This window comes from Piliocolobus tephrosceles, chromosome 9, assembly GCF_002776525.5.
Source record: "Piliocolobus tephrosceles isolate RC106 chromosome 9, ASM277652v3, whole genome shotgun sequence".
In the NCBI taxonomy this organism is placed as follows: domain Eukaryota; kingdom Metazoa; phylum Chordata; class Mammalia; order Primates; family Cercopithecidae; genus Piliocolobus; species Piliocolobus tephrosceles.
This window is the reverse complement of record NC_045442.1, coordinates 88,965,234-89,097,175: the sequence shown is the minus strand read 5'-3', so window position 1 is coordinate 89,097,175 and position 131,942 is coordinate 88,965,234. Positions and strand designations below refer to the sequence as shown.

General features: G+C 42.2%; 3 protein-coding genes and 2 pseudogenes across 10 annotated transcripts; 1 reads left to right on the top strand and 4 right to left on the bottom strand.

Annotated features, from left to right (window-relative positions):
• Positions 1 to 16,514: 16,514 nt before the first annotated feature.
• ZNF239 (zinc finger protein 239) lies at positions 16,515 to 35,092 on the bottom strand. Of its 6 annotated transcripts, none has more exons than XM_023198572.2 (4): positions 35,016 to 35,092; positions 34,090 to 34,130; positions 28,033 to 28,154; positions 16,515 to 18,343 (listed from the first exon to the last, which is right to left on the bottom strand). In XM_023198572.2, exon 4 carries the CDS (start codon positions 18,249 to 18,251, stop codon positions 16,875 to 16,877), a length of 1,377 nt encoding a protein of 458 aa, XP_023054340.1. In that variant the 5' UTR covers positions 18,252 to 18,343; positions 28,033 to 28,154; positions 34,090 to 34,130; positions 35,016 to 35,092; the 3' UTR covers positions 16,515 to 16,874. The 6 variants fall into 6 exon arrangements, with proteins under 6 accessions (XP_023054340.1, XP_023054342.1, XP_023054343.1 ...); XM_023198574.2 differs by having other exon boundaries at positions 28,029 to 28,154; positions 35,016 to 35,086; XM_023198575.1 differs by lacking the exon at positions 35,016 to 35,092 and adding an exon at positions 34,900 to 34,955.
• A 10,829-nt stretch (positions 35,093 to 45,921) lies between these two features.
• LOC111531347 lies at positions 45,922 to 46,354 on the bottom strand (annotated as a pseudogene).
• Positions 46,355 to 52,116: 5,762 nt separating this feature from the next.
• Positions 52,117 to 54,173, bottom strand: LOC111531321 (annotated as a pseudogene).
• Positions 54,174 to 54,406: 233 nt separating this feature from the next.
• Positions 54,407 to 65,867, top strand: ZNF485 (zinc finger protein 485). The gene is made up of 5 exons (XM_023198546.1): positions 54,407 to 54,431; positions 54,917 to 54,994; positions 56,534 to 56,660; positions 57,176 to 57,271; positions 64,258 to 65,867. Exons 2-5 carry the CDS (start codon positions 54,971 to 54,973, stop codon positions 65,334 to 65,336), a joined length of 1,326 nt encoding a protein of 441 aa, XP_023054314.1. The 5' UTR covers positions 54,407 to 54,431; positions 54,917 to 54,970; the 3' UTR covers positions 65,337 to 65,867.
• Positions 65,868 to 95,866: 29,999 nt separating this feature from the next.
• Positions 95,867 to 101,373, bottom strand: ZNF32 (zinc finger protein 32). 3 transcript variants are annotated; one of them, XM_023198550.1, is made up of 3 exons: positions 100,827 to 101,373; positions 98,107 to 98,245; positions 95,867 to 96,809 (listed from the first exon to the last, which is right to left on the bottom strand). In XM_023198550.1, exons 2-3 carry the CDS (start codon positions 98,174 to 98,176, stop codon positions 96,058 to 96,060), a joined length of 822 nt encoding a protein of 273 aa, XP_023054318.1. In that variant the 5' UTR covers positions 98,177 to 98,245; positions 100,827 to 101,373; the 3' UTR covers positions 95,867 to 96,057. The 3 variants fall into 3 exon arrangements, with proteins under 3 accessions (XP_023054318.1, XP_023054320.1, XP_023054321.1); XM_023198552.1 differs by having other exon boundaries at positions 95,869 to 96,809; positions 98,103 to 98,245; XM_023198553.3 differs by lacking the exon at positions 98,107 to 98,245 and having other exon boundaries at positions 95,869 to 96,809.
• Positions 101,374 to 131,942: the final 30,569 nt, after the last annotated feature.

Genomic DNA, 131,942 nt, shown 5'->3' with positions numbered 1-131,942 from the left:
TTTCTTTCTTTCTTTCTTTCTTTCTTTCTTTCTTTCTTTCTTTCTTTTCTCTTCTTCCTCTTCTTTCCCTCTCTCTCTCTCTCAGCCAGGTGCAGTGGCTCATGCCTGTAATCCCAGCACTTTGGGAGGCTGAGGTGGGCAGAGCATGAGGTCAGGAGATTGAGACCATCCTAGCTAACATGGTGAAACCCTATCTCTACTAAAAATACAAAAAAAAATTAGCAAGGCATGGTGGCAGATGCCTGTAATTCCAGCTACTTGGGAGGCTGAGGCAGGAGAATTGCGTGAGCCTGGGAGCTGGAGCTTGCAGTGAAATGAGATCGTGCCACTGCACTCCAGCCTGGGTGACAGAGCAAGACTCTGTCTCAAAAAAAAAAAAAAAAAAAAAAAAAAGACAGAGTCTTGCTCTGTCACCCAGGCTGGAGCACAGTGGTGCAATCTGATTCACTGCAAGTCTGCTTCCCAGGTTCAAGTGATTCTCTTGCCTCAGCCTCCTGAGTAGCTGGGATTATAGGTGTGTGCCACCACACGTAGCTAATTTTTGTATTTTTAGTAGAGAGGGGGTTTCATCATATTGGGCAGGCTAGTCTTGAGCTCCTGGCCTCAAGCCATCCACCCGCCTCAGCATTCCAAAGTGTTGGATTATGGGCATAAACCACTGTGCCTGGCCTCACATAGCTTTTCTTTGGTGCTTCAGTGCAGAGAGACAGAGACAGAGAGCTCCCTGATGTCTCTACCTATAAGGATACCAATCCTATCGGACCCAGGTGCCACCCTTATGACTTAATTTTACCTTAGTTGCATCCTTAATTGAGGATGTAATTTGGAGGTAGAATCTCTAAATACAGTCATATTGGGGATTATGACTTCAACATATGAATTTTAGGGAGATGCAAACATTCAGTCCATAACAAATGCTTAAAATGAGCCTTTCACGCTCCAATTACTCAGCCTTTTCTCCTCCCGTTGGAGCTTCTATCTCTTCATCTATAAATGGTTAGAATTATCCATATCTGGAAGAGCGGAACTAAGCCTTGAACAAACCATTATTACTTGTCTAATGTGTGCCCCCTGCCTCGTGCCCAGTGGGTCCAGGAGAGGGAGCTCAGATGTTAAGAATGCACAAGTACAGTTCAGCACCTGGGTGCCATCATGTTCTGTGGTCTCAGAGTGACTTTCTATTAAAGAGAAAGGGAAATTAAGAGAGATTAGGAACCACACTCAGTCTCTATGGGATGTTAGGGCCCTCATGTCTTTCTCAGCATTGATAGTTCCTGGGTTCATGGCTGATATGGTCAGGATGTGTGTACCCTCCACATTTCATGTTGAAATATGACCTCCATTGTCAGAGGTGGGGCCTAGTGAGGTACTGGATCATGGGGGCAGATCCCTCATTAATGGCTTAGCACCATCCCCTTGGTGATGAGTGAGTTCTCGGTCAGTTCTCTTGAGAGCTGAGTGCCGGTTGTTTAAAAGAGTTTGGTCCCTCCTTCCTCAGGTCTGTCTTGCTTCCTCTCTTGCCATGTGATGTGCTGGCTCACCCTTTGCCTTCCAGCATCATTGGAAGCTTCCTGAAACCCTCAGCAGAAGCTGAGCAGACGCTGGCACCATGCTTCCTGGACAGCCTGCAGAACCATGAGCCAAGTAAGCCTCTTTTCATAAATTAGCAGCCTCAGGTGTTCCTTTATGGCAATGCGAGAATGGGCTAATACAGTGGCCATGGGCTCAGGATTAACAAGGCTGTGCTAGCACCAAGCAGTCATACTGGAAGGCTGAGGTGGGAGGATCACTTGAGCTGGGGAGTCGAGGCTGTGATGAGCTTCCTGGATTCAAGTGATTCTCATGCCTCAGCCTCTTGGGTAGCTGGGATTACAGGTCTGCGCCACCACACTCAGCTAGTTTTCGTATTTTTAATAGAGATGGGGTCTCACCATGTTCGCCAGGCTGGTCTTGAACTCCTGGTTTCAAGTCATCCTCCTGCTTCAGCCTCACAAAGTGCTGGGATTACTAGCATAAGCCACTGTGCCTGGCCCAAGTAATTTTTCTGTATTGATTGAATTTTTCTTTGTTTTTTACACTTCAGTTTAGATTTTAAGGTATAAGTATACTTATAAAAAAATGAGATCATGTCTTAAATATTCTTTTTTTTTTTTGAGACAGATTCTCGCTCTGTTGCCCAGTGCCCAGGCTGGAGTGCAGTGGTGCAGTCTTGGTTCACTGCAACCTCCACCCCTGGGTTCAAGTGATTCTCCTGCCGGAGCCTCACAAGTAGCTGGGATTACAGGTGCTCACCACCATGCCCAGCTAATTTTTGTATTTTTAGTAGAGACAGGGTTTCACCATGTTGGCCAGGTTGGTCTCGAACTCCTGACCTCAAGTGATTCCCCTGCCTCAACCTCCCAAAGTGCTAGGATTACAGGGGTGAGCCACTGTACGCAGCCAATATTCTTGTGTAACTTGCATTTCAAATTTTATGATATTCCATGAACTTTTTCCATGTCCCTATTCTGTCTTGAAAATATGCTTAATGGGCTGGGCGCGGTGGCTCAAGCCTGTAATCCCAGCACTTTGGGAGGCCGAGACGGGTGGATCACGAGGTCAGGAGATCAAGACCATCCTGGCTAACACTGTGAAACCCTGTCTGTACTAAAAAATACAAAAAACTAGCCGGCTGAGGTGGCAGGCGCCTGTAGTCCCAGCTACTCCAGAGGCTGAGGCAGGAGAATGGCGTAAACCCGGGAGGCAGAGCTTGGAGTGAGCTGAGATCTAGCCACTGCACTCCAGTCTGGGCAATAGAGGGAGACCCCCTCTAAAAAAAAAAAAAAAAAAAAAAAAAAGAAAATATGCTTAATGCCAAATATTTTTCCACTTTTCAAAACTGCATTTGGTTTTACCTATATCCTATATTTTGACATTTAGAAAACTTCTGTTTTTGCTCATGTAGGGGATTATTCCATTAAATGTAGACAAGATAATTTTGATCAACCTGTGAAATAAAGAAAATGGACAAAGCTGAACAAAATATTTTAGGCTGTGCGCAGTGGTTCTTGCCTGTAATCTCAGCACTTTGGGAGGCTGAGGCAGACGGATCACATGAGGTCAGGAGTTTGAGACCAGGTCGGCCAAAATGGTGAAACCCCGTCTCTACTAAAAATACAAAAAATAGCCAGGCTTTGTGGCACGTGCCTGTAATCCCAGCTACTGGGGGAGGCTGAGGCATGAGAATCACTTGAACCCGGGAGGTGGAGGTTGCAGTGAGCCAAGGCACACCAGTGCACTCCAGCCTGGGTGACAGAGCGAGATTCTGTCTCGAAAAAAATAAAAATACTTTAAATATTCTTTCTAAGCACATAACTAATAAGACAGTGATCACTGGGGTATGATGTAGAAAGAATGGGAATTCCATGTCAGCACAACATATGAGGTTGCCTTTGCTCTGGAGACTCAGGCTGACCTGAGAGAGGCAACAGGCTGAGGTTTGCTTTTCAGGGTGTTGCAGGGATGATGGGGCAGAAAGAGACCTCTGTGGCCCATGGATGAGATGGACCAGGGTACCTCTGCCTTGACCAGACCCATGGAGGATTCTGTACAGGTAGCACGAACAAGAAGAAAATCAGCCTTCCTACAAATTGCAGTTGGACTTCAAGATGTTTGGGAGGCCCAGAACATTCTTAAGCCCTGAAATCTCTTTTTAGTTTTAATTTTTTTGAGATATGGTCTTGCTCTGTTGTCCAGGCTGGAGTGCAGTGGTGTGATCATGGCTCACTGCATTCTCAACTTCCTGGCTTCAAAGGATCCTCCCAAATAGCTGGGACTACAGGCATGTGCCACCATGCCTGGCTAATTTTTTTTTTTTTTGGTAGAGACAGGATCTGTTGTCCAGTTGCCCAGGCTGGTCTCAAACTCTTGGACTCAAGCAATCCTCCTGCCTTGGCCTCCCAAAATGTTGGGATTACCCGCATGAGCCACTGCACCCAACATGAAATTCCTTTAAAGATATCAAGGAGTGTGGCCCCTCTTAGCAGCAAGAAAAATTCCTCCGGAGGAGGAAGCATCATCTTAGGTCTCTCTCTCTCTGTCTTTTTTTTTTTCTTTTGGAGACCACTCGCTATGTCATCCAGGCTGGAGAGCCCTGGTGCGATCTCGGCTCACTGCAACCTTCGCCTCCCGGGTTCAAGCAATTCTCTGCCTCAGCCTCTGGAGTAGCTGGGATTACAAGAGCCCATCACCTTGCCCGGCTAATTTTTTTTTATTATTTATTTATTTATTTGCTTGTGTCTTTTCAGACGGAGTCTCACTCTCCAGACTGGAGTGCAGTGGTGTGATCTCAGCTCACTGCAAGCTCCGCCTCCTGGGTTCACGCCATTCTCCTGCCTCAGCCTCCCCAGTAGCTGGAAGTACAGGCGCCTGCCACCACGCCTGGCTAATTTTTTGTATTTTTAGTAGAGACGGGGTTTCACCATGTTAGCCAGGATGGTCTTGATCTCCTGACCTTGTGATCCACCCGCCTCGGCCTCCCAAAGTGCCAGGATTACAAGCGTGAGCCACGGCACCCAGCCTCTTTTTTTTTTTTTTTTCGCTAGAAAAGAACATCATACACATAAATTCATTGCATTATACAAATAAACACCTGATTGACAGATCACATCTTGTGAAATTTATATAGAAAATTGATACAGGTTATAATAATTTGTGCAAAGGTAATATTAGGAAAATTGGAAAAGATTAAATTATGCAGAATGGAAAATTCACTTAGGAATAAAAGAGGCAGCAGGGCACTGTGGCTCACTGTAATCCCAGAATTTGGGGAGGCTGAGGTGGGTGGATTGCCTGAGGTCAGGAGTTCAAGACCAGCCTGGCCAACATGGTGAAACCCCGTCTCTACTAAAAATACAAAAATAAACTGGGCGTGGTGGCGGGCGCCTGTAATCCCAGCTACGGGAGGCTGAGGCAGGAGAATCATTTGAACCCAGGAGGTGGAGGTTGTAGTGAGCTGAGATCACGCCACTTCACTCCAGCCTGGGCGAAAGAGCAAAACTCCATCTCAAAAAATAAAATAAAAATAAAATAAAATAAAATAAAATAAAATAAAATAAAATAAAATAGGTGTCACTGTTTTGCTGCAGAAAATCCTCTTTCAAAGCAAATTCACTGGTATTGGTATAATTCTGATAAGAGTGTTTACATTTCTAAATGTTTTCAAACATTCTGGTATCCAAATGCTGTGTCAAAAAGATGCTAAAATATCTTGTGCCACCCGCCTTCTTACTACAGTCTTATATACTTTCATCGTGCCCCATAATGATCTTCATGGATGCTATATCCATTTATAATTCCATGGGTGAGGCCAGGCGCAGTGGCACTGTAATCTCAGTGTTTTGGGAGGCTGAGACGGGAGGATCACTTGAGTCTAGGAGTTTCAGCCTGCAGTGAGTTATGATCACGCCACTGCACTATAGCCTGGGTGACAGATCCAGACCTTGTCTCAAAAAAAAAAAAAAAAAAAAAAAAAGCAAAATCCATAGTTGCATCGTTCATTATTTATTCAATCTCTATTTTACTGTGAAGACAGGAGTGTTCACCATAGTTTCCATAGCACAAAGGACACGTTTTGCTACATGCCAAGTACACTTTAAGTGTTGAGGTGAATCTGTGAAGTAGTTTAATGATTGCTTTCCCTTATTTTTATAAACATTTGCATAAACAGAGTTTCTAAAAATTGCAAGTAACTGAGGTTTTCTTTCGGAGTACAAAGAGCCATCAATGCATGGGTGTTTGCAAAAATATTACCTAGGTAGGACATCCAGGTTCCATCTCACAGAGTAGACACTAATGTAAAGAGGGACTTGTAAATCACTTAATGAGATGGGATTTAATTAGAGTCACTAGGTATTACATCTAGCAATTCCACCCACCCTGCCTTCCAAATCTAGCTATTTTCTTCCTTTGAGAATTATCACTGCAGAGCTTGTTCATCAACTAGTATATATCTGGTTCTTTCATATTTCCCATTTTCCTTTCATGAGAAGATTCAATGCAGATGTGAAAGTGTGTCTGAAGTGAGTTCCCTTGAAGTTTGTTTTTAATTTTAATTAATTAATTATTATTATTTTTTTGAGACAAGATCTTGCTCTGTTGCCCCTGAACTTCTGGCTTCAAGCGACTACCTCTTCGACCTCCCAAAGTGGTGGGATTACAAGGATGAACCATCATGTCCACCCTAGAAGTTTTGTTTTTATTTATTCTGCAAAATTTTTGTGTACCTTCTGCAGTCTAGAAACTTCATTAGCCTCAAGGGAAACAATTGAACATGAGTTTCAATTCCTGCTGCAAAGACCATTTGTATTCACTACCGGGTCCCTTGTGGATTTTTATTAGGTGCAGTCCCTAAGTGATAATTTCGCCATAAGAAGTGAGGTCCTGGCTGGGCGCGGTGGCTCAGGCCTGTAATACCAGCACTCTGGGAGGCCAAGGTGGGCGGATCACGAAGTCAGGAAATCGAGACCATACTGGCTAACACGGTGAAACTCCGTTTCTACTAAAAAATACAAAAAATCAGCCGGCGTGGTGGCGGGCGCCCGTAGTCCCAGCTACTGGGGAGGCTGAGGCAGGTGAATGGCGTGAATCCGGGAGGCGGAGCTTGCAGTGAGCAGAGATAGCGTCACTGCACTCCAGCCTGGGCGACAAAGCAAGACTCCACTCAAAAAAATAAATAAATAAATAAAAATAAAAAATAGGCCGGGCGCGGTGGCTTACGCCTGTAATCCCAGCGCTTTGGGAGGCCGAGGTGGGCAGATCATGAGGTAAGGAGATCCAGACCATCCTGGCTAACACGGTGAAATCCCGTCTCTACTAAAAACACAAAAAAATTAGCTGGGTGTGGTGGCCGGCGCCTGTAGTCCCAGCTACTGGGGAGGCTGAGGCAGGAGAATGGCGTGAACCCGGGAGGCGGAGCTTGCAGTGAGCCGAGATCCTGCCACTGCACTCCAGCCTGGGTGACAGAGCGAGACTCTGTCTCAAAAAAATAAAAATAAAAATAAAAAAAATACAAATACAAATAAAAAATAAAGTAAGGTCCTGGAGTTAGGACTTTGAAAGGAAGGATACAGATACTGAAATCTTAAACACTTGGGCGAACACCACTGAGAAACGGTAGGAAAATTTGAATATTGACATGCACTGGTTTCTTTTTGCTGCATTCAGCGAAGTTCTGATAATAGATTTAAATTAATACTACATCTAGGCATATTGCATGCAGAGATGGAAGGAAATCATGCAGTTCTATTTTTTTGTGAGACAGGGTCTTGCTCTGTTGCCCATACTGGAGTGCAGTGGCACAATCATAGCTCACTGTAGCCTCAAACTGCCAGGCTTGAGTGATCCTCCCACCTCAGCCTTCTGAGTAACTGAGACTACCGGTGAGTGCCACCATGCCTGGCTAATTTATTTTTATTTTTGTAGAGACAGGGTTTCACTTTGCTGCCCACTTTGACGTTCCAGGCTCAAGTGATCCTCCTGCCTCAGCCTCCAAAATGCTGGAATTACAGGCATGAGCCACTGAGCCTGGCCCCAAAAGGCTTTTTTTTTTTTTTTTTTTTCCCTCTTAGACAGAGTCTCACTCTGTTACCCAGGCTGGAGGGCAGTGGCACAATCTTGGCTGACTGCAACCTCTGCCTCCCAGGCTCAAGCGATTCTTGTGCCTCAGCCTCCTGAGTAGCTGGGGATTACAGGTGTGCACCACCACGCCCGGCTAATTTTTAAAATATTTTTGGTGGGGCGCAGTGGCTCACACCTGTAATTCCAGCACTTTGGGAGGCCGAGGTGGGTGGATCACAAGGTCAGGAGATCAAGACCAACTTGGCCAACATGGTGAAATCCCATGTCTACTTAAAAAAAAAAAAAAATTAGCTGGTTGTGGTGGCATGTGTCTGTAATCCCAGCTACTTGGGAAGCTGAGGCACGAGAATTGCTTGAACCCAGGAGGTGGAGGTTGCAGTGAGCCAAGATCGCGCCACTTCACTCCAGCCTGGAGACAGAATGAGACTCTGTCTCATAAAAAAGGATTTTTTTTTTTTTTTTAGTAGAGACAGGGTTTCATCATGTTGGCTAGGCTGGTCTCGAACTCCTTGCCTCAAGTGATCCATCTGCCTCAGCTTCCAAAAAGTACTGGGATTACAGGTGTGAGCCACCACGCCTGGCACCAAAGGGCTTTTAAGAAGAAACTTTCCTATGTATTTACTTACTAGACAAATCCATTGAGCTTGTGGTACAGTATGTTACCTCTTCAGCAGAACTGGTCCTTTTTATAAACAGATTTTTTTTTCTCTGCAAGTTTTTATACAGGCTAAATGGATTTAAAAAGTATCATACAAGTACTAGGTATTAAAATCAGCTTTATTGAATTAAAATTTATGAACAATAATACCTGCCAATGTCATTAAATATACAATTTAAGGAATTTTTGACAAATATATACATCTGTGTTACCACCACCACAAACATGATATATTGCAGGTGTTGGCAAACGTTTTCTGTAAAGGGCCAGATAGTAAATGTTTTCAGTTTTGCATGACATCCGGTCTCTGTCACAACTACTCTGCAACTGTAGTGCAAAATATATATATGATCGAGTCCTTATTCCAGTAAAACTTTAAAAAACCAGGTGGCAGCCTGGATTGGGCCTGTGCACTGTAGTTTGTTGACATGATATAGAATCTTTCCATCACCGCAAAAATGTCCTCATGCCACTTTGTAATTATTTCTTTTTCACACCCCCACCCAACTGGTCTGCTGCTTATCACTACAGTTTTGTCTTTTCTGCAGTTTCATAAAAATAGAATTGTAATCATGCAGTGTGTGTTCTTTTTTGCCTGGCTTTTTTCACTTAGCATAACAGTTATAAGATTCATCTGTGTGTTCTATTTGTGCATGTTCTGCAATTTTTTAAACTCTACAGTGTTATCTCCAGTTTTGGGCTATTACAAAGAAAGGTGTAACGAACATTTATGTGTAGGTTTTCTGTGAACACAAGTTTAATTTCTCTGGGAAAAAGGCAAAAGGGTACAACAAAAAAAAAGTGTTTGTTTACATTTTAAAGAAATTGCCAAAGTAATTTCGGGAGTGGGATGCCATTCTACATTCCTACCATTAATTTCTCAAGATGCACTTTTTTTCTTTTCTTTTTCTTCCTTCCTTTCTTTCTTTCTTTCTTTTTTTTTTAAGACAGAGTCTTACTCTGTCACCCAGGCTGGAGTGCAGTGGCACGATCTCAACTGACTGTGCCCTCTGCCTTCTGGGTTCAAGTGATTCTCCTGCCTCAGCCTCCCGAGTAGCTGGGACTACAGGCGTGCCCCAGCACACCCGGCTAATTTTTATGTTTTTAGTAGAGACAGGGTTTCACTATGTTGGCCAGGCTGGTCTTGAACTCCTGACCTCAGGTAATCTGCCTGCCTTGGCCTCCCAAAGTGCTGGGATTACAGGCATGAGCCACCACACCTGGCCGAGATCTACTTTTTCATATACTTGCCTGCATTTGTTATATTTACTATTTTATCTGTTTTAATATGTGTGTAGTGATGACTCATTCTGGTTTGAATTTATATTTCTCTAATGCCTAACGATGTTTGACATCTTTCTATGTGCTTATATGCCATTTGTATCTTCACTTCAGTGAAATGTATCTTTGTGTCTTTTGTTCATTCTCTAACTGGATTGTTTTCTTACTGTTGAATTTTGAAAGTTCTTACATGATACAGTCCTTTGTCAGATATGGGTTATAAACATTTTCTTCCAATATGCAGCTTGAGACAGAATCTTGCTCTGTCGCTCAGGCTGGAGTGCAGTGGTACGATCTCGGCTTACTGCAACCTCCGCCTCCCTGCAATCTCCGCCTCCCAGGTTCAAGCTATTCTCCTGCCTCAGGCACCCAAGTAGCTGGGATTACAGGTACCTACCACCACGTCCAGCTAATTTTTTTTTTTTTTTAGTAGAGACAGAGCTTCACCAAGTTGGCCAGGCTGGCTCGAACTCCTGACCTCAGGTGATCCGCCTGCCTCGGCCTTCTTTTCATCTTCTTAAGGGGTCTTTTACAGTGCAAACGTTTTAAATTTTGATAACATTCCATTTTTTCCATTTATTGTTTTATGCATTATGTTTTTAATATGTCAAGAACTCTTTGCCTAGCTTAGGTACTAAACATTTTCTCCAGTGATTTCTTTGACAAGTGGTATAGTTTTAAATTTAAAACCAGGATCTATTTTGAATTAATTTTTGTATTAGGTGTGAGGTTTAGGTTGAAGTTTTTTTTTTTTTTCCCCTAACTTATGGATATTTATTTGTTCCAGCACTATTTACTTAACATATTGCCCTTTCTCCATTGAATTGCTTTTGCACTTTTATCAAAAACTAGTTTTCTTTGCTTGTCTGGGTCTATTTCTGGATTCTCTCTTCCGTTCCATTGAACTGTTTTATCTCTGCCAATTCCAAACTGTTTGATTGTTTTTAACTGTAAGGAAGTCTTAAAGTCAGGAAGAATGATTTCTTTCATTGTATTCTTTTTCAAAAAGATTTTCAGTGGTTGCAGTTCCTTTGCCCTGTCATATAAATTTCACAGTAAACTTGTGTACATCGACGAAAAAATATTGCTGAGATTTTGATAGGAATTATGTAAACACTACAGATCAGTTTGAAGAGAACTGACATCTCAAATATCAATGAATATATATGTCTCGACTTATTTAGATCTTCTTTGATTTCTTTTGTGCTTTGTAATTTTCAGCATACAAGTCCTGTACATGTTTTATTAGATTTATACCTAAGTAATTTTGTTGTTGTTGTTGAGTGATTGTGAATGGGATTCAGCTTTTAACTTCAGTTTTCACATAATCATTGCTAGTACATAGAAATGCAGTATATTGGTATGTTGATCTTGTATTCTGTGATCTTGATGAACTCATTTATTCTCGTAGTGTGTGTATGCATGTATCCCTTTGAATTTTCTGTGTAGATAATTGTGTCATTTGCAAACAGTGACAGTTTTTAAAAATCTGTATGTCTTTTTCCTTTTTATTGCCTTATTGCACTGAGTAGGACTTCCTGTACTATGCTGAATAAGAGCTATGGGAGTGGAATCCTTGCCTTATTCCCAGTCTTATGAAGAAAGCACTGATTTTTACCATTAAGTATGATAGTAACTGTACATATTTTTAGGTACTCTGTGTAAAGTTGAAGAGGTTTCTCTCTTTTCGTAGCTTAGTGAGGTTACTATGAATGTGTGTTGAATTTTGTCACATTTTTTCCTACATTATTTGATATATGATTTTGCTTCACTGGCCTATTAATATGGTGGATTAATATAATGAACTATTCTTGCATTTGTGGAATAAGCCTTATTTAGTCGTAGAGCATGATTCTGTTGATATATTTTTGGGTTCAATTTGCTAATTTTTTTTCTTTCTTTCTTTTTTTTTTGAGATGGAGTTTTGCTCTTGTTGCCTGGACTGGAGTGCAATGGCGCGATCTTGGCTCACTGCAACCTCCACCTCCTACGTTCAAGTGATTCTCCTGCCTCAGCCTCCTGAGTAGCTGGAAATTACAGGCATGCGTCACCATGCCTGGTTCTGTATTTTTAAAAGAGATGGGGTTTCTCCATGTTGGCCAGGCTGGTCTTGAACTCCTGACCTCAGGTGATCCACCCACCTCGGCCTCCCAAAGTGCTGGGATTACAGGCATGAGCCACCACGCCCAGCCTCAGTTTGCTAATGTTTTTTGAGGACTTTGTGTATGTAGGATATGAATGGTATTGATCTGTATCCTGTGTCCTTCAATATTAAGGATATTGGGCTGGGTATGGTATGTAATGAAATGTAATGAAAACTGTAATCCCAGTTTTCTTAGTACAGTCTGATGGCTTTGGTATTAGGAAAATATTGGCATCATAAAATGAATTTGTACTTCTCTGATGATTAATGATATTGACCATCCTTTCATGTGCTTACTGCCCATTTGCATATGTTCCTTCATAAATTGCCCATTCTTTCGTCTAGTTTTTTTTGAGGCAGAATTTCGCTCTTGTTGCCCAGGCTGGAGTACAGTGGTGCGATCTCAGCTCACTGCAACCTCTGCCTCCTGGGTTCAAGCGATTCTCCTGCCCCAGCCTCCCAAGTAGCTGAGAGTGCAGGCGAGCGCCACCACGCCCAGCTATTTTATTTTTTGTATTTTTAGTAGAGACGGAGTTTCACCATGTTGACCAGGCTGATCCCAAACTCTTGACCTCAGGTGATCCGCCTGCCTCAGCCTCCCACAGTACTGGGATTACAGGTGTGAGATACTGGGCCTGGCCTTTTGCCCAGTTTTGAACGTTTTTCTGAATTACTGGGTTGTAAGAGTCTTTAATATATTCTGTATGAAAGTCCCTCTTCATCAGATATTTGTTGTATAAATATTTCCCCCTACTCCATAACTTTCATTTTCTTAATATGAAGTTTCAAACAACGTAAGTTTTAAAAGTGATAAAACCCAACTTAATTTTTTCTTCTAAGATTTATGTTTTTCATGTCCTCTTTAATGAAGATTTTCTTCTAGGCACTTTATGGTTTTCATGCTTATATTACTCACTTTTCCCCTATACAAAATTTCAGTTGTTACAGAACTGTGTTGAAAACTCTATCTTTTCCCTTTATCTTTGCATCTTTGTTGAAAACCACTTGAAAATATATGGGTGAGTCCAATTCTGTTTACCTGTATGTGTATCCTAGATCCAGTACCATTCTATCTTGATCACTATAGCTTTAGTCTTGAAAAAAGCCTGTAATCCCAGCACTTTGGGAGGCTGAGGCGGGTGGAACACCTGAGGTCAGGAGTTCAAGATCAGCCTGGTCAACATGGTGAAACCCCATCTCTACTAAAGATACAAAAAAGTTAGCCAGGCGTAGTGGCACACACCGTAATCCCAGCTACTTAGGAGGCTGAGGGAGAAGAATCACTTGAACCCAGGAGGCAGAGGTTGCAGTGAGCCGAGATTGTGCCACTGCACTCCAGCCTGGGTGACAGAGGGAGACTCCATCTCAAATAAGAAAAAATAAATCTTAAAAAATAGTTTTGACCTTGTAGGTCCTTCAGGTTTGTAACTCATGAATACAGTGTATCTATTTATTTTAGGACTTCTTTACTTTCTTCTAGCATTAATACATGTTTTGTAGCTTTAGTACAGGTCTAATAACTTTGTCCCTATATTTCATGATTTAGATGCTGTTTTCATAATGTCAACTTTTTGAAAATATTGAGCTTGTATCCTGTGACCTTGCTAAACATACTTACTAGTTTTAAAAACATTTTCAGACACTTTAATGCTTTTCCATATAGACAATCATGTCACAGCAAACAGTCTCATGCCTTCTTTTACATTCTGTATCCCTTTTCTTGAGGCAGGGTCTCACTCTGTCACCCAGGCTGGAGTGCAGTGGTGCGGTAACAGCTCCCTGCAACCTTGACTTCCTGGGCCTCTAGTGATCCTCCTGTTCAGCCTCCTGAGTAGGTGGTACTACAGGCACATGCCACCATGCCTGGCTAATTTTTATTTACGTTTTGGTAGAAATGAGGTCTCACTATGTTGTCCAGGCTAGTCTTGAACTCCTAAACCCAAGCAATCTTCCCACCTTGGCCTCCCAAAATGCCAGAATTATAGGCATGAGCTACCACACTCAGGCTGTTTTTTATTGGCTTATTGTACTGGCTAGGACATCCACTACAAGGTTGACTGGAAGTGGTGACTACACATCTTTACCTTGTTTCCAATCTTAGGAGAAAAGTGCTTTTTACTTCACCATTAAGTACGATGTCAGATGTAGGTTCTCCCATAGATGCTTGCTCTTCGATTGTGGAAGCTCAATTTAATTCCTAATCAACTGAGCGGTTTTATCATGAATGGGTGTTAAATTTTTTCAAATGTTTTCCTACATTTAAAAAATTATGTGGTTTTTCTTTTTAATATTAATATGAAACACATCGCTTTTTGAATGTTAAAGCTTGCATTTCTAGGATAAACCCTACTTGGCCATATGTGTTTCCTTTTATAGGTTGCTGTGTTCAACTTGGTATTTTAAAAAGGATTTTTATGTCTATATTAAGAGATGTTGATCTATGAGTTTTTCCTATGATGTCCTTTCTGACTTTGGTATCTGGGTAATGTTGGTCTCATGATTTTTCTTTGGGGGAAGGTTATCAGCTACAAATTCAATTTAACAGGACTATTCAAGTTTTCTCTCGAGTGGGCTTTGGTTCTATATTCCTTACAATTTTCAATTCCATTTAAGTTGCTGAATTTATTGGCATTAAGTTAGTAATAAAATTCCTGTATTACCTTCTTGGTGTATAGGACCTATAGTGATATTTCCTCTTTCATTCCTGACACTAGGAATTCTTTCAATTCTTTCAAAGAGCCAGGTTTTGGTTCCATTAAATTTTCTTTATTGTTTGTCCATTTGTAATTTTGTGACTTTTAGCTCTTTATCATCTCCTATTCTACGTGCTTTGGATTATTTCTGTTCTTTTTCTCATTTCATAAGGTGGAAGTTTAGACTATCGAATTGAAATCTTTTTATCTAATGTTTAAGTATTTAATACTCTGATTTCACCTCTAAGCACTGCTTTAGCTACATTTCACAAATTCTGACACTCATTCAGTTCAAAATATTTTCAAATTTTTCTTTCTCTTTATTGCTCATTTAGGAGTATGACGTTTAATTTCCAAATATTAAGAGATTTTTTAGACATCTTTGTTATTGGTCTCTTAATTCTGTCCTGATGAGAGAATATACCTTGTATGGTTTTCATTCTTTAAAAAATTTTAAGACTGTTTTGTTATACTCCACAGTAGGCACACTTAAAAAGAATGTATACAGGTTGCACAGTGGCTCACATCTGTAATCCCAGTGCTTTGGGAGGTCCTGGAGGGAGGACTGCTTGAGCCTGGGAGTTCAAAACCAGCCTGGGCAACAGAGCTAGACCCTATCCCTACAAAAATAAAAAATAGCTGGGTGTGGTGGCGCATGCCTATAGTCCTAGCTACTCTGGGGGCTGAGACAGGAGGATTGATTGAGCCCAGGAGTTCATGGGCTCATGTAGTTAACCGATTGCACCACTGCACTCCAGCCTGGGTGAAAGAGTGACACTGTCCCTAAAAAATAAAAAAAAATATTAATATATCATGCTAATGAGTGAAGTGTTCTACAAATGTCAATTAGTCGTTAGTTGACAGTGCTGTTCAAGGCTTGTATCTCCTAAGTGACTTGTGCTATCAATTACTTGATTAAATAACTATAATCGAAATTGTGCCTTTTTCAATTTTGCCAGTTTTTTATTTCATGAATTTTGAAGCTGTTTTATGTGTACTTAAGCTAGAAAGTAGCTTTGCTGTAGGATTCCCAAATTTCCACAATATAGAGCTCTTTCCCTTGGGGCCATTCAACTTCTGCAGAGAAGAAACTTCCCATCTCTTGCTGGACGTTAAACCTCTGGTCAGCCATGTACAGGAACTGGGGAGCGGTATGTGTGTTTATGTCATGAGGAGGACTGTTCCATATACAAATGGCCATTAGTTTCATTGCTTTCTCTTCACATCTCACTCCCATCCTCCAAGGTACTAAGCATTTCTGAGCCTGTAGCCAAATTGGTTCCTTCTTTTCCTTATCCCCGTATGTAAGCAGCGTAACTGTGCCTGCTTCTGCTCTACTGGCTATCTTTTCATCTTTCAAATTTTCATTTGCTGATAGTCTTTCTCCTATTCTCCTTATTGCTGTAGTTTGCTAAATTAAAATTTTCCTTGCATCTTAATGTTGTCCAATGTGATGAGACATGTTTAACAAAAGCGCATTCTTGAATACTTTCTCTGCTAGCCATTTTTAGCTTATCAAGTCCCAACATGATTTCTGCAGCCTCTAAGCTGCCCCCTGCTCCTTACGTATTTTTTCTTCCAGCTCTGCCTCTGGAACCTATTTGTTGTTATCACCTGCTCTTAGGTACCCTCCTGAGTAGCTGCGTCTGAAGCTGTGTGCCAGCACACCAGCAAATTTTTGCACTTTTTTGTAGAAACAAGGTTTTGCCATGTTGCCCAGGCTGGTCACGAACTTCTAGGCTCAAGTGATACACCCTCTTCAGCCTCCCAAAGTGCCAGGCATGTTACTTTGGACCCTCCCTCACATTCACTCTGGAAGTATCCCAATAAACTAGCTGTACTCACCAAAAAGGACTACTTATGTTCCTGAACAGTTGCCTGGGAGGGGCTGTTCAACTTCCTATCAAAATGGCATATGGGAATGTACTACATGAGTAACTCTCTTCCAGCTTTTTGTTGTGTGGCTACAAACTATTGTACCTGTCTGCAATAAACACAAGGATTTCCATGTTCCTTGTATTTCCAACTGCCCTCTTGGCCTAAAATGGACACAGTGTACAATCATAGTTTAGAGGTGGCTAATCAGGACTGGAAAGAAATATGAAAAACACAGATCACATAATTTGAAGAGAAACCAGAGTTTCAATTTCTCAGAGAATGTGAACAAAGGAAAACATGCCCTGCTTGAGAATAAATATAAAGTTCTTGCCATTAAAATGCTGGGTAGAATATGTAGTTGAACTGTAAAGTACAGACACTTTTACTCTACCCATCTGAGAAATAAGAACAATCCATTCATTGTACAGCATAAAAAAGTGCTTGATACTTAAATACTTTGAATGAATGATTTTTCAGTGAGGAAACACATCTAAATAACCCTTACATCTCTCTCCTTTGTAGAATATAAAGGTAAGAGTGATACTAAATATTTAACAGTTTTTACAGTATGAGCGCTGTGAAGACTTGAACGGGCAAATGTCACTTAGCGAGGATCTTTCTTATGAACCCGCTGGTGGATGTGAAGGTTGGAGCTCTGGCTGAAGCCCTTCCCACACTTGCTGCACTCATAGGGCTTCTCTCCAGTGTGTACTCTCTGGTGGATGAGGAGTTTGGAACTCTGGCTAAATCCCTTCCCACACTTGCCACAGTGATAGGGCTTCTCCCCAGTGTGAACTCTGAGATGGATGCGAAGATCCGAGCTCTGGCTGAAACCCTTCCCACACTCATAGCATTGGTAAGGCTTCTCTCCCGTGTGGATGCACCGGTGAATGTGAAGGTTCGAGCTCTGACTGAAGCCCTTCCCACACTCGCCACACTTGTAGGGCCTCTCTCCTGTGTGTACTCGCTGGTGGATGTGCAGGTTTGAGCGCTGACTGAAGCTCATACCGCACTCCCCACACTCATAGGGCTTTTCTCCAGTGTGGACTCGCTGGTGGATATGTAGTTTGGAGCTCTGACTAAAGCCCTTCCCGCACTTGTCACATTTATAAGGTTTCTCGCCTGTATGGACAGCGTGATGGATGAGCAGACTTGAGCTCCTGGTGAAGCCCTTCCCACACTTGTCACACTTGTAAGGCTTCTCATCTGTGTGGACTGCCTGATGGATAAGCAGACTCGAGCTCCTTGTGAAGCCCTTCCCACACTGTTCACATTTGTAGGGTTTTTCTTCTGTGTGGTCTCTCTGATGAAGTAGTAGTTCTGAGCTTTGACTGAAGTTCTTACCACACTGACCACATTCATATTGTTTCTCTGCAGTGTGGATTTTCTCATATGGATGACCATCTGGGCTGGTGTTAAGTATTTTCCCACAGTTATTATGGTCACAGGGTTTCTCCTCTGTATGAGCTCTCTGCTGACTACAACTGACCACCTGTGATTTCCATCCATAAATGTCTCTGCAGTTACTGTTAATGGGATCCAAAGATTCTTTTAATTGGCCATTCTGGCAAGTTGCCTCACCATTTAACAATGGCGAGGCCAGTTCTTTTCCATCAGACACCATTTTAACTTGAAGGTTCTCTGAAAAACTTTCCCCCTTTATCACTTTTCTCTCAGTGCTTTCTTCCGTTACAAAGAGATGTTTGCTTTCCTGATGATCCTGAGGCTCATTCTTACAGAACTTCACTGAAGAGTATTGTGTGTCTATTTGGCTTGGGACTTTCAAAGGCAAATATGTTTCACTTTCACTGTTTTTGAAATAATCACTTTGAAGAGTCATCACACTGTCCCTGTTTCTGGAAATACAAGACGATGCTTCTCCCCACTGTTGACAAGGGGAAAGGTCTAGTTCAGGCTCCCCATCCACTTCCCCTTGATGATTCACGATACAGTCCTGACTTCCACTAATTGTACTGGCCATGCCTTCCAAAATTAGCCAGGAGGAAAGTTCATGTAACAGATCCTGAAGTGCTTTCTGCTGAAGATTCTCCACAGAATTTTCATTCAAGTCTCCTAGGAAACAGAGAGAATTCAGTGGTAAGAACAAAGGGTACACTTCAAGATTTCAGAGTGAGAGTGCCTAAGGCCTGAAGGCTTAGTAACTATGAAAAAGTTCAGCTTGTCCTTATAGTCATGTCCTTTGGGTTAATGTTGGGTGCATTTGTATCTGGGTACAAGACAGAAATTTTCTCTTGGCTTTTAAGCATAGCCAAGGAAAGTCTTCCCTAACCGATCCTATAGAAGACTATAAGTCCTATATCCTTGCTAACAGTAACATTTCATCTCATCTCACTTCATTTTTTTTTTTTTTTTTTTTGAGACAGAGTCTTGCTCCACTGCCCAGGCTAGAGTGCAATGGTGTGATCTGGTCTCACTGCAACCTTCACCTCCCAGGTTCAAGCAATTTTCCCACCTCAGCCTCCCAAGTAACTGGGATTATAGGCCCATGCCACCATGCCCAGCTAATTTTTGTATTTTTAGTAGAGATGCGGTTTTACCATGTTGACCAGGCTGTTCTCAAACTCCTGGCCTCAAGTGATGCATCCGCGTCAGCCTCCCAAAGTGTTGGGATTATAGGCATGAGTCACTATACCTGGCCTACTTTTCCTTTAAGTAAATTTGCATTTCATTGGTATTCTGCTTTTGTAGGTGTGGGGGACACAAGGAAGAAAATATAAATCCTTTTGCTTAACAAGCTAAAGCTTCCTGGGAAGACAAATATACCAAATAATGATAATACTAAGTGAGTGGTGTAGATGAATGTATAGTACAATACAGTACAAGAGATGTATGCATGACCAGCTAGGAAAGTACAGAAGAGGAACACTCAACTCAGACCCGGGGTTTAGGAAGATTTCTGGGAGAAAATGACAAGAAATAAAAAGAAAAAAAAGTGAAACGTGGAGAGAAAATATGACATGTTAAAGAAAACTACAAGCAGCTTCTTACAAAGGAGACAAAAACGGTAAGAGTGGTGAAGAATGTGCCATGGAGGGGAAGTAAGGAGCCAGAGCAAAGGGCTTAGTGTCTAATAATAAGGACCTTAGGGCTAAACCCTGCAGGGATTAAAAACTATTAAAGGATTTAAATTCAGAGTGAAATGATAGACTTTGTGACTATAAACACCACTGGAAAGTAAGACTTTAGGTAGCAAGATGGCTGCCATAGCAAATCATAAGAAAAACGGTAAGGATGATGGTTGTGGAGAGAATGGGAGAAATTCATTCTAGATCATGTGATGACAAATTAAACCTAGAAGAGAAAGGAGGTACCACGCCTGTTCCTTGGGATTGCTGCCTGAGTGAATGGGTACAGTGGTACTCTATAATCAGAGAGGAAATGCAAGAGGAAGAGGCTGAAGTAGGGAAGGGGGCAGAAACTCAAATCTACCTTGTATAATCTGTGGTGTTGGTAGAACATTCTTGCAGTACTGGTCAGTAAGCAGTGAGATATATATAGGTCTGGAAGTCCTGTGAGAGAACTGTGCTAGGAATACAGAGTTTAGACTTACTGGTATATTAAAAAACAAAAACAAAAACAAAACCCTCCCCCAGACTTACTACAACAGTTAGAGTGAATAGCCTAATATTACACTGAAATGACAAGAAATCCATAATAGTCTTGGGAAAACAGAAAGGTTGACATCATCAGAATAAAAACATCGAGGAACTCCTAAATGATAAAGAGCAGATGGATTAGGAGTGATGGAGAAACTAGAGGAAAAATGTACAGCTCGAATTATATATAACAGAAGGCTTCTTCATGGGTAAAACATCTTAAGAAATCATAGAAATTCAATTACCAAACTCAGAATCAATTATTACAAAGTAAGGGAGCACTGACCACATTTCTCTGGAGTCTATGTCTCAGAAAATAATAAAGTGATAAAGTAAGATATTTCTTAATTCAACTTAGGCATTACTAACAGCTGTGCTAGTTTTTGCTGTTAGCACTCTCCCAGCCCACCCTCTTCCTCTTAGAAATAGAAATATTGGATGGCTAGCAGCAGTGGCCTCAAGAATAAAATAAATAAAGTCTCAAGAATAAAATAAATGATCTGCCAAAAAAAGACTGCTAATAATGTTAACTGAACTGAACAGAGAAGCAGAGGTTGAGGTAATGCTGAACCTATACAATGACTGATGGATTGAGGAACAAAAAAGAAGCAATTGACAACATAAGTGCCCAGGATAAAACTTCAAGCTAAACTTTTTAATGGGAGTTCTGACAAGGAAGATAGCCCAGGGCTGGAAATGAAGAAGCAGGGCATGCCTGCACGATAACTCAGTGGCAAAAGAGGTGGCCTTAAAAAATGGCCTACACCACTGTGCAGGGGAGTACAGGGAATAGGAGGCCCACCTGAGGCTCAGCCCTAGCCCTTAGACCACCTGTGGGGGGAGTTTACTACCTGGGTAGCCCCCCTTGCCCACACATCCAGCTACAAAACAATTCACATTTTTTATTTTTCCCAAAATAAAACCTCACTTAGCTCTGCCAACTGTCAAAAAAAAAAAAAAAAAAAAAAAAAGGCCTACAACATCTACCATCTGGATTCTTATTACCTCCCTCCCTAGCCCAATCAGCAGAAGCGTCCCCTAAAGTAGAACACACATGCATGCCAAAGTGGGTCAAGCATGGGTTGAGGACACACTCCAATATCATACTGAGAACACAAGAATTTTGAAAAAATATATAGGGGGACAAACAGAATTTAAAAGGTACATAATTAAAATCCCAGAAAAACTGGAGTGGATATCATATTTAAACACAATCTAATAAAAAAATAAACATATTGCTATGAAAATAATAATTCTAAATAAAATGACTGAAGATGATGATAGGTTATGTAACTTGTTTCCTAGATATGTGTCAGGCTGTTTTAGTCAAAGGCCTGCAATTTAGATGAGTTAAATAGTAAAATGAACACACGGCTAAGATGGAAGATTGAGGAATTCTCCAAGAATGCATATGAAAAGACAGACAGATAGATAAAGTAAAAGCCCATCTCCAAGGAGTTGCATGAGGACAGTGAAGATAGAACACATGGAGAGAAAATGATCAAAGAAATAACAACAAAAAATGTTTCCTAGAATGCAAGATTCAGGGCCCAATAAATGCTAAAAAATGGTATGTAAAAAGACCCCAAAGTAAACATACTCTTCTAAAACCCCAGGACTTCAAGGAAAAAACAAACAAACAACAACAACAACAACAAAACAGAAAATGCTAAAAGCTTCCAAACAGAAAAGCCAGGTTATGTGCAAATAAATGAGAATTATATTGACACTGAACAACTAACTAACTGGCAATATTGCAAATCTTCAATATCTTCAAATTTTGGGTTAAAAGTCATTGTGAAATTATAATTTTTAACCAGCCAATTAACCATTTCAAAGAGAGGAAAAAATAGACACTCTTTCAAACATGAAAAGATTCAATTACTGAAACAATCACTCAGGAATATGCTATAGGAAAATTTTTTAAAATTTAAGAAAAAGGATACATGCTACAAGAAATAACAGTAAGCCAAGATGTCAATAAAATACAAAATTAGGCCAGGCGTGGTGGTTCATGTCTGTAATCCCAGCATTTGGGGAGGTTGAGGCGAGGTGATTGCTTGAGCTCAGGAGTTCGACACCAGTGTGTGCAACATGGCAAAACCCTCTCTCTACAAAATACAAAACAAAACAAAAACCCTCAAACCCCAAATCCATAGTTGAAAAATAAAAGAAAAAAATAAGCAAAACTCTACAATAACAGTATGGAGTCAAAACCCCCAAATAAAATATATTTTTAAAAGGCAAGTATTAGCTTCAGAGGAAAAATAAAAAAATAAAAAAGGAACTATAATCATATTGTACTACTTGACTCTATAGTGAACAACTAATTACAAAGTCAAAGCAATGGAAGCATTCATCACTGACATGACTCTTAACATTCTTGGGAGGCTAGGCATTTGGGGAGGTAATATGAAAAAGCTACATCCTCATCTATAATATGGGGAAGTCAGTAGAAATTACAAAATATTGATAAATGGAGAAATAACAGTATATCACAATATACTAAATTTAAATGATACTGAGGTACCATTTTCCACCTGTTAAACTAGCACACACCCGAAGTCTGAAGACATACATTACTTGTGAGTGTAAACTGATATGAAGGACATTTTGACAATTATCAATCAATGTCATAAATATATGCACTCAACATTCCAACTTAGAGCTTTACTCTTCAGATTTCCAGGCATAATTTGTGAAATGACATTTACATGAGACTACTCACTTTTTAAAGGCCAATGACCAGAACCTGGATAGACAAGAGCTACAGACATGAAAGAAACTTTTCATTGTGCATCTTTTATATTTATTTTTTAACCATGTGAATGCATTTATTGTTTATTTAGAAGAGTAACTATGTATAAACATATCATCTGGAGTAGGAAGACAAACCCAATATGGAACAGCTAGAAAGATGAAAACTGAGTACCTTTGGAAGCCACATTGTGGCTGATGGAGCAGCAGAGTCAGGAAACAGGACTATGTTTCCTATAGCATATTCTATGTTTTCCTATAGCATATTCCTTTACTATGAGCTGTCCATACAACTTGTTTTACCCAGGTGAATGTATCACTTTGTCTACACATTTCAAAAGTAATGGCAAAAATGAAAAAGAAAAATGACAAAAGAAAAACAGGGCAGTTTGTAGCAGTTAAATCATGAAATGGGCTGAAATGATTAAATGGATTTGAAAGGATATTGCTTCAACAGCCATATCGTACAGTACTTCGAAGTAGGCTAGTGGTTATAGAAACTGTAAGTATGTGAAAATGAATGGGGGAGGAATTTTATGAAAGGTGCCATTTTAATGAAAGTGTGATGTTAGCTTTTAAAAAAATGTTTAAAATAATATGAAGAATGAGGCCAGGCACGGTGGCTCATGCCTGTAATCCCAGCACTTTGGGAGGCTGAGGTGGGTGGATTACTTGAGGTCAGGAGTTCGAGATCAGCCTGGTCAACATGGTGAAACCCAGTCTCTTCTAAATATACAATAGCAGGACGTGAGAGCGGGCACCTGTAGTCCCAGCTACTCAGGAGGCAGAGTCAGGAGAATCACTTGAACCTGGGAGGTGGAGCTTACAGTGAGCCGAGATTGTGCCACTGCACTCCAGCCTGGGTGACAGAGTGAGACGTCGTCTAAAAGAAGAAGAAAAAAAATACTATGGAGAATGAGAGTATAACATTAGGAGAAAATACTGACATGAGAAAAGGGGTCCTTTTATAGGGAGTTAACATGGCAGAAAAAAACTAACACATACTGCATAAAACAGCAAATTAAAAATATGCACAATGTAATCTCATAAAATTTTAATGCATATACTTGTACATACATAAATATAGAGTTCATAGAAGGTGATTTGATTTCACATTATACTGTGTTGTTTGAGTTTTTGAGACTTTTATGTCTTACTTGCAAAAAAGAAAAATGTTCAACAAGTTTGTTCCATTTTATGTCAATAAAAATGAAAACCTAGAGCAGAGCTTGAAATTGGAAGCCCATCTCCTATTTCACTTTTGTCTACCTGTAAATCACTCTCTACAGAGCAGTCACAGTGATACTGGGTCAATCAGAGAACACCATTCCCTGATCCAATGGCTGCCCACTCAAAATAAATCTCTTTTTTTTTTTTTTTTGAGATGGGGTCACACAGTGTCTCCTAGGCTGGAGTGCACTGGCGCTATCTCAGCTCACTGCAACCCCCACCTCCTGGGCTCAAGCGATTCTCCCACCTCAGCCTCCCAAGTAGCTGGGATTACAGGCATGTGCCACCACGCCTGGCTAATTTTTTTTGTCATAAATCCACTTTTTACCAGTGCCTTCAATGCCATAACTGAGCCAGGCCGTGTCCACCACCTCTTCTCAGTCCTTCTTAGATGCACCCTGTGGTCTACCACACTCCTCCTTCCAGGTCTTTGGGTCTCCTCTTGCATGGTTCTCTTTGCCTGGAATGTTCTTCCCCTCCCTAGTCACCTGTTTAAACTATTGATCCCTTAGCTCCCAGTTTAATGTCACTTCAGAGGCTCTCCCTAAGACACATACACAACCCGCATTCCATCACATGCCTTCGTTCTCTCAGAGCAGTGTTCCATTCTTCATAGGACTTACCAACTGTATAGTAATACTTCAAAGAATGACATCATAAATGATGTTTAAAGGAGACAAGTGTACTTGCAACATCTAACTCGAGCTTGAAAAATGATGGCAACAATCTGACTAATTTTTACCCTATTTTAAGCATTAAACAGACTCATTTTAGGGCAACATCTGTGGGATCTAGGAGTGTTAATAAACTTAAAATAAGTTAAAGTTACAAAAGAATTGGTGGGAGATTGTAGATACTGAGGACGAGAAGAGAGAAATTTTTTTTTTTTTTTTTTTTTGAGACAGGGTCCCACTCTGTTGCCCAGCCTGCAGCCTGGAGATTTTTGCTCACTGAAGCTTCAACCTCCTTGGCTTAGGTGATCCTCCCACCTTGGCCTCCCAAGTAGCTGGGACTACAGGCACGTGCCACCAGGCCCGGGTAACTTTTTATATTTTCTGTAGAGGGGGTTTTGCCATGTTGCCCAGGCTGGTCTTCAGCTCCTGGGTTCAAGTGATCCTCCTGCTTCTGCCTCCCAAAGTGCTGGGATTACAGGCATGAGCCACCATGCCTGGCCCAAGAGAAACTGAATACAGTCATGGCCCATTTCTAAACTAGGAGACTAGAACAACTTTAATACTGACAAAAGTGGGAATACAAGAAGGGAACTTAAAACGGAAAATAATTTTAGGCTTATCAAAATAGAAAGGAGAGTTGAACAGCATTAAATGTGTAACAGTTCCTCCCATAAGTGGACATACCATGCATTCTCAGGGACAATAATGTCTCCAAGGGGTAAGAATTGGTTCATAGGGGGCACAACAAATATTTTTATTTTATTTTTTTTTGAGATGGAGTCTCACTCCATCACCCAGGCTGGAATGCAGTGGCACGATCTTGGCTCACTGCAACCTCCACCTCCCGGGTTTAAGCAATTCTCCTGCCTCAGCCTCCCGAGTAGCTGGGATTACAGGCACCCACCACCACGCCCGGCTAATTTTTATAATTTTAGTAGAGACGGGGTTTTGCCATGTTGGCCAGGCTGGTCTCGAACTCCTGACCTCAGGTGATCGGCCCGCCTTGGCCTCCCAAAGTGCTGGGATTATAGGCATAAGCCACCACGCCTGGCCAAACAAATCTTACATATTATGCTGGTTTGGGACTCACAAAACAATCCTACCTGACAAAACCTTATTCCTTCATACTTAATTTCTCTAAAGGAGAAATCTGTCTCCTTTTGGCAGGGAGAGAGTAATGATAAAGAAAAAGGCCGAGAAACACTGGTGATGTAGTGACTTAAAACCAAAGAGCCCTCTGAGATTTCAAGTTAGAAAAAAGACAGAAGCCAGGTGATCAAGACCAGCCTGGCTAACACGGTGAAACCCCATCTCTACTAAAAATATAAAAAATTAGCCGGGCACGGTGGCGGGCGCCTGTAGTCCCAGCTACTCAGGAGTCTAAGGCAGGAGAATTGCTTGAACCCGGGAGGTGGAGGTTGCAGTGAGCTGAGATCACGCCACTGCACTCCAGCCTGGGGGACAGAAAGAGACTCCATCTCAAAAAAAAAGAAAAAAGAAAGAAGCTAGAGAATCTGCAGAGAAAAGGACTAAGAGAGAAGCTGGAGGAAATAGAAAAACTATGATTTCATGCGTGACAAAGAATTTCGAGAGAAGATCAACACTAAAGAAACCATCAGTAAAATTGATAATGGTAAATATGCTGAAAGAAACATTAAAAAAGGAACAAACTCTGAAAGAGACAAAAGTTCAGTAGTGACCTACAAGTGGGCAATTTTGGTACAAGAACAGAGCACAGGCACTGGGTTTATATAAAGAATGTGGAAAGGCCTGGTTCACTACCTGCAGGTAACAACTTTGCCCTGTAGCATTCTCTTTACTCCCCAGGATTAGCTGAAAATAGAAACTGAAAGGCCACAGTTACTGAGGGAAGAGAACCAGGGCCCCACTGTGGACTGAGGGAGGAAAAAGCCCTGAAAGCTAACATGATGGCACATTTTTTTTTTTTTTTTTTTTTTTAAGACAGGGTCTAACAGTCACCAGGGCAGGAGTGCAGTAGTGTCATCTCGGCTCACTACAACTCTGCCTTCCCGGCTCAAGGGGTCCTCCCACCTCAGCCTCCTGAATAGCTGGGATTACAGGTTACTGCCATCACATCCAGCTAATTTTTGTATATTTTGCAGAGACAGGGTTTCGCTGTGTTGCCCAGGCTGGTCTCAAACTCATGAGCTCAAGCCATCTGCCCGCCTCAGCCTCCCAAGGTGCTGGGATTACAGGCATGAGCCACTGTGCCCAGTCACTTTTCAGTGTTTTTTGTAGAAAGGCTGCTTTTGGCTATAAAATGGCAATTTCACATGGTTCAACCTAGTAGGTATACATTCATCTCCCCATCTAATTAAAATTCTTTATCAATCTATTTTTTAATGGCTACATACTTTTCTGTGATCCATGATAATTTGCCTGACCAATCCCCTGTGACACATTTAGGGGGTAAATATTTTTTTCACTATTTTAAATATTTCTATAATGAATATTTTGTTCACAATTTTCGGTTAAAATTACTCATTATTGCCTTAGAATAGATATCTAAAAAATGAATTACTGCATTTGAAAATGTTTAAGGCTCCTTGATTCAGGCAGTCAAAAAGTGTTTTGTCTGGCTGGGTGTGGTAAGCCCAGCCACTCCAGAGGCTAAGGCAGGAGAATCACTTGAACCTGGGAGGTGGAGGATGCAGTGAACCGAGATCGTGCCACTGCACTCCACCTCCAGCCTGGGCGAAAGAGGTTGACTCCTGCTCAAAAAAACCAAAAAAGTGTTTTTATTTATTTGTAGGGTATGAGAGTGTCTCACCACGAGTTTTGATTAATTTTGGGAGGGGAGAGGGATGAATTCCTGAATGTGTAAGAAAAGAAATAATGGAAATGATATTGCAAGGCAGGGGAGGACATTCAATGAAAAATAAAGTCCAAGCAAAGATGGCACAAGACCAATGTGGGGGAAATGTGGGGAAAGGCAAGAGTGCAGAGAAGCAAGTGACCATTACTGGGAAAGACCACAGCCTCCTGCAGAGGTAGAAGGGAAGTAAGTGAATAGATCAGGTAAAACAGTAGCACATAGGAAACATCCCAGAAGTCCCTGCTTTCGACACAGACTGCAAGACATCAGGTAACTCCTGGAACATTGAAAAAGGGACTCCTCTGTTGTGGATTAGCCTGGCTTATAACTTGCCATGATGCCTGGTGCTCTTTGGGGTTCACTTGCTATTATATAATGATCTTTATCTTGTTCCATCTGAGAGATCACATTTCAGAAACTCACAGGGATTGGGTGATTGTGCAGGAAGCAAAATCAGTCCCACCTCTGGCTTATAAAGGATGGAACAGGTATGGTTTTTGAGACAACCCAGTAAAATTACTATTCTCCAATTTTTTCCAAGTTCTTTAGCTGCTTAGAATAGTCAGAAAACATCCTTTTGTGTCAAAAAGGAAGTGGGAAACAAAGATGCCAATGGGCAGGTGTCCAAGTTCACATGTCCTTACCCACCAAGACCAAGTTCCTGTAGTTCCCAGCATTACAGCTCTGCACAGCTTCCTGGGAGCAGAGTCCAGGTGGCCTCACTTCTCCTCGGTGAAGGCCACAGAGGCATCCTTGAATGTAACTGGTTCCTAAAACATAAAGCACATTCCTCCTCAACAAACAACTATCTGCACAAATGCCCTGGAAGGGGGGTAAAGTCAGTAGCACTGGAAAAGGTAAGAAAGGTATAGAAGAAGTTTGCAGCTCAGGGGATCTAAGTGAGCTAAGTCAAGTTTTGTTGGAAAATCTTTCCTTTCTCACTTAATTGGCTACTTCCATCCAAATCATTTCCTTCCTGCCCACAACATGTCTACGCTCAAGTCCTCAGCTACTGAATCTTTCCGTGTCACTGTCTTCTTGCGTCATTTCTGAATTGTCATCTTCACCCCATTCCCACCATTATCCTGACAACCTTAACTCTCGCAGGAACAATTTACCCAACACTCTGACCTCACATTTCTTAATCTCCACAGTGCCAATGATCTCAGCCACATTTCATCAAACTGTAATAACCATAATTGGGACTAGTCCACTACCTGGACTCCTCTACTCTTAAAATATTAATCTCTCTAATATCCTACACTTTAAAAATCACTTCCTATGCTTTCTGTTCTTCCGCTTATAAACTAAGTAGTTGAACATTACTGGGAAAATAAAATAGTACATATACACACAGCCATAAAACACTCTCCTGAGGGATCCCTTGACTTAAAATACCATTTACTGTCAAATATTTATTTCCAGCCCTTACCTCTTATCTCACTTCCAGACTCCAACTTTCTTCCTTTTAATGTCTACACTGGGACGTCTAAAGGTGCTTAAAACTTAACAGGCCCTGGCTGGGCACAGTGGCTCATGCCTGTAATCCCAGCATTTGGGGAGGCTGAGGTGGGCGGATCACTTGAGGTCAGGAGTTTAAGACCAGCCTGGCCAACATGGTGAAACCTTGTCTCTACTGAAAATACAAAAATTAACCAGGCGTGGTGGTGCATGCCTGTAGTCCCAGCTACTTAGGAGGCTGAGGTGGAAGGATCTCTTGAACCCAGGAAGCAGAGGTTGCAGTGAGTCGAACAAACAAAAAACAAAACAAAAAACTGAACAGGCCCTAAGAAAACTCCTGCTCCAGCAATATCCATCAGCATCTGCTCTTCCCCAGTCGTCCCCATTTTAGTAAACAGCCACACGAACCACTCAATTGCTCAAACCAAATCCAAGAAGTCATTTCATTCTCATCCTCACATCTCACCCATCACCTACGTCCTTTATCTCTAAAGCATATCGGCATCCACCCAGCTCCCCTGCCCTGCACTGTCACCTCTCTAGGCCTAGGCAGCACTTGCTCTCACCCACACCAACCTCCTTCTTGGTCTGACTCTACTCTTGCTCCCCCAAACATGAGTTTTCCACATGGCAGCCAATGTGATCTTTTAAAACAAAAACAAGGCCAAGCGTGAAACCCTCCAAAGGCTTTTCAGTGGCCATGAAGTAAAATCCAGACTCTTCATCCTGGCCCATGAAGCTCTCCTGTCACCTCCCCAACCTAGGCCTCTCTTATGATCATATTCAGCACCAGTGATCCAGCAGGCCCTTGAACCGCATCAAACTCATTGTAGCTTTTGTGCTAGCTGCCCTCTCCATTCCTCATCATTCAGCTTTCAGTCCAACCGTTGCCTCTTCAGAAAGCATGTCACTGACCATCTAATCCACTGGCGCACCCTATATCTATCATTTTCCTAGTTTAATTTATTTCTTTTTATGACTTATGCCTTACCTTATTTTCTTATTTATTCACTTGCTTTCTTATTTACTGTCTCTCCCTGCTGAGATTTAAGTTCCCCAAGAACAGAGAGGCTGCCTCATTTGTTCATGACTGCATCCCCAAGACCTCAAGCAGGGCCTGGTATATAAAAGGAGTCCAAATATTTTTTCAGTCAACGTCAGCAAATCTGGTTCCCTTCAGGGCTCTGTCTGATGAAGCAATGCTTCTTAAACTACCTGTGGTGAAGTTTTTTGTTTTTGTTTTTCAAGCTCTCAATTTTAGTACTTACATCTGCACTGTGCATGGGCTGGCACCACTCTCTAAGGCACAATTTCAAAAGTAAAGTGATAGAATATATAAAAAGTCATAAAGGCTGTCTCATAAATTTGATCAGCTAAGCCAGCTTCGGCCTGAGGCTAAAGAGGCATCACTTACTCCTTCCTTGGGCCTGCCCTGCAGGGGTGACATGACTTATCCGACTCGTCACCAGTGGGGAAGGATGAGGGTAAAGATGAAGGTAAGGATGGGTGCTGTCTCCCAAGCTTTCTGTTCAAGGTCACTGGTCTCCACTCTGAGGAAGAGGGCTGGAAAAGGAGCCTCAAGCCCTGGAGTAAAGGTGGGACAAACAACCAGAAGCAAAGATTGTTGCCTTCATATTCCATCACCACATCCTTTAGCAAGGCATGACCCATGGCATATTAAAAGCAAGTGGGCTGGCTGCTCTTCCCAACCAGACCTTCTCTTCAGACCACGGAGAAAAAAAAAATGTCTTTCTGTTTAAGGCTAATCTCTTCCTGTGCATTCTAGATCAAATCCCTTCTTCTATCTTCAGAGATGCAAGCCCACCAATTACGTTTTCTCTCCCTTATTTTTTATCTGTCTTCCATCCAGTCATCTGGATTGTCTAATCTTCCTTCTCTATCTCAACAATATTCAAAACATGTCAGATCCTGTCAATTGTGCCTCCTACATTTCCCTCCAATGTGTTACCTCTTTTCCATTTCCACTGTCAGTCTTAGTAAGACCCTTATTTTTCTTTTTTTCCTTACCTAGGCTACAATAACTCCTTACCAATTCTTCGTAGTACAATTTTTGTCATCTTTCAGTCCCTAGGTTAGACAATCAGAGTTATTAATTTTTTAAGGTCCTGAAGATAAAATGGCAGGCGGGATTCCATTCTGAGAAGGGAAAGGATATGTTGGTGGACTATTAACTTTGTGGTAGGTAAAAAAAAAATGACAGCAGTAGACCAAATGAGAGGAATCATTGTGACAAGGGAAGGGAGAAAAGGAAAGGAAATAGTGCTCCTGTTAAAGCAAGACAAAGCTGGGACTGAAACACTGAATAATCAACAGTCTTCCCAGGTATCAGTGGCACTAAGGAGTCACTCCAAGGCTGTGCGCCTGCTTACAGTGGAGAGAGCAGACTCGATATTCTAAAGGCCAACCAAAGAGGAAGGTCACAAGATCAATCGTTTCCAATCATTCAGACAAATGTCAACCTCCTTAGAACTACATACATGCCATCACATGGCCTTCCACTTCTTTCCAGAGCCCCTCTCTGCTGTATCTAACAATTTACTTTGAAGTGGAAAAGCAGGAAGAGGCACACTAGATTACCTGGAGTCATTCAACACATCATACTTGAGTCTAGCACAGTCCTTTCTATCATAAGCCCTAACTTATTGAGTTCTCCCATCCATTTTGGAGCTTTCAGTCTTAGGACAATAGCCTCTTTCTGAAGCATGAGGATGAGTTAGAATTCTCCTCCTCTGAGATCTCATAGCATCTTTCACATCCCTCTACTATAGCTATTAAGTCTGTCTCCCAAGTTGGCTATAAGATTCTGAAGGATAGGTGCCACACTCAACTCATCTTTGTTGTTTGATGCAGAGTCTCACTCTGTTGCCCAGGCTGGAGTGCAGTGGCATGATCTCAGCTCACCACAACCCCTACCTCCTGGGTTCAAGAGATTCTCCTGCCTCAGCCTCCTGAGTAGCTGGGATTACAGGGATCAACATGACCAGCTAATTTTTTGTATTTTTAGTAGAGATGAGGTTTCACTATGTTGGCCAGGCTGGTCTCAAACTCCTGACCTCAGGTGATCTTCCCCACTCAGCCTCCCAAAGTACTGGGATTACAGGCGTGAGCCACCATGCCTGGCCTCAACTCATCTTTAAATCCCCAGCAACTACCACAATTGACTTGGAATCTGCAAGATAAATATAAATTCACATTCAATTTAAATGAATAATAATACAACTAAAAGAAAACTTAAAGACAGTCAAGCCTAAGACCCTCAGTTTACAGATGAAAAAACCAAAGTTCATAAGGGTGAAGTGATTTACCCAATGTCACAGAGGAAGGGCAGGGTTAACTAAGACTCCCGCTTTTCAGCAGACCTAAGGACAATGTGTGGTACATAGAAAACACACAGTGATTGGAATGAAGTCCTTTCTTTAAATTAAAAAAGTTGTGTAAGACACACCAGAATCTCAAAATTTACCAAACTAGCAATCCCCAGTTGCAGCGGCAGTGAATAATTAACCATTAGGGAGCAGGCAGAAGTGAAGGAAGGAAAATGTATTGATTCTACTCAGGTTAGTCTCCCTTCAAGTCCTCAATTACTTTTCAGGGCACAGAGAAGCCATGCTCTCAGTACCTCAAGGCAGCTTACTGTCCTCTAAACAGATTTTTCTAAGAGCTCGTGTGTGAGGGCTGTATTTGCCAAGCAAAAAGATGGCCTTTGCTGGTAGTGTTAAAAAACATTTTTTTCCCTTAAAACGCAGTATGATATTTTATTCAAATAATTTCTGGTGTGATGACCTGTTTAGTTAACGGAGAAAGAACAGCCTGAAGTTAGAAAACACGGGGTTTATTTCTGGCCTGCTGCTCTCTGCAACAAAGGAAAAGGCATTTTCCTTCGGCTCTCTCAGAGTCAGCCGAGTTAGAGCTCTCCACCATAAAATGCCAGGACAGGGCAAAGAGGGGGCCGACCATCTCAAACACTGTGGGATTCTACGTGGAGGCTGACCATCTCAAATACCCTGGGAGCCTAAGGGTTAATTTTGAGGTAACCTCCTACAGATGGTTTTACGGAGACAAATGAGAACTCTCTTTAAAAAAGTATGACTTGGTGGCCGGTGCGGTGGCTCAAGCCTGTAATCCCAGCACTTTGGGAGGCCGAGACGGGCGGATCACAAGGTCAGGAGATCCAGACCATCCTGGCTAACACGGTGAAACCCCGTCTCTACTAAAAATACAAAAACTAGCTGGGCGAGGTGGTGGGCGCCTGTAGTCTCAGCTACTCGGGAGGCTGAGGCAGGAGAATGGCGTAAACCCGGGAGGCGGAGCTTGCGGTGAGCTGAGATCCAGCCACTGCACTCCAGTCCCGGTGACAGAGCAAGACTCCGCCTCAAAAAAAAAAAAAAAAAAAAAAAAAAAAAAAAAGTACGACTTGGTAATTTAAAGTTTATTGGGACAGTTAAATATGTAGACATGCTAGTGAAAGAGAACAAATCAACCTGAGTATAAAGGATGAATAACTCATTTTACCTACCCTAGAGACACTTATATCAAGTGTATAGAGAGTATTTCACAATAAACCTTTGGATGTACAAAGATCAAAAGAATAAAAAAGGAGTGAAACTCTCCTCTCACTATGTCTGGAAGAGAGAAGGAAGCTTAGTTCTTAAAAAAAACACCACAGAGACTTCTGATGCATAGCCTGGTTGAAAAGCATTTCTAGAGTGATTTTGTAACCACTGTGCTGCCATTTAACGAATTTCCTCGTTTTTGACTCTTTCATAGTTAACAAATTATCACTATTAATATGCATATATTTTGTGTACAGGTAATATAATATGCTAATCAAAATGGTAAGCTCCTTGAAGAAAAGCACCGTGGTTTATCATTCTGTTTTGCTGAGACCACTTAGCACTGGGATGAGTATGGAATAGCTTGGAATGACTTTCAATGTGAGTGAAATGTCTAGCAGGAAAAGGTAGGCTTCCAGATGCTCCCCACGAGGGCACAGCCCACTGCTCTGAGGAGTGGAATAAATTCTTGGGTAGGATGGGCCAGTGAAAACTATCTGTGCAGACCCTGGTGACATCATCTGCTAGCTACATGTCCTTAGTATCTTAATGTCCCTATATCCATAGCTATAAAATACCGTACTGGGGGCCTGACAATAAAGAAAATAACACAAGGCACAGGGACATTTCAGAGAGATGGCATTTTAGGAGAAATGGAACGCCAACTCACCCGGACCTTGGTCATTTCTTACTCCCAGTGGGGATGGATTCCTGGAAAGGCAGAGTTAGGGAAAGAGAAAAAGCCATGAAAATCAAGTCCAGCAAGACTGCAGGGAAAAAGTTACCCAGCTCCTGCCTCTGACGCTTCTTCAGTCAACCCTTCCACTAGCACTCCCTCCATGAGGTGAGAGGTGACGCATTTTCTGTCACCATCTTCATCTCTCTCCACAGGGCTTTCGATTAAACAAGCCAAGTCTTCCCCCCAAAAAACCAAGAAGCTAAGTAAATTCCGCAGCCGCCGGCAGCTCTAAGCCGTGCCCATTTCCTCAGACTTTGCCGATCTCTGTCCTAAAGTTCTAGTTAAGAGGAGGAGCTCTCGGGTTATATGACAGCTTCTCCGGATGGGTTTCGGTTGCCCAAGACGCCTTCCCCGATCTCATTCTCGGGAGCCTGGCTCGTTCCTGCGGTGCGGGGGCTCAGATGCAAGCTCTTTTCAGCGAAGGCAGTGCTGCGGACAGAAACCTCAGTCTCTTACAGGAGCCCCCCTCCGTCGCCTAACGTTCACCGAAAACCCCCTGCAATCACGCCCGTCACAGGCGAGGAAAAGGCCGGCGTGGCCAACCACGAAGCCCCCAGCCGGCCCAGGCCAGAGCTCGGCCAGGCGGGAGGAGGGGCCATCGGAGGCTCGGCCGCTCAGCTGCAGGGCCCGACAGCCTTCGCTGTGGCCGCAGCCAGGCTCCGGGGGCGCAGCAGCTCGGAAATGCGGCGCCGGGACACACGTGCCGCCGCGGGCCGCGCCTCCGCTGGTCGCGTGCCCTACCGTCACCGCCCTCCCGGCTTCCGCGGCTCGCGGGCCCAGCGCCTTCCCCGCGGCACACCCATTTCCTGATCCCTGAACGTCTCTGTCAGCGGCCGGGAAAGCCCGGCCAGTCTCACCTCCCACGTGGAACCCCACACCTGCAGGGGCCGCATTCCGGATGCTGCCGGCTCGCCCGCCTAGGGCACCGAAATACAAGTCCCAGCAAGCCGCGGGCGAGCCACGCCCACTTCCGGCGCAGGCCGCGGAGCTCTGCGCTCTGAGGAGCGCGATTCTTGGCCGGGGGTGGGGGCCGGGGGGGGGGGCCGGCGGGGGGACCATTTTTGAGTCAGCGATGTGTGTATTCAAGTCCTCCTCCTCGTTTTTTATTACAAACTCATAAGAATTATTTTGGGAATATCTATTAAGGTGTTTTTCATTTGTTAAAATACTATTGGGGGAAAAGGACGTAAATACCCATAATTTCATCTTTACCTTTCAAAACATTCTGAAGTGAATATTTGCTATTCGGCATCTTCCATCTCACCTCTGAAGGTCATCCATTTAACAGATATTATTTGAGAGCCAACTGTGTACCAGGAGCTGTTCAAGATGCTTGCACAAAAGTCACTGCCCTATTCTAGTGGGGGAAACAAGCAATCCATAAATACAGTGAATACATGGCGTCGTGTGTGTCATGAGGTGGTGCGGAAAGCATAGAGCTGGGCGGGGGGTTGCGGGGTGTGAGTGTGTAGGGCTGGGGGTGTACTTTGCAATTTTAAATAGGGAATCTTGGAACAAACACAGGAGGTGAGGGAATTAGACAAGTGGCTCCCAGCAGTCAGAACTGTCCTAAACGCACACAAGGGTTGTTTATGCCAGGATTTTACATTTCTTTCACTTCTCACCGAATGACACAGAGCTACCCGTTTGATCTTTTCCCAATTCCTTTCTTTCAGATTTATTTTGGAGAGAAAAGAGATGTGGCCTGGACCTCTCTTCTATATCCTCCCCCTTCCTTGGTGTATTAGTTTCCAATTGCTGTCACAACAACTTACCACAAACTTAGTAATATAACAAACATGTATTCTCTTAAACTTCTGGAGGTGCCAAGTCTGAAATCAGTTTTACTGGGCTAACGTCAGTGTCGGTGTGGCTAGTTCCTCCTGGAGGTTCTAGATGAGAATATTTCTTTGCCTTTTCCGGCTCCCAGGGACTGTTTGCATTCCTTGGCTTATGGCCTGCTCCTTTATCTTCAAAGAGCATGACTGCAATCTCTGCCTTCATCATCACATCACATGCTCGGGCACCGACTCCTCGTGGGGCCTTCTAATAACGACTGTTGTGATTACATCAGGCACAGCTGGCTAATCTTGGGATAATTTCTCAACGTTAAGATCCTTAATTTAATCACATTTCAAAAAATCCCTCTTGCCATAGAAATTAACATCCACAGCTTCTGGGGGTTAGGACATGGACATATTTGGGGGACTATTATTTTCAGACTTCGATGCTTGGAGAGGCCCATGTCCCCTTCAGTCTCCTCCTCAGAGATGCTCTCTTACCTTTTGCCTGGGGAACACAAAATGTCTCCCTTGGACCATACTCCTCTCCTCAATGGAAAACCACAGAACTTTTCCCTATTTAGATTCTACCACCCTTGCCCTGACCTTCACTTCCTCATGTGCTCACTTCCCTCCTCATGCAATATAAGAGGCCATGGCCCATGGTTATGGCCAGTCCTGTGTATGTGCAGTTACCCTTAACTCTCTTGCCCCAGTCTTTCTTGGTTTTATTCTCTTCATAGAAACCCAAATCTGCTTGAATGTAGTCCCTGGCCTGCACCTGTATGGCAGAGGTTGTTTGAGAAAACCACATGGCTGGGATGATTGGTCTTATTTTCAGTTTATAACCATTAAGTTCAAGTGAGCCCTTCATGCTGCCTGGCTATCCTTCTACATTTCTTAGTCCATCCATTCTCCTTAATGACTATTTCACAGCTTCTACTCTCTTTTCATTATTTATTTATTTTTTTGAGCCAGGCTGGAGTTCAGTAGCGCGATCTTGGCTCACTGCAATCTCTGTTTCTTGGGCACAAGTGACCCTCCCACCTCAGCCTCCTAAGTAGCTGGGACTATAGGCTTGCACCACCACACCCGGCTAATTTTTGTGTGTGTGTGTTTTTTCTTTTTTTTAAGAGATGAGGTTTCACCATGTTGTCCAGGCTGGTCTCTACCTCTTGAGATCAAGTGATCCTCCCACCTCAGCCTCCCAAAGTGCTGGGATTACAGGCTGAGCCGCCATGCCTGGCCTCCTACTCTCTTTTCAAGCCTCCAACAACTCCTCCCGTCTCACTGAGTGCTGATGACTTTGCTCTTTGTTACTGAGTAAAGAGAACTTCTGTACCGCCTCACAGGCACATCTGCCCTCCTTTCTGCATTATAATCTGTATGCTCTACTTTTCATTCTGAGTGACTGGCCCTAGTTCCTATATGAGAAAATTCTTTTGCACCCTAGATGTTAACTGCCTTCTCGTGAATGAGGGCCTTCTCTCTCTTCTGTATTTCAAGATTTTCATTCTGTACTGAATTATCAGCATACTAATGAATACACTATAATATTGCTCATAAAATAAATAAAACCCCTTACCTTGCACCCTATTTCTCTCCAGCCACTACCTTATTTCTCTGCTTTGCTTTACAGCAAAACTCCTAAAAAAAATTGTCCCTAAGGAATGTTTCCAATTTCTTTTCTCCCATATGCTCTCTTTTTTTACATGCAAAACCCAAAATTTAATTTTTTAACTTAATTTAAAAAATTGATATGTAATAGATGCACATATTTTGGGGGTACATATGATAATTTGATTAAAATTATGTGTAAAGATCAAAGTAGGGAAATCGGGATATCTATCACTAAGTATTTGTCTTTTCTGTATGCCAGAAATATTGAAAAGATTCTCTTCTGGCTATTCGAAACATACAGTAGGTTAATGTTAACTATAGCTAACCTACTGGTCTATTGAACACCAGGTCTTATTTTTTCTATCTAACTGTGTATTATACCTTGATATGGTTTGTCTCTGTTTCCCCATTCAAATCTCATCTCGAATTGTAATCCTTACGTGTTGAGGGAGGGACCTGTTATTCCCACAAGTGGAGAGAGGGAGGTGATTGGATCAACTGGGGCAGTTTCCCCCATGGTGTTCTCATGATAGTGAGCGAGTTCTCACAAGATCTGATGGTTTTGTAAGTGTTTGGAAGTTCCTCCTTTGTTCTTCTCTCTCCTGCCACCTTGTGAAGAAGGTGACTGCTCCTTCTTCCAACATGATTGTAAGTTTCCTGAGGCCTCCCCAGCCATGTGGAAGTGTGAGTCAATTAAACCTCTTTTCTTTATAAATTACCCAGTCTCAGCCTTTTTTTTTTTTCATAGCAGTGTGAAAAAAAAAAAAAAAAAAAAAACTAATACATACCCCTTAATGAACCTCTATTCAGACCCCCACCTCTACTCTTACTGAACTCTGGTTACCACCAATCTACTCGCTATCTTCATGAAATCCACTTTTTTTTTTTTTTTTTTGTTTAGTTCCCACATATGAGTGAGAATATGCAATATTTGTGTTTTTGTGCTTGACTTATTTACTTAACATCATGGCCTCTAGTTCCATCCATATTCCTGCAACTGACAGGATTTCATTATTTTTTTATGACTGAATAATATTTCATTATGTACATACACCACATTTCTTTATCCATTCATCCATTGATGGCCAGTTAGGTTGATTCCGTATTTTGGACATTGTAAATATTGTTGCAGTAAACATGGGAGTGCAGATAGCTCTTCAGTATATTGATTCCTTTTCTTTTGGATATATACCCAGTAGTGGAATTACTGAATCATATGGTAGTTCTGTTTTTAGTTTTCTGAGGAGCTTCCATACTGTTCTCCATAGTGGTTGTACTAATTTACATTCTCATCAACAGTGTACAAGGATTCCCCTTTCTCCAAATTCTCACCAGCATCTGTTATTCCCTGTTTTTAGATAAGTCATTTTAACTGTGGTGATATGATAGCTGATTGTGCTTTTGATTTGCATTTTTCTCATGATCAGTGATGTTTAACATTCGTTTATATACCTGTTAGCAATTTTATGTCTTCTTTTGAGAAATGTCTATTCGGATCTCTTTTGTCCATTTTTAAACTGGATTATTTGTGTTTCTACATAGAGTTGTTGGAGGTCCTTGTATATTCTTGTTATTAGTCCCTTGTCAGGTGGATAGGTTGCGGTATTTTCTCCTATTCTGTGGGTTGTCTGTTCACTTTGTTGGTTGTTTCCTTTGCTGTGCAGAAGCTTTTTAGTTTGATGTAATTCCATTTGTCTATTTTTGCCTTTGTTGCCTATGTTTTTGAGGTCTTACACAAAAAAATTTTTGCCCAGACCAGTGTCCTGGAGTGTTTCCTCAATGTTTTCTTCCAGTAGATTCATAGTTTCAGGATTTAGATTTAAGTCTTTAATCCATTTTTATTTGATTTTTGTTTATGGTGAGAGATAGGGGTCTAGTTTCATTCTTCTGCATATGGTTACCCAGTTTCCCAGCATCATTTATTGAAAAGACTGTCCCTTTCTCCAACGTATGTTCTTGGTTCCTTTGTTGAAAATAAGTTGGCTGTAAGTACATGGATTTGTATCTGGGTTCTCTATTCCGTTCCATTCAACTGTTTGTCTGTTTTTATGCCAGTACCGTACTGATTTTGTTGCTATAGCTTCGTACTATATTTTGAAATCAGGTATTATGCTATCTTCAGCTTTGTTCTTTTTGCTCAGGATTGCATTGGCTATTTGGGGTCTTTTGTGGTTCCACGTGAATTTTAGGATTTTTTTTCCTATTTCTGTGAAGAATTTTTTTTTTGTGAAGAACGTTATTGGTATATTGATAGGAATTGCATTGAATGTATAAATTGCTTTGAGTAGTATTGTCATTTTTTTGTTTCTTTTTTTGAGACAGAGTCTCGCTTTGTTGCCCAAGCTGGAGTGCAGTGGTGTAATCTCAGCTCACTGCAACTTCTGCCTCCTGGGTTCAAGTGATTCTCCTGCCTCAGCCTCCTGAGTAGCAGGGGCTAGAGGTGCCTGCTGCCACACCTGGCTAATTTTTTGTATTTTAGTAGAGACTGGATTTCACCCTGTTGCCTAGGCTGGTCTCGAACTCCTGAGCTCAGGCAATCCATCTGCCTCAGCCTCCCAAAGTACTCGGATTACAGGCATGAGCAACTGCGCCTGGCCAGTAGTATTGTCTTTTTAACAATACCAGTTCTTCCAGTCCATGAGCATGGACTATCTTTCCATATTTTGGTGTCCTCTTCATTTTTTTTCATCAGTGTTTTATAGTTTTCCTTGTATAGATCTTTTACTTCTTTGGTTAAATTGGTTCCTGTGTATTTTATATTCTTTGTAGCTATTGTAAATGGGGAAAAATTGTAAATAAAAAAATGCGTTTTGATTTCTTTTTCAGATTGTTTGCTGTTGATGTATATAAATGCTACTGATTTTTGTATGTTGATTTTGTATTCTGGAACTTTACTGAATTTGTCAGTTCAAATAATTTTTTGGTATAGTTTTTAGGATTTTCCAAATATAAGATCACATTGTCTGCCAGCAAGTCTAACTTGACTTCTTCCTTTCTAGTTCGGATGCCCTTTATATTTTTCTCTCACCTAATTGCTCTGGCCAGGACTTCCAGAATTATACGGAATAAAAGTGGTGAAAGTGGGGATCTTTGTCTGGCTCCAGATCTTAGAGAAAGGATTTTCAATTTTTCCCCATCAAGTATGATGTTGGCTTTGGGTTTGTCTAATATATGGCTTGTATTATTTTGAGGTATGGAATACACCCAGTTTGTTGAGCGTTTTTATCATAAAGGGATGTTAAATTTTATTGAATGCTTTCTCAGCATCTATTGAAATTATATGGCTTTTGTTCTTGGTTCTGTAAATGCAATGTATCACATTAACGTATCATGTAAATCAATGAATGTTTATTAATGTATCACATAAGTCAATAAATGTTTAATATTTCTTGATTTATGTATGTTGAACCATCCTTGCATTTCTGGGATGAATCTTACTTGAACAGGGTGAATGATCTTTTTAATTTGTTGTTGAATTCAGTTTGCTAGTATTTTGTTGAGGATTTTTGCATCTACATTCATCAGTGATATTAGCTTCTCATTTTCTTTTTTTGTTGTGTCTGGTTTGATATCAGGGTAATGCTGGCCTCATAGAATGAATTTGGAAGTATTTCCTCCTTTTCATTGTTTTGAAGAGTTTAAGTAGAGTTGGTATTAGTTTTTCTTTAAATGTTTGGTAGAATTCAGCAGTGAAGCCACCTGGAGTTTTCTTTGATGGGAGACTTTATTATAGCTTAGAGCTCATTACTTGTTATGGGCTTGTTGATGTTTTCTTTTTTTCATGGTTCAATCTTGGCAGGTTCTATGTGTCCAATTTATCCATTTCTTCTAGGTTTTCCAATTTGTTGTTGTATAGTTGTTCATAGTCTCTAATGTTTCTTTGTATTTCTGTGGTCTCAGTTATGTCTCCTTTTGTTGTTTCTGATTTTATGTATTTGGGTCTTCTCTCTTTTTTCCTTAGTCTAGCTAAAGGTTTGTCAATTTTATCTTTTCAAAAAACTACTTGTTTTGTTGATATTCTCTCTCTCTATATATTTTTACCTCAACTTCATTTATTTCTGCTCTGATCCTTATTGTTTCCTCCCTTCTAATTTTGGATTAAGTGTGTTCTCGCTTTTCTAGTTCGTTGGGGCACATTGTTAGACTTTTTATTTGAAGTCTGTCTACTCTTTCTTTCTTTCTTGGTTTTGTTTCTGAGACAGAGTCTCGCTCTGTCACCCAGGTTGGAGTGCAGTGGTGCAATTATGGCTCTCTGCAGCCTCGACTTCCCAGGCTTAAGCAATCCTCCCACCTCAGCCTCCTATGTAGCTGGGACTACAGGTATGTGCCATTACAACAGCTAATTTTAAAAATTTTTGTAGAGATGAGGTCTCACTGTGTTGTCCAGACTGCTATCGAACTCTTGGCCTCAAGCAGACTTCCCACTTTGGCCTCCCAAAGTGCCGGGATTACAGGCATGAGTCACTGTGCCTGGCTTGTCTTTCTGATTTTTTGGTGAAGGTGTTTATTGCGAAAATCTTCCTCTTAGTACTGCTTTTTCTGTGTTCAATAGATTTTGGTATGTTGTATTTCCCTGTTCATTTATCCAAGAAATTTTAAAATTTTCTTCCTAATTTCTTCATTGACCCTTTGGTCACTCAGGAGCATGTTGCATGGTTTCCATGTGTTTGTGAAGCTTCTGATGTTTCTCTTCGTCTTGATTTCTAGTTTTATTCCATTGTAGCTAGAAAAGATACTTGATATGATTTCCACGGTTTTTTTTTTTTTTTTTTTTTTTTTTTTGAGACAGGGTCTTGCTTTGTTGCCTAGGCTGGAGTGCAGTAGCACAATGATGGTTCACTGCAGCCTTGACCTCCTGGGCTTACATGATCCTCCCCCCTCAACAACCTGAGTAGCTAGGACTACAGGTACATGCCACCATGCCCAGCTAATTTTAAAATTTTTTGTAGAGATGGAGTTTCACTTTGTTGCCAGGCTTGTCTCAAACTCCTGGCCTCAAGTGATCCTCCTGCCTCAGTCTCCCAAAATGCTGGGATTACAGGTGTAAACCACCATGTCTGGCCCGATTTCTACTTTTTAAAATTTACTCAGGCTGGCCACAGTGGCCATGCCTATAATCCTAGCACAGAGGCCAAGGCGTGTGGATCACTTGAGGTCAGGAGTTCGAGACCAGCCTGGCCAACACGGTGAAACCCTGTCTCTTCTAAAAATACAAAAATTAGCTGGGTATGGTGGCAGGAACCTGTAATCCCAGCTACTCAGGAGGCTGAGGCAGGAGAATTCCTTGAACCTGGGAGATGGAGGCTGCAGTGAGCTGACATCAGGCCACTGCACTCTGGCCTGGGTGACACAGCGGGACTGTCTCAAAAAAAAAAAAGTTATTGAGACTTGTTTTGTGGCCTAAGGTGTGCTCTATTATGGAATATGTTTCACGTGCTGATGAAAATAATGTGTGTTATGCAGCATTTGGGCAAATGTTATGTAGATGTTACTTAGGTCTATTAAGTATAGTGTGTAGTTTAATTGTGATGTTACTCTATTGATTTTTTTGTCTGTATGATTTGTCCATTACTGAGACGGTTCCCTACTATTATTGTATTGCACTCCATCTCTCCCTTCAGACTTATTAATGCTTGCTTTTGAAACTTGGGACCATCCTGTGTTGCATGCATATTTATAATTATTATATCCACCTGCTGAATTGATCCCTTTATCATTATATAGTAACCCCTTTTGTGTCTTTCTACAGTCTTATTTTGTATTCTATTTGATCTAAGTATAATGATTCCTGCCCTCTTTTGGTTTCCAGTTTCGTGAAGCATCTTTTTCTATCCCTTCACTTTCAGTCTATGCATGTCTTCATAGGTGATGTGGGTTTCTTATAGTAGCATGTAGTTGGGTCTTATTTCTTTATCTACTCAGTCACTCTACCCCTTTTAATTGGAGAAGTGAGTCCATTTACATTCTGTTTTATTATTGATAAGAAAGGATTTACTACTGCCATTTTGTTGCTTGTTTTCTGGTTATTTTGTACTTTTGTCTTCCTTTCTTCCTTTCTTATTGTCTTCTTTTGTGGCTACGTGATCTTCTTTGGTAGTATGTTTTAATTCATTGTTTTTTTACTTGCAGTGAATCGATTTTTTTTTTTTTTTTGCATTGTGGTTCCCATGAGGAAACCAAAAAATATATATCTTATAGATATAACAAGTTATTTTAAACAGATAACAACTAAACTTTGATCACAAAGAAAAGAAGACAAACAAAAAAAAGGAAAAAAAGACCATTTCTACACTTTAACTCTATCCCCCCATTTTCACTTTTAGTTGTCTGAATTTACATATATTTATATTACTTACCTCTTGACAGGTTGCTATAGCTATTATTGTTCATGACAAATCGATCCTGCCTGTTGTGGTAAACTGAGCACCAGAGAGACTGATACAGGGAATACAGGAGGATGTTTATTTAAGGTACACACCAGCTCAGTGGATTCACATCCAATTCACATCCATTGAACAAAAACAGAGTTTAGCTTATGTAGGTTAGCATATATAAGCAAAATAAAGGCAGTAAGTTTTACAGTGACAAGTCATGTAATCCATAGCATAACTGCTGACCTTGGCAATAACCTGTGGCCTTGTATGGCTAGTGGCCTAGCAACTGCATCGAAAGAAAAACAGGAACTTTGCAAATCCTACTAAATACAAGCATTGGCAAACATAGTCATAACTAATAGTACAATACAGGAGAGACAGTAAAGGAATTTGTTTTTCTTCTTTTAACCTTGCTTGGGGGTGTCCGGAGTTCATTTCTTAAGGCTAGGTCACCACAACCTGTGTCTATAGCCTTGCCTGCAGTAGAGAAAAACTTGTGTTTCTCACTTCACCTTTAAGTGCTGAATTTATTCACTTTTCTTGGAGTGAATAAATGCAGTACTTATTTTCATTATTATTTTTAAATTTCTGTCTCATGCCTATTGGACTTCATACTAAAATTGTGAGTGGATTGTATGCCACAATTACAGTATTAGAGCATTCTGGGTTTTTCTATGTATTTAATTTTACTAGTGGGTTTTATACTTCCATTTTTCTCACATTAGCAATTTTTTTTTCAGACTGAAGAAGTCACTTGAGCATTTCTTGTAAGATGGGTCTGGTGGTAGTGAATTCTTTTGGGGCTTTTTTTCTTTTGAGACAGGATCTCCCTTTCTGTCCAGGTTGGAGTGCAGTGGTGCAATGTTGGCTCACTGCAGCCTCAACCTCCTGGGTTCAAGCGACCCTCCCACCTCAGTCTCTCTAGTAGCTGAGACTACAGGGATGCACCACCACACCAGGCTAATTTTGTTTATTATTTGTATTTTATTTTATAGAGATGAGGTCTCACTATGTTGCCCGGGCTGGTCTCCAACTCCTGGACTCAAGTGATCCTCCTACCTTGGCCTCCCAAAGTGTTGGGATTATAGGTGTGAGCCACTGTGCCTAGCCTGGCATGTTAGAATCATAGAGGGAGCAATGACAAATATGATGTTTAGAGCCTGGGCAACATAGTGAGAACCCTGTCTTTACAAAAAACTAAAAAAATAGCTGGGTATGGTGGCTGATGTCTGTTGTCCCAGCTACTTGGGAGGCTGATGTGGAAGGATGGTTTGAGCTTGGGAGGTGGAGGCTGCAGTGAGCAGTGACTGCCACTCCAGAGTGGATGACAGAGAGAGAGCCTGTCTGAAAAAAAAGAGAAAGAAATGTTGTTTAACTTTCTTTGATTCATATTTGCATGAAAGTTTTTTTTTTTTTTTTTTTTTTTGAGAGTCTCACTCTGTCAGCCAGGCTGGAGTGCAGTGCACTACTGGGCTCAAGCGATCCTCCAACATCAGCCTCCTAAGTAGGTGGGACCACAGGTTCATGCCACCACACCCAGCTAATTTTTTGTATTTGTTGTAGAGATGGGGTTTCACCATGTTGCTCAGGCTGGTTTCAAACTCATGGGCTCAAGAGATGCTCAGTCTTGAACTCCCAAAGTGCTAGGATTGCAGATGTGAGCCAGCATGCCTATATTAATTTTGTTTTGGGTGGGGGGATTGAGAAAATCACTTTATTCTAATTAACTCTCAAACAATACAATTACAGCAGCTGGTTTAAGGAAACCACAGAAATATTTGTCCAGCCCAAAATTCTATACCATCTCGGTGAAATTCTATACAGTGAGAATACCCTCTTCCATTGTAATTCTGAAGCAGGAAAGATATGAATGACAGAGGAGAATTTTAACTGATGGTTTTATACTTTATACCTTTACTGTCAATTATATTTTATGCTAAATTAACGTGGTCATAAGAGCCATTTTCATTTCTTCAGTTTGGACTTGATTAGGCTATTTCATTTGCAAAACTGCACTGTTTCAGCACTTCACTGAAACCTCACAGAGTTTTATGTCATCCTGGTTCTGGGCATGCTCCAAAAACTGTTTGATCTCAGAAGCAAGGCCGCTGCTGCTGTGCTGGCTGGGTTCCCTGAGGTTCTTGGTAAGTGAAACCAGGCCTTGGAGGCTCAGCATTATTTCTTCCACTAAAACCCCCAGCGTGTGCCCAACAGTAGAGCCCGCAGCAATGCCAGCTGCAGTGGTTGCCATTTGGGCCATCAGAGCTAGCCACCAAGGTGCAGCAGCAGGAAAGCCAGTTGCAGAGGGTGGGGCTGCTGCTGGGGGCTGAGCCGTGGTGCTGGGCTGGGTGCAGTTCTCATCTCAGGTGCCCAGCTGGCTGGAGGGGCCGTGCAAGTGATGATGCGGCTTCCATGCAGCATTATGGCTGCACAGAGGCTCAGCCTGTGAAAGCCTGCAAAGAGCCCAACACCATAAATGTGTTATGAATATGTGTTTCAAAATTGTATGAGATATCGAAAAAGTTGGTATATCTTGGTACAATGTAGTGAATTGCTTTAATCTGATGCTTTTCTGCATAGAGCTTTTAGCTCTGTGCAAATCCTAGAGTGTTATGTCTTCAAGGATATTCATGGAAAGGACCAGGAATTGTACTCTTGAATAGAGGTTTCTGATAGCTTTGTAGATCATATCATTAGACTATGTAAAAGCTTACAGAACACTAATAAAAAACTGGTGTGTTCATGAAGATCACTAATTGTGTTAGTCCATTGCACTGCTATAAAGAATACCTGAAAGAAAGTGTAATTTATAAAGAAAAGAGGTCTAATTGGCTCAAGGGTTCTGCAGGCTGTACAGGAAGCATGGCTGGGGAGGCCTCAAGAAACTTTCAATCATGGCAGAGGGGAAGCAGGCACATCTTACATGGCCAGAGCAGGAGAAAGAGAGAGAGAGGAGGTGCTACACACTTTTAAACAACCAGATCTCATGAGAACTCACTCACTCTCATAAGAATAGCACCAAAGGGGAAATCTGTCCCCACAACCCAATCACCTCCCACCAGGCCCACCTCCAACATGGGATTACAACTTGACATGCGATTTGGGTGGGGACACAGATTCAAACCATATCACTAACTCAACATCAAGCAGAACAAGAATTGATTACATGGAACTGAACTGATGGAGAAGTGAAATGATTTTTATGTCTTTTTGTTTGAAACATTGCTGATTCTTTTCATGTTTTGTTTTGTGGAGTCAAGAAAACTTTATTTCTTTTGAGCTACTTGTAAGTCACAGAAATTGGGTAAAATATACCTTTATTAATTAATTAATTAATTTATTTATTTATTAAACAGAGTTTTGCTCTTGTTGCCCAGGCTGGAGTACAATGGTGTGATCTCGGCTCACTGCAACCTCTGCCTCCCAGGTTCAAGTGATTCTTCTGCCTCAGCCTCCCAAGTAGCTGGCATTACAGGTGCCTGCCACCACACCCAGCTAATTTTTGTATTTTTAGCAGAGGGGTTTCACCATGTTGGCCAGTCTGGTCTCAAACTCCTGACCTCAAGTGATCCACTCTCCTTGGCTTCCCAAAGTGCTGGGATTACAGGCATGAGCCACTGCACCCCGCCTAAAATATACTTTTGTGAGTAAATTGAGACATTTACCTTTCTCTCTACCTGATTTCTCCAGAATTCAGAAACTATTTGTGTGTTTTCTTACATTATGGCAATATAGTTATTTGCATAAGCTCAGTAAGAATCCATTTTTTTTTTTAACAGGACACAATTGGAGACACTTTTTTTTTTAAACCACCATTTGACGGGAATGACATATTTTCTGATATGACCAGATTGCTTTAAATAACTGAAGTTGACTTATAAAGCTGATAGACATGGGAAATGATCGGCCTGGTACCTTGTCTACACAGTTCTCTTACAAGGTTCCTGACCTTGTGGTAAGAAAAGAATATCAGTTTCTGGCCAGGTATGGTGGCTCACACCTGTAATCCCAGCACTTTGGGAGGCTGAGGCAGGTGGATGACGAGGTCAGCAGTTCAAGACCAGCCTGGCCAAGATGGTGAAACCCTGTCTCTCCTAAAAATACAAAAAAATTAGCCAAGCATGGTGGCAGGAGCCTGTAATCCCAGCTACTCTGGAGGCCGAGGCAGAGAATTGCTTGATCCCAGGAGGCAGAGGTTGCAGTGAGCTGAGATTGCACCACTGCAGTCCTGCCTGGGTGACAGAGCGAGACTCTGACTTAGAAAAAAAAACAACAAAAAAAAGGATATGAGTTTCTGACAGGCACAGGGACCTCAAGATATTTTGAGACCTAGAGAAGAGAGAAATTTATCTAGTTTGTACAGGTATGACAGGTACAGTCTGATGGTGAATCCTTGGCTTGGTCACTGCACTCCAGCCTGGGTGATGGAGTAAGATTCTGTCTCAAAAAAATGAAAAGATTAGCTCAGGGTGATGGCGCACAACTATAGTCCTTTTTAATCAGTGTTCTCACACACACACCTTTGGACACTTGGCTGATTATCTCTTTAGGATGAGCCCGTGGAAGGGCGCTCACTGGGTCACTGGATGTGTTCACAATGTGCTCCTTACCTTTCTGGCTGTGAGTCCCTTCCCTTAAATTTCTCATTACCCCAGGCCCCCCAGGGTGATCTTTTGAGAAAAAGGCCTGTCCCTGTCTTATCCTGTGTAAAACTTCCAAGGCTTCCCATTGCCTGCAGGGAAAGGTCCAAACTTCATCCTGGCCCAGCCTCTTGCCAGCCTTGGTGCTGCCCACTGGCTGGAGCACCACATCTCCACTTGGCCTTGAGTTCATCTGAAAAATGGGGACAGATTACACCATTCCCTTCACATTGCCAAGTGGCTAAAGAAGTGAGGAATTTAAGCATTTAGCACAGAGCCCGTCTCTCTGTAAGTTTTAGCTGATGGTGATTGAAACAGTGAACTCCCCATTGCCGAGACCAGCTTGGTCGGGGAGACCCTAACCCAGTGGCGCTAGAGGAATTAAAGACACACACACAGAAATACAGAGGTGTGAAGTGGGAAATCAGGGGTCTCACAGCCTTCAGAGCTGAGATCCCCGAACAGAGATTTGCCCATGTATTTATTAACAGCAAACCAGTCATTAGTATTGTTTCTATAGATGTTAAATTAACTAAAAGTATCCCTTATGGGAAATGAAGGGATGGGCCGAATTAAAGGAGTAGGTTAGGCTAGTTAACTGCAGCAGGAACACACTCTTAAAGACACAGATGGTTCATGCTTTTTGTTTGTGGCTTAAGAATGCCTTTAAGCTGTCTTCCTTCCTGGGTGGGCCAGGTGTTCCTTGCCTTCATTCCCGTAAACTCACAACCTTCCAGCGTGGGCGTTACGGCCACTATGAACATGTTACAGCACTGCAGAGATTTGTTTATGGCCAGTTTTGGGGCCAGTTTATGGCCAGATTTTGGGGGGCTTGCTCCCAACACCCCATTTTGAGTCCTTAATCTGTATTATCAGTAAATAACGTTCTTTTCAAATGATTGATGTAACTCCTGCAAGCTCTGCCTACATCTGCCCACTGGCAATTGACACTTCGTCCAAGCCCCACATAGGAGCACTTACAGTGGAGTGTGCTAAGAAAGGGTATCTCTTAGTCTTGGGCCACAGAAGGGAAATCAATATTTTAGTTCCGATAGGAAGGATGGAGAGGAGTTGGCCAGGACAAGAGTTGGGGCCCAAGTTAGGCAAGCGGAAGGAAGAGCCCAGGGCAGCTCCTGCATGGGTCCAGTTCTCTAGGTGATATGAAGCTTGGTAAGCAAGGGGCTAAGGAAGCCACTGGGGCAGAGCCACATGAGCAGGATTGGCAGAGGGAGAGGTGAGGATGACAAAGCAGGCAGGAAAGGGTGGAGGGCACCGTGGGTTAGGCAAGGAGTTCAGACAGTCGAGGAATGATGGAAAGCCAATGGGGGCAGCTTTGCTTTGGGATCCAACAATGACTGTTGGTACCCAGCTCTGCCATTTACTAGGTGAAGGACCAAAGACAAGTTACGTTCTCTGAGCCAATTTCCTTATCTATAAAATGAGAATAATAATTGTACCTTCTTTGGTGGTGAGGACTCAGTGCAATGATGTATTTGTAAAGGGCTCTGCATGTTCTGTGGACTCAGCAAATGTTAGCCATATATAAATAAATGCAGATTCTGGATCCAGCCCCCAAAGTAAGGAAAGACTCGCCCTCAGGTGCCCTTGCTGGAAAAAGCGGGATGGAAAAAGTGGGATTCTTTTATTTTTTGTAGAGTCTCGCTCTGTCATCTAGGTTGTAGTGAGTGGCGCGATCTCAGCTCACTGCAACCTCCACCTCCCGGGTTCAAGCAATTCTCCTGCCTCAGCCTCCCGAGTAGCTGGAACTACAGGTGCACACCACCACGCCCAGCTAATTTCTTTTGTATTTTAGTAGAGATGGAGTTTCACTGTGTTGCCCAGGCTGGTCTCGAACTACTGAACTCAGGCAATCTGCCCCACCTCAGCCTCCCAAAGTGCTAGAATTACAGGCATGAGCCACTGTGCCTGGTCATGATTCTTGATAAAGTGGCTTTGTAGGATTCTTGCCTAAAACTCGGCTCACCAGGCCGAGACAAGGCATAGTTGAAAGGAGGATGCAAAGGAGCCTGACTCCACTAGTCTAGGAGAGACGCTTGTCAGCTATTCTATCCTTAGCATCCAGAAGTGAGTGGCATGTAGTGGGGCTTCAGTCAATCATTGGTAAATTGGTAAATGAATGAACCATTCTGAGAAATTTTCTTAAAAAAAAAAAGGCCCTAATTGAATGAGAGAGATACATTTTCCTCCCTTAGCTTTCTAATTCCTGGAGTTAATAAATAGAAACATATATTTTCCCTAGAAAATAATACATTTGTTAAAACAGATTCAACCCACTTTCATTTTCTATGTCAACAAATGGTGAGGAAATAATGTTTTTAGTGTTCTAGATGATGTACTTTTCTAACATGCTTTTTATTTGTATGAAATAAAAACAGGATTATTTGGAAACAAATAGCTATCCAAAGTCACATAAAATACATCTCTCATATTTTGCTTACCGGTTTCTGGTGGCAGGTGTCAATCTAAGCAGTACATTAGAATCACTTGGGGGCTTTTAAAAATCCCAATGCCAGGACCACACTCAGGGCAATTAATTCAGAATCTCTGAAGCTGGGACCCAAGCACCTTCACTTTTCTTTTTCTTTTTTTGGTATTAACTTTATTCTATTTTCTGTATAACTTTAAGTACATAAAGTTTTATTTCCACAGGCCTCAGGAAATGGGTAGAAATCACAGGACAATCTCTTTTCCCACCAAAAAAGTTGCATATTTTGGTGTTTGTCCTAGAGGGAAAAAACTGAAATTTACATTAGCAGTGCTGTGCAAGATTCTTACATAAATCAAGACCTAAAAGCAGCTCGCAGTGGAGGTTTTGGTCCCCTGTTCAGGTGCTTGGACAGAAGCCATAAGCTGGTGAGCATGACAAGGAAAAGGAGGCAGTGAAGACAGGTGACAGGCACCTAGCAGGGAAGGAGGATTCAGGTGTGCCAGACTCTTGGAATGGCGTGTTGTTTTTCCTTTTTTTTTCCATCTCTGTAGGAAGGTGCTGGGTAGGGATCCCAGAGAAAGAAAGGGTCCAATACTTCTTTAACTGCCCTGGATGAAGGGCACTGCTGTAGCAGCTAGTACCGGAGACTCTCCTATCTCATGGTTGAGGCAGACCTAGGATAGAATAGTGAATAAAAGGAATGCTTATAGGAAACCATTTTGCATGGAATGCTACATGGCCAAGCCTCAGCCTTCAGTCCAGTGCAACCCTTGCCTCACTTGTCAATAGTGAAAAATTAGTTTGGTTAGAAGAACCAGCTGGAAACACACCAGCTTCTGCTACCTTCATGCTCATCGTTAGAAAAAGATTAACCAGTGTGAACATTCTGATCTGTTAATTCCTTGGACTGTTTTCCTCCCAATGGACTGTTTGTTGGTAGAATAACCTCCAAAACTCAAAGCTAAAATGCGTCATTTTAGCCTGGTCGGCAGTTCCTTAAGAATGGACTAGTGGTGTGGTTGAGCTGATATGGAAAAGCTACACCTTCCTGCAGAAGATCACCTGACCTGCTATCCCACTGCAAATCTCAGCCTGAGGTATAATTCAGTGAAGGCAGGTAGCGGTGCTTCTCAGAGCAGAGAAGCAGTTTTAAGAGCAGAAAGGTAGAGGAAATCTAGAAAAGAACCGTCTTGATACAAATTTATCCCATGGTATGAAGGGAGGGCAAAGAACCCAGTGGCACTTTGCTTATCCGGCAATTTCTGTCACTGTGGTGACCAACTTCTGCCCATTCCAGAGGGTCTTGAACTGCTCAGGAATGGGAAATTCATTAAAGTCACTGCCTATTGTAGGAATGAGGACGTTCATCTCAGAAGATTTGGTGCTATTTCACAATCCAGAGAATTCTTGCTCAGGTAAGCATGGCAGCCGTCTGTTTTATTGATTGAAATGGTTGGCACTTTACTCATTACCTAAACTTTGACATCCCTACTTGTTGGGAGCAAGCCCCCCCAAATCTGGCCATAAACTGGCCATAAACAAAATCTCTGCAGCACTGTGATATGTCCATAATGGCCCTAACGCCCATGCTGGAAGGTTGTGGGTTTACAGGAATGAGGGCAGGGAACACTCGGCCTGCCCGGGGTGGAAAACAGCTTAAAGGCATTCTTAAGCCACAAACAAAAGCATGAGTGATCTGTGTCTTTAAGAGTGTGTTCCTGCTGCAGTTAACTAGCCTAACCTATTCCTTTAATTTGGCCCATCCTTTTGTTTCCCATAAGGGATACTTTTAGTTAATTTAATATCTATAGAAACAATACTAATGACTGGTTTGCTGTTAATAAATATGTGGGCAAATCTCTGTTCGGGGCTTTCAGTTCTGAAGGCTGTGAGACCCCTGATTTCCCACTTCACACCTTTATATTTCAGTGTGCGTGTCTTTAATTCCTCTAGCGCTGCTGGGTTAGGGTCTCTCTGACCAAGCTGGTCTCCGCACCTACTGTTGATTATCTCCACAATGCCCACTATATCATCGAATACCAGACCAAATTTCTTACAGTTATCTACTGTAATGGAGTTAATTTTGCCCTTGATTTGCAATATTGTGTTGACACACTTGTATATGTAAGCTGTGTGTTTCAGCTCTGTGTCATCCATCACCAGGTTGGAAACATTTTCCTGATTTTCCACTCTCCGCTTCTTGCCCTCCAGTTCAAGTACAGCTGGCTCTTTCTTTGTGGCTGGTTTGGGGTTTAGGTGCAGAGAATGGCTTGGGGACACTGCATACTGGACCACTCTGAGCCTTCAGGGTAGGGTTCTTGTGAGTCTTCATGTCATCAGATACATGTTTCAGGGCATGTGTGATGCTCTTCCCCTGATTAATCTGCACAAACAGTGCTAAGAGGGAAGTGGACTCATCTGAGCCTGAACTGATAGAGACTAGCGGAGGAGGGGGGCCTGGTGGTGGGGGAGGAGTAGCTGATCCAGCAGAGGGTCAGATGGCAGTCCACTCAGTTCTTTTGCCACAGGCCCCGTTTTGCTCCAGGCTAGTCCGGTGGTATGGAACTCCTTAATGTAAGCCTGCAGCTCTGTCCATATACTTAAATAAGCTTTGACCCAGTCTACATGCTGCTTATCCACATCTTTGTACTCTTTAAGGACTCGGTTTGTATAAAACACGGCAGCATGATTCATTTCTTTCACATAAGGGCCAGGATTGGGAGCCATAGCCACCCAACCCAGGGCCTGGATACTTTCGCTGACAGCTGACAGGTGATTAAACAACTTGCTGCCTCGGTTCTTCTCCCGAAAGGTTATCACTTCTTTGATCTGTTCTGAGATGGGTGCCAACAAATCGGAAAGCTGCCGGCTGTTGACATTGAGAAGCTGTAACCAAGAGAGTTCACTTCAACTTCAAACCTGTGTGGACCATCTCCGCATCTTTCTGCACGTCTCCCCCAATCTCTTTACTGATCTTCAAGTACTCTGCCACAGGACAGGCAAGCGAGTCAAATGCCTGCGCATATGGAGCTGTTCCTGCTTTTGAAGGACTGTCTCCATATCTACGGTGCATGTCAGAGGTATGGGATACTGCCTCCAGGCAGCCCACTGCCCTGTCCAATTTTTCTACCAGATTTTGCATGTCAGTCATAATGTACCACCTCCCAATTGCGACCAGCCGCTCTCCACTTCCCGCACCTTCACTTTTCAAAGATTCCCAGGTGATGCCAACCTGCTCTGCGGATGGAGCCCCCTAAGACTCCCGAGCGACGCAGACTACGTTTCCCAGAGGCCTCCGCGGCCGCAGCCACTTCCGCTTCCGGTCCGCCACCGCGTGGGGCGGGAGCTGCACCAGCGGCTGGGTGGTCGCTACTGTCTGGACAGCGTGGCGTGGTCGCTGTCTCTCTGGGTGTGCAGCTCCGCAGCCCTGCCGGCTAGGTTTGGTTTGTCAGCGGCCGCCACCAGGCTGGGTCCCTGAAGCCTCGGGCCCCTGGCGGGTGCTCCCCGCCTTTCCCAGGGGCGGGTCGAGGGGCGAGCCGGGGTGGGAGGGGACGGCGGCGGTGGGCAGGGCCTACCCGCAGTGGCTGAGCCATGTGGAGCGACCGCCCGAGACTGGTGCATCACAGAGCGCTCCAGGCTTGCGCCCTGGCAGACAGATTGGGCCACTGACAAGGCCGTCCCCCCGTGCTGCCAAAAGTGCTTGGCGTGGAGCTGGCTGCAGTCCAGGACGGATCCCAGCAGCTGTTCCCTTTCCTTTTTTCCCGAGCGTACCCACCTGCACCTGTCTGCCCACCTGTGGAGGGAACGGGCGGGCGGGGGCCTGGTCCAGAGGGCAGATTCTAGCTAGGCTAGGGCACGGAGGGACTTCCTCATATTTCCTCTCTTCTTTCCCAGATTGACTTACGCAGGATTCTCTGCCCTTGCCTGGGAGAACAGTTCAGGAGACAGATGGCTCCAAGAGCCCAGATCCAGGCAAGTTTGATTTTTCCATTTCTTGAGAAGCCACGTGTTTCAGCTAGGTGGGGCTTATGCCTCTTGCCCAGACGATGCCTTGCCCTGTGTGTGGACCAAGCTACTCGAACCAATCCTGGATGGGTCCCACTATTTCCGTCCTCTCTACCCATTAGGTAGTCATTCACCAAGTAGATTATTGCTACCCATGTTTTCTAGAGTGCTAGAAACAGAAAAGTACTTTGCAAACTGGCAGATGATGAAAAAAAATACACATTAGCATATAAAGACGTAGGCCATAAAGACATAGGGTGATAGCAGTGCTCTCTGGACCTTTAGTGTGTGGTGGGGTGGGAGGGGTGGAGTAGTGGGCGCCTTAGTTCTTCCTGAAGAATATAAATGAGATGCATAATTGCAGAGGATACTAGGGGAAAGCGCTTCCTGAATGAAGTCATTATGGCGGAACCATGAACAAACTGGCCTGAGAAAATTGGAAACATTCATGGTCTAGAATCCCAGACTGGAGTTTGCCTTTATCCTGGAGAAAACTAGGTTTTGAAGGATTTTGAGAAACTGATTAAATAGTTGGTATTTTGAAAGGAAGTGATAAACATTTGAGTATCTATTATACAAGTAAATAAAATTTTAAAAATTAAAGATTAGCTACATTTCTACTGTTGTAACAAGTAATTTCATTTGAAACACCTTTTGCATATTTTTAAGGCCTACTCTTTTTTTCTTTTAATATTTCATAACCATTCCAATTTGTTCTAGTTTCATTCCTACTTTTTATAGCTTCCTTTTATACTGTATCTTCCACCAGCCCTGGGACCTTGAGCAAGTTGTTCCAACTCTCTGAACCTTTGTGTCTTTAGCTACAAAATAGATTTTACTTTATATAGTTATGGCAGAAAGTTAGAGAGATGATATATATCTCAGGGTTTAGCACCGTGGCTGGTACCTAGTAAGTTGTTACTGTTATGAAACGCAATTTTTTTTTCTTTTTTAAAAATATTCTGCCCCAGAGTTAGATCATACTCCCTGTAAATTTTCTGATAAAGCTAATCACTTTCCGTGTCTTTTCAAAGTTTCTATTCATTTGTTGATGGAACAAAGCCTGAACACTTCTGTGTCAGGCAGTGTTTTTGACTGGGAGGCAGCAGTGACCCACACTGTCCCCCTGGAGCTCACATTAGAGAGGATGCTTACAGTCAGTGCAAACCTCTCCTGCCAGGTGGTGAGAAATCCTGTGAAGAAAAATGAAGTGGGTTTCGAGACAGAGTGGCAGAGGATGGGGTGGAGAAAGAGACCTTTTTGACCAGGTGACATGAAGGGTGGGGTGAGCAGAGGCCAGGCATGGAGGAGGAAGCAGGACAGGCATGCAGGAAGAACACGCTTGAGGGAGGAGTCACACCTCCCCCTAGCCCTCAGCTTTTACTTGTTCATTTCCGTGAGCACTGTTGGAACTGTCAGAAGCTGGCTTTGACCACCTTGCTTCCTTCTCTTGGGATACTTCCCTCAGGGGTTCCTGGATGACCAGAATTGGGTTTGGTTTTGCAGGGACCGCTGACATTTGGGGATGTGGCCGTGGCCTTTACCCGGATTGAGTGGAGACACCTGGATGCTGCTCAGCGGGCCCTGTACAGGGATGTGATGCTGGAGAACTATGGGAATCTGGTGTCTGTGGGTGAGGATGACTTTCTCCTTGACTCAAGATTGGTCTGCTGGGCAACTTTGTGTTTTCACAGGGTGAATGGTTTGGGGTATTGAAAAAAATCTTAAATGATGTGCTTTTTGTTTTGTTTTTCTTAAGTGTGGGCTTAGAGGCTGGAGTTTATGCCCCTTCCACCCCTCAAGAAAGGTCAGAGCCATACAGAGTTAAGATGAGTAGCTTTGTGGTACCAACTAGCCCAGTTCTGGAACGTTTCTGTGTCATGATTCATCTGCCTCCCAAAATAGGAGTTTCTCGTCCTCCAGGAGGACCTGGTTTTCTAATTGACTTTGCCCCCTTCATTTGCTTTACTCCATGAGTTGGAGATCCTGGGTGCCACCCTCGAGGCCTCTCTGACCTGTCCGTGCTCCTTGCAGATGCTCAAGTTGACACTGAGGTCTGGAGTGACTGCTTGTGCTTGTAACTACCATCACATTCCTTTTCATTCATTTTTTTTTTCTTCTTCTAAGATCCTTTTTCTTTATGAACAGGGCTTCTCTCTTCCAAACCAAAACTAATCACTCAGTTGGAGGAAGGGGCAGAGCCCTGGATGGAGGTGCGAGAGGCTCCATCAGGCACACGTGCAGGTGAGTGGGTGGGAAACATCCCAGCAGCAGCGGAGCACACGGAACAGTACGGGGGCTCCTGAGTGGAAAGCTCCTCTCTGAGTGCCCTGTTGGTGCAGAAGGGCACTGGTTTCCTCTTTTGATGTCATCCTCCTGTCAAGTGGCTGGCTGCTCTTCTCCCCAGTATTTCTGTACTTGGGAGGGCTGCTCCCTTCCTGAGGGCTGGGATCTGTGCCATCTCCCAGCCCTCTGAAATCCTCAAGCTCTTTATGTGATTTTTCTCTCTCTCTTTCCAGGCATTCACCAGGCTGTCTTTTGTTTCTTTCTACTTCTGGTCCATTTCCTTTCTTTTATATTTTTTGAGACAGAGTCTTGCCCTGTTGCCCAGGCTGGAATGTAATCATAGCTTACTGCAAACTCAAACTCTGGACTCAAGCCATCTTCCTGCCTCAGACTCCTGAGTAGGAGTAGCTGGGACTACAGGTGTGCACCACCATGCTTGCCTAATTTTTAAATTTTTATTTTATGTAGAGATGGAGTCTCGCTATATTAGTCACGGCTGGTCTCGAACTCCTGGCCTCAAGTGATCCTTCCACCTTGGCCTCTCAAAGTGCTGGGATTACAGGTGTGAGCCTGGCCCCTGTTCATTTTCCATTCCTTACCCACTCTCTCATGGAAGCTTGCTAACTCACTATATACCACTTCCCGGTGGTAGTCGCAGATTCCAAATGTAAGCACGGTTTTCTAGCTCTCAGGTAATTGCGATTTTTGGTGAACACATTGTTGGGGAAGCATTTTCTTTCCTTTTCTTACGGATCTTCTTTTATTTCTCTTTTCTACTGTCCTTTGCTCTTGGCTCCCATTTTTTTCTGTGTATGCTTTGTATGTTTCTCTATGTCACTTTCTCTGTACCATAGTTCATTTCTAAATCTCAAAGCCTGAATATTTCTCTCACCTAAAATATTTATCCTGCCGGTATTTCTTCTTCTAAAACTCGAATTGTCATTTTGCCTCTGTCATCTTCAGGAGAATGTTTATAACTGTATTTCATGTAAAATACCAGTAATACATAGTCTTGCTCAATCTAGGTCTTTGCTGGTTGTGGGTGGGATGCTTTTGAAGTAATTCCTTCTATTCTTACTATGTTTAACATTTCCCTATAAATTCTTGTGTAGATTCTTTATATAGTAACAAAAGTCACTCAGTCTTCTTTATTCTCTGTTCTTTCTGTTTTAATTTTGGTTGTTATTTGAAATAGAATGTTTAAAACTTAGAGGTAATGAAAACAAGCAGTGTTTCCCCTAATATTTCTTTCATCTGCTTAGAGGACTAGTAAATCTTTCTACAAAGACTTCACAACCATTCAGTATTTTATGTTTTGTGTGTGTGTGTGTGTGTGTGTGTGTGTGTGTGTATTTTCCTTTCTGTTAGTTGTTAGACATGCTTATGGTACCACATTCAGATGGTTCAAATGGTATGCAGTCTCCTTCACATACCTTTCTCATCACTCAGTTCCCCCGCCAGAGGCATCCCTGAATCAGTTTCTTGTGGAGATTTGCGTATGTGATGTGTACTTTGTGAGAGTATCCATTAATTCTTGAAGCACATGGTAGCACACTCTTTTGCCTGTTAGTTTGGCATTTATGTCTTAGAAGTCATTTGACATAACTATATTGTTTAGAGCTTCTCTCTCTCTCTCTCCTCTCTCTCTTTCTTTCTTTTGGAAACAGAGTCTCACTCTGTTTCCTGGACTGAAGTACAGTGGCTTGATCATGGCTCACTGCAGCCTTGACTTCCTGGGCTCAAGTGATCCTCCTGCCTCAGCCTCCTGAGTAGCTGGGACCACAGGAGCATGCCACCACACCTGGCTAATTTTTTTATTTTTAATTTTATTTATGTATTTATTCTTAAAATTTTTTTTGTAGAGATGAGATCTCGCTATTTTGTCCAGGCTGGTCTGGAACTCATGGCCTCAAGCTGTCCTCTTCCCTCAGTTTCCCAAAGTACTGGGATTACAGGTGTGTGCCGCCATGCCAGCTTATCTTTCTTTTTAATGCCTGCATAGTGTTCCACTTTATGGATGTCCTATAATTTATGCAATCAGTTCTCTTTAGTGGACATAGTGATCTGACCAGTGTTGCAGTGATTATCCTCATACACATCAGTTCTCTTGTGTACAAGTAAATCTGTAGAATGAATTCCTATAAGAATTGTTAAAGGTTAAAATTTTAAAATCCACCAAATTTGGTGGGTATTTCCACTATTCATAGAGATAGTACATGTTTATACTCCTAATGACAACATATGAGTGCCACTTTTATCGTCGCTTGTCAACAGTGTCTTATATGCTTTGATCCTTGCCAGTCTGAGAGGTGAAAGTATTTTATTGTAATTTTAATTTGCCTTTTTCTTATCAGGAGTGTGATTTAGCATGTTTCAACATTTTCAGCAACCCTTGTATTTATTTTTCCTGAGAACTGCCTGTTCCAGTCCTTTGCCCATTTTACTGTTAGATTGTTGGACAATAAAAATTGTCAATGTGAAGGCTTCTTTATACATTCAGGAAATTAATTGTTATCATATATATCACAGATTTTTTTTAAAAAAGTTTGTTTTATATCAACTTTATATTAACAAAGGTAATGATGGGTATGCTTATCTTTGCATCTTTGCATTGTGTCTGGGCTTCTCATTTAAGCCGGCTATTGAGTTGGGATACACATACATACATTGTTATTTAAAGGAAGTATTTCGTTCATATGTTTTGTTAAGAAATTTTAGTTTTTTAAATCAAGCATGATTGCTGAATTTTATTAAATGCTCTTTCAAGATATGTGGAAATACCTGTCTTTTCCATTTTGATCTGTTTCTGTGGTAGATTTTATTCTCAGTTATCTTGGCCATGACACATTATATCATTCTCTGAGTATGACAGTAGATGATTCCATTTGCTAATCTTTTATTTAAATTTTTGCACTGAGACTTAAATGTACTTACATTTTCTTTTTCATCTGCCCATTTTCATTGGGCTTTGACTTTAATTTTGTAATACTTTCATAAAACATTTTTTGGTCTTTCATATTTTTATCCTTTAGTTTAACTCGCATGATAGCTGTTCCCTAGAGGTTTGGGTCCTTTGTCCCGTTTTTGCTTATTTATTATGATGGGAGCAGAGGGGAGGAATTGGGGGTATTTTTTTGACAGTGTTGTCAATAGTGACTTGTCCAAATAGATTTTCTCCCTCTAGGAAACAGTTTTAGTAATTTATAATTTCCTAAAAAGTATGGAGTATTCAAGGTTGTAAGTTATTTGTGTTGAACAAAGTAGCTTTTTATAACTCTTTTAGTAATATCCTCTGCATCTTTGGTTATTTTCCCTGATTTCTTACTTTGTCTTTTTCCCATTTCTTATGTTTTCCTATTTCCCCTTTATTAGCTCTGTTTTATTTTTTTGAAGAAGAGCATTTGGGTGTATGTATTAGTGTTACTGTTTTCTGTGTTTTGAATCTTAAGTTCCTTTTCCCTTTTGCTTTCCTTGGGTTTATTTACTTTTTCTAAACATTTTAGTTATTCATTAATTGATTTTTCTTCTTTCTTATTGATGTAATGTAGATATTTAAAGCCTTAAACTTTGTCTATGTAATGTTTCAGTTATATTCAGTAGGTTACAATGTGTAAAGCTGTCATTATTTTTTAGTTATTTTGCAATTTGTATTTTGATTTCTGTGATTGAAGTACTAAGATATTTATAAGCTAGACTCTCCTTTTCTTTCTTAAAGTCTTTAAAAAAATGAACGCATATTTAGAAAAGCTGATAAAATATGTGTACAGCCCAAATTAGTATTTTAAAACTCAATACCCATGTAACCAAAACTTAGGTTAAAAAATAGAACTTTGGCAATACCTGAGTAAATCACATCATAATTCCTCCCAATTATTACCCGTTCTCCTCCCCTTGAACTAACACTATAGTTTATTTTTGCCTGTTTTTAACTTTATGTGAATGGAATCATATAGTACATATAATTTTTTGTCTGGCTTATGCATAACATTTTTTCAAATTCATTCATCATTTTTATTTATTTCTTTGCTGTGGATCCGTGCTTCTGAAAACCCTAGCGTGCCTCAGAATGCATGCCGCAGTACAGTTGTGGGGCCCCCTGCAGAGTTCTTTATTCAGCAGGTTCTCAGGCATGCTGATGCTGGTGCTGCGGGGCTGGAGCCCATGCTTGGAAAATCACTGCTGTAGAATGTCTCATTGTGTGACTCTACCTCAGTTTCTGTCTTATATTCAGATGCATATATGCCATTTTCCAGCTTTTGGCTATTAGAAGTGCTGTAAACATTCTTATAAATTATTTTTTGGTTCTTATGTGGCTACATTTCTGTTGGCCATGTATTCAGCTTTAGTATATAATGTCAAATAATCTTCCAGAGTTTTGTACCCAGTTATACTCCTTCATCAGTGTGTGAGAGCACTCCTTGTTCCATGTCCTGGCTAGCACTTCCTGTGGTCAGTTTTGTGAAGTTAGTCATTCTGGTGGATGTGCAGTGTGCCTCATTGTGGTTTTCATATCCATGTCTCTATATCTAATGAGGTTAAAGACATTTTAGGGCTGGGCACAGTGCTTCATGCCTGTAATCCCAGCACTTTGGGAGGCTGAGGTGGGCGGACCACCTGAGGTCAGGAGTTCGAGACCAGCCTGGCCAACATGGTGAAGCCCTGTCTCTACTAAAAATACAAAAAATTAGCTGGGTGTGGTGACACATGCCTGTAGTCCCAGCTACTTGGGGAGCTAAGACAGGAGAATTGCTTGAACCGGGGAGGTGGAGGTTCTGGTGAGCCGAGATTGCGCCACTGCAGTCCAGCCTGTGTGAGAGTGAGACTCCATGTCAAAAAAAAAAAAAAAAAAAAAAAAAAAAAGACCTTTTAGAGTATTTATTGGTCCTTATAGAGCATCTCTGATTGGGTAGCTATTTCAAGAGCCTGTTACTGATTACATGTATTGTACCATCCCTCTCTGTATTGTTACTGACTGTTAATGGTCTTGATGAATAGCAGTTATTCCTTTTTCGGGGCTCAAAACAATCCTGTCTCAGCTTCCTGAATAGCTGGGACTACAGACACATGCCACCATGCTCAGCTAATTAAAAACATGTTTTTTTTTTTTTTTTTTTTGTTGAGATGGAGACTTGCTATGTTGCCCAGGTGGGTCTGGACTTCCTGGCCTCAAGCCATCCTCCTGCCTCAGCCTCCCAAAGTGCTGGGATTATAGGCATGAGCCACCGTGCCCAGCTGAGTTCTTCCAGTTGATCAATCTCTTTCTTCTTTGTCAGTGCTTTTTTGTGTCATGCTTTATTTAAAATGCTTATTTTAAATTATATATTATTAACAATTATTTATTAACATTTATTATTTTTGTGATTTTAATATTTTTTCTTTTCTCAAGATCACAAAGATATTCTTCTGTGTTAATTTCTAGAAGCTTTATTATTTGTTTTTTTTTTTTTTGTTTGCATTCACCATCCTCTTAGAATGGATTTTTGTGCATCATATGAGGTAGGGTTTATATTTATTTTTTTCTCCTGAAATGTGCTAATGCAGAGCCTCCTCTTCCTCACTGCTTTGCAAGACCACCTTTGTCATAGAACAAGTACCCATATGTGTCTTCACGTTGCCAGCTTGACAATGAGTATCTTGAAATATTCTCTAGTTTGATCATAATACACTAAACACATATCCCATCAAAGACCATTGGAAGAATCGGGGCTGTTTCTGACTGGGCTTCACCTTCAACTTGCATTTCCTTGAAAAGATAAGTCTTAGCTCTAATATCTGTTGTATGGAATTTCTCCCTAGACTACTAAGTATAAATACATAAAAATATATGTATGTGTATATATCTTTAGGTATAGATAGATACAACTTATGTTTGTAAGAAAAGTGCATTTAGTGAAACAATTGGTTGGTGATTGTTAATTTTACTACAAGTTTGTCTCTATTAGTTTTTCAGAACGTTTTTGTCTGAATCATTTTGCTCTGTCTGTCTGGGGTCTTGTGTCTGTACTTTGTAAAAAGCTAGAGAAAATTCACATAGTATACCCATTGATTGTGTGTGTGTGTTTTTTTTTTTTTTTTTTTTTTTTTTGAGACAAAGTCTTGCTCTGTCACCCAGGCTGGAGTGCAGTGGCACTATCTCAGCTCACTGCAACTTCTGCCTCCAGGTTCAAGCGATTCTCCTGCCTCAACCTCCCGAGTAGCTGGGATTAAAGGCATGTGCCACCAGGTTAATTTTTGCATTTTTAGTAGAGACAGGGTTTCACCACGCTGGCCAGGCTGGTCTTGAACTCCTGACCTCAAGTAATCCACCCGCCTCGGTCTCCCAAAGTGCTGGGATTACAGGCATGAGCCACCGTGCCTGGCATAGGTATGTTGTTTTTTAGATATGTTAAAAATTTAGTTTATAATAAAATCTTACTGTCCTGAGAACTATTTTTGTTCCTTGAATATTTTTTCTATTTTATTTTTTCCTCTGAGCAATTAAATATTGGTTCACTGTTAAATCCTCACAGAGAAATATTTTTCTCAAGTTCTTGGTGACATCATAATGTTCTCAAATATACCACCTGCAGAAATCTGTCCTAGTAGTAATTACAGCTTTCTTTGTGACTCTGGTCTTTCTCCTCAATTTTGTATTTATCCTGACATTGTCTTTTTTCTTTTTTAGCTGTTTCCTGTGTTGTCTTCCTAACTTTGCAACTTCTTAGGTGCCCACTGCATTCTTTAAATGCAATGTTTATAGTACAGATTCTTCTTTTCTTTAAAATCATAGTTCTCCTGCCCTTAGCCTGGCCATCTTTTCTCAGCAAGAATCACAAGTGGGACACATTAATAATTTTTCATAACCTTTAGTTATGTAGCATAGAATATTATTCAAGTCCTTGCACAACTCTCACTTTCAGCATTTCGACATAAAGAACGTTTGAATTTTTTAAATTTTCTTTCAGTCCAGGATTACTGGTTTGAAACAAAGATGTCAGCCCTAAAGCAAAGCACTTCTGCAGGATCTGTTCTGGGAGAGCGAAGGAAAAGTGTCATGATGGAAAAAGGCCTGGCCTGGGAGGGCAGAAGCTCCACAGAGAAGAACTATAAGTGCAAGGAATGTGGGAAAGTCTTCAAATACAATTCGTCCTTCATTAGCCACCAGAGAAATCATACCAGTGAGAAACCACATAAGTGTAAAGAATGTGGCATCGCCTTTATGAACAGTTCATCCCTTTTAAATCACCATAAGGTTCATGCAGGCAAACAGCCTTATAGATGTGTTGAATGTGGGAAGTTCCTGAAGAAGCACTCAACGTTTATCCACCATCAGAGAATTCATTCTAGGGAGAAACCCCACAAATGCATTGAATGTGGAAAAACTTTCAGAAAGAACTCAATCCTTTTAAGTCATCAGAGAATTCACACTGGCCAGAAACCCTACAAATGTAATGACTGTGGGAAAGCCTTCGCTCAGAATGCAGCCCTTACTCGTCATGAAAGAATACACAGTGGAGAGAAGCCTTTTAAATGTAATGAGTGTGGGAGAGCTTTCAGGGATAACTCAACTGTGTTGGAACATCAGAAAATCCATACTGGTGAGAAGCCATATCAGTGTAATGAATGTGGAAAAGCCTTTAGGAAGAGCTCAACTCTTATTAGTCACCAAAGAATGCATACTGGAGAGAAACCCTATCACTGCAGTAAATGTGGAAAATCTTTCAGGTATAGCTCATCCTTTGCTGGTCATCAGAAAACTCATAGTGGAAATAAACCCTATCAGTGTCGTGACTGTGGGAAGGCCTTTACAAAGAGCTCAACCCTTACTGGACATCAGAGAATTCATACTGGAGAAAAACCCTATCACTGTAAGAAATGTGGGAAAGCCTTTCGGCACAGCTCAGGCCTTGTTGAACATCAGAGACTCCATACTGGGGAAAAACCTTATAAATGTAATGAATGTGGGAAAGCTTTTCCCCAAAGTTCAGCCCTTAAACAACATAGGAAAATTCATAACAAAGAAAGAGCCATGAAATGTAGTTAGTGTGGCAAATTGTGCAGAGTAGTTTATTCCTTCTGACTGTCATAGAGGAGACATTAAATAAATTATGCATTTAACAGAAATACTCTGTGTACTTCTGAGAGAATGTCTCACTTGTGAGGATATTCATTGTGAGGTTTGTACTAGTGAAATATTTGAATAAGCTAAATGTATGTCAGTACGGAAGTAGTTATAGCATACTGCGTGCTAATTGAAAAGAATGAGGTGGAGCTGTAAATACTGTACAAATCCAGGCATGGTGGCATATGCCTGTAGTTCTAGTTGCTTGGGAACCTGAGACAGGAGGATTGCTTAAGCCCAGGAGTTTGAGTCTGTAATGCACTATGATTGTGCGTGTGAATAGCCACGGCACTCCAGCCTGGGCAACATAGCAAGACTCCATCTCTAAGTAAAAAAATATGACAGTAAAAATATACCCATGATACCTTGTTAAGTTAAAGAAGCAAGTTGCAGGAAATCTGTATTATATGCATTCAAAAAGACCTGGAAAAATAAAGACCAATCTTAACAGCAGTTATCTCTCCCTGTCTCTCTCTCTCTCTCTCTTTTTTTTTTTAAGAGACTAGCTCTTACTCTGTCACCCAGGCTGGAGTGCCATGTGATCATAGCTCACTGTAGTTTTGAACTCGGGCTTGAACAACCTTCCCACTTCAGTCTCTGGAGTAGCTGGGGCTGCAGGCATGTGCCACCACACTCAGCTAACAGCAGTTATCTTTGAGGAGGATGTAGAATAGGTTGAGCATCCATAATCGGAAAATCTGAAATCTGAAGTGCTCCAAAATCCAAAACTTTTCTGAGCACCAACAGGTGCAAAATTCCACAACAGACCTTATGTGATGGGTCGCAGTTAAAATGCGTTCTCAAGATTCCTTATTTTGTGCGTGCAGATATTACAAAGTCCAAAAAAGTCTGAAATTCTAAATACTTCTGGTCTCACGTATTTCATACGGGGGGTACTCGACCTATATTAGTATGATGAAGTGAAATTTTGACTTTGGCTGTGTTCTTTGAAATGAAATATTTAATCAAGCATCATTCATGTGTCTTCTGTAACTTACTGTAATTATCTTCCAATATGAGAAAACTCAGAAATCATAAAAACAAGACAAGTTCCACACAGAAACTAAAAGCTTTTAGTTTCTGCGGCTAGAGGCTTCTCAGTATTAAAATACAAAGTGCTGGACTTGGAGAAAATATTACCATCATCATATTTAACAGATAACACTTAGAATATCTAGAGAGTCCTTAAAAATACATAAATATAAAAATTCCAGTGGAGAAATGGTCTTGGATATGAATGTACAATTGTCAGAAAAAGAAATATAAATGATTATGCCTACGAACTTTAACCCTTTGACCTACCATTTCTATTTAAAATCTAGTTAAAAAGCACAGTGTTGTAGTAATGAAGAGCTGGAGTCACTGTAATGTCTGTCATCAGGGGAATGTTTAAATTAAGATACATGCAGTCTTTGGACTACCATGTAGTCACTCAATATTTAATTAAAAGACAGTCCTTTAATTAATTAACATTTGGTGAGTTAGACTTTTATGAGCTGACAGGGAGAGCTGTCTATAACATTAAGTTGAAAAAGATCCAAAGTAAAGAATAATGGTATAGTACTTCTTTTGTATAGTCAATGCATTACCTGAATATTTTATGATAAAAATATATCACAGATATAGTTCAAAATGTAAAAGAAATAAAGCAAACTTAAAGAAGAATGTTATGAAATAGAAAAGATCTAAGTATTCAACTCATGACTGAAAAGGGCCAGATTTAATCAAAAGAAACACAGTTGCACACACATAGATGATTGTTAGTAAGAGCTGGTTAAGCTGCTTTGGATAACAGTTTGGCAACATGAATGTAAATCAAATGTATGTTCTCATTGACCCAGAAATGCCACCCTCAAACATTTAAGGAAATAATTTGACTAACTTACAGAGCTTGTATTGGTCATCACCATTGGTTACACTAATATCCTGGAAAGATGTGGGAGAAACATCTAAGTAGGGAAATGTTTAAATAAGTTACAAAACTCTCATAGGCTAGCATCCCAGTTACTACAGATGTATGATAAACCATCACACACTTAGTTGCCAGTATTTATGCTCACAGATTTTGTGAGTCAAGGATTCAGAAAGGGCACAGCAGGAACAGCTTTGTAACCCCATGATGTCTGGGGTTTCAGTTGGGAAAATTCAAGGTTGGAATCGACAGTTGGTCAGTGGAGTCATCTGAAGTGGCCACACTATGGTAGCCACAGGTGGCTACTGAGCAGTTGAAGTGAGGCCAGTCTGAATGGAGACTAGTGTGTTGATTGAAAATACGACTGTAAGTATAAAATGTGCATCAGATTTCAAAGACTTTGTATAAAAGAAAAAACTAAACTATCTTAATGTTTTTTATATTGACTATTTTAGATAGGTTAAACTAAATATATTAAAATTGACTCTTAATGTGACTACTAGAAAATTTCCATTTACGTATGCGGCCTACATGTATGGTTCACATGTTTCTATCAGACAACACAACTGAAGGCTCCATCACAAATTGGGTGGTTGATGCTGTTGGCTGGGACCTCAGCTAGGGCAGTTGCATATGAACACCTACATGTGACCTTTTTATGTGGCTGCATAGGCCTCCTCAGCTTGGTGCCTGGGTTCTGGAGAGTCAGGCAGAGAAACTGTTATTGCCTGTTGTGATGTAGCATCAGAAATAACAGCATCTCGGCTGGGTGTGGTGCCTCATGCCTGTAATCCCAGCACTTTGGAGGCTGAGGTGGGTGGATTGCTTGGGGCCAGGAGTTCAAGTCCAGTCTGGGCAACTGGGTGAAACCCAGTCTCTACAAAAAAATTAGCCAGGTCTGTGGCACGTGCCTTTGGGACATATAGTGCCTGTAGTGCTGGGGAGGCTGAGGTGGGAGGATTGCTTGAGCCTGGAAGGCAGAGGTTACAGTGAGCCAAGATTGCACCACTGCACTCCAGTCTGGGCAACTGGAGTGAGACCTTGTCTCAAACAAAGAAACAACAACAATAACAAAAAATTTGGCATCTCTTTCTCCATAGTCAAGCCTGTCCAAACTGAAAGGGGAGGGAACATAGACCATGCTTTTTCGGAGGAGTATCAGAGTCACTTTGCCAGAAAAGTATATTCGATGGAATATATTATTGCAACAATTTTGGAAAATATGATTTGCCATGGCATATGATACAACCATTAAAAAGGATAAAGTGGATATGTTGGATGAAGAAATAGGTTACAGAACAGTATCTGAAAGCTTATGGCAGCAGTTTAGAAGTATAATCTTTGGAGTCAGGGTGCAAGATGCAGCTTACCTCTTAATATATTTTGTGAAACCGCTGGCTAGTTATATAGCCTGTTGAATCGTCTACCATGTACAGATAAAAAAAACCTAGTTTTGTTTAAAGGAGGTAAATGTGTAAAGTGCTTAGCTGAATACCAGATGCAAAGTGCAAGATAAATGTTAGCTGGTGCTGTGTTAGTGATATTCATTTCTGTTTTTCTAAAAAGTATATAGTATGTATACATATATACATACATATATATGTACAGGTGTATATACATATATTTCTCCTGTATTTTTTAAAAATATAAAATTAAAATTCTGTGTAAAGATATAAAATAAAAAATTTATCTCATATATATATGAGAGGTCTCTTACAGAATTGATTAAAGATCTCAAAAGAACATGCTCCACCATGATCTATATCCTGTGCACAAGGCTCAAGAGGGGCCAGTGGTTTTACCTGCTGTCAAACACCATGAACAAAGCTTGGGTACTGGCTTGTCTTATTGAGGAAACCTACTTTAACATATGAAAACAAATAAAATATTTCAAAATGGTAATGATAATTGTGGCATTTTTGGTAATGTATTTCATTTAAGAAGTTTTCATTTGAAAGAATAGGGTGTTTACTCAAAATGGGACAAGACAGGACAATAAAAGAAAGCTGACCAATATTCCTTACAAGCATAGAAGCAAAAATCCTGAATAAAATATTAGCAAATAAAATCTAGCAATATATTGAAATAATAATATAGAATCATGATCAAATGAGGTTAAGGCTGGTTCAGTGTTTGGAAATCAATCAATGTAATCTACGTTAAAGAGGATTAACGGCCAAAGAGGAAAAAGTACCTGATCATACCAATTGATGCAGCAAAAGCATTTGACAACATACAGTATCCATTCATGATACAAGCTCTCGGCAAACTAGTAGAAGGGTAGTTTCAAAGGCCAACTATGAAAAACCTATAGTTAACCTCATACTTAATGGTGAAAGACCGAATATTTTCCCTATAAGATGAAAACAAGGTTAGGATATCTGCTGTCACTACTCTTGTTTAACATAAGACTGGCAATCCTGGCCAGTGCAATCAATCAAGAAAAGGAAATAAAAAGCTTACAGATTGTAAAGGAAAGACTGTAACTGTCTCTGTTTACAAAGGACATGATTGAATATGTAGAACATACAAAGGAAGCTATAAAAAGCAAAAACCGGCCAGGCGTGGTGGCTCAACGCCTGTACTCCCAGCACTTTGGGAGACCGAGGCAGCTGGATCACGTGAGGCCAGGAGTTCAGACCAGCCTGGGCAACATGGTGAAACCCCATCTGGATAAAATTACAAAAATTAACCAGGCATTAAAGTGCATGCCTGTAATCCCAGCTACTCAGGAGGCTGAGGCAGGAGAATTGCTTGAACCCAGAAGGTGGAGGTTGCAGTGGGCTGAGATTTGTGCCACTGTACTCTAGCTTGGGCGACAGAGCAAGACTCTGAAAAAGAAAAAAAAAAAAAAAAAAAAAAAATCCAAGAACTAATAAGTGAATTTAGCAAGATTATAGGATCCAAGGTCACACACAAAAATTGTTTCTACACACTAGCAGTGTACAACTGAAAGCTGAGATTAAAAACAGTGTCATTTGCAATAGTTCATAAAATAATGAAATCCTTAGGTATAAATCAAAACATGTGTAGGACCTGTACACTGAGAACTATAAAATGCTGATGAAAGAAAGAAAAGACCTAAATAAATGGAGAGACATGTCATATTCATGGATGGGAAGATTCACTATAGTCAAGATGTCAGTTTTCCATAAATTGATCTTTAGATTTAACAAAATATCAGTCAAAATCCTGGAAGGATTGTTTTGTAGATGTAGACAAGTGGATTCTAAAGTGTTATCCAAGGCAAAGGAACTGGAATAGCTAAAACAAGTTTTCACAAAACTAGGAAAAACTTTGACTCGGTTTACACAATTTAAGAATCTAAAGATTTAAGACTCTAAGACTGTGATATTGGTGGAGATATAGAAATATACATAAGTGGATCAAAATAGTCAAGAATGGACCCACAGAAACATGACTAGTTAAAAAATTTTAAACGTGGGTGCAAAAACAATTCAATAGAAAAAGAGAAATCCAATACCATTTTCAACAAATGGTATTGGAGCATTTAGCCACGTGTTAAAAATGATCTTTGACCTATACTTCACACTTTACACATGGATTAACTCAGAAGGGATTATAGAGCTCAAAGTAGAGCACAAACCTGTAAAGATTTTAGAAGCAAACAGGAGAAAATCTTCATGATCTGGGTTAGGTACAGAATTCTTAGACATAACACAAAAAACATAATCCATGCAGAAAAAAATTGATAAACTGGAGCTGACATTTCTGGAAGGTAGGAAGTCCAGTATTAAGTTTCTGGCATCTAGTGAGGGACTTCTCACTATTTCATCCATGGTGGAAGGTGAGAGCGTGAGAGAGAGAGAAAGGGAAAGTGAAAGTAAAGGGGATTGAATTCCCTCCTTTTGTAACAAACCCACTGCCATGCTAACAGCATTAATCCATTCACTGCACCCACATGGCCTTGTCATCTCTCATTAGGCCCCACCTCCCCAAACTTGCATTGGGAATAAGTTTCCAACACATGATTTTGGGGGAACAAATTCAAACCATAGCAATAATAAAATATTTGAGATAAATTTAACGAAATAAATGTGAGACTTGTACACTGAAAACAACCATTCCGGAAAGAAATTTTTAAAAATCTAAATAAATATAGGGACACTCTGCATTAATGAAGTTGAAGCTCAATATTTTAAGATTGCAAAACTCTTCAAATTGATTTATAGTTTCAATGCAGCACCTATCACATTTGCAGCAGGATTGTTCTGAAGAATTGACAAACTGATTCTGCAGTTTATACTAAAAGAAGAATTGAGAATGGTCAAAACAATCTTGAAAAAGAACAGAGAACAAAATTAATCCCAGTTTCAGAGCTTACTATACAACTACTAAGGGGAAAAAACAAACTTTTCCGTCTGTTGTCACACCACGATGACAACACAGAAGACTTCTGCGACCAAATGTGTGGGGATTTTTCCTGTCTGACAGATAGTGTCAGATCCCCCAGGTTGAGGGCTCAACCCTGTAAGTCTGCCTCCACCCTCTCAGATGCTAGGTGCATCTGGAGGCATTCTGGAGGTAAGCCCTGGTCTCCAGAACTTCTGACCCACCAGCTTCTCAAGTTCGGGCCCCCACAATCACCTCTTTGGGTTCCATTTATATAACTGCTGTCACCACACAATTAATTTGCTAGAGCAGCTCACAGAACTCGGGGCAACACCTACTTACATTTACTGGTTTATTCTTAAGGATATTACAAAGGAAAGTGATGAGGAGGTGCCCAGGGTGAGGCATGTGGGAAGAGGTATGGAGCTTTCATGCCCTCCTGGAGTGTGCCGCCCTCCAGAACCTGCATAGGTTTTGCTATCTGGAAACTCTCTGAACCCTGTCCTTTAGGTTATTACAGAGGCTTCATTACATAGGCACGATTGATTAAACCATTGGTTGGTGATCAACCTTTAGCCCCTCAACCCTTTCCAGAGGAAGTGGGCCTGAAAGTCCCAACCCTGTAATCCTCCCTTGGTCTTTATGGTGACAGCCCCATCCTGAAGCTGGGGGGCTGTCAATGCATTAACATACAATAAGACATCACTTTGGTATTTCTAACGGTTTTAGGAGTTGTATGCTAGGAAATGAGGTTGAAGACCAATTATATATTTCACAGTGTCACAGCTACTACATTAATCAAGATAGTGTGGCCATAGCATAAAAGTAGACATATAGACCCATCAAACAGAATAGAGATTCTAGAAATAAACCCTTATGTTTTTGGCCAGTGGATTTTTTTTTTTCAGACAGGTTCTCACTCCGTTGCCCAGGCTGGAGTGCAGTGGTAAGATCATGGCTCACTGCAGCCTCGACCTCCCAGGCTCAAGTGATCCTCCCACCTCAGCCTCCTAAGTAGGTGGGACTACAGATGTGTGACACAACACCGGCGAATTTTAAAATATTTTATAGAGATGGGTTCTCCCTATGTTGATCAGGCTAGTTTCAAACTCCTGGGCTCAAGCAATCCTCCTGCCTCAGCCTCCCAAAGTGCTGGGATTACAGGTGTGGGCCACCGTGCCCATCATCAGTGGATTTTTTTTTTTTAAATGGACTCAAATGATCTCTGTAGTGCCAGCTACTTGGGAGGCTGAGATGGGAGGATCACCTGAGCCCGTTAGCAATGGATTTTTGACAGATGTGCCAAGGCAAATTCAGTGTGGGGAAAGGACAGTTTTTTCCACAAATGGTGCTGGAATAATTGGGTATCCTCATGTAAAAATATATAAGTTTAGGATATTTATATAAGTTTATATATATATCCTAATATATATAAGGATATGTATAAACACATATATCCTATATATAAGTTTATATATCCTTATATATAGGATATATATGTTTATATAAGGATATATTTATATATCCTATATATACTTCTATATATAATGTATGTTTATATATCATATATAAGGATATATATATCCTTATATATATAAGGATAAGTTTTATCCTCATAAAAAGATAAGTTTAGTCATTTCTCATCATACATAAAAATCAAGAAAGATTATTGACCTAAATAGAAGAGGTAAGTTATACTATATATATATATATATATATATTTGGTTTAGGATGTAGAGGCGAAGGAAAATCTTCCCCATTGCCCTCTGAAAGTTTGCTGAACATCACTGACAAAAGGCAGATTAATAGAAAAGGCATGCACATTTATTTGATCATAGTTTTACTTGAAATAGGAGCCTTCAGCATGAAGACTCAGAGATACAGGGGATAGGGCCCGTTTTTTTGCTCAGGTTCAACAAAATATGTACAGCCATGTAGAAATCTGCTGGGATGAGAAGGGTGTGATCCGATACTGATAGACTAAGTGGGGAAAGGGGAAACCCAGCAGGGCCTGTCTGTCTAGATTGTTCATGGCCTCTCTAAACATGCTTTCCTTCCTTCTGCCTCTGAGGCAGGACCCTCTCTGGAATGAGGGGTCTTAGGACATACAGTTAAACAAGGTAGGTCAGATAATTTTTTTATGGCCTGTTTTTATACAGAAAGGTATGGGAAAGTTAGAGATATATTTTTAGGTTTTATTGGTGGCTTTCGAGAAAAGGGGTTCTGGTTTCTAGACCTGTGGGGGAAGAGGGATTCTAATTTCTATGGCTAGCCTAAGGAGAGAATGAGGGGCCAGAGGCAGAAAGGTTAAGAGAAAGTCAGAGCTGCTTCTGTGGCCTTCAGTTTTGGGTATCATTTTCTGAGACCCTACTAGACAATCACTTCTTAGATATGACATCAAAAGTAAAAGTGATAAAGAAAAAAAGAAACTGATAAATTAGACTATTCAAATTAAAATCACTTGCATTTCAAAAGACACCATTTAGAAAGTCACAGACTGGGAGAAGATATTTACAAATCATATATTTAGTATAGGATTGTATCCAACAATATATAAAGAACTCTAACAACACAATTATTGCTATTATTATTTTTTTGAGACAGAGTCTTGCTGTGTCCCCCAGGCTGGAGTGAAGTGGCGTGATCTTAGCTCACTGCAACTTCTGCCTTCCAGGTTCAACCAATTCTCCTGGCTCAGGCTCCTGAGTAGCTGAGATTACAGGTGCGTGCCACCACGCCCGGCTAATTTTCGTACTTTTAGTAAAGACGGGTTTTCGCCGTATTGACCAGGCTGGTCTTGAACTCCTGACCTCAGGTGATACACCCGCCTCAGTCTCCCAAAGTGCTGGGATTACAGGTGTGAACCACTGTGCTCGGCCGCAATTATTGTTATTATTATTAAACTAGACAGTTTAAAAATAGTTAAAAGATTTGCATGATCAAGGAAGTGAAAAGATGGCCCATAGAGTGGCAGCAAATATTTGCAAATCATTTATCTGATAAGGGACTTGTATCTTGAATATATAAAGAACTCTTACAACTCAGTAATAAAAAGACATTTTGCTGGGAGCGGTGGCTGATGACTGTAATCCCAGCACTTTGAGAGGCTTAGATGGGAGGATGGCTTGAGTCCAGGAGTTTGAGACCAGACTAGGCAACATAATGAGACATCCCCCTGGCAGCTCTACAAAAATAAGGAGAAATAAAGAAAAAAAAATTAGCTAGGTGTGGGGTGTGGTGGCAAGGACTTTAGTCCCAGCTACTTAGAAAGGTGAGGTGAGAGGATTGCTTGAGCCCAGGTGGTCAAGGCTTCAGTGAGCCATGTTCTCACCACTGTACTCCAGCCTGGGTGACAGAGCCAGACCCTGTCTTAAAATAATAATAAAACCCCCCAAAGACGATCTTGACTCACTGCAACCTCTGCCTCCCGGGTTCAAGCAATTCTCGGCCTCGGCCTCCTGAGTAGCTGAGATTGCAGGCGCCTGTCACCATGCCCGGCTAATTTTTGTATTTTTACTAGAGACGGGGTTTCGCCATCTTGGCCAGGCTGGTCTTGTGACCTCGTGATCCACCTGCCTTGGCCTCCCAAAGTGCTGGGATTACAAGTGTGAGCCACCTAGCCCAGCCCACCCCGAAGACATTTTAAGAGTAGTTGTATTAGTTGGTTAGGGCTGCCATAACAACATGCCATAGACTGGCTTAAACAACAAAAATGTATTTTCTCACAATTCTGGAAGGTACAAATCTGAGATCTACCTGTTGGCAGGGTTGGTTTCTCCTGAGGCCCCTCTCCTTGGTTTGTGGATAGCATCTTCTCCCTGTGTCTTCACATGACCTTCCCTCTGAGCATGTCTGTGTCCTCGTCTCCTCTTCTTATATGGACGCCAGTCATTGGATTAGGACCCACCTGAATGACCTCATTTTAATTAACCATCTCTTTAAAGATCCTTTCTCCAAATACAGTCACATTCTGAGATATTGGATATTATGACTTCGTTATATGAATTCAGCCCATAACAATGAGCCAAAGATCTGAACAAGCATTTCTCCAAAGAAGATATGCAAATTGCTAATAAGCACATGACAAGATGCTCAGCATCAGTAGCTATCATGGAAATGCCAATCAAAAGCACAATGAGATGTACTTCACACCTACTAGGATGCTGTAACCATAAAAACAGATCATACAAGTGTCGGTGAGGATGTACAGGAATTGGAGTTCTCATACATGTAGTGAGAATGTAAAATGGTCCTTCCAGTTTGGAGAACAGCCTGATAGTTTAAAAGGGTGTAACGTACAGTTACCATATGACTCGGAAGTTCCACTCCGAGGTATCTATCAAAGAGAAATGAAAACTTCCTCTGCTCCCAAACTTGTACACAGATGTTCATAGAAGCATTATTATAGTAGCTGCAAAGTAAAAACAATCCAAATGTCCACTAATTGGTGAATGGAGTAATAAAATGTGGTCCATCCATACAATGGAATACTGTTCAGCAATAAAACCAAGTAAAATGCTTATACATGCTACAACATGCGTTTACCTTGAAAACATTATGCTAAATGAAAGAAACCAGTCACAAAAGACCACATATTGTATGACTGCATTTATGTGAAATACCCGCAAGAGGTCAATATGTAGAGACAGCAGGTAGACTGGTGGTTGCCAAGAATTGGGGGATGGAGGATGGCGGGATGGGGAGTAATTGGTAGTGGGTATGGGTTCTGGGTTTCTTTTTTGGGTGATGAAATGTTTTAAAATTGACTTAGTAGTGATGTGGTATGGTGATTTACATTTCTGAATATACAAAAAGCCTTGTACACTTGAAATGGGTGAATCATATGGTACGTGAAATATATCTCAATAAATTTGTCTAAAAAATATATGCATTGACATTTAACCAAAGAAAATACAGTCATGTGTCCCTTACTGATGGGGGGAGGTTCTGAGAAATGCATTATTAGGCAATTTCATGGTGTGAACATCATTGAGTGTACTTACACAAACCAAAATGGTATAGCCTACTACACACCTAGGCTATAGGGTGTTGCCTATTACTCCTAGGTTACAGACCTGTACAGCATGCTATTATAGTGAATATAGTGAATACTGCAGGCAGTTGTAACACAGTGGTAAGTGTTTGTGTATCTAAACTTAGAAAAAGTATAGTAAAGATACAGTATTGTAATCTTTTTTTTTTTTTGGAGATAGAGCCTCACTCTGTCACCCAGGCTGGAGTGCAGTGGCGTGATCTCAGCTCACTGCAACCTCTGTCTCCCAGGTTCAAGCGATTCTCTTGCCTCAGCCTCCCAAGTAGTTGGGACTACAGGTGTCTGCCACCATTCCCAGCTAATAGTTTTTTTTTTTTTGTATTTTTAGTAGAGATGGGGTTTCACTATGTTGGCCAAGCCGGTCTTGAACTCCTGACTTCATGATCTGCCCTCCTCAGCCTCCCAAAGTGCTGGGATTACGGGCATGAGCCACCATACTGACCTTTCAGTATTATAATCTTATGGGACCATTGTTGTATATGCAGTCTGTCATTGACTGAAATGTCATGGTGCATGACTGTATATGAAAGTTCAAATTAGCTGGGCATGGTCTCGAACTCCTGGGCTCAAGCAGTCCTCCTGCCTCAACCTCTCAAAGTGCTGGGATTATAGGTGTGAGCCACCGCATGGGTGCAAGTGACCTCTGTAGTCCCAGCTACTTGGGAGGCTGAGACGGGAGGATCACCTGAGTCCATTATCAATGGATTTTTGACAGATGTGCCAAGACAATTCAGCGTGGGGAAAGCGTAGTTTTTTCATCATATGGTGCTGGAATAATTGGATATACTCATGTACAAAATATAAGTTTAGTCATTTCCCATCATACATAAAAATCAAGAAAGGTCATTGACTTAAATATAAGAGGTATAAGTATAAATTTGGTTTGGGATGTAGAGGCGAAGGGAAAACTTCCCCATTGCCCTCTGAAAGTTTGCTGAAAATCACTGACAAAAGGCAGATTAATAGAAAAGGCATGCACATTTATTTCGATCATAGTTTTACTTGAAATAGGTGTGCACCTGTAATCCCAGTTCCTTGGGAGGCTGAGGCAGGAGAATTGCTTGAACCCAGGAGGCGGAGGTTGCAGTGAGCCGAGATCGCGCCATTGTACTCCAGCCTTGGTGATAGAGTGAGACTCCATCTCAAAAAAAAAAAAAAAAAAAAAAAAAAAAAAAAAAAAAAAGGCCGGGCGCGGTGGCTCACGCCTGTAACCCCAGCACTTTGGGAGGCCGAGGCGGGTGGATCACGAAGTCAGGAGTTCGAGACCAGCCTGGACAACATGGTGAAACCCTGTGTCTACTAAAAATACAAAAATCAGCCGGGCATGGTGGTATGCGCCTGTAATCCCAGCTACTCAGGAGGCTGAGGCAGGAGAATCGCTTGAAACCATGAGGCGGAGGTTGCAGTGAGCGGAGATAGTAGCACTGCACTCCAGGCTGGCGACAGAGTGAGACTCTGTCTCAAAAAAAAAACAAAAACAAAAACAACAAAACAAAGCTCAATAAGCACACGAAAACCTTGTTAGATATTAGAGAAAGGTAAATTAAAACACAATGAGATGCCACCGACACTTTGTGCCCCAGGGAATGTTGTCTGTAATAAGAAGCCACTAACAAGTGTGGGGGCTGGTATAATTTGGATATTTGTCCCCTCCAATTATGTTGAAATGTGGTCTCCAGTGTTGGAGGTGGGGCCTGGTGGGAGGCATTTGGGTCATGGGGGTGGATCCCTCATGAATGGCTTGGTGCACTCCCCATGGTAATGAGTTACCTTGAGATCTAATTGTTTAAAAGAGTCTTGGACCTCCCCCACTGCCACCCCACTCTCTTTCTCACCGTGTGATGTGCTGGCTCCCCCTTGCCTTCTGCCATGATTGTAAGCTTCTCAGGGCCTCACCAGAAGCCGAGCAGATGCTGGCAGCATGCTTGTACAGCCTGCAGAATCATGAGCCATGTTCTTTATAGATTACCCAGACTTGGGTATTCCTTTTTAGCAGGGGTGTCCAATCATTTGGCTTCCCTGGGCCATATTGGAAGAATTGTCTTGGACCCCATATAAAATACACTAACACTAATGATAGCTGATGAGCTAAAAAAAAATTGCAAAATTCTTATAATGTTTTAAGAAAGTTTATGAATTTGTGTTGGGCTGCAGGTTGGACACGCTTGCTTTATAGCAACACAAGATGGACAAGTGCAGGGGAGAATGTGAAGAAACTGGAGTCCTCATACATTGTTGGTGGAATTGTAAAATGCCATTTTGACAACAGTTTTCCAGTTTCTTAAAATGCTAAACATAGTTTTACCATATGACCCAGTGATTCTACTCTGAGATATACCCAAGAAAATTAAAATATATATCCACATAAAGACTTACATATAAATATTCATAGCATCTCCTTTCTTTCTCTTTCTTTCTTTCTTTCTTTCTTTCTTTCTTTCTTTCTTTCTTTCTTTCTTTCTTTCTTTCTTTCTTTCTGTCTCTTTCTTTCCTTTCTTTCTTTCTTTTCCTTCCTTCCTTCCTTCCTTCTTTTTTTTTTTTTTTGATGGAGTCTAGCTCTGTCACTCAGGCTGGAGTGCAATGGTGCGATCTCGGCTCACTGCAACAATTCTCCTGCCTCAGCCTCCTGAGTAGCTGGGATTACAGGCATGCACTATCATGCCTGGCTAATTTTTGTATTTTTATTGAGACAGGGTATCACCATGTTGGCCAGACTGGTCTTAAACTCCTGATCTCAGGTGATCCACCTACCTCAGCGTCCCAAAGTGCTGGGATTACAGGTGTGACCCACCACACCTGGCTGTCAATTTTCAAAATAGCCAAAAACTGGAAACAACCAAAATGTCCAGCAACTTATGATTGGACAAACAATATCTGCTATGTTCATATAATAGAATATTAACAATAAAAGGAATAAAGTATTGATACGTGTTACTATATGGATGGACCTCAAAAACATTATACCAAATAAAAGAAGCCATATATTCTATAATTCCATTTATATGAAATGTCCAGAAAAGGCCAGTCTATAAAAACAGATATTAGATTTATGGTCCTGTGGAGCAGAGGGTAGCAATGAAGGATGTTTCCAAATGGAAATGAAGTTTATTGATGGTGTATTGCAAATGTTCTAACGTTAGATTGAGATGTTAGTTACTCAGCTGTGCACATTTTCTAAAAGTAATTGAATTGTACACTTAAAATAGGTGAGTGTTATTGTATGTGAATTGTGTTATTGTATGTGAATTATGCCTTGATAAAACTGATAGCAAGGTATGGGAGATGAGGGTGTTTGCAAGTAGGTGATTAAAAGAGGGACCATATAATAAAAGCCGGTAAGGAAGGATAAGCAGTAATGAGAGAGTAGCAGGATCTATGAATTATTTGATGCAGCTGACAATTTATTGGCTTTAGTTCACTAGAGGAAGTGAGATGCAAAGACAGGAGTTGATAATCAGAAAGTGAGATGATTAAAGTTGAGACCATTGTTGGATTGATAATGCAAATGTTACGAATAGGATCATGGATGGTGGTGAGTGGCTCTGGTCTTACAGAGAGGAAGTTCACTGAAAGTAAGGAAGAAAAGTGATGAGTCATTTATAAGCACTCCAAGTGGGATGACAGTAGAGCTGGAGTGAGTGATAGTGATACAGGAACTAAAAGCTTCAAGGAGCGACCCAGGGGATAGATAACTGCTGCAAAGAGGAATAATGTGTACAATAGCTTTAAGGCAAGAGACTCAACGTTGGAGTTAAGAGAGAGGGAAAGAGTATTGTCTTGAATCAAGCAGAGACAGGGTCACAACAGGCTATAGTCAGGATTATATAAGATGTTTGTATAAGCAAAACCCCAAGAAACTTCCTGAAAGGTTAGGCAATAGTCAAACAAGTTTTTCCAGTACATCTGTAGCTTGTGTTAAATGAGATGTATTGATTACAGTCGCCATTTTGGACTATGGCAAAGCTAGGGAGGTTAGTGGCCTGAAAACATAAAAGGAGTACAATCAGTAAAATCAGGAAAAACCAGGCGCTGGCCAGAACTACTGGGAAGAGATAGAAATTAGAAAGAAAGCAGAATTGTGGAGTGATTTGCATTCTTTTATCAAAGGAATGAGGCTCTCTAAGAGTAAGATGGGATTCAGTACTGCAGAAACACAAGTCTTGGTCATGGCTGGATTATACATTCTATTGTCACTAAGTCCCTGACCCGATGGCAATGACATCATAATGACCTCAAATGCAAGTGAAGTAAACAGAATCAGGGCAGGGCTACAGGTGATCTGGTGAACTGGACTTGGTGGATGGTGTGGAAGGGACTTTGGGAGAGACTTGTGCCTATGATAAAAGGGAAGATGAAGGCATTCATTTGAGTTTGCATGTGTGGGGCCTTTTTGGCACGGTTGACTCATCTGTGCTCCTTCCTGTGACTTGACATCAAAATTAGGTAAGAAATCATGTATTTAATGATCGTCATTGACTTTTCTAGTCTTCTGTGGCGTTGATTCTTGAATGGAAGCCCTAGCAATGAGGAACTCAGCGTGGAAAAGGAGGACAGACATGTACTGTCTTAACGCCCTATGTAAGGAGTAGGGTAGTCCAGGCCAACTGCTGCTTGGAATTTTCTTCCTGCTCTTTTTATTGCCTTGAAGGGAGTTTTGCGTCTGCTTAGAGAGTCTGGTAGGGTTGAGAGTCAAACTGTGAAGCTGGTAAGAAGAATGAGCTGTAGGCTTGTTAAAACACATTGTGCTGTCCCTCCCTTCTCCCCAGTCTCTGCAGTTTCTGGGTCAGTAAGGTCTAGGGACAGGGCCTGAGGATTTGCATTTCCTGTAAGTTCCCAGGTGATGCTGATGTCCTTTGGAACCACTTGGTTAGATTTGTATGTATTTCTGCAGAAGAATGTTTTTGATACCGTGGAGGATACTCACCAAGTGTTATGGGTTCAATTCTGTCCTCCGAAAAGATATGTTGAAGTCCTGACTGCCAGTACCTCATACCATGTCCTGTTTGGACATAGGATCTTTGCAGATGTAATTAGTTAGGATGACATCATAGTGGCATAGGGTGGGCCTTTAATCCAATGTGACTGGTATCCATATAAGAGGTGGAGAAATGCAGAGACACAGACACGTGGGAGAAGGCCATATGACAGCACAGGTGGAAAGTGAAGTCCTGCAGCTGCAAGCCAAGAAGCACCAAGGGTTGACAGCAAACCACCAGATCTAGGGACAGGCAAGGAGGGGCTCTCCCTACAGTTTCAGAGGGAGCACGGCCTTGATTTTGTACTTCCAGCCTCCAGAACTGCCAGATAATAAATTTATGTTATTTAAGCCACCTGGTTTGTGGTACCTTATTATAGAATCCTTAGAAAAGTAACACACTAAGGTTACCCTCAGTGAGTCACGCCCTTGTATAACCTCTCCCTTTGTGGGAATAACCCGAGACTTGCCTCTGATGGAATATGGCAGAGGTGATGGGACACCGCTCCTATGGTTGTTATGTTATATAAGACTCTGAAGACACTTAGCCGACTTGGAAGATAAGCAGACACTTAGCAGACTTGGAAGATAAATTCTCTTCTGTTGGACTTAAAAAGGCAAGCTGCCATGTGGTGGCAGAGAAGTTTAAGTGGCTTGAAGGACCTCAGGGCAAACTTCAGCTAATAGTAAGAAACTGGGACCCTTAGTACTACAGCCATCGGGAAATGCATTGCGCCCCCATCTGAATGGGCTAAGGAGGGATCTTCTCTAGTTGAGACTGGATGGACACGGCTTGGCTGGCACCCTGATTTCAGGCTGGTGAGACCCTGAGCAGAGTTCCCAGCTTGGTCCCTCCTGAACTTCAGAACTACGCAAAACTGTGAGATAATACGTTTGTGTTGTTCAACCTGCTGAGTTTGCAGTAATATGTTACTAGAATGTAAAGATAGATACATTTATTAATGAAAATAGAAAAACTAAACTGCCAAACAGTGTGTATAGAGTGGTCCTTTTTTGTTTAAAAAGAATGAAATAACAAAATATGTTCAAATTCCACGATTTGTATAAGTATATATATCAAATAGTATATAGAAATCCACACAACCATATACTGTGGAGGGGTGTGTGTGTGTGTGTAACTTTGGAGTGATGTTATTTGGAATGATGTAACACTTGGGTTTTTGGAGTAGGGAGATTATTGGCTTTTTTTAGTATAACTTTTTATTTGGAAGTGATAAGGAGCATATTTAGCTTTAATGGGAAAATCAGATAACGTATATTAAAGAGAAAATTACGTATGTTGATCATTTTTGGTTATAAAAATAATGTATGTTTATTGTAGAAAAACACAGAAACAAGAAAATAAAAATTTATTATGGCCCTTTTGATTAGAACCACCGTCTTCCAGTAATTCGACAAAATGACAAACACAAAGGGAAAGAGGAGAGCCTCCTAGTAGATGTCCTCTAGGCCTTTTAGGAAGCATGGGAGTTGTTCCTTTGGTCACGTATATGTGAATCTATAAGAAAGAGGATATTGTAGACATTAAAGGAATGGGCACTTTTCAAAAGGAATGCCCCATAAGTGTTATCATGGCAGAACTGGAAGAGTCTATAGTGTTACCCAGTAGGCCGTTGGCATTGTTGTAAACACGCAAGTTAAGGGCAAGATTCTTGCCAAGAGTATTCATGTGGGTATTGAGCACATTAAGTACTCTGAGAGCCGAGCTAGCTGCCGCTAGTCTGCCGCTGCTTCTGAATTTTGTCCCACCTTGTGTTTATTTCTCTCCCTTTCTGAATTTTCTGTTTCTATTCGCGACCCTAACCCCTAAGAACTCTCAGGAACAGTGCTCCCCGACTGGTTTAAGCTAAAATTTCCACCCCCATGGTAGAGCAGATCCAGTGGTTCTCTTCTGGATTTTACTTGTCACCACCTTTTGTTTCCTGGGAAAATTTGATTATGAGGTTGGATAGTTTGTTAAAAAAATGTCTGTTAATGTTTAATCCACACTTTCAAGCCTAAGGAGCTCTGGAAATAATTTTTTAAATAGAAAAAATTTTAATATAAAACAATGAAAGGGCCAGGCACAGTGGCACACACCTGTAATCCCAGCACTTTGGGAGGTCAAGGTGGGAGGATGGCTTAAGTCCAGGAGTTTGAGACCAGCTTGGGTGGCATAGTGAGACCCTGTCTCTACAAAAAATACAGACATAGCTGGGTGCGGTGGTGCATGCCTGGGGTCCCAGCTATTTGGAAGGCTGAGGTGAGAGGATCGCTTGAGCCTGGTAGGTTGAGGCTGCAGTGAGCTGTGATCGCACCACTGCACTCCATCCTGGGCGACAGAGTAAGACCCTGTCTTAAAACAACAACAACCATTAAAGTGTATATAACTTAATCTAGCAATTCTACTTCTGGGAATGTATTTTATGTTTAACTGTTCACAGTTACATGAAAAGATATGCATAAAGATGTTCCTTGCGGTATCGTTTGTGATAGTAAACACTTATAAGCCAATAAATCAGCAGAGAAACTTGTAAATGAATTATAAAATGTGATACTGTGAAATATATATATTTAGTCTTTGTCCTCATTTCCTGACATACAGCTCATGATTGTCTATTAACAATCTAGGCAGATCTAGACGAAGTAATGTAGAAACTCAGAATATTTTAAGGGAAAAAAGTAAACGTGTAGATCCAGCTTGTCCAACCCATGGCCCACGACCGCATACGGCCCAGACAACTTTGAATGCGGCCCAACACAAATTCGTAAACTTTCTTAAAACATTATGAGATTTTTTTTGGCTATTTTTTTTAAAGCTGTTTAACTATTGTTAATGTTAGCGTATTTTATGTGTGGCCCAAGATAATACTTCTTCCAATGTGGCCCAGGGAAGCCAAAAGACTAGACCCGCCTGATGTGGATCATTATGTGTGGTTTGATCCTGTTAAGGAAATAAACCATACGTGTACCTCCAAGCTCCCTTCCTCACTCTTTTTATAGTGAAATTGCTCTGAGTGTTTCCTCTGCACACATTGAGAACCACATCAGTGTTATAGTTATTGCTTCAGAAGCCTAACATAGTTTAGAAAACTTAAGAGAAGGATAATCTATTATATCTACCCATATTTCTACTCTTTCTGTTTTTTATTTTTATTTATTTATTTTTTGAGTCAGTTTCACTGTTGCCCAGGCTGAAGTACAGTGGCGCGATCTTGGCTCACTGCAACATCTGCCTTCCAAGTTCAAGTGATTCTCCTGCCTCAGCCTCCTGAGTAGATGGGATTACAGGCATCTGCCACCATGCCAGGCTGATTTTTTTTTTTTTTTTTTTTTGAGATAGAGTCTTGCTCTGTTGCTCAAGCTGGAGTACAGTGGCGTGATCTCAGCTCACTACAGCCTCTGCCTCCTGGGTTCAAGTGATTCTCCTACCTCAGCCTCCCGAGTAGCTGGGATTACAGGCATGCACCACCACACCTGGCTAATTTTTGTATTTTTAGTAGATATAGGGTTTCACCATGTTGGCCAGGCTGGTCTCGAACTCCTGACCTCACGTGATCCACCCATCTTGGCCTCCCAAAGTGGTGGGATTATAGGTATGAGCCACAGGACCAGGACTCTTTCTGTTTTTATTTCCTCTTTTCTCATGCTTCAAGTTTCCTTGTTTTATCATTTTTTTCTGCTTGAATAAGTTTTTTAGCCATTATTTTAGGGAAGGTCTGCTGTTGAAAAATTCTTAGTTTTCTTTCATCTGAAAGAAATGATTGATTTCCCCTTCACGTTCCTTTTCATACTTAAAAAAATTAACTTTTAAGTTCAGGGGTACATGTGCAGGTTTGTTATAAAGGTGAACTAGTGTGATGGGGGTTTGTTGTACACATTATTTCGTCACTCGAGTATTAAGCCTAGTACCCATTAGCTATTTTTCCTGATCCTCTCCCTCCTCCCAATCTCCAGTAGGCCCCAGTGTCCATTGTTCCCCTCTATGTGTCCATGTGTTCTCATCATTCAGCTCCCATTTATAAGTGAGAACATGCAGCATTTGATTTTCTGTTCCTGCATTAGTTTGCTAAGGATAATGGCCTCCAGCTCCATCCATGTTCCTGCAAAGGACATGATCTCATTCTTTTTATGGCTGCATAGTATTCCATGGTGTATATGTGCCACATTTTCTTTATCCAGTCTATCACTGATGTACATTTAGGTTGAGTCTATGTCTTTACTATTGTGAGTAGTGCTGCAGTGAACATATGTGTGCATGTGTCTTTATAATGGAATGACTTATATTCCTTTGGATGTATACCCAGTAATGGGATTGCTGGGTTAAATGGTATTTCTGTTTATGGGTCTTTGAGGAATCACCATACTGTCTTCCATAATGGTTGAAATAATTTACACTCCCAAGAACAGCATAAAAGCATTCCTTTTTTCTCTCTGCACCTTCACCAGCATCTGTTACTTTCTGACTTTTTAATAGCCTTTAATAATAGCATTCTGAATGGCGTGAGATGGTATCTCATTGTGGTTTTGATTTGCATTTCTCTAATGATCAGTGATGTTGAGTTTTTAACAAGTGTGATTGTTGGCCCCATGTATGTCTTCTTTTTAAAAGTGTCTGTTCATGTCCATTGTCCACTTTTTCTTTTCTTTTCTTTTCTTTTTTTTTTTTGAGGCAGAGCCTCGCTCTATTGCCCCGGCAGTGCAGTGGCATGAAGTTGGCTCACCACAACCTCTGCTTCCCAGGTTCAAGTAATTCTTCTGCCTCAGCCTCCTGAGTAGCTGGGATTGCAGGTGCATGCCACCATGCCCAGCTAATTTTTGTATTTTTATTTATATTTATTTATTTATTTATTTTTTGAGACGGAGTCTCGCTCTGTCACCCAGGCTGGAGTGCAGTGGCCGGATCTCAGCTCACTGCAAGCTCCGCCTCCCGGGTTTACGCCATTCTCCTGCCTCAGCCTCCGGAGTAGCTGGGACTACAGGGGCCGGCCACCTCGCCCGGCTAGTTTTTTGTATTTTTTAGTAGAGACGGGGTTTCACCGTGTTAGCCAGGATGGTCTCGATCTCCTGACCTCGTGATCCACCCGCCTCGGTCTCCCAAAGTGCTGGGATTACAGGCTTGAGCCACCGCGCCCGGCCAATAATTTTTGTATTTTTAGGAGCGACTGCCAGGCTAGTCTTCAACTCCTGACCTCAAGAGATCCATCTGCCTCAGCCTCCCAAAGTGCTGGGATTACAGATGTGAGCCACTGTGCCCATCTGTTTGCCCGCTTTTTAATGGGTTGTTTGTTTTTCTCTTGTAAATTTGTTCAAGTTCCTTATAGATGCTGGATATTAGACCTTTGTCAGATGCATAGTTTACAAAAATTTTCTCCCATTCTGTAGGCTGTCTATTCACTCTATTGATAGTTTCCTTTGCTGTACAGGAGCTCTGTAGGTTTAATTAGATGCCAATTGCCAATTTTTGCTTTTTCTGCAATTGCTTTTGGTGTCTTTATCATGAAATCTTTACTCGTTTCTATGTCCAGAATGGTATTGCCTAGGTTGTCTTCCAGGGTTATTATAGTTTTGGGTTTTACATTTAAGTCTTTAATCCATCTTGAATTAATTTTTGTATATAGTATAAGGAAGGGGTTCAGATTCAATCTTCTGCATATGGCTAGCCAGTTATCCCAGCACCATTTATTGAATAGAGAATTCTTTCCTCATAGCTTGTTTTCATCAGGGTTGTTGGAGATTAGATAGTTGTAGGTGGTGGCCTTATTTCTGGCTTCTTTATTCTGTTCTGTTGGTCTGTCTGTTTTTGTACCAGTACCATGCTGTTTTGGTTACTGTAACCCTGTAGTACAGTTTGAAGTTAGGTAGCGTGATGCCTCCAGCTTTGTTATTTTTGCTTAGGATTGCCTTGGCTATTCAGGCTCTTTTTTGGTTCCATATGAATTTTAAAATAGTTTTTTCTAGTTCTGTGAAGAATGTCAATGGTAGTTTAATAGGAATAGCATTGAATCTGTAAATTGCTTTGGGCAATATGGCCATTTTAACGATATTGAGTCTTCCTACTCATGAGCTTGGAGTATTTTTCCATTTGTTTGTGTCATCTCTGATTTCTTTGAACAGTGTTTTATAGCTCTTCTTGTAGAGAAAAATCTTTCACCTCCCTGGTTAGCTGTATTCCTAGGTATTTTATTTTTTGGCAATTGTGAATGGGACTGCATTCCTGATTTGGGCCTCAGCTTGACTGTTGTTGGTGTAAAGGAATGTTTGCGATTTTTGCATATTGTATCCTGAGACTTTGCTGAAGTTGTTTATCAGCTTAAGGAGCTTTTAGGCTGAGACTATGGAGTTTTCTAGATATAGGTTCATATCGTCAGCAAACAGGCAGAGATTGACTTCCTCTCTTCCTATTTGGATGCCTTTTATTTCTTTCTCTTGCCTGATTGCTCTGGCCAGGACTTTCAATATTACATTGAATAGGAGTGGTGAGAGACGGCATCCTTGTCTTGTGCCAGTTTTCAAGGGGAATGCTTCCAGCTTTTCCCCATTCAGGCTGTGGGCTTGTCATAGATGGCTCTTATTATTTTGAGGTATGTTCCTTCCATCCCTAGGTTGTTGAGAATTTTTAACATGAAGGGATGTTGAATTTTATCAAAAGCCTTGTCTGCATCTATTGAGATGATCATGTGGTTTTTGTCTTTAGTTCTGTTGATGTGATGAATCACATTTATTGATTTGCATATATTGGACCAACCAAGCTTGCATCCCAGAGATAAGGCCTATTTTGTTGAGTATTTTTGCATTGATATTCATGAAGGATGTTGGCTTGATGTTTTCTTTTTGTGTTGTGTCTCTGCCAGGTTTTGGTATCAGGATGATGCTGGCCTCATAGAATGAGTTAGGGAGGAGTTCCTCCTTCCCCTTCATTCTTGAATGATATGTTTTCACTGATATAAAATTTTGGGTTGAGAGTTCTTTTCTCTGAAAAATGTGTGTGAATTCCTTCTGGCCTCCATAATTTCTAGTGACATGTCCATTGTTACTCAAATCATTCATTCGCTATAGGTTATGTTTTGTTTCTCTCTAGCTGCTTTCAAGAATTTTTCATCATGTTTGATTAACGAAGTTTAATTATGATGTGTCTTGCTGTGTGTTTCTTTGTGTTTATCATGTTTAAAGTTTGCTCTGCTTCTTGGATCTGAAAGTTTGTGGCTTTCACCAAATATGGGTAATTTTCAGCCATTATTTTTTTCAAGTACATTCTCAGCCTTACTTTCTTTTCTCTTCTAAAACAGCAGTGATACCAATGTTATCTCTTTTGTTATTGTTTCCCAGGTCCCTGATAATCTGTTAATTTCTTTTTATTCTATTTTCTCTCTGTCATTCAGATTGGATAATTTCTATTATTCTATTTTCAAATGTATTGATTCCTTGCTCCACCATATTCATGCTGCTATTGAGTCATCTAGTGAGTTTTACATTTATTTTATTTTCCAGTTCTAAAATTTCCATTTGATTCTTTTTTATTCACCACCTGCGTGACCTTGTATAAGTTTTTTTAACCCCTCTAGACTTTAGTTTTCTGAATTATAGTTAGCACTTATCAAGTTTGCTGTGAGAGCCAAGGATATAAAGCTTAGCTCAGCATCTAGCAAAGACTAAGCATTTCAAAAATGTTAGCTCTCATTTAAAAATCATTTTTCTACATACTAATGTCAAATATTTCTGGTTTTCTGGTGTATGATTTTTATTGTATGGAGTCAGTCCCACCTTACAGACACATTGATATTTTACAATGAAAGTCAGTGGGAAGCGAGATTCTCATTTTAACAGAGCAAAATTCTGCACTTCAGTGGAATATGTTTATTCAGTCTTAATGTACCCATACACTAGGAACTTTAGCCTAAAATTTTAACTTAACATTTTGATATTTAATGATTTGTTTTAAATATATTTTTTGTGTTATAAATATTATTCAAATATATGCACATTTATACAGATATATGTATTATATATACATATATAATATATATACAGATGTATGTATTATATACACATATATAGTTGATTCTCATTATTCACAGTAGTTATGTTCTGTAAAGTCTCTGTGAACATTGATTAGCAAATATGGAACCAATGTTCCTAGGAGAAATACAGGGTTAGTTTTCCTACAAGCTTCTAGTCACAACATTTTAATAAGCTGATCAAAATATAACCTTGTTTTATGTATGTTTCTGTTTAAAGAAACCTAATTTAATATATATTGTTGATTCATTTACTTTAAACTCATTGCCAAGAGGAGTATCACTCATCCCTGAACAAAGCTTATGTAACACATGTGTTTTCTTCCTCCACAAGGCACATCACAGCTTAGGAACAGCAGAGAGCACTTCAGCACTAAATTTGAAGTCATTTTAAACAGAAAAATCATCAACAAAAAGCACAAACCTGTGAAAAACATAGCACTCAATATATTGTGAAAAGGCCACTTGTTTATCATATAAGAAAGGAAACAAGAAGACAGAATAATTGTTTGACTTTAGCTGGGAATGTGCATGTTGCATGATTCAAATTTCTCACTGTCCTCTGCATGTCTGTGAGTGACTGACCACAAAAGCACAGTGAGTGTTGATTTGGGGGTTACAAATAAAACTTAGCAAGTAGGTATATTTGTAAATACAGAATCTATGAATAATGAAAATCAGTTGTACAGACACAAACACACACACACACCCCTACATATGTACATTTTCTTAATTATCGAAATTCGAGGTAGATGAAACAGATTTGGGTCTTTACTTGGGCATATAATATGGCGCTGTGATGGGGAAAAATTTTAGACTTGCAAGGCACATTAATTTTACAAACTACACTTTATCATGATGTATTATGTATTTTATATATTGTTTGATTAGATTTGCTAAAATATTAAGTATTTTTGTGTCTGTGTTCATGAGGGATGCTGATGTATAATTTTCTTATGACATCTTTGGTTCTAGGGTCAAAGTAATACTGATTTTATACAATGACTTGGGGCATATTCTCTTCTATTTTCTGAAAAAATGTGTAGGATATTTTTTATGTTTTATGTTTTATAAGTAAAGCGATTTTGGCCTGGAGTTTTCTTTGTGTGAAGGTATTTGAATTTCTTTATTAGATATAGGGATACTTGGGTTTTCTATTTCTTTTCTTTCTTTTTTTTTTGGTGGAGACAGGGTCTCACTATGTTGCCCAGGGTGATTTCAAATGCCTGGCATCAAGAAATCTTCCTGTCTTGGTCTCTCAAAGTGCTAGGATTACAGGTGTGAGCCACTGCACCCAGTTGATTTTCTGTTTCTTCTTCTGTCATTTTGGCAAGTTGTGTCTTTTAAAGACTTTGTACACTTCATTTTTGTTGTTGAACTTTTCGACATAACACTGTTCATAATATGCTTTCATTTTTCCTTTAATATCTTTGTAATTTGTTGTGATGTCCTTTCTTTTATTCCTGATATTTGTAATTTGTGTTTCTTTTTTTTTTTTTTGATTAGCCTTGCTATGAGTTTATCAGTTTTGTTAACCCTTTCAAAGAGCTTACTTCTGCTTTGCTGATTCTCAGTTTCATTGATCTACTCTATTATGAACAATATCTTCCTTCTTTGGTTTTGACTAACTCTTTTTCTAGCTTCTCAAGTGGGTAACAGATCAGTGATTTTATGTTTTTTTCTTTTCTAATCCAGGCATTTTAAAGTTACACAATTCCCCTAAAGAGCTGCTTTAACTGCAGCCCTCATATTTTGACACGTATTATCATTCAGTTCAAAATATTTTCCTCAATTTTCTTTGCGATTTATTCTTTGAACTATAAGTGATTTAGAAGTGTACAGTTTAATTTCCAAACAATTGTGGGGATTTTCTAGATATTTTATTATTATTGATTACTAATTTAATGACATAGTGGCCAAAGAATATACTCTGTATAATTCAAGTGTTTTAAATTTATTGAGACTTGTGGCCCAGCGTATGGTCTATTGTGGTGAAGGTTTCATGTGCACTTCAGAGGAATGTGTATGCTGCTTTTGATGTGTGTAGTGACCCACGAATACCAATGGCATCAAGTTGGTTGATAGTGCTATTCAAAACTTCCATATCCTTACTGTTTTTTTCCCCCTAACTTCACCAGCTATTGAGAGAAGGGTGTCAACATCTCTAACTATGGGATTTTGGTGGTGTCTATATTTCCTTTGTTCTCTCAATTTTTGCTCTATGTATTTGGGACTTAGGATATCACATTATATATGTATATTTTAATTTTAATTTTTATGTATTTATTCTTTTTGAGACAGAGTCTCACTCTGTCACCTAGGCTGGAGTGCAGTGGCACAATCTTGGCTCACTGCAGCCTCCATCTCCCGGATTCAAGTGGTTCTCCTGTCTCAGAGTCCCAAGTAGCTGGGATTACAGGCGTCTGCCAGCACTTCTGTCTAATTTTTGTATTTTTAGTAGAGATGGGATTTCACCATGTTGGCTAGTCTGGCCTCGAACTCCTGACCTCAAGTGGTCCGCCCACATCAGCCTCCCAAAGTGCTGGGATTACAGACATAAGCCACCGCACCCTGGCCCATATATTTGGTTTTTGTCTCCATTTCCTGACATAACAGCTTCTCTCTTGGAATCTCCTGAGTGATAAGAGTGTGTTTTTTATGCTAATAAGATGACTATGGCCAGGGGTCCTAAGGTAGCTTCAGGATGGGGCTGGTCACCATAAAGACCAAAGCAGGATTAGGGGATTGGAACTTTCAGCACCCCCTACCACAGGGAGGGGAGAGGGGCTAAAGGTTTAGTTGATCACCAGTGGCCAATGATATATTTTCTGACCTCTTTACTTTTTATTATTTACTCGTTCCTTTTTGCAGAACTATGCTTTTAAGATTATATATATCTATATAGCTCTTTCTCTATATTTATCTATATATACACATATATATTTTTGAGATTCTGAAAGTATAAGTATACATATAGGCATATATTTTTACATTTCTTATAATGCAGTACTGCTGGAGTCCAGCATCTACTTCTTCATTTTATAACTTGGATTAGATATCAGTTAACTAATCTATACCATGCCTCTTATTTTGTCAAAGAGAATGTTTATTTTAAACCTTAAGCTTTCTGGTGAATCATAAATTATAATTTCCTGTTTTGATTTAGCCAGTGAGGTAGTATCAAGTTGCTTCCCCAGATTTTTCTTTTTTTTTTTTTTTTTGAGACAGAGTTTTTGTTCTTGTTGCCCAGGCTGGAGTGCAGTGGCGCAATCTCAGCTCACTGCAACCTCTGCCTCCTGGGTTCAAGTGACTCTCCTGCCTCAGCCTCCCAAGTAGCTGGGATTATAGGCATGCGCCACCATGCCCAGCTGATTTTGTATTTTTAATAGAGACAGGGTTTCTCCACGTTGGTCAGGCTGGTCTTGAACTCCCGACGTCACGTGATCCGCCTACCTTGGCCTCCCAAAGTGCTGGGATTGCAGGCATGAGCCACCACTCCTAACCTCTGATTTTTCCTATATATAAATTTTACAGTGGCTTATCCTTAAAAAGTACTTAAGTTATTCTGCTATCGTTGCATAACAAATTACCTGAAAATTTAGTGGTATCCAACCATAACGTTTCATTTTTCTCATGATTTTGTTTGTCAGGAATTAGGTGAGGCAGTCTCACTTTGGAGTCTCTCATGCAGTTTTGGCCAGATGTCAGCTGGGGCTGCATTCTACTGGGCCGGAAACCTACAATGACCCTCACACATGGCTGGCAGGCTGTTGGGAGCTCAGCTGAAACTGTTGGCTGGAGCATTTATATGCAGCTTGTCCATTATAGTGATTTCAGGATAACTGGACTTTTTACATGGTGGCTGGTTTCACCTGAGAGTAAGTCTCTCAAGAGAACCAGGCAGAAATTTTTCATACCTTTTAAGGGCTTTTTAGAACTATACTTGGTGTAGTGTCACTTCTGTTGTGTTCTATTGTTTGAAGCAGTCACAAGGCTGTCCAGATTCAAGCAGTGGTGACATAGCCTACATCTCTTCATGGGATGAGTGTCAAAGAGCTTGTCGCAATACATTTATACTGCTTCATGGTTACTGAAGTATATCTTACATATAATAAAATGCACAGATCTTAAGCATTGAGTTCAATGAATTTGGTAATTGTTTAGACCCATGCATCTACTGCCTGATGTCAGGTATAGAACATTGTTTTCACTCTGTAAACTTCCCTTGTGTGCCTTTCAGGTCAATCCTCACACATAGTTTTTCCTGTTCTGTGAAGGCATGTAAGTGGAATTATACTATTTGTGTATTTGACTTCTTTAACTCAACATAAAACTTTCAGATTCATCCATATTGATGTATCACTTGTATGTTCTTCTTTATTGCTGAGTTGTATTTCACTGTATGGATATACTACAGTTTCTTTATCCCTCACCCATTGTTGGACATTTATTTCTAGTGTGTAGCTTTTATAAATGAAGATGATATGAACATTCTTGTATGTATCTTCAAATGTTATCATGGTATCTTTGGAATAATGCTTTCATATTAAAATCCAGTGTTTCTAAATGATTTCAATGCTCAAAGACCTTTTAAATTTACCTCTCTACATGGTAAAGATTTACTATTACAAGCTTTTTGGGATTAAGGAGGCAATAATTTATAGCAGGGAGTTCCCAACCCTGGGGCCATGGATCAGTACCAGTCCGTGGCCTGTTAGGAACTGGGGCACACAGCAGGAGGTGAGTGGCGGGAGAGCAAGGGAAGTTTCATCTGTATTTACAGCCGCTGCCCACCGCTCACATTACCACCTGAGCTCTGCCTCCTGTCAGATAGTGGCAGCCTTAGATTCTCATAGAAGTGTGAACCCCATTGTGAATTATGCATGCAAGGGATTCTAGGTTATGCACTCCTTATGAGAATCTAATGCCTTATGATCTGTCACTGTCTCCCATCACCCCCAGATGGGACTGTCTAGTAGCAGGAAAATAAGCTCAGGACTCCCACTGATTCTACCTTGTGGTGAGTACCTTATAATTGTTTCATTATATACTATAATGTAATAATAATAAAGTGCACAATAAATGTAATGTGCTTGGATCATCCCAAAACCATCCCACCTTCCCCCTCCATCTGTAGGAAAATTGTCTTTTATGAAACTGGTCCCTGGTGCCAAAAAAGGTTGGGGACCACTGGTTTATAGGATCCACTAGAAAGGATGGGATGGTGTCTTACCAAGAAAACCAAAATCTCTATCATCCACCATTTATTTCACTTACATAAATGCTCAGCATGAAAAATTATAGAGATGGCTAAGATTTTAAAAAATGGAAATGAAAATTTCCCCTCAGAACCAATTTCTCCTCTGCAGCCTTCTTCAAATCTCATCCCCTGGAGGTCAGAAAAAAGGATGGGTTAGAATTCCAAATTTCTTTGTGTGTGTGCAGGAGGAAGAGGATAGTATTGTTGCAAAGTGGAAGTTCATTACTGACTACAAACTACAAGTCTGGGTTCAGTAATAAGAACACTTATCTTTCTAGATAACCCAATCCCAAGATATTGCTACTGTTATCAAAGAGGGAGTGAAGGTCTCTGAGAATGTAGGAGTCCCTTTAATAGATGGGGAGAAATGGGTTAAAGATTTTAAAAAATTGCACAGACAGTAGTTGTTTGCTCTTTGGTTATAGGTGAATTATCTCTATCCTAGTTAGGAGTGGAGGACTGAAGTATGTCTAAATGCACAAACTAAGCTCTGCAGGCTTAAAAGAAATTTTCTTTTGTAATAAAAGGGTAGGCCCCTTGCTACAGACATGAGTGATTAGTTACAATAGGTTATTGGGGGTATCGTCCAGGTAATGAAATGTTCAACAAGAGGATTATAAAGGTTAACTAGATTTGCCCCATGGATTTTGCCCAGTGGTTTTGAAGGCAAAACAAGATTAATTTGAATACGTAAGGAAGAAAAAGAACTTGGGATTGATGAGGGGCTGATTTTTTACATTTAAAAAAGCCTGATGGTGTCAAATACAAATTTAAAATCTGTATTGTGTATACACAGAGCAATCTCTAGTGTGGCACCGGATTAATGGGGGTACCTTGAAAAATCAGGTCAAAATAAAGTGACAGAAATTATAAAACATACATGATAATGATAATAAACAAGACATTTATTTCTCATACTCTTTTAGGGGAAAGGAGAAAAGTCAGTTTGCCCTACCCGATGATGGTCTTTCTGAAAGATTCTCCATTCATTCCATAGAACTGGATAGGTTGCTTCATCTCAGAGAATTTTGTACTCTTAATTCATAAAGAGAACTTCTGTTCAAGAGAGTGGTCAAAGGGTGAGCCTCTGTGAGCAGCTTCGCTGGTGCACGGCCAGGCTCCCTCTCTGGGTGAAGCTTTTTCCACACTGGCCACACAGATAGGGTGTCTCTCCTGTGTGGATTTTGCCATGCAGAATACAATTCCCCCTGGTGTGGAAACTCTTCCTGCACTGGGTACAGGCATAGGGCTTCAGGCCCGTGTGGACTCTGATGTGAACAATTAAGCTTCCTTTCTGACTGAAGGCTTTTCCACACTGATCACATCTATAGGGCTTCTCACCACTGTGAACTCTCCTGTGAACAGCAAGGTTACTCTGATTCCTGAAGCTTCTCTGACAAATAGCACACTCGTAGGGTTTCTGTCCAGTGTGGAGTCTCTCGTGGACAGCGAGACTACCTCGTTGACTGAAGCTTTTCCCACACTCCTTGCACTGATAAGGCTTCTCTCCCGTGTGTATCCGCTGATGTGTAACAAGATTGCCTTTGGCCCTGAAGCTTTTTCCACAGTGGGTGCACTCAAAAGGCTTTTGACCAGTGTGGATTCTCTCATGTAACGTTAGACTACCTTTTTGCCGGAAGGATTTTCCACACTCCTGGCACTCATAGACCCTTTGTCTCACTCCAGGTGAATCTTCCTGTAGGGTCTTCGAATCTGGGGATTTTTGTTCCAGCTTCTCTCTTCTGAAAGAATTTTGGATATCCCAGCTTGAGGATCCTGTAGCCTCAGAGTGGTCATACTTGTGGTGGGCTTCAGTCATCACATCTGATAAAATGAGAGGGAAGTCATGTAAGAAGCAGCAATATGCTGAGTTAGAATAGGGAAAAAGAAACATAATTCTTTGAGTGCTTATGATGTGCCAGGCCTTATTCTGTGCATAGACAATGCAATCCCGAAAACAATGCCATGAGATTGATACAGATGCCATGTATCAATTGCTCCCTGTATACAATGCCATGAGATTGATACAGGGAGCAAAGGGAGACTGTCAAAGGTCACAGAACTAGGTAAGTTAGAGCTGACTCAAATAGGCATTCTCCATAGCACTGTACTGCCTCTAAATTTAATTTAGGCCAACAAATAACCTTGTAAGACAGACGTGGTTTTCTCTATTTTATAGGTCAGAAAACTGGCTCAGAAAATTTAGAAAACTATACAGAATCACATAGAGCCCCATACCCAACTTTTGTCTGACTCCAAAACAGGTGTGGATCCAGGCTGTATAAGGCCTAAAACTTTCCCATTTTAGAGGCACCCTTTTCAGAAAATGTATAAAATTAAGCCCAGGGTCTTGGAGAGACCAATGCAAGTGAGGGGTCCTAAAACTTAAGCTGCATTTGCTTCTTCAGAAATCCACCTCTGTCCAGTCTGTTTTCACAATGGAATAAGCACCGCGACCTCAGAAAATATGTAGTACAATCCTGGGTACTTTACATCTGTCATTGCTAATCCCTGCAACCCTACAAGATAGAACTTACTGCCCCATTTTACAGATGAACCTGGAGCTTAAGGAAGTTAAATAACTTGTCTGATACTGCAGATCTAGCCATGGCAATTATAGAATCTGATCCAAGGAATTTTTCCCATTAAAATCCTCGCTATTTTCAGCCTACTAAGCTATGGCAAAACTGAAATCAATTTTGGTTTGGAAGTTATTCTCTATGCAGATATTGACTTTATTTTTTCCTAATACTGCCCTGCATCTGAGCCTCCTGGTGCACTTTAAATATGGGTCCATTCATCACCATTAACAGTTTTCTTGGTGTCACCCCAGGGTAATTTTCTCCTTGTTCTCTTGCCTTATTCAGAGACAATGCTGAGATTTAAGCTGCTCATTGATTCTCAGAGACTACTTCAACGCTACCACCATATCAAGATGGTTCTCTTGCTCTGTTTCTACTATTACTTCTAACTCCAGCTCACAGGCTTTTCTTGTAACCCTAGGAACAGCGAGCTCTACCAAAGCAAGGTCTCCTCTGCTTCCTCAGACTGCCGACCAGTGCTGAGGACAGGGACACTGAATATCTGTGAGCTGAGCACATCCAGCAACTGACTCACTCACTGAAGAACGCTACATTCTGGGCATATCTTCCATGACAGTCCAGCAGGGTAGCTGTTGGAAATCCAAACATGTCCACTCCTGCTTACGACCTCAGTTACCACCTCTTCATATGATTCTTCCATGGGCTGTTCCTGAGCACCTGAGAGATAAAAACAAACAGAAACAAACAGGGAAGGGCAGAATAATTGATATGTGAGAAGGAAAAAGTCAACAGTTGTGGAGGCATAAGTGAATGTAAGAAACCTAGATTGCTTGACATAATGTTAGTTACTATAATGTCACTGCAAAATAGGCCCAAAGGTACCAGGACCACACACAAATGAGTCTAGGAGGAAGCAGGAGGTGGGAAGGCAGAGAACACATAAACATATATCTCTTCCTGCCAATCCCAAGTTAATAGTCACTCCTGTTTACACTTTGGTCTTGGCATGTGATTGGGATCTTCCATTTTGGTTCCCCACCTAACCACCTACTACTTTCTTCCCTCCAATCCCCAGAGGAATTCAGAATCTAAAAAAACATTTCAGCCTTCGCGATTGGTTGGAACCAAGCAGCTCTCCAGTTCTCTGTAGTTACAAAGACTTAACAAGAGAGTCCATATGTTATCACTGAACAATTCTTTGGACGCTCCAGACCCAGACTCACCTTTCTCTTGCTTTTGAAGATACAAGAATACCAGTTCTGACCAAGTGCAAACACTTGTCAATTCTTGGAAAAGAAAGACCTACTCTGGACTCCAGAACCAAGCCCGAGGCACTCCAACTAGGTTAAGTAACTTGCCCAAAAACCCACAGAAAATAAGGAATCAAGGTGGAGCAAAGGTTCAAATCCAAGACTTTCTGGATCCAAAGCGTATGCTCTTACATTAGACAGTTGTCTGGTTCCTGATCACTAAAGACCTGGTCAGAATGCTTATAAAATTGAACAGAAAGGAAGAGAGTTTGACTAGACTGAGTTACTCTTCCAGATCCTAGGAATCCTCTTGTATGTGCTCTAAATTATCTTTTATTATTATTATTTTTTAAAGTTTTCCGAGTCAAGGTTTTGCTCTGTTGCCCAGGCTGGAGTACAGTGGCTCAATCATAGCTTGCTGTGGCTTTGAACTCCTGGACTCAACGGAACCTCCCACTTCAGCCTCCCAAATAGCTAGGACTACAGGTAAGCACCACCAAGCTTGGCTAATTTTTAAAAATTATTAAAAAAATTTTTTTTTTGTAGAGATTGGGTCTCATTATCCTGCCCAGGCTGGTCTCCAACTCTTGGCCTGAAGTGACCCTCCTGCCTCGGCCTCCCAAAATGCTAAGATTGTTGGCATGAGCCACTACACCTGGCCCACATGATCTATTTTTTTTAAAAAATATTTTTTCTTACTTCAGGATCCTAATTACTGAATTCTTACACTTTTAAGAAACGCAGTGGTTCAATGCATACTCCTTGTTTCCCTCTAATATGTCCTATCAAAATGCTGGCCTTCTGATTTAATGAAATAATAATATGATGCTACCATTATTTGTTTTGTCAACCTAAGCACCTGGTTCTTCTTGACAGCTGCACATTCTGCTACATGCTGTGATGACCAAGAGAGGCATTTAAATATTTATTTGGAGGACTCACTTCCAACTTGGAACACAAGCTACAAAGGAATTCCCTACCAGCATGCCAGCACATCATTTGGAAGTTCAAGGTATTGTTGCTCAACAACTGCACACATTAAAAGTCCCTGGAGTACATGACGCCTGCTGCCTGGGGTTGGACTCTGTCGCTGGGGATTCTGGAAATTAGGGTAGAATTCACAGCTCTGCCTCTCTACCTGCTGTGACGTCTTCAAGTTACAACTCCGCCGCCTACCAGGGACCTCCGTGATTAGTAAGGGGGAAATTGTCATATTTTTCTCCCTAGATCACAGGTCTGAGGAAGTTCCTAAGATTTTGTAAAAGTGGCTTTATAATTAAAAACATTGATTTTCCTATTAGAAAGGCTATTATATCCTTTGGAAAAAGCTTAGTAGTAGTCCATGAGAGTCTTGGCTTCTTGCCTTGGCTCCCCCAGGATCTATGACCTTCGGCAAGTTTCCCCACTTACCAAATAAGTTCCTAACACTCTCCTATCAGTAGGACAGTGAGAAGGAAAGAACCAAACAGGAGGAGTATCTGACGAGGCCACCAGGCTTAAGACCTAAAATCCAGCGTCCTCTGGAGGGCGGATGCGAAGAGGGGTACACTTGGCGGTCTGGAGAATGTCCTGGGGCGTTTCAGGTGTAGGAGCTTGTGGGTAGCGTGGTTTCCCACACACTGCCTGGCTTCCTACTCTCCCTTGGAGGGGCTGCCTCTCCTCGCATCCCCGAAAGGCCGGCGCCGGCTTCCCGCCCTCGCTGAAGCCCGCACGGAGGCCCGGGGAGCCCACCGCGGCCTCCCCCTCCCACGCCCCGACCCCATGGGCCCTGCTCCTCTCCGCAGACGCTGCCCTCCCGCCTCGGGCCCCGGGCCCGCCCAGCGTCCTGAACCTCGGCACCCCGCTCTCCGGTCCACGGGACGCTGCTCTGCGGACCGCTGACCTCTCCGCTCGCGGCTGGCCTCCCTCGGGGCCCGGGCCGGCCGGGCCTGCTCATTTCCGTGGCGGCCGCTGTCATAATGCGGCCACACGGAGGGCCCAGGACAGCGGCCTGATGGCGCAGCCCCGCCTTGCCCCGGCACTTTGACCCGGCCGGGGGCCTCACTCACCGCAGCGGCGCGTGCCCGCAGACAAAGGCCGGCGCCGTGTCCGCAGCAGCAGCAGCAGCACTAGCGCCGGCGCCGGCGCACCGGACTACAACTCCCAGGAGTCTCCGCGCGAGCTCGTCCGCCGGGCCGTGGGTCTCGGCGGCCCCGGCTTCCCAAGAGCGCTGTGGGAAATGTAGTTCTCTGGCGCTCCCGGTGCTCGGGCGCCGCAGGTCCCCGGGGCGCGGGGACCTCAAGCCGTCGGGTTTGGACTGGGAATCCGGAGACCCACAGCGCTGACCTGTCAGCGGACGCCGAGTCGGGTCCGAGCCACGGCCGCTCAGATTAGCAAGATCTGATTGACAGCATCGGGGTAGCAGGCGCTGAGCCAGGGACTCAGGAATCCAGGGTTCTTGTAGGGCTTCGCGGAAGGAAACGAAGTTTTGGGGAGAAATCCGTTGATAAAGCCTTGGGGGCTTCCAGGTTATGTGTTGAGCCGCTCGCTGCATGAACAAAGGCGAAGCTCGCTTTCATGGAGCTTCTGTGAAGAGCAACAGGAACAGTCAGTCCAGTCTTCGTGAGATACTGGGAGGAGCATGGTTGCTTTTGAACACGTAGGAGATAAAGCCTCTCTAATAATACCTTTTTTTTTTTTTTTTTTCTTCACTCTGTCTCTCAGGCTGGAGTGCAGTGGCAGGATCTCGGCTCACTGCAATCTCCACCTTCTGGGCTCAAGTGATTCTCCTGCCTCAGCCTCCCAAGTAGCTGGGACTACAGGTCCGTGCCACCATGCCCGGCTAATTTTTTTGTATTTTTAGTAGAGGCCGGGTTTTACCATGTTGGCCAGGCTGTCTGATATGCCTTAAGCCTCCTTCAAACGCACTTTTCCAGGATCGGGGCCTCATCCTGGAGCTCTTCTGCCTGGCCGGGCATCTCTCTGGGTCCCTGCCTCTGGAGGGATGCGTCTGCCTATCCTCTTGCGTGAAGGACTCATAAAGGATGCTTCCTCTTGCTATGTTCTTGTCCTCTACCCGAAAGCCACCCATTTGTTAAACTAAACAACTTAATTTCACTCAATATGCAAAGGTGTCATGTAAGTAATAAGTTGATTCCTAAATGTTAGCTGTTACTATTGCACATCATTTCTGAATTTCATTCAACATTTATCTGTTGAACCCATCTTAAGTGCTGACACTGGGGACACGAATGTGAGCAAGACACACTGTGCTCCTAGGGAGGGGCTGACAGTCTAGTAAAGAAAACAAAAACCACCTTCCTCACATGGGGGTCAGGGGTGTTGCGCAGCAAAGTCCCAGAGTGTGTGGTGCAAACTGTCCTGAAGCTCCCCACTCCTGAACTGCTCCAGGTGGCTCCTCCCCTCACTCCTCCCAAATCTGAGAGAGAAAGGGGTGGAGGGTGGCACACAGCAAAGGTCAAGGCTCAGAGTCCTAAGGCTGCGTCCTCTGCTTCACACAAGGGTACATAAGTTCCGTTGAGGTCAAGACTGGCTGTGGACGCTAGGACAAGTTTCAGATCCTGCCATGAAGGTACATGACTAAGCATTGATGGGAAAAGGTGGCTGTGAGGGGCAACCATCATCACTTTTATAAATCTGCATAAACTCCCTTAAGGGGTCTCAGGAAAGTGGACACATTGAAGGGCCCAAAGCGGGGGAGAAAGTTGTTAGGATTAGGGTTGATGTGACCCCAGCCTCCATAGACAGACTGCCCAGTTGCAAAATGGGGCACATTCTCACCCACCACCTGCATCTTAAGGCAAATACTCAACAAGAGGGAGGGTGTGGGGTGAGGGTGAAAGGGAAATTGTTGTCGGCAGTATAGATTTGAAAAATTGCCAAAGAACAATTCCCCCACTTTGCAGGCATTTCAAAATATTAGGGGAAGGACAGATAATTCAATAAATGGTGTGATGACAAGGGCGAGACATTGGAGGGGGGGAGTTGAATGTTTACCTAACTCCCATGCCAAGAGAACCTCCAGATGGATTAATGTATAATGGGAAACACAGAGCCACAGAGGCCCAGAAGAGCACATGGATTAATCTTCTTATAATCTTGGCATAGGGAAGGCTTTCTTTCTTTTTTTTTTTGAGAAGGAGTCTTGCTCTCTTGCCCAGGCTGGAGTGCAGTGTTGCTATCTTGCCTCACTGCAAGCTTTGCCAGGGAAGGCTTTCTTAACCAATGTAACAAAGGCAGAAACAATAAAGAAGAAGATTAAAATCCAGCATTTCTGTGTGGCCAAAGCACCACTAAATGAAGTTAACACGTGACAAGCTGGGAAAATACTAGCAACTGTCATACTTAAAGACACCATACAAATCAGTAAGAAAAAGACAGTTTACTAGAAATGTGGCAAAGGACAGCAACTCACATACACACAAATGAAAGGAAAATACATTGACTGTTCATTTTATAAAATTTCCAATTGAAACAAATGAAAATTACCTCCCAAGTACTAAATGGCAAAGATTGCAAAGGAGACTGGGGAAGTGGACCTGTCTGTCCGTGTGTAAATTGAGATGACTGCTCTGATAGGACATTTGGCAGTGCATACTAAAAGTCCTGAAAATGTACATATTCCTTCTATAATTTTTTCTTTGGGGAAAAAGAATCAGCTAATTGTATCCTAATTGTGGAATGAAAGCCTTAGGGTCCAGGTTACTGAAGTGAATTATTGGCTTTTAGTTCCTTTGAAAGGAGTGGCTGCCCTAGAAGTTTCCATGAGACTGTGAAGCTCTAGGGAAGCTGAAGCCTTCACTTGCTGCCATAGTTCTGAACAAATACAGTCATTTGGTGCTTAGTGATGGGGACACCTTTGGAGAAATGCATCGTTAGGCGATTTCATCTTTGAACATTGTAGAATGTACTTACACAAACCTAGCTGGTACCTCCCACTATACACTAGGCTCAGTGATTTAGACTCTATGCAGTACAGTCACATGCTAGTGACTGTACTGAATACTGCATGCAATTGTAACACAATGGCAAATATTTGTGTATCTAAACATAGAAATGGTATAGTAAAAATACGGTGGTATAATCTTCTGGGACCACTGTTGTATATGTGGTCAGTTGTTGACTCAAAGGTTATAATGCGGCGCATGACTGTACCTGGGTCTAGAGTGGTAGAATGAGAGCACACTCTCCTGGGGGGGTTGATCAGAACACTTTCCATCATGCTTACCATCTGTGTCTACTCCAGTCCCTGTCAGAAATGCAGGCCTCTTCAGTCCCCACTGGCTGTGTTCCTCCTTCCTCAGTGCTCTGCACACTCACTGCATTGTGCAATCCTTTTGTCCACTCCACACTCTCCTCTCACTCTGTCCATTAGGGAGGAGTGCTTGGGAGAAAGTCAGCTTTCTTGCAGACCCCTCCATCTCGGTGGCCAAGCTTGGGCAGCTGGACCCCCAGGATAAAGGGATCTGTGCTTTAGTGTGATTCTTTGGAAAGATTGTTGAACCTGGGCCAGAGCTGTCCAAGCATTTCCTGATGTGCTAGCCATTTCTCAGGGCTGGAAGTGATCATGGCTTCTCCTTCGACAAACCGTTCCTTTTCTCTGAAGCCACCTTTGTCCTTTTGAGCAAATGTGTCTTGTGTTTGATTTCACTAGCACCTGATTTATAAACTCAGGATATGAAGACTTTGGCCTTCATGAGCCTAGTGTGTGCATCATTGCTCTCGTCCCCTCATAAACTCCCAACTATTAATATAAAAATCATACTGATGGAAGCTATCTCTGCAGGCTTCAGGCAGATTTTGGTTCTTGCTTTTCATTTCTACCATTTAGCCAACTGTGCCCTTCTTCAACCTCTTGATAGAATTGCTTATAAGCCAGAAAGTGGGAGGGAAAGTGTGGGGTGCAGCAGATGACCCACACCTACTACAAATTTGCATTTGTTTTCATCACTGTGGGCTAAGCCAACATTTCCTGCAGAGGCTGTGATGCCCAGATCTGATTACCCTGTTTGATGTCACTTAGTGGGGCTGCAGACAAAACCCCTCAGACACCGAGTTAAAGAAGGAAGGGCTTTATTCGGCTGGAAACATCAGCAAGACTCACCTTTCAAAAACTGAGCTCCCGAAGTGAGCAATTCCTGTCCCTCTTAAGGGCTTACAACTCTAAGGGTGTCCATGTGAGAGGGTCATGATTGATAGAGCAAGCAGGGGGTACGTGACTGGGGGCTGCATGCACTGGTAATTAGAACGGAACAGAACAGGACAGGGATTTTCACAGTGCTTTTCCATACAATGTCTTTAGATAACATAACCGATTAGGTCAGGGGTCGATCTTTAACTACCATGCCCAGGGTGTGGCAGTGGGCTGTCTGCCTGTGGATTTCATTTCCACCTTTTAAGTTTTCACTTCTTTTTTCTTTAAAGGCAGAAATGGGGCATAAGACAATATGAGGGGTGGTCTCCTCCCTTAGCTGAAGTAGGAGCTAGGTGTTCCTCCTCAGATCAACTGTTGGATGCTACTTCCTCTCACACCTGAGTCCTGAGCTGTGGACCCTGGAGCTAGGGTTCTGCACTGGGGCCCACAGATGGGCTCCATGTGGGTCTGTGAACTGATGAAATGGCAAAAGTGGATGTCTTAGTCCACTTAGTGTTGCTATAAAGGAATGCCTGAAGTTGGGTAATTTAGAAAGAAAAGAGGGTGATTTGGCTCATGGTTCTGCAGGCTGTACAAGAAGCCTGGTATCAACATCTGCTTCTGGGGAGGCCTCAGGCTGCTTCTGCTCATGGTGGGAAGTGAAGGAGAGTGGTGTGTAGAGATCACATGGTGAGAGAGGAAGCAAGAGGGACAGAGAAGGTGCCAGGTTCTTTTAACAACCAGCTCTTGTGGGAACTCTCAAGGGAACTAATAGAGTGAGAACTTACTCAGAGCATGAATCTATTCATGAAGATCTGCCCTCATGACCCAAACACTTCCTGTTAGGCACCACTTCCAACACTGGAGATCAAAGTTCAACATAAGGTTTCTGGTACAAACATCCAAACTATGAAGTGGACTCGAGGCTCTTTAGGACAGATGGTACATACTTTTCATCAAAGAGTTGGTTGATCTCCAAAAAGATGAAAATGATTGAGAATCCTTGAGTATGCAGAGATAGATCATTTTAAACATTTTTCTTTTAACTTTTCATTTTGAAATGATTTTAGACTTACAGAAAAGTTGCAAAAACAATGGAGAGGGTTCACATATATTTTTCACTCACTTTCCCCTAATATTAACAACTCACAGAATTATAAAAACACCAGAAAATTAACATTGGTACCATGCATCCATGCATCATGGTAATTTTTTTTTTTTTTTTTTTTTTGAGACAGAGTCTTGCTCTGTCTCCCAGGCTGGAGTGCAGTAGTGCTATCTCGGCTCACTGGTACCTCCGCCTCCCAGGTCAAATGATTCTCTTGCCTCAGCCTCTCAAGTAGCTGGGATTACAGGCACCCGCCGCCACGGCCAGCTAATTTTTGTATTTTTAGTAGAGATGGGGTTTCACTGTGTTGGCCAGGCTGGTCTTGAACTCCTGACCTCATGATCCACTCATCTCAGCCTCCCAAAGGCATCATGGTAATAATTAATAGTAAGCTGCTAACCTTGTTTGTGGTTCACTAGTTTCCCCGCTAATGTTCATTTTCTTTCCAGGATCCAATCCAGGATCCTACATTGCACACCATTGTTGTGTCTCCACAATCTCTTTGAATCTGTGGCATTTTCTCATTTTAAAGAAGAAAATAAAATCTGTTGGTAGCAATGGTGGTAAACTGCAAGATAACTGTAGGGACACACAAATTGTCTGCCCTTCTTGCTTCTTGCCTTCTTATTCCTTTTCTGTCCCAAAAGCAAAACTTAAAATTAGGTTTATTTTCATTTGCTATCACCAAAGTAAAGTATGTCATAACTTTTATTTTAAAATATGCAAAACATATAGTTGTTGGTTTTAAAGTCTTGAAAGGCTTCAACTCTATTTCACAATAGTCAAACACATTTCTTGAAATACAAAATACATGACTGTAATAATCATACAACTGATTTGTGTCGTAAGGAGTTTAATCTTGCCCTAAAGAGCTCTGACTTTGTCCTCAGCTACTGGCAGGTGATCTATCTCCAAGCCCTTGGAGTATAGTGCTTAATAAGATTGTCTTCATTTGCCAGTGGTCTGGGCTCACACTGGGTAGTGAAGATGTGATTTAGGGTGGGGCTGCCCCACTGGGTAGTCTCAGGATGGGACCTGGACACTCCATGTGGTGACGACGTGCTATGGGTGGGGGATTTGGGGGTCACGTGGAATCAGTCAACCTTGGGAGGGCAGGAAGCTGGAGACTGAGATCTGCCAGGGGAACAATCAGTCACATGCATGTGAGGGAGCTCCAGCAGACACCCCAGACCCAATGCCTACTGTCATGCAGCGATGCTGGGAAAGGCGCCTTCCTCACTCCATGGGGAGGAGACAATGGGAACTGCAAGCAGTACTTTCCCTGCACCCTGCCGTTGGCTGATTTTAATCTAGACTTTCACTGTAATAAACCCTACCTACAATAACAACAGCTCTCAGTGAGTTCTGTGTCTTCCTAGCAAATAATTGAATCTGAGGGTGGTTTGGGAACCTCCCCACCAAATTGACAGTTGGTGTCAGAAGTGAGGGCAGTCTTGGCTGGGCACAGTGGCTAATGCCTGTAATCTCAGTACTCTGACAGGCCAAGGTGGGAAGATTGCTTGAGCTTAGGAGTTTGAGGCCAGCCTGGACCACATAGTGGGACCCTGTGTCTTAAAAAAAAAAAAAAAAAAAAAGGCTGCGTGTGGTGGTGCATGCCTGTAGTCCCAGCTACTCTGGAGGCTGAGGTGAGAGGATTGCCTGAGCCTGGGAGGTCGAGACTGCAGTGAGCTCTGATTGTGCCGCTGCACTCCAGCCTGGGTAGACAGAGCTAGACCCTGTCTCAAAAAGGCAGTCTTATGAACTGTTTCTCTAACTGTAGTTGACCTTAACTTTTACAATGACTTTAAAAATTGAATCTGATGCTGGAGAGGATGTGGAGAAATAGGAACACTTTTACTCTGTTGATGGGAGTGTAAACTAGTTCAACCGTTGTGGAAGACAGTGTGGGGATTCCTCAAGAATCTGAAACTAGAAATACCATTTGACCCAGCGATCCCATTACTGGGTATATACCCAGAGGATTGTAAATCATGCTACTATAAAGACACATACACACGTATGTTTATTGCGGCACTATTCACAATAGCAAAGACTTGGAACCAACCCAAATGTCCATCAATGATAGACTGGATTAAGAAAACGAGGCACATATACACCATGGAATACAATGCAGCCATAAAAATGGATGAGTTCATGTCCTTTGCAGGGACGTGGATGAAGTTGGAAATCATCATTCTCAAAAAACTATCACAAGGACAGAAAACCAAACACTACAAGTTCTCACTCATAGATGGGAACTCAACGATGAGAACACTTGGACACAGGGAGGGGAACATCACATACTGGGGCCTGTCGTGGGGTGGGGTCTTGGGGAGGGATAGCATTAGGAGAAATACCTAATGTAAATGACGAGTTAATGGGTGCAGCAAACCAACAAGGCACATGTACACCTATGTAACAAACCTGCACGTTGTACACATGTACCCTAGAACTTAAAGTATAATAATAATAATAAAAAGTTGAATTTGAAACCATGTGTTTGCACTTGAAGATAAAAATAACTCTTCTCCCAAGACAAACATGAGATTTTCACTAGTAAAGTGTCATTTTCAGTTTAGCAAATGCACTTCAATATGTTTAATTTATAAGAGCACAATAGAACTATGGTCAGTTTAAGACCTGAAGTTACCTCACTTGCATTGAGGGTTTATAACAAGCACTAGATTTCTTCTAAACAATGGAGATTAAACAACGTACATCCACTGTCTGTAAAGACCTTGACCTCGACCCGTCACTCATGAATCTGTCTTGAGTCCAGGGCTTTTAAAATGTCTCCAATGTTTTGCCAAAACCTAAGTTCTTTAGGACTACAAAACAACTTGATTGACTTGTTTTCTTTTAGAAAATTCCATATGAACACTGAACACATTTATGTAATTCCAGCAGGGGCAGTGGTGTATTTTGGCAACAGGGGCATCTTTCCGAAGGTGCAGCTCTGATAGGTTTGCTCTGAATTGATGCATCTTTTCATTATGGGAACCAGACGCATCAAGTGCAGAGTATTTTCCAGGCACTTGAACTTGCCTTGTGGTTATTAAGTTTCCGAAACAGAAGTCCCAGTATTTACTTAAGAGAAAAGACAGATTATAGGATGAAGGCTAAATTGATGTTTACATTATCGAAGACTGCTGTTTTCAGAGCAAAAATGGAGGTTAACTGTGAAAATGGTTTATGCTGTGGCATTTTTGGAACACATTTTTTTCATTTAAAAAGTTTCGGCCAGGCGCGGTGGCTCAAGCCTGTAATCCCAGCACTTTGGGAGGCCGAGAAGGGCGGATCACGAGGTCAGGAGATCGAGACCATCCTGGCTAACACGGTGAAACCCTGTCTCTACTAAAAAAATACAAAAAACTAGCCAGGTGAGGTGGCGGGCGCCTGTAGTCCCAGCTACTTGGGAGGCTGAGGCAGGAGAATGGCGTAAACCCGGGAGGCGGAGCTTGCAGTGAGCTGAGATCCCGCCACTGCACTCCAGCCTGGGCGACAGAGCGAGACTCCGTCTCAAAACAAAACAAAACAAAAAAAGTTTCAATATATGGCAAATATGTAAATGTGCACATGTGAACACGTTATTTTTCTGTGCTTTTGTCCTCTTTATTTCGGAAATCCTTCCAACTACTTAAAAGTTCCAACTATTAAAAAGTACTGCAGTCTGTTAGCATTTCAAATGTTTGTAAACTTTGATTTAGAACTGTTCCAGTATTTATTTCTGAACTTGCCAGTTTATTAATGCTTTTAAAATAAAATTTATTGCAATAGGAGTTGAAATAAGTTGTTTTTAACTCATAAAATGAGCTGCTGAAAAGTATTTTCCTACAGTTTTCTGAATAACATTTTGAGAAATGCCTAGAGTGATACAAATTTAAAATACTTAATTGGAAACATTTTACATTTAGAAGTACTTCTAATAAAATTAGAGACAATATTTTTCTGCAATTTTTCCACAGCAGAAGGAGAAGTTGTTACTTCAGTCTTGAGCCCCTGACATTGGTCCATACCTGGAGGTCCTCCTGGGAAGGCGTTCTCATGGCCTAGGTTCTGTGATGTTGGCGAAGGGCACCATAAGGCAGCCGTTCCCAGCCACGTTCGGTTGGCAGAGCCCCTCATGCTCTGACACTTCATAAAACATGGCGTGTAGCAGCTGCTGGTAGGGCCCCTAACATCTCTTGAGCTCATCTTGTGCTTTGGTGGCCAATGTCCCCATGTGTCAAGGGCTTCCCACCTCAAGAACTTGAGCTCCCTACTTGAGGCTTTTCAGTGGCCACAGGAATTTGCCTGCCCTGTGGGTGTGCCCAACTTCAGGTGCTGGGGATTTAATGCTTCCAGGAGCTACCTTCCACCGATAAGGACTAGGAGTTCCTGGACGATAAGGACTAGGAGTTCCTGGAGGACTATCCCAGCTCACCCCCTTTTCCGTGAGTCAGTCCTGCCGTGTTCCATGTTCTCTCAGAGGGCCTCAGTGGGATTGCACCCTGTTTGCCACAGTGGCACCCCACTCATTCTTGCACCTGTGTGTGGCACAGCTTCCCGTTCTGGCCCATTGTGCAGTGACTGACAGTCAAGTCAAACGACTAGCCCCAAGTCTGTCTCAGGGTCTCCTTTTTGGGGAGGGCAGCAGAAGATGCCATGTGAACCAGGTGACTTAACAGCACCCTCAGTCTTACTGGGAAGTCGAAAGCTTATAGTGGCCCTGAAGCTGTTTGAAGGAATGGGGAATTCAGGAAAATCGCTAAACTCCAACAGGAAGGGATTTACTTTAAATCTCATGGGCCAAGGAAATGGATACAAAACACATACGCACACACACAAGTAAGTAATGGAAGAGAAGATAGTATCATTTTAAACCAGCGTATAAGATCATAAGCTAAATAATAAAGAATAGAAACAGGTGGGAAAGTGGATGGAGAGAAAGCAAAAATCATTGAAGACTTTCACTTCCATAAAGGGCAAACCAAGTTTTGTGTGTTTATTGCCAATATATATATTTATTATTATTTTTAGATGGAGTCTTGCTCTGTCGCCCAGGCTGGAGTGCAATGGCGCAATCTTGGCTCACTGCAACCTCTGCCTCCCGGGTTCAAATGATTCTCCTGCCTCAGCCTCCCGAGTAGCTGGGATTACAAGCACCCGCCACCATGCCCAGCTAATTTTTGTACTTTTATTTTAAAGTGGAGATGGGATTTCACCATGTTGGCTAGGCTGGTCTCCAACTCCTGACCTCAGGTGATCTGCCCACTTCGGCCTCCCAAAGTGCTGTGATAACAGGTGTGAGCCCCTGCACCTGGCCTAGATATATTTTGAATGAGACTGATACTGTTTTAGGATAACAACTCTAGGATCAAAACTGGGCTGATTTCTTGGTTGACCTTAGTAAAAGATGAGGCAAAGACGAATGTGGCTCCCTTATCCAAAGACAGCAAATAGATAAAGAAGATGAAAAGCTGGGCCTGCTTTGCAGGTGTCCACGGTAGTCACGGGCCAATGGGGCAGGGGCTCCCTCACCTCCCACGATTCCGCAACATGGGTCCTCCCAGCTTTCCTCTTAATCGTTTAATAGATCTGCCGCCTCCTTCTTCTCTCTCCATCACTCCATACCGTCTATGTGAGCTTTTTCTGAATTTCTGAATGGGCTTCTAAATGTTGACTTGTTTAAAATATACAACTATTGTGTATATTAGGCACCCAATGAATTCCAAACCATGGTGAATACACAAAAGCTTCCAAAGACCGGCTTGCTGCCGGGCACGGTGGCTCAGGCCTGTAATCCCAGCACTTTGGGAGGCCGAGGTGGATGGATCACTTGAGGTCAGGAGACCGAGACTAGCCTGGGCAACATGGTGAATCCCTGTCTCTACTAAAAATACAAAACTTAGCTGGGAGCGGTGGTACACTATTGTAATCTCAGCTACTCAGGAGGCTGAGGCACGAGAATTGCTTGAACCCAGGAGGCAGAGCTACAGTGAGCCAAGATTGTGCCACTGCACTTCGCCTGGGCTACAGATCGAGAACCTGTCTCAAAAATACCAAACTATAGTGATGGTTTGGTATTATATTTATATTTGACACCACTATACTCAAATATAAATATAATTTAAAAAATGGGCTTGGAAACAGTCCATGTCTGTCGCTCTTGGACACGGATGTGTGTATGTAGCCATTGCTGCATAGAATCTATAATTTCATCCTTTGTAGTAGGCATTGTTCTTCCCTCCATGGTTTGGAGAGGTTACCACACATATCCAGGATCTCACAACCAGTGAGCAGTCGATGTGGGATTCTACCCAGGTCTGACTCAAGTACCTTGTTCCTTCCAACTCACCAGGCTTTCATGATGGGATATGCATTGGGCAGCAGCATAATAACCAGAAAGTCTTTGCCAAACAGAATCACAGGCATTAACATCAATATTAATATTAAAAGGGCATGATTTAGTCAACTGCAATTGGCTAAATAGTATTTAACAAAAATTATTATCAATATTAAGGATAATGTTTTTGAAACTTTATGAATTTTGTTACTTTTTGACATAAAGACGTAAGATTTAGAGTTAGGAACAATTTGACAAAATATGCTAGTTAGACAATTTGACTCACCATTATTAAAGTCAAGCTGGCAAAGGTAGGTATAAATTACAGAAATGCAAAACAGAAATAATCGATAGATTCTGACCTTTGGAGGCTTTCTTTGGGACAGGGTCTCACTCTGTTGCCCAGGCTGGAGTGCAGTGGAGATCATAGCTCACTGCAGCCTCAACTTCCTGGGCTCAAGCCACCCTTCCGCCTCAGCCTCCTGAGTAGCTGGGACTATAGGCACACACCATCACAACGTCTAATTTGTAAAATTTTTTGTAGAGACAAGATCTCACTGTGTTGCTCAGGCTTATCTCAAACTCCTGGGCTCAAGAGATCCTCCCACTGCAGCCTTCCAAAGTGTTGGGATTACAGGCATGAGCCATCAGGTCCTGCCTGGGGACTTTCTAGTGTCTAAAATGTTTACAAAATATGGTAAATCATTATGACATAAAAACGATCAAAGCATTAGAAAATACAAAGAAAACCAGCCAGGTGCAGTGGCTCATGCCTGTAATCCCAGCACTTTGGGAGGCTGAGGTGAGCAGATCTCTTGAGGTCAGGAGTTCAAGACCAGCCTGGCCAACATGGTGGAACCCTGTCTCTACTAAAAATATGAAAATTAGCCTGGCATGGTGGTGCTCAAATATAGTTAATTATAACTCAAGTACTTTGGGAGAAATACTTTTATGAAGTCAAATTTATCATTTTTTAATGATTTAATGTTTTTGTGTCCTAAGAACCCTTTGCCTATTCTAATTTTATTTTATTTTTTAAAGAATCTCCTATGTTATCCTCTAGATGCTTTATGGTTCTAGCTTTTATTTTTAGGTCTATAACCCATTTTAATTTTTGTGTATGTAGTGACTTAGAGGTCAAAGTTCATTTTTTTCCATATGAACAATCAGTGCTTAAGCACCATTTGTTAAGGAAGACTTTTTTGGGAAAGAAGGCAAAGGCTCTCTCTCCTGAGAGCTCCTAGACTGAATGCTAACAGCAGTCTGGACTAGCTAAAATTATAAAAGACAACACAACCAAATATAGGCAAAAGTATGTAGCACTGAACTCTCAAACATTGTTGAAAGGAGTATAAAATGGCTGGAGAACTTTAGAGACCTTTTGTTAGTTTCTTCTACATTTCAAGATACACCTACCCTATGGTCCAGAAATTTCACTCCTAGGTATTTGCCAACAGGAATAAAACACAAAAGACTTTCACAAGAATGTGGCCTTATTTGAAAACAACCAAATGCCCATCAATAGGAGAATGGATATACAAACTGTGGCATGTTAATACTATGGAATAGTAGTCAGCAAGCAACAAAAGGATGCTCACCTGACTCGCGCAAATACACCAATCTCAAAAACTTCACATGGAGTGAACGAAGCAAGACAGAAATACATCCATACAATATGATCCCATTTATATGAAGCTCAAGAAGAGAAAAATTAATCTATGATGACAGAAATCAGAGCATCAGAGCATAGTTTCTCTGGGATAGAAGAGGGTGGGAGGACTGGTTGGAAAGAGCTGGAAACATTTGGGGTAATGGACATGCACCATAGTTTGAAGTGACTACACGGGAGTAATATAATTACCAAAACATATCGAAATGAACACTTTGCATTTTTTTTGTGTATAAATTATATCTCCACTAAAAATTACCACCAAAGAAGTTGTATCAGTGAAAGTAGATTAGGTTATGCTGCAGCAAAAACAGTAAAATCCTAGTGACAAGTCAAAAAGGTGTATTTCTTCTTTGTTCCATTCTCATGCTATCCAATCGCAGGAACTTCTACTCATTGTGGACATTCAGCAACCCAAGCTGACAAAGCAGCCACTATCTTTACAGTGCCAGTGACTATGGCACAGAGATAAGAAAGCTTTGGAACATTTTATACTGGCAATTAAGTGCATAGCCCAGTAGTGACATAAATCACATTTGCTCATATCTTAGTCTTTTTGGTGTTGCTATACAGGAATACTTTAGGCTGGGTAATTTATAAAAAAAAGAGTTTTAAAAATTTATTTATTTATTTATTTATTTATTTATTTATTTATTTATTTATTTATTTATGAAAGACAGGGTCCTGCTGTGTCACCCAGTCTGGAATGCAGTGATGCAATTATAGCTTACTATAACCTCAAATTTCTAGGCTCAAGTGATCCTTCTGTATCAGTCTCCCAGAGTGCTAAGATTACAGGTGTGAGCCATTGCACCCAGCCTAAGAAAAGACGTTTTTTTGGCTCACAGTTCCGCAAGCTGTACCAGAAGCATGTCACCAATGTTAGGTGAGAGCCTCAGGCTGCTTCCCCTCATGGCAGAAGGTGAAGGGGATCTCTGTGTGTAGAGATCACATGTTGAGAGAGGAAGCAAGGGGGAAATGCCAGGCTCTTTGCAGGAACTCACTCAGCCCCACCCCCGGACACTAATCTATTTATGAGGGGTCCACCCTCATGACCCAAACACCTTCTGTGAGGCTTTCACCTCCAACACTGGAGATCAAATTTCAACACGAGGTTTTCAGGGGTCAAATATTCAAATCATAGCAGCTCACAAATTGTTGTCCAGAACTAATCACACAATCTAATTCACCCCTAAGTGTGCCAGGAAGCACCATCCTACAATTAGCCAGAAAAATTGTGGTATAGACTGAATTGTGTCACCTCAAAATCCACATGTTGAAACTCTAACCCCCAATGTGACTGTATTTTGAGATGAGGACTTTGAACAGGTAATTAAGGTTAAATGAGGCCATGAGGACAGGGACCTAATGCCACAGGGCTGATGTCCTGAGAAGAAGAGGAAGAGATAGCAGTTTTCTTAGTCCATTTGTGCTACTATAAAAAATACCACAAACTAGGTAATTTATAAATAATAGAGTCTATTTCTCACTGTTCTGGAGTTGGGAAGTCCAAGAGCAAGGGACAGGCAGGTTTAGTGTGTGGTGGGGGTCCAGTCTTTGCTTCCAAGATGGCACCATCTAGGTGTCCTCACATGGAAGGGATGGAAAGGCAAAAAGGTGGAACTAGTTTCTTTGAGCCCTTTTACAAAGTTTCTGATCCCGTTTATGAGGGCAGACACTTCATGGCCTAATCATCTCCTAGAAGCTCCACCTCTTAATACTGTTGAAATTCAGTTGCAACAAGAATTTTGGCAGGGACACAAACACTCACACCATAGCACAAGGGATGCATGCTCACCAAAAGAAGGCCATGTGACGATACAGCAAGAAGGTGTTTGTCCACAAGCCAGGAAGGGAGCCCTCACCAAGAACCAAATTGCCCAGCACTCTGATCTCAAACTTCCAGCCTCCAGAGCTGTGAGAAATAAATTTCTGTTTTTTAAGACTCTTTAGAAAAGTTTGTGGTATTCTGTTATGGCAAACCGAGCAGACTAATAGAAGTTGAGAGTGGAAATGACTAAGTAAACAGAACTAATAAACTGGAAATACATCGGCGAATCATTTTATGTTTTTAAAGAACAGACAATGCATATCCCATATATATTTTGCAAGACAGCCACATGCACACAAACATAAAAGCCTTCTTCCTTTACCGTAGCTAGCAGAACCATCATAGTAAAACCTGAAACATGCTGATATACAGTATTACACTTATGTAGATAGAAAGAAACTTGATGTAAATAAAATGAATATACCAAAATACTCACATTTTGTATTTGTTGGATACCTACTCTGTACAAAGAGCTTTATATTTTAGACAAATCAACGTTTAGGAGCCCACCCAGAAATCCAGAAAAAGTTCACACAGATGGAGTGGAGTGAAGGAGAGGGAAGAAGGAGGTGGCACATCTACTAAATGATTAAGAGGAAGGCTGGGAGGACCCGTGTTGGGGGAGCGTGGGAGGTGAGGGAGCCCCTGCCCCATTATGGTGCCTACTGTGGACACCTGCAGAGCAGGGCCAGCTTTTTGTCTTCTTTCTCTATTTGCTGTCTTTGAATGAGTGACCCACATTTTATTTGCTTCCATCTTTTACTAAGGGTCAGCCAGGAAATCAGCCCAGTTTTGATCCTATGGTTGTTATCCTAAAACAGTATCAGTCTCATTCAGAATATATCTACAATTGGCAAAAAAACACACAAAACTTGGTCTGCCCTCTATGGAAGGGTTAAGTCTTTAATGATTTTTGGTTCCCTCTGTTCACTTTCCCACCTATTTCTATTCTTTATTATTTAGTTTGTGATCTTAAATGCTGGTTTAAAATGATGCTAACTTACTCTCTTTTCCTGACACATGTGTGTGTGTGTGTGTGTGTGTGTGTGTGTGTGGAGAGAGAGAGAGAGACAGACAGAGAGAGGAAGAGAGAGAGAGCAAGGGATTGCTTCTAGCTCACTTGGTTCATCAGACTTATTAGCAATATATCCTCTCTTATGGCGGTTTAGTGATTTTCTTTAATTCTTCATCCCTTCCAGTAAGTGGTTTCAGATTCATCTGGGGCTTTTTGTTTGTTTGTTTTAAATGGCAATGTTGTCATTCCCTACTCAACAATTTGCATGAAACCATTGCATAATTTTGACACACACACATAATACACTTGGGGTAATATTTTCAGAAATGGCTTAATTGGGGTTGCCTTTGCTCTTGAAGCTGCCTACTCTGAATGTAACACTTGTTGATCCTCCCAAAGATCTGGTGCTTATGATTGCAGAGGGGCAGCTTGATGCTAGCTTGCTTCACATTCATTTAATCTGACCTTTCCACCAGTCTACCCCAAACTCCTTTGAACAGCAAAGACAGAATATGAATTAACGCTATAATTAGCACTATGTCAAATTATGTCTGAATATGAGAAGGGATAGGAGGTAAATATGAAAATGTAAAAGATAATTTGAGAGCAGTGAGATGAAGGGTGAATGTTTACACTTAAAAAATTTTATTCTTTGCTGTTAAAATAGTGTTTATGCAAAAATAATTCAGAAAACCATAAAAATCCCAGAAGAAAGTCTGAGAAAGAGGTACAAGGAGACAGGGAGAATTTCCAGCTTCATCAAAACCGTGTGCAGATGGGGCCTCTGCAGTTTTGTCATTCCAGTAGTAGTGTGGACAACATGAACACAGCAGAGGCAGCCATGAGTCTTTAATGGCACCACCAGCCCGTCCTGAAGTCCATCAGAGGCACCTGTGAATCCACAGGCTCAGCAGACACATTTCCTGGGTGCCTATGCCATGGAGACCCTCTTCCTAGTGCTCTGTGGGTGCTGGTGTGTGCCCCTTTCTACATCTGTAGTAAGCAGGGGTCTTAGTCTGTATTCTGTTGCTTAGAATACCCGAAACTGGGTAATTTATAAAGAAATGAAATGTATTTCTCACAGTTCTAGGGGCTGGGAAGTCCAAGGTCAAGGGGGTGCATCTGGTGACGGTTTTTCTGGTGAGGGTTTTTTTTTTTTTGCTGGCAGGGACTCTGCAGAGCCCATAGGTGGTTCAGGGCATCATACGGCAGGGGGCTGAGTGTGCCAGCTCAAGTCTCTTTTCCCTTTTTATAAGCCACCAGTCCTACTGCATAATCCATTAATCCATCAACCCCTTCATCAATCCATTAACAGACTAACCTATTCAAGAGGGCAGAACCTTAATCACCCAGTCACCTCTTAAAGGCCCCACCTCTTAATACTGCCATATTGAGTATTAGGTTTCAATGTGAGTTTTGAAGGGAGGAGTATTCAAATCATAGCAGTAGGGACCATTACTACCCCCTGAGAGACGGGGAACTCATGGGGGCCATAGGTCTCACCTCCTGCTGCCAAGCTGGGAGGCTGCATCGCCAGCCCAAGTGGCCGGGCCCCAGGGTTCACGCTTCTGAATCTGGACTCCCAGTCCCCTACCCATCCCCTATCCCATCCCTCCTTCACTCCCCGGGCTCTACTTTCAGGAATCGGCTGTCCTCTCCTCAGGCCACAGCTCTTTCCTCAGCTGACACTATGCTACCTGTTACAGAGGAAGTGGGCATTGCCGGGCAGAGCCCCAGCTCTTCTGCACCACATCCAAGGAGGCAGGCACCACACAGGCAACTTCACGCCTCCTTCAGAAGCAGATGGAATTTTTTTTTTTTTTTTTTTGCACAAGGTCACTCTAACCTGTTTGTCTTCTTGGGGCAAGTTGTTCTTTCATATATTAATTGCCACCCATTCTATCAACCAGATAAAATCACCATGAAAATTGCTGTTTTTAGATGCATTTTAAAGCTATAAATGAGATCATGTTAGTAAATAAAAATTATTTCCTCAAATGGGTATTAATTACAATTTCCAAAATTACAACAAACTCTGAACCCTCCTTTTAGACTGGCTGGTACCATCTGTTCTAGCTAGGTATTATACTTTACTTAGCCATTCCCGTGCTGTTGGACATTTAGGACGTTTCTAATTTGAAATTTAACATTGGGTGGTTTTCCAAGTATTTATGTATGTATGTATTGGTGCTGATTATGACGACGTCACACTTCTCTCCGTCTCTGCTTGCCAGCTTCAGCTGCGGCTCCTCCTCTCAGGGGGTCCCTCAGGGGTTCTCCTGCCCAATTAGAGATTTTAGGGTTTCCTCCTTAACGCTGGTCCCAGCGACTTCCTGCGGCTCAGAAGCAGGACAGGCTGGACTCGACCCCTGCCCCGGAAAACCCCTTTGCCGCTGTGCCAGCGGAGGGCCGGACCCCAGGGGCGACAGTTCCCTGGGGCCGCGGGGAGTCACGTGGAGCCCGGCCCAGGCTCAGCCCCCAGGCTCGGCCGGCTGCTGTGCGCGCAGGGGAGTCCGGGTGTCCGCCGGCCCGAGCCAGGGTTCCGCACGTAGCGATTTCCAAGCGCTACTTGGACGTCGCCTAGTGGGTCTTTTCCGCGGATGGAAACGCTGGCCCGGACCGCCCGGGGCCTTAGCTGAGCGTGGAAAGCTCCCAGCAGGGGCGCGACTGGTGCGTTCCGGGGCCCTCTCCACTGCCGGGCTTCATCATGCAAAAAACCTCTGGAAGGACCTAGAGAGCCTTGGCCTGTTTCGTGGGCCAGTGTACTGACTTTCACTCTAAGTTAAATCTTCCAACCGGAAGACATCCTTCTGAAGTCAGCAGCACAGATTACACCCAAGGGGAGGCGGACTCGGCCTTCTTCCCTTCCCCTACCTTCCCGTCCCACGGCAGGTCCCACTGGCGGGAGGATGCACCGCTAGTGGGGTGAGCTGCGGGTGGGAGGAGCACGCGCGTCCTGGGGCGGCCGGAGGGGCCCTGGTTGCGCAGGTGAGTGTCAGCAGACTCGCAGGCAGCAGGAGACCTGGCTCTGGGTCCAGAGTTCCCAGTGGGACGCCCACGAAAAAAACGTAACTCCCATTATATTCTGTAATTCTAGTCTAGTTCCTATTTCATGCTTGATAGAGAGCAGTCGACGGCTTCTTGCTGAATTCTGCCAAGTTAGTCACTTCTCAGTCATGTTAATTAATTCTTTTAGAGACAGGGTCCCGCTCTGTTGCCCAGGCTGTAGTGCGGTGGAGCGATCACGGCTAACTGCAGCCTCCCCACCTCCGACTCCAGCGATCAGATTCGCCTGGGTGGGCCAGCTTTCAAGTCTACCGGGGTCCCCATGGAACTTCTGGCTGCCCTCCCTCCTCAGCCTTTCAGGGAAGTTGGGGCTGCCGCGGGTGCCAAATGCACCCAGACTGCCTGCGCCCCTGAGGCAGTTGACACAGCCTCTCCCAGAGCCTTGGTACTGTGCCTGCCAGGCTGTCCTTCAACCTCAGCCCTAGACCAAGGCCCTCAGACCTCAGGAAGGAGGCCACTGCACATCCACCCTCAAGCCCACTGCACTCAGCCCAAGGAGCTGAGGGGAGTGAGCAGGGCCTGGGGCCTGGGCCTGTCTCAGGCTTCCTCTCCCAACTCTTCCTGCCCATACCCAGCCTGGAGGGCACACACACACAGACATACGTAGACACAGACACAGACACACATGGATGCACACAGAGACACACACACACACATACAGATCCAGACACACATACCTGGATGCACACAAACACACATGGACACACACACACACAATTCTAGATATAGAGAAGCCATGCCTATAGCTTACAGTGCCATGTGTCTGCACGTGCTGCGGGTGAGGACACACCAGCCCTGGGGTCGCTCTACTTCATTGCCTTTCCGATACTTGGTCTCACAGCTGGATGGCACTCTCTAGATGAGAAGCTAGGGTTGTATCTTTATTTTCTGGTTCCACAGTGACCTCCCCTTTCCCCAGAGCATCCCTGAGTCAGGGTTTCAATGAGGAGGGGATGGTCCTTGGGCCAGAAGGAGCCATCAGAGGGCAGGGGCAGGCCAGCGTGGGTGGTCCTGGTCGCTCCTCAGTCTGTGTGGTTCTGGGCATGGTCGGGGCACATCTCCAAGGCCACACCTTGAGTAGAGGGGACTTCTCCTGAGGTGAACGGGCCTTTATTGTCACCGTCCTGGGAAATAGAGAGTCTTAGGGAAGGACATGGACTTGGGAGGGCCTGGGATGTCTGGGCAGACCCATAAAGACAGCCCCTCATGTGTGGGTACTGAACAAATTGAGAGCTTTCACCCAAGAGTGAAGGGTGGGGGCCAAGGCACGGCCTGACCGTGACTAGTGCTGGCGGGCGGGCCACACCTCTGCCATGCACAGGCCTCGTGGGCCAGGCAGGGGATCAGTTCAGGGACTCTAGGACAGAGGCAGAACCTGCTTCTAAGTTCTCTGTTACATTTCCCTTGGCTTCTTCCTGTGTCTTCATACTAAAACTTACCATCTGGGCTCAGCAGCGTGGCAGGCTGCTGGGGGGACAGGTAGGATTTTGTGCGTGTGGCTTGGTGAGCAGCCCAGAGGGACAGAGCCTGCTCCCTAGGACTCCAGGCTTACCTTGGTGGCTAAGGGTGGCTATGCCCTGTGGACCTGACTCCCGGGGCTGTGGGCAGGGAAAGTGTGGAGGGAGATGGGAACTGGGAGAAGGGAAGGGAGGAAGAGAGCCCATGAGTCCTTGAGCCTCCTGGATAGTTCTAAACAGCGCTGGCCAGTGACCAGGGGGACTCTGCCTTCCAGATCCGGGTAAGAGTGAAATCCCACCTTGGTCTGGGCTTGGTTGGCTATGGTTGTGCCATTGCCCTCTATGCGCTAAGGAGGCAGTCTTAAAGCATGTCAACCATTGTTCTGCATGAAAGTGTTAGTGCTGAAGTTTAATCATGGTGTGTGGCTGAGGAGATGGAAACTAGTTTGTATTTTTAGTTTTTTGAGACAGAGCAAGGCTCTGTCTCCCAGGCTGGACTGCAGTGGTGCCATCATAGCTCACTGCAGCCTTGAATTCCTGAGCTCCAGAGATCCTTCTGCCTCAGCCTCCTGAGTAGCTGGGACTGCAGGCATGTGTCAGTACGCCTGGCTAATTTTTTATTTTATTTTATTTTTTGTGGAGACGGAGTCTCCCTGTGTTGCCCAGGCTGTTCTTGAACTCCTGGGCTCAAGCGATCCTTCTGCATTGGCCTCCCAAAGTGCTGAGACTATAGGCGTGAGCCACTGTGCCCAGCCACAAACTAGTTTTTAAAGGTGATCAAGGGCTTGGTCACTTCATGTTGGACAAGGTGTTGAGTGAGTTATGACACTCAGTCTTCCCAGGCAGTGTCTCTTTCCTAAGAGTTCTGGAAGAGGTGAAGGAGCCACCAGACCCCCATGCACTGGCCTGTCCCCAAAGACCTCCCTTGCACCCACAAAGGACCCATTGTCCCCAGGCAGGCGTCTTCATCCTGAGCTGCCCTCTGCAGCTGTCACAACACTGGAATCCGCTCACTTTTCCCTGGGACAACTTTGTGTTACCAGAGCTGGGTCTGAGGTTTGCGCATCATGCCACCCGCCCCACGTTCCCCCAGGCCAGACACAGGGCAGTTTGAGTCCCAGGCCCCCTGAGTTCCAACCAATGTGTACTGTGGGCGCCCTGAGACTTTCCCGGTCCTGGGTGCACCTGTTTTGCTGTGGAACTCTTGACCTGCCTTCTGCCTTTGCCTAGAGTCCTGGAAATGTCCAGAAGCCTGGGGGTGGGGCCAAACAGATCACCCTGTATCTTTCTTCCCTGATTCTCTAGAGCAAATGGCAAGTGTTTTGGTTTTCAATCAGAGACAGTGGACCTCATAGTCTCCGCACGTAACCCTTAGTCTTGGTCTCTATCTCTTTTCCTTTTTCATTTTGAAACCTGAGGATCCATTGCCAGGCCTGAAAGCCTGGAGCCCCATTACAGGCAATCTCTTATGTGCCGTGGCTTCTCAACTGCACCCCACAACTGTGGTCTAACTCGCCCTTTTCTTTCACCTCCTGTTCTCTCGCCAGCCTTGCAGCTTCAGGACTGCTGATCTTGATTACGCTGTGCAAACAGTGTTCGTTCTGCGATCACACTGTCTCCATGAGACAGCAACGTCTAGGAGTGTTATCCCCATTGAAGGGGCAGAGAAGCCAAGGAAGGAGGAGGGCAAGTGCTGGCCCAAGTCACACACAGATGAAGGCACACATGGTCACGCACACCTGGGAAAGCTTAGCAGCACTCCTGGCTCTCTGCAGGAGTTCACAGAACCCCGCGCTGAGTGGACCACCGAGCTCAGAAGGGTTGCTGTGTGATGCTCGAATCAGGAGGCCCTGATGGACTCTTCCTTTCTCTGTCTCTCCAGCATCTGACTGAGGCACGTTTTTGGGACTCTAGCGAGGAGGACTCTGGTTTGCACAACACCTGCAATATAGGCAGAGCACCAATCTAAGCCTGCAGAGACTAGACAAGAACAGTTGGAAGATGTCTTCCTTCCCTCCTTCCTTCCCCTTGTGACCCCTCCTCAAACTAGAAAGTGATGGGATCTTTGTGTCATTTGCATGATGACTTCTGGGACTCCTATGAATTAGTTGCTTCTTCCTTCTGTGTTTCCCCAAACCAGGGCCACTGCTTAAATTGAACAAATGATGCATCACAAAACTACAAGGGGACTCTTCAAATTCAAGGTTGGTGCAATCTGTATGTAATTGTATTGTAACAGTTGTCCAGCAGATGGCAGTAAAGTGTCATGAAACAGAGTTGCCTGGTGACCTGTGCTGCACCTTTGTGAGATAGCAGCGACCGGGCTTCATACACTGGACTTACTGGAGTCACTACTAAGCTGAGGCCACAGCAGAAAGATCACTACATTTTGCATGACCTAGGGGCTCCATGCCGGCCTGTCTGCACCAGAGCCCTTTCAAAGCACGTGGTTTAGTTCAGGGCTCACATTGGACATTGCCTGGTTTTGTTTGGCCAGCAAGGTAAGAATGGTTTTAAAATTTTTGAATGACTGAAAAAAAGTAAAAAGAAAATAATATTTTGTGAAAGGTAAAACTCACATAAAATTCAGATTCCAGGGTTTGTAAATGAAGTTTTGTTGGACTCATGCACACTCATTTGTTCAGTGTTGTCTCTGTTGCTTTGAGTTGAGAAGCCGCCGCAGACACCATGTGGCCACAGAGCGTAGAATATTTACTGTGTGGCCCCTTACAGGAAAATGCGCCAAGCCCTGGATCGCTCCTTTGGGACTTCATCAGCTACAAACTCTCACAGTATTTTTGTGTGTTTGGAAGTAAGAAGAGAGCAAGCGAGGGCCGAGACCGAATGGGAAGACCCGGTGGCTCAGAGAAGATGGTTATGAGCTCTCTTATTCCAGGGCACAGCAGCCTGTCTGGGGGATGCAGGCCTTGGTGGAAGTCCTCTAGCTTCAGTACCTGCGGCCCTGTCTTTAATGTTACGTTCTTATTTCAGCATCCCTGCTGGTCTGAGGGTCTTAGTCCGTGTACCAACTTTGATTCCTGGACGTAGCAGAATAATGCTTCCAGATTTTCAAACTCCTTTGTTGACAATTTGAGCATCTGCTAATGTCTTAGGCCTGTCTGAAATCCCAGTTGATTTTCAACACTGTGTAAGGGAACTCCTTCATGACCCTTGGATGAGTAATAGATGATAGGGTCATGCTGACATTAGACGAGAGCTTGCTAAACTCTGAAAACCTAAATTTGCAGCCCCTGCTCTAGCAGGTTTGGGTTCTCACGGAAACATCCTCAACAGACCAACTCAAGAAAGTGATTTCCAGAACAAATTGATTTCCTGGACTATGTTCCGTTAAAAGAAGATATGGTTATGATATCTGATCAAATATTCAGCATCTATCAGGAAATTCAGCTGTCTCTAGCTTCAAAAAAGTTCCAGAATCCAACCACCTACCTCTTCCTCTGCTATCACTGGGCCCAAGACTCTCCTAAGGGTTATTGCAAAAGTTTCTCAGCGGCTGTCACTGCTTCAGCCCTTGGTCTGTTACAGGCTGTTGTCAAGAGAGTGAGCACAGTGGCTATGAAACCAGCAGAGAGCTCTGTACCCTCCTCTGCTCAAAATCCCACAATGCTCGTCAGCTCACTGATGGCCAAGGCCCTCTGCCATCTGGCCCTGTATGTCTCTGACCTTTTGTGTTTGTGCCCTTTCCAGTCTGTCCCCAGTGCTCTCCTTGCTATTCCTTTGGGGCACTGGGCGCACACCTGCTGAGAACGTTCACACTGCTGGGTACTTCTGTCTGGAACACTCCTCCCCAGATACTCTCCTTACTCTCCTCAGCTTTTGCCCAGATGTCCTTTTCTCCCCGAGGTCTATCTCGACCCTCCTTCATGCCACACCCTGTCTCCCCACCCCCTGGTGCTGTACTATTACTTACATTGCAGCACTTATCCCCCAGCATGCTATTGGATTTGCTTATTTATTATCTAATGCTGACTGCTTTTCCTTCTAGATGCAAGCTCCACAAGGCGAGGCATGCTTTTTTATTGATGTGCCCCAAGTGCTTAGAGCAGTTATCTGGCATGCAGCAGGTGCCCAGCACATATTTGTTGAATGAATAAATAATGAAATGAATTCTTGAGAGGCAAGCCTGCCCAAGTACTGAAGACTGGGTTGGAACTGTAGGTCTTCCTTCATTAACAAATGATCTCAAAAAGTTTGGGTGTTGTTTTAACAGGGCTCCTGGCCAGGATCCATGAGTCGGCGTCTTGAAGTGATAGACAGGACCCTCTGCTCTTCAGGTTCTATCAGTGCAAAGAGGGCCCACTAAGACCCACTCTGCAGGGCCTCATCTGACAGGCACCAGACAAAGCTCCTCACACTCCATAAATGCCACCCATCATGAATGTGGCTATGATTAAATCGTGATGAGAACAGTGACCCACAAAACTGGAAAACCACTTTGGCACCTTGATGCAGATGTTTTCAAGGACCGGGTTAGAGAACATGTAGCATCATTCCACTTTTAGCTGTTTTGTTTCATTAAAACCTTTTTAGTTGAGCATGACAACCATAACAAGTACAATATTTTGGCCAATTTCATTTAATTTGTCACATACAGTGGAAGAAATATTAAGATATTATTTTCTACATGACTATGTAGCTGGGATGATTGGAACTGAAACATGTATTGTGCATTTGAATGGTTAATTTTATTATGTTCACATTGTGTACATATTTTGTGGCTTATATATAATCAGTAAATATTCTATGACTTATTCCTCTTCAGAAACATGTGGAAAGATGAACAAAAAACAACCACAGCATGACAGGGTTAGGGAATTCTAGAAATGGAAAAGATGTTAAAAATGGGTTTATAGTAAAATCCAACATCTAGAAGAAGGATTTAAAGTCTAAGCAGAAATCCTTTCTGGCGGTCTGCAGAAGTCTCCCATCTTGCTAAAGTGTCACATTTGGCACATATTCCTGGAAACGTTTTAGTCTTTTTCAATTAAATTCCTTACTGCTGTCCCTCTTGCCAATCTGCCATTAACTTGCCTCCTGTTGCTGCACCTTCAGTGGTTTTCCATTTCCTTTGGGAAAGACTCCAGAGAAACTCATAATCTGGCACCAACATACTAAGACTGTTACTTCTTTCCACGTGTCCTTTGTCTCAGTCTTGGCCTCAGTGTGAGCTCAGATTTCTGTGATAGGGAGCCACCATGCTTTGGGGCTCCGGAGCCAAGGTGGCAGGGGCGTCACGGAGGCTTTGCCTCATCACTAGGGCTCTGGAATTCTCCTGTTACCTCTTTTCACACATCAGTGTGCTGGAGGTTGTGATGAGCCGAGAGGAAATGTCAATGTTACGAAGCAACCACGAGCCTATGAGAACCCAGTTGGGGTTATGGCCACTTGTACTGCAGGTGGCGGGCACTTCGTACACAGCAAGGACCTGTGCATGGACAATCCTGTGTAGTGTACGAATCACCTTGTTTGTGCTTGTCTATTTTCCCCTGTAGCTAAAACACTGCTCACAAGTCCTTCCACAGTTACCTATTAAATAATAGTCACCACCTTTTAAGGAACTGATAACTTCTGTCATTTTAAACTGTTCCAGAACACAGCAAAGGATGAAACAGTCTTCATCTTTTTTTCTTTTTCTTTTGAGACAGAGTCTCGCTCTTGTCACCCAGGCTGGAGTGCAGTGGCACAATCTCAGCTCACTGCAACCTCTGCCTCCCAGGTTCAAGTGATTCTCCTGACTCAGTTTCCTGAGTAGCTGGGATTTACAGGCACCTGCCACCACACCTGGCTAATTTTTGTACCTTTAGTAGAGATGGGGTTTCGCCACGTTGGCCAGGCTGGTCTCCAACTCCTGACCTCAGATGATCCACCTGCCTTGGCCTCCCAAAGTGCTGGGTTTACAGGCGTGAGCCACAGTACCTGACAGTACCTGGCCGTCTTTATCTTTTTCTAATGGTGAACACAACTCTGATCTCACACTGGGGAAAGAAACCACCCTAGCATGATAAGGAAAATGTATAGGTTTATGGTACCCAAAAACAAAGATGCAAAGATCTCAGTTAAAACTAGCAAATCTTATCTTCTTTTTTGAGACAGAGTCTTGCTTTGTCACCCAGGCTGGAGTGCAATGGTGCCATCTCGGCTTACTGCAACCTCCACCTCCCAGGTTCAAGCTATTCTCCTGCCTCAGCCTCCTGAGTAGCTGGGATTACAGGTGTCCACCACCATGCTCAGCTAATATTTTGTATTTTTAGTAGAGACAGGATTTCACCTTGTGGGCCAGGCTGGTCTCCAACTCCTGACCTCAGGTGTCCACCACCATGCTCAGCTAATATTTTGTATTTTTAGTAGAGACAGGATTTCACCTTGTGGGCCAGGCTGGTCTCCAACTCCTGACCTCAGGTGATCCACCTGCCTCGGCCTCTCAAAAATGCTGGGATTACAGGTGTGAGCCACCTTATCTTCCATTCTTTAAAGAAGAAAAAAGGTAACAAATCAAACAAGCAATGCTCTCAAAGATAGTGCATCCTGACCAAGAAAGGTTTGTGAGCAATGCAAGGATAGTTCAACAAAAGGAAATATGTGAACATCTGTAACCTTGTTACTAGAGTGGAAACAGAGTCATCTTGTGATCTGCAGAGATGTCAGAAAACACATGTGAGAAGCTGTAAAACTCTTCCCCAAGCACCACTACTGAGTGCAGTGCTTGAAAAGGTAAACAGGTATGGCTGGGTCATATGGTACTTCTAGTTCTAGATCCTTGAGGAATCGCCATACTGTTTTCCATAATGGTTGAACTAGTTTACAATCCCACCAGCCGTGTAAAAGTGTTCCTATTTCTCCACATCCTCTCCAGCACCTGTTGTTTCCTGACTTTTGAATGATTGCCATTCTAACTGGTGTGAGATGGTATCTCATTGTGGTTTTGATTTGCATTTCTCTGATGGCCAGTGATGACGAGCATTTTTTCATGTGTCTGTTGGCTGTACGCATGTCTTCTTTTGAGAAATGTTCATATCCCTTGCCCACTTTTTGATGGGATTGTTTGTTTTTTTCTTGTAAATTTGTTTGAGTTCTTTGTAGGTTCTGAATATTAGCCCTTTGTCTGATGAGTAGATTGCAAAAATTTTCTCCCATTCTGTAGGTTGCCTGTTCACTCTGATGGTAGTTTCTTTTGCTGTGCAGAAGCTCTTTAGTTTAATTAGATACCATTTGTCAATTTTGGCTTTTGTTGCTGTTGCTTTTGGTGTTTTAGACATGAAGTCCTTGCCCATGCCTATGCCCTGAATGGTATTACCTAGGTTTTCTTCTAAGGTTTTTATGGTGTTAGGTCTAACATTTAAGTCACTCATCCATCTTGAATTAATTTTCATATAAGGAGTAAGGAAAGCATCCAGTTTCAGCTTTCTACTTATGGCTAGCCAATTTTCCCAGCACCATTTATTAAATAGGGAATCTTTTCCCCATTTCTTGTTTTTGTCAGGTTTGTCAAAGATCAGATGGCTGTAGATGTGTGGTATTATTTCTGAGGACTCTGTTCTGTTCCATTGGTCTATATCTCTGTTTTGGTACCAGTACCATGCTGTTTTGGTTACTGTAGCCTTGTAGTATAGTTTGAAGTCAGGTAGCATGATGCCTCCAGTTTTGTTCTTTTGACTTAGGATTGTCTTGGCAATGAGGGCTCTTTTTTAGTTCCATATGAACTTTAAAGCAGTTTTTTTCCAATTCGGTGAAGAAACTCATTGGTAGCTTGATGGGGATGGCATTGAATCTATAAATTACCTTGGGCAGTATGGCCATTTTCACGATACTGATTCTTTCTATCCATGAGCATGACAAGTTGATGGGTGCTGAAGAGTTGATGGGTGCTGATGACTTGATGGGTGCAGCACACCAACATAGCACAAGTATACATATGTAACAAACCTGCACATTATGCACATGTACCCTAGAACTTAAAGTATAATAATAAAAATAAATAAAAAATTAAAATTTTACAGTTAAAGAAAAGTTAAACAGATACGGCTATGATCTTTCATTTTTTTCCAAGAGAGTAAATACTTTCAGGGTTAAATTAATATTTTCTCTAAGTCCTGATTCTCTGAGTGATTCTGCCTAAGTCAGTTAAGAACTATCATCTCACTCTATCTTTGGCTCCTTGTTTATGTCTTGTGGCTATTAATTTTTTTTTTTGAATTTTAAAGATAAAAGTGCAGGCAGAGCCCATAGATATTTTCACTCCAGGCAAGAAGTGGAATCAAAGGTTCCTGAGATTCAGAGGGGCACATGCTCCTGGGCTGATGGCCAAGAGCCTCCAAGAAAGGGTAGGAGAGCTGCTCATTCCAAACGGAAGAGTGTGAGCAGGGCCACAACCATACAACCGGTCACGTTTTGACCTTTCTCATTATGTGGATTAACTGGAGGATTCGTACAAATGGCGTTTTAATCATAAGTTATTAATTTAAACCAGACAAAATGCTCTTAGGAATTCTTCATTCTGTGAAGGGGTTTTTATAAACTTCCATGATTTTTCACCTAATTCTCCCTTGTTTACTTTCGTTGGGACATAGTAATATTTTATAATTTAGACTTTTCACCTTTGGAAATAAACCAGACTTGGAAAAAAATTTTGTCAGAATTTTGGATGCATTTAGTAAGATGTGTATTTTATGTAATCAGGACTGCTAATTTGAGGAAGTAAGATGGTTGGAGCCCAGCCCAGGCCGGGTCAGCACTGGGCCTCCTGACCCCATCTTAGTGAATCTGTGGCTTCTGGGCCGCATCTCTGTCTTGAGCCCAGTGGAACCTGGGTTTTCATGGCACCCAGCACAGAAAAATGTGGTTGAAAGGGACTACATTAGAAGTTAGTCCTAGTCTTCAGACATTTAATTAGATTAGCAGATGGTTTCTCACAGGATAACTCACTGACCACCCTTTGGGCAGAACCGGACCCACTTGAATGTGGCAAATTTGTCTCAAAGGATGTGTGTAGTGGACACAATTAACCATCCAGTGTTCTTATTCTGTAAAATCCCCTCCGGGAGAGAGCCCACCCAGTGATGCACTATTCAGCACTTATTCTCATCCATTTTCTCTTGAATTTCTCCAGTGTTCTGTCTTCTCCTATCTGGGATAAAGCTGATGTCCCATCCGGTTCTTGCCATGGAGGCGGGTTGGCTTCACTGGATTGGCAGACTCTTCCTCTAGCCATACTCTCTCGGGAGGGGTGCAGAGTGTTTGTTGGAGCAGTGAGACCTCTTGCTAGGCAAGAATGAGGAAGCATGGAGTGTGATCTTTACACACCACTGAACTTCAGTCATCAGGAGATGGAGCTAACACCGTGGCAGAAAGAAGGAAATGTAGAACTCCGTGCTATTGGAGAGCCCCTGGGCTAACCAGTTCTGAAACTGTGTTAACTGTTGGACTTAGTGGTTATGTATTTTAATTTTTTTTTAAGCCAGGCTGCGTTGGGCCTCCTCTTACATATACTGGAAAGGTCCTGAGTAACACAGAGGTGAGAATGATTCTCCGTAATTTTGTGAGTGTAAGATATCTTCACTCCCCTTTCTGTGATGCATCCTCACTTATGGCCTTGAAGTTGCAAATATCCAAAACTAACCATTTTTTCCTTTGAATTGCTTCTTTTGAAATATTGTTTTGAAGCCCCAGGAGCAGGTAGTAGTGATAATAATAGCAGTAGCAGTATTACCATTACTACTATTGTTAGTATTAATAATAACTCATGTTGAATGTGTGTTTCCTAGTTTTTGGGCACTTTATCTACTAAGTATTTTATGTGTATATTTTGTAATCTCTACAGTAACACTTTGAAGCCAAGATCACCATTTCCCTATTTTACAGAAGATGACAACTCAGGCAGGGAGAGGTGCCTAATGCCACACTGTTAGTGACCAGAACCGGACACAGACACAGTTGGTCAGGTCTCAGGGACCTGCATTTCACTGTCTCCAGAAGCACATTTCAATTCTCTTTAAGCAGGGAGGTGAGTTTTATGGTGCATTTAGAGTTAACATTTCATTTTTTCTTTGTAATATGAAATCATGATTTATTATTATATGTGCCCCACAAGTACTATTCCAAAAGAGTCTGAACCAAGGACTCATTATGTATTATTAGATTCCTTATATTTTCATTTTAATGTACTTAATCTGTCATAAATGTATATTAAAATAGGTACAATAAAACATCCCAGGACACTCATTTATTCTACTTTGTCTTTGTAATTCCTGCAAGAGTTACTTCATGTGTTGGCATAGGATGTTATTTGACCCTCATGTGATGGTGAGGGCTGTGTCTTCTTTTTTGCTGGTGCCCCGATCATCATAAGGTGATCCACTTTGTATCTCTGCATGCCTTTTCCTCTCTCTGGAATTCTACTTTGTGTGTGTTGAGTAAACATTGAAAAAATCTATTGAGTCTAACTTGTACCCTTCCCATCAGACAGCTCTGCCCTAAGATGACTTGGGGACCATGAACAAAAGGCACAACTTGGCTTCTTTAAAAGATTATTTATTCCTCATT

Bases quoted from the DNA above. Each gene is read 5' to 3' on its own strand.
- ZNF239 (XM_023198572.2), bottom strand. From the start codon at position 18,251: ATGGCCAGTACAATTAGTGGAAGTCAGGACTGTATCGTGAATCATCAA.
- ZNF485 (XM_023198546.1), top strand. From the start codon at position 54,971: ATGGCTCCAAGAGCCCAGATCCAG. The intron at 54,995-56,533 runs GCAAGTTTGATT...TTGGTTTTGCAG, and splicing joins CTCCAAGAGCCCAGATCCAG to GGACCGCTGACATTTGGGGA. The intron at 57,272-64,257 runs GTGAGTGGGTGG...ATTTTCTTTCAG, and splicing joins TCCATCAGGCACACGTGCAG to TCCAGGATTACTGGTTTGAA.
- ZNF32 (XM_023198550.1), bottom strand. From the start codon at position 98,176: ATGTTTGGATTTCCAACAGCTACCCTGCTGGACTGTCATGGAAGATAT. The intron at 96,810-98,106 runs GTGAGTGAGTCA...TCATTTTATCAG, and splicing joins CCAGAATGTAGCGTTCTTCA to ATGTGATGACTGAAGCCCAC.